This window comes from Globicephala melas, chromosome 11 (genome assembly GCF_963455315.2).
Source record: "Globicephala melas chromosome 11, mGloMel1.2, whole genome shotgun sequence".
Lineage (NCBI taxonomy): Eukaryota > Metazoa > Chordata > Mammalia > Artiodactyla > Delphinidae > Globicephala > Globicephala melas.
Genome location: NC_083324.2, coordinates 81,360,109 through 81,500,797, shown reverse-complemented (window position 1 = coordinate 81,500,797; position 140,689 = coordinate 81,360,109). Strand labels below are relative to the sequence as shown.

Below are 140,689 nucleotides of genomic sequence, written 5' to 3'. Positions count from 1 at the left end.
CAATGATTTTGTCTGAATGGTATTCCATTAGATCTACAAATGGTATTTGGTTACTGTGTCTTTTAAATCTATTTTAATTCATGACGTTTAACCAAATCTGAGTTTGCTCTTTGGAAAAGGAGTTGAGAAACTATAATCTGGGTGATGGGAATGCTCATTGTCCATGGGTGGTCATTGCTTGCAGACCTTTTCTCTGAAAAGTGATGGGGGAAATAAGGGTTTTCTTAAAAGGAAAAAAAAAAAAAAGATCACACTGATATTTTCCATTCAAATTTAAGTCAAAAGCGTTTTTTACTTAACATTTTAAAATAGATTTTATTGGAGTATAATTGCTTCACAATACTGTGTTAGTTACTGTTGTACAACAAAGTGAATCAGCCATATGCATACACATATCCCCATATCCCCTCCCTCTTGAGCCTCCCACCCACCCTCCCTATCTCACCCCTCTAGGTCATCGCAAAGCACTGAGCTGATCTCCCTGTGCTATGCTGCCGCTTTCCACTAGCTCACTATTTTACATTTTTTAATGTATATATGTCAATGCTACTCTCACTTCGCCCCAACTTCCCCCCCGCACTGTGTCCTCAAGTCCATTCTCTATGTCTACGTCTTTATTCCTGCCCTGCCACTAGGTTCATCAGTACCATTTTTTTTAAACTTAACATCTTTAAGGTTATAATTGAAATTCTTTTATTCTGAAAATCTTAGTTTCTTATATGATAAAAAAAATGACTTGTTTTCTCTATAGACAAAATAAGAAAAGACATCTTAACACTTTAATTATTCTGAATTAGAAAGTAGAATGAAGAGAAGAAAGGTTTGAACCTACTAAAATCTGACCTTGAGTGAGGTCAAGGTCAGATTTTAGTAGAAATAGACTTTTCAACTCTTTCCTCATTTAAAATTGATATTCACTAATATTCTGTCCTTCCCAAATTAAGAAAGAACATAGAAGTCTTGATGCTGCAAAATAATTTAAAAAGAAAATGCCTCCTCTAATGAAGTGTAACATAACACTCTTATCTTCATGGTTAGAACTTTTGTTTCTTGTTTAAGAAATCCTTTGGTACTGTGAGATATTTTCTTAGCTTACCTTCTAAAAAGGCTTAATGGTTTTCCTTTTACATTTAAGGGTCTTTTTTCCTCTGTGGGTATCCAATTTTCCTGATAAATTTTTGAACAGCTTATCTTTTCCTCACTTACCTCACCATTTTCATTTCTAAAGATTCAACAAAAAATTAGATACGATCTTTGCCTTTCTATCTAATTCAGCTGGTAAATGGGTCCATTTCTGTGCAATACCACCCAGTATTATAGCTATATGACTCTTTTTTTATCACTAAATCATATTCTACCTCATCAGGAGTTTCTTGGATTTTCTTTTTTTACCCTTTTGATCCTCAAATAAATGTTAGAATTAACTTCCAAATTCCAAAACTAGGATTTTGACTGAAATTACCTGATTTTGTCAGTCCTCCTTTGGATACTAAAACTTCTTAAAAAAAAAAAAGTAAAATGAACACAGCAGAGATGCAAGGATGGAAAGTAAAACTTTTTCAAGTTGGTAATTAAATAAGTGTAATAGCAGTGGTACCACTCCATTTCTACCTCTTAGTTTTGTTTTGTTTTGTTTTAAAGAAGATGTTGGGGGTAGGAGTTAATTAATTAATTAATTAATTTTGCTGTATTGCGTCTTCATTTCTGTGCGAGGGCTTTCTCTAGTTGTGGCAAGTGGGGGCCACTCTTCATCGCGGTGCACGGGCCTCTCACTATCGCGGGCTTTTGTTGCGGAGCACAGGCTCCAGACACGCAGGCTCAGTAGTTGTGGCTCACGGGCCTAGTTGTTCTGCGGCATGTGGGATCTTCCCAGACCAGGGCTCGAACCCATGTTCCCTGCATTGGCAGGCAGATTCTTGACCACTGTGCCACCAGGGAAGCCCTACCTCTTAGTTCTTTAACAAATGTGTTTTGACAAGGGGAGAAATTACACCAATTCTTTGTCACTATTCAGCACACATACAGTATCCAGTTGAACAGGACTCCAGTAAAACTGCTAGGTGCCACTTTGAGTCTCCCAATAATTGATTAGGCTGCTTCTTTATCAACGAAGGATGTGGTACACATTAAGACTGCAGTAAAATAGGAACATACATATTGATAATTACCTTAAATGTAACTGGATTAAATGCTCCAACCAAAAGACATAGATTGGCTGAATGGATACAGAAACAAGAGCTGTATATACGCTGTCTACAAGAGACCGACTTCAGACCTAGGGACACATACAGATTGAAAGTGAGGAGATGGAAAAAGATATTCCATGCAAATGGAAATCAAAAGAAAGCTGGAGTAGCAATTCTCATATCAGACAAAATAGACTTTAAAACAAAGACTATTACAAGAGACAAAGAAGGACACTACATAATGATCAATGGATCGATCCAAGAAGGAGATATAACAATCATAAATATTTATGGACCCAACATAGGAGCACCTCAATACATAAGGCAAATACTAACAGCCATAAAATGGGAAATCGACAGTAACACAATCATAGTAGGGGACTTTAACACCCCACTTTCACCAATGGAAAGATCATCCAAAATGAAAATAAATAAGGAAACACAAGCTTTAAATGATACATTAAACAAGATGGACTTAATTGATATTTATAGGACATTCCATCCAAAAGCAACAGAATACACTTTCTTCTCAAGTGCTCATGGAACATTCTCCAGGACAGACCATACCCTGGGTCACAAATCAAGTCTTGGTAAATTTAAGAAAATTGAAATCATATCAAGTATCTTTTCTGACCACAACGCTATGAGACTAGACATCAATAACAGGAAAAAATCTGTAAGAAATACAGGCTAAACAATACACTACTTAATAACCAAGAGATCACTGAAGAAATCAAAGAGGAAATCAAAAAATACCTAGAAACAAATGACAATGAAAACACGACGACCCAAAACCTATGGGATGCAGCAAAAGCATTTTGAAGAGGGAAGTTTGTAGCAATACAATCCTACCTTAACAAGAAACACCTCAGATAAACAACCTACCTTGCACCTAAAGCAATTAGATAAAGAAGAACAAAAAAACCGCAAAGTTAGCAGAAGGAAAGAAATCATAAAGATCAGATCAGAAATAAATGAAAAAGAAATGAAGGAAACGATAGCAAAGATCAATAAAACTAAAAGCTGGTTCTTTGAGAAGATAAACAAAATTGATAAACCATTAGCCAGAGTTATCAAGAAAAAAAGGGAGAAGACTCAAATCAATAGAATTAGAAATGAAAAAGGAGAAGTAACAACTGCCACGACAGAAATACAAAGGATCATAAGAGATTACTACAAGCAAATATATGCCAATAAAATGGACAATCTGGAAGAAATGGACCAATTCTTAGAAAAGCACAACATTCCGAGACTGAACCAGGAAGAAATAGAAAATATGAACAGACCAATCACAAGCACTGAAATTGAAACTGTGATTTAAAATCTTCCAACAAACAAAAACCCCGGGCCAGATGGCTTCACAGGCGAATTCTATCAAACATTTAGAGAACAGCTAACACCTATTCTTCTCAAACTCTTCCAAAATATAGCAGAGGGAGGAACACTCCCAAACTCATTCTATGAGGCCACCATCACTCTGATATCAAAACCAGACAAAGATGTCACAAAGAAAGAAAACTACAGGCCAATATCACTGATGAACCTAGATGCAAAAATCCTCAACAAAATACTAGCAAACAGAACCCAACAGCACATTAAAAGGATCATACACTATGATCAAGTGGGGTTTATCCCAGGAATGCAAGGATACTTCAATATGCACAAATCAATCAATGTGATAAACCATATTAACAAACTGAAGGAGAAAAACCATATGATCATCTCAGTAGATGCAGGGAAGGCTTTCGACAAAATTCAACACCCATTTATAATAAAAACTCTCCAGAAAGTAGGCACAGAGGGAAATTACCTCAACATAATAAAGGCCATATATGACAAACCCACAGCCAACATCGTCCTCAATGGTGAAAAACTGAAACCATTTCCACTAAGATCAGGAAAAAGACAAGGTTGCCCACTATCACCACTATTATTCAACATAGTTTTGGAAGTTTTAGCCACAGCAGTCAGAGAAGAAAAAGAAATAAAAAGAATCCAAATTGGAAAAGAAGAGGTAGAGCTGTCACAGTTTGCAGATGACATGATACTATACATAGAGAATCCTAAAGATGCTACCAGAAAACTACTAGAGCTAATCAATGAACTTGGTAAAGTAGCAGGATACAAAATTAATGCACAGAAATCTCTTGCATTCCTATACACTAATGATGAAAAATCTGAAAGTGAAATTAAGAAAACATTCCCATTTACCATTGAAACAAAAAGAATAAAATATTTAGGAATAAACCTACCTAAGGAGACAAAAGACCTGTATGCAGAAAATTATAAGACACTGATGAAAGAAATTAAAAATGATACAAATAGATGGAGAGATATACCATGTTCTTGGATTGGAAGAATCAAGACAGTATGGTACTGGCATAGAAACAGAAATATAGATCAATGGAACAGGATAGAAAGCCCAGAGATAAGCCCACGCACATATGGTCACCTTATCTGTGATAAAGGAGGCAAGAATATACAGTGGAGAAAAGACAGCCTCTTCAATAAGTGGTGCTGGGAAAACTGGACAGCTACATGTGATAGAATGAAATTAGAACACTCCCTAACACCATACACAAAAATAAACTCAAAATGGATTAAAGACCTAAATGTAAGGCCAGACACCATCAAATTCTTAGAGGAAAACATAGGCAGAACACTCTATGACATAAATCACAGCAAGATCCTTTTTGACACACCTCCTAGAGAAATAGAAATAAAAATAAAAATAAAAATAAACCTAATGAAACTTAAAAGCTTTTGCACAGCAAAGGAAACCATAAACAAGACGAAAAGACAACCTTCAGAATGGGAGAAAATATTTGCAAATGAAGCAACTGACAAAGGATTAATCTCCAAAATTTACAAGCAGCTCATGCAGCTCAACATTAAAAAAACAAACAAACAAAAAAACCCAACCCAATCCAAAAATGGGCAGAAGATCTAAATAGACATTTCTCCAAAGAAGATATACAGATTGCCAACAGACACATGAAAGAATGCTCAACATCATTAATCATTAGAGATTTGCAAATCAAAAGTACAATGAGATACCATCTCATAACAGTCAGAATGGCCATCATCAAAAAATCTACAAACAATAAATGCTAGAGAGGGTGTGGAGAAAAGGGAACCCTCTTGCACTGTTGGTGAGAATGTAAATTGATACAGCCACTATGGAGAACAGTATGGACATTCCTTAAAAAACTAAAAATAGAACTACGATATGACCCAGCAATCCCACTACTGGGCATATACCCTGAGAAAACCATAATTCAAAAGAAGTCATGTACCAAAATGTTTATTACCGCTATATTTACAATAGCCAGGACATGGAAGCAACAGAAGTGTCCATCAACAGATGAATGGATAAAGGTGATGTGGAACATATATAAAATAGAATATTACTCAGCCATAAAAAAGAACGAAACTGAGTTATTTGTAGTGAGGTGGATGGACCTAGACACTGCCATACAGAGTGAAGTAAGTCAGAAAGAGAAAAACAAATACCGTATGCTAACACATATATATGAAATCTAAAAAAAAAAAAAATGGTCATGAAGAACCTAGGGGCAAGATGGGAATAAAGATGCAGACCTACTAGAGAATGGACTTAGGATATAGGGAGGGGGAAGTTGGGACAAAGTGAGAGTGGCATGGACATATATACACTATCAAACATAAAATAGATAGCTAGTGGGAAGCAGCCGCATAGCACAGGGAGATCAGCATGGTGCTTTGTGACCACCTAGAGGGGTGGGATAGGGAGGGTGGGAGGGAGGGAGACGCAAGAGGGAAGAGATATGGGGACATATGTATATGTATAACTGATTCACTTTGTTATAAAGCAGAAACTAACACACCATTGTAAAGCAATTATACTCCAATAAAGATGTTAAAAAAAAAAGCCTGCAGTAAGTCTCATTGCCATTTGCACATTGCCTTACTTTTTCTCTATAATGTATTGAGATCAGTTAAAAAAATTCTGTGAGATGTGAGGTATAAAGTATTCATTAAGTCCACAGATAGTCTTGCTAGCAACAACATAAGAGAAAGTGAAGCACATCCAAATCTAGAATAAGTGTCTACCTCATTGAAGACAAATCCCTGCCTCATCCAGGACAAAATTTATTGAAATCAATGGATAGTTTGTAAATGTAGTTATTACTAATTGAGTATTTTCCATATATCATCAACAATTGAAAATAAAATTAACAGAAATTTGTATTATAATGAAATTAACTTTAACATAACAAAGATAAAGTTATAATTGAAGAACAGATATCTGCATGGCATCTACATATAGAGCCACTAATCTTTTGACAGACTCTGTCAGTGTGTCTCTATTAACTTCTGAGGGAATGGGTGCCTTGATTTCAATAAGCGTTGTAGATTAGTTTAGAAAGAAATATGTGTACAGTAGAAAAGGAAATATAATCATTTAATGTACCTTGAAAAAAAGTCCTTTACAGCCAGCTGGTTCATCTAAGGCAATAGTCAAGGCGTCATCCTGATTTGTGACCTCTGGGGAAGACCTGGCAGTTAGTTCTAAGTATTGTGAGCAACAAATGTCTATTTCTTTTGTGATAAGATACACCACAACGTACATTTTTTCAAATGACATACTGTGTTAGTTTAGCCTTGAACGATGAGATAAACTGATAGCATTTGGTTTTTCAAGCAAAGGAGTAAATCCTCCCCTTACTCATAAGGGAATTCCATCAAGGTGCAAACAGGCCCAAAGATGAAGATTTGATTTATTTACCTGGTTTATATATCTCTTAGGAAGTTTAATTTTCTGCGTAATAGGAGAATTGGCTGGGACTTTTCAACTTTATAGTTTTCAAAAATTTAGTCTTTATGAATTTTCATCTGGGGATAAAGGATGACTCACCTTTTATTCCAATCCCTCTCCTTCTTCCACAGATTTTATTCTGATTGCTATATACTAAAAGACAAAGAAACAACCAAAAAAGTATTTAGCTTGGAAATTATCATCTAATTATTTGGATTAATGGAGAAGATGGGAGGCTCACGTGACACATGACACAACAAGAAACAAAAATCATTTATGTTCTGTTTATTTACAGGACTCGGTTACCATGAGTGTGGGATGGAGATGGTGAAAGAAAATAACTTTTTTTCTTTCTTCCTTTCTTTATTTTTCATGTCATGATGAGTGTACATTCTCTATATGGAAACACACAACAAGCCAGTTAGTAGCAACTCAAATAGATATATGAGACACTATGGAGGCAGTTTCCAAATTCTGGACAAGCTGTTAGAAAAAGCTCAAAAAAGGGAAGAAATTTCAGAGGGCAGGCAAGGCTGAAGTGGGCGTTGAAACATGGGTAGGCTTTGGGTCAACAAAGGGGAAGAGTACATTTGACAGTGGATTTAACAAATATTAATTGCTTTTAGACATTATTACTATGCTAAATTTAGATCCATTTTAGATAAATTAGGTAACTTATTTACGTAAATTAAATTCATTGAAAATCACAACCTAAATAAAAAATCAGCCATAGTGGAAGCTTCCAAACTTTATAGATAATGGCTTTTGACCTAAAAGAGACACGTAAGCATTGTTGAGTGCCTGGTTCTCATTTATGACAACCTGAACGACGCGGAATTTGGTTTTCTTCACTGGTTCCAGGCAAAGTTAAAATAGCATTAAAAATACCAACCAAAGCAACTTTAAAATAGAAACGGATTTTTTTTCAGAAAAAAGTTTGAGATAAACGCCCTCAAGCTTCTCGCCTTCATCGGACCCCAAATAGTCATGTTTAGTCTTGCAATGTTTCCAATTATATGGATATAGGGCAAAACGAAAGCAATATTCTAATTAGAAATAAAGCGCTGGTATTTCTCAGGCTGAAAATCACATCCACCAAGTTCCCTTCTTTCTAAAGAAAATTTTGATTTTTAATTAAATCTCATTCTCGAAAGGGAAAAAGCACTAAGAAAAAGACAAAAATGAAAAAAGCAATAACTACCCGAAAATGTTTATTAAAGAGCTTCTGTGTGCTAGACTGAGAAGCAGGAAGTGGATTCCTCCCGCGCACCGAAAGCCCCGGTCTCTTCCTGGATGCCGGCAACCAATCAGGCCGTGGAGGGAAAGAGCGGGCACCCAGGCAAATTTAAACTGCCCGCGCAATCTCTGCACCCCGCAGGAATCCAATTCTTTGTCCCAGAGCCATGAGTATTTGGATTTACTACGAATTTAAAAATTAACTCCTCCCTCGTTACTTAACCCTAAATGGTAACAGAATTGGTATCTGAACCCTTTTAAATATACGAAGTACCTAAACGACAATGAAAAGGCCAGGGCAGGGTTACAAGGAGTTCCAGAGCTTTGCCAGGGTCAGGTAACATTTTTTGAGGTTAGCGTATCTCAAGCTTACCGTGACAGTAAAGTCCTAAAGGACTGTTCAGTAATTGCTCTACTTCGCAGACTAAGTACTGTAATGAGCTACGAAGGCCCAGCGCAGAAACAAAACCAGCACCAGCTCTCTCTATTGAGCATATGGTGGCTCTTAAAAGAGCCGTTAAATTGTTTGCAGCCAACTCACTGTTTACTTGGCGCTGGTGTACTTGGTAACAGCCTTGGTGCCCTCGGACACGGCGTGCTTGGCCAGCTCCCCGGGCAGCAGCAAGCGCACGGCCGTCTGGATCTCCCTGGACGTGATGGTCGAACGCTTGTTGTAATGCGCCAGGCGCGACGCCTCGCCCGCGATGCGCTCGAAAATGTCGTTGACAAACGAGTTCATGATGCCCATGGCCTTAGACGAGATACCGGTGTCCGGGTGGACCTGCTTCAGCACCTTGTACACATAGATGGAATAACTCTCCTTGCGGCTGCGTTTGCGCTTCTTACCATCTTTCTTCTGCGCCTTAGTTACCGCCTTCTTGGAGCCCTTTTTCGGAGCAGGAGCAGATTTAGCTGCTTCCGGCATGATGAAAAACAACTCAAAAGTATTTAAGAGAAAGAGAAATGGCGTAGTAAAAGATACGATGTGTCCCTTTTATATAGAAACTCTTATGCAAATAAGGTGATAAGTTAAAGTCTTGTGTCTGATTGGTGGCTGTTTAAGAAGCCGTAAGATATTAGTTCTACCCAATCACAACGCAAGAATCCTAATGCCGCCTTTCCATTGGTTAAAATGAAGCCACAATCCTAACCAATGACATACCTCTTTTATCGCGCCCAAAAAGGGTTATAAGAAGTGCTGCCCCTACGCTTTCGTTCTGAAAGACTTCTGAGGTGTTGTCGTTGGTTTCATGATGTCTGGACGAGGCAAGCAAGGCGGGAAAGCTCGTGCCAAGGCCAAGACCCGCTCTTCCCGGGCGGGGCTGCAGTTTCCTGTGGGCCGAGTGCACCGCCTGCTCCGCAAGGGCAACTACGCCGAGCGTGTCGGGGCCGGCGCGCCGGTGTACCTGGCGGCGGTGCTGGAGTACCTGACTGCGGAGATCCTGGAGCTGGCGGGCAACGCGGCCCGCGACAACAAGAAGACGCGTATTATTCCGCGTCATCTGCAGCTGGCCATCCGTAACGACGAGGAGCTTAACAAGCTGTTAGGCAAAGTCACCATCGCTCAGGGTGGCGTACTGCCCAATATCCAGGCCGTGCTGCTGCCCAAAAAGACCGAGAGCCACCACAAGGCCAAGGGCAAGTAATTGCCTAGATTATAGCAACTCGGATAAATTCAAACCAAAGGCTCTTCTCAGGGCCACCCATATTTTCTGTAAAAGAGTTTTAACATTTGTTACGTTGGACGATGAAAAGGGGTAGTGAGATTCAATAAAAGCCTGAGTCCCTTTCCCATCCTGTGCTTTGTTGAAAGCAAAGTAAGAAAAACATTTTATCACGTTTTAAAGAAAGTTCGCTGCAGTGATTATCTACGGACTTAGGACTTTATCGCTAATCCTTAATAAGTGTGCGTCCACGGGTAACCATTAGCATCAGTTTCTGAGATATTTTGGTACAAAAGAAGCACTACCCTGACTCGAATTTAGCAGACGGTGCAGCAAGGGCCTGACCAGGCGGCCTAAGGCAGCGCGCCGGCCACGGGCGGCGTGAAGAAGCCGCACCGCTACCGGCCCGGCACGGTGGCCCTGCGCGAGATCCGCCGCTATCAGAAGTCCACGGAGCTGCTGATCCGCAAGCTGCCGTTCCAGCGCCTGGTGCGCGAGATCGCGCAGGACTTCAAGACCGACCTGCGCTTCCAGAGCTCGGCCGTGATGGCGCTGCAGGAGGCGTGCGAGGCCTACCTAGTGGGGCTCTTCGAGGACACCAACTTGTGTGTCATCACGCCAAGCGCGTCACCATCATGCCCAAGGACATCCAGTTCCCCTACAGATCAACGGAGAGCTTCGTGGCACGATAGTCTCCCTCACCCAAATACTGTCAGCCACATACGTTTTCCCTAACAGTACATGTGCCACGAGGCAATGTTGCTACGTTAAAATATTGGGATTACATCTGTAGATGTGACACCACTCTGGAGCACGAGAAAGGTTTCTCATATTTGGGTTGCGGCCTAAATCTCAAATGCTGTTGCGTCAGGAGAACTTGACAGGTTAGTTATTTCTAACAAACTTTAAACCTATCAAGACATTTGAGGAAATGTTTTCCATAACTATTGCTATTGAAATGTAAAGTGTTGCCAATCACGCAGACTTAAACTTCTGCCTCGTAGACTTAAAGTAAGTGTGGGGTAAGGAAAATAATATAGAGGATTATGATATGGTTCGACAAAGTAGTTGGTAAGTAGTGGAGAAATGTAGTGTGTTGTGGGCTCCTGACAGAAACCAAGTCAGCAAAGCTGATAGGGTTACCTTTGAAAGAGTTACTTGATGTGACATGACAAGTAACTTCTGTTGCTGTAACCAAATAAGGAATACCCCTGCCGATGGTTTTTACTGCCTAGGTCGCAGAATCTAGCCTCTTACTCTCCACTCACTGAACTCTTTGAATTGATGTCATCTCAAAATAAAAGACGTTAACTTTTTTTTTCTTGAATATCATGAACACCTTTGGCTGTGTGGTGACTAAGTGGAAACTTCTCAGAATAATGTTTTAAGTGTACAAAATGCAAAAAAATTTATTACATTACAGTTATCAAAGTATTTTTAAAAGTAAATTTGATAGAGTGACATATGCACTTATATAATTAACACAGTACATAACACAATCTTTTGGGGAGCCTAACTGCCATCAGTAATAAGATAAGTATAAAAGATGGTTTAAGATAACGCAGCAATTGTTATGAAAAATGAAACATCTGTGATTTCCACTGGGTAACAAAGTAACAGGTACTGAGGTTTGAGGCCTAAATTCATAATACAGTGAAATGCCAATGTTCAGTTAAAGGTTAATTAAAATATATATTTTTCTCCTTCTAAACTCATGGACTTCCCCCCTCACCACTACCGCCACCGCCCCATCCACATTCTGCTGATTTTTATCCTCAGAGGCATTGTGGCATATATGGATCCCAGGTGAAAAACCGTTGCTGTAAGATTTGGTCAATCTAACCCATTCTTTTGCAACTTAATTATGATTTTTCACTGAAACTGCCTCTTCATAGCTGGAATTTCTTTAGCACTTAAGTCTTCTAATATCTCATATAATTATTCATACCCTTTTATTGTCTTTGTTTTTTGTACTTAAAATAGAACTTCTTCCAATCCTAGTATAAATAAGACTTCTTGAAATAAAAAGAAATGCCAACAACAATATCTAACAATGCTAGACACTCAAATGACCCATCAAAAAACAGTAAAATATTTGACTTTTCATAGGCTTTTTAGAAGTTATGTAACCCAAATGATTTCATTCATTATTCAATTGTTCTGTCTTTAAATATGTCTTCCAATTGTAGGGAAAAAACATACTTTTTCCTCCACCCTTCCGAGTTTTTGGCTGAGAGTCTGTAGGCAGATAGGTTAGGGGGTCCCCGCACCTGACCAGGGATTGAACCCGGGCTCTTGGCAGTGAAAGCGTGGAATCCTAACCACTGGACCACCGGGTAATTCCCAGGAATGGCTTTATTTACATAAGAGAAGCCATTTTGGCCTAAGCCATTTTGTGATCTAAGCGTGATCTAATGCTTGCCCTTGAACGTGTCTCAGTAATCAATGATCTTAAGGAAAGTAAGGGAGTGCAGGAACAAAGGAAAAGCAGTCAAGAAACAATAGTTCAACAATAAAAGCCCTAGTTCCTCCTCAAGGGATATAGATAAAAATCTGATACAGTCTTTGAGTTCTGCAGGAACTAAGGCCCCCACCTAGGTGGAGAATGGAATGATAATTTTGCCCCTTCATGAATATGCATGTACCCTTAGCTTAAAACTTCCCCAGTTTTGCTGTTCAGGGAGACACTGCTTTGGGAAGATCCCCGGTGTTCTCCTTACTTGCTGCAAGTAGTAATAAATTCTTTCTTCCTTCTCCTGATCTTTGGCTTGGTTCTGTCTTTTGGTGCGACATCCACCAAGAGGCGAACCCAGTTTTCGGGTAACAAGCCCTGTAATAAAAGCCAAATTCGAAAGAGAAAAACAAGTTTCTTAACAACTATACCTCATCTATACATGGGAGAAACCCAGGGAAAAATGAGTACCTCTAGAGGTGCCTTAGAATTCCAGGGAATTCCCTGGTGGCTTTCACTGCCAAGATCTCGAGTTCAATCCCTGGTCAGGGAATTAAGATCCCGCAAGCTGTGAGGTGCGGCCAAAAAACAAAACAAAACAAATAAAAAGAACTCCAGCTTAAATACCATCTGCCGCTAAAGATGGAGATGTAGGGAGGTCAGGTATGGGGAGGTTACCAGGGAAACAAGGGTAAACTTTGTTAGGCATATTTAAATTGATGCCTTCTCCATTGATAAGGGCCTAAAGTTGTTTACTAGGTTTAACCTTTGTTCTTCCTGGGAAAGAGAGGAGGAGGGACATCTCTGTAAATCTGTGTCCTGCTTTTAGGGAAACAGAAGGAAAGCAAGAAGATTTTCTTGGATCTGCTTCATCTCAAACGCCTCAGTTCAGCGAAATAATCCTTATGCTAAATGGTGTATTTTGGGGTGGCCTAGTCTGCTCCCCTTCAACACCAAATACTAATATTTTGTTGATGTGTACTGTTGTCTGTATTAATATAAAAAATCTGAACTCATGCATTGTATTTTAAATGATACACAGAGAATATTTCTAAACAAAAGTTTTAAAGCAAATTAAAACTCTCGCATTACAATTCTTTTAAGGGTTTTTTTTTTAATTTAAATCCAATGTTGTGGGTTAATAATGTAATTGAACATTTTTTTCTTATATTTGTAGACATTTGTATATCCATTACAGTCAGTTTGGGCATCTATTCTGCCCAAACTATTTGGGCATTTGCCCATCTATTTGGGCATTTTGAGATAGAAAGTTAAAGATCAAGTTTAAGATCAAGAATATTTAAGGAAGATCAAGAGCAGAGAAAGCAAGGGTAGAAAGTGAGTTCACAGAGATAGGCAGAGGTCAGATCATGTAGGGCTTTATGATCATGTAGGGTTTTATATGCCATGCTGTAAGTTTCTGCAAATCATTCTAAGAGTTTTGAACAGAGGAATGGCATAACCTGATTTACATTTCTTGTGAAAGTTCACTAAGGCAACTGTATGGTGAATACAAAGTTTAGAAGTAATGATATAAATTAGGAAGCTATTGCAGTGGTCTTTTTGAGAGATAATGGTGGTTTGGCTTAAATTGGGGTAATAGACAATGGTTAGGTATAGGATATATTTCACAAGTGTAACCAATAGTTTGCTGCTGGATTTGATTTGTACTGTGTAGGAAAAAGAAATTTCCTTTTGAATTCTTGGCTGAGACTACTTAGAATAAAAGACAAATTAAAAAGAGAAAAACCACCAAAATTATATTAACATGTAAACCTCATGTATACAGGAGAGACACAGGAAAAATGAGTAAACTCCTCAAGATGGCCCAAGCCACCACCTTACACACCATCTTTAGCTAAAGACAAAAGAAAGTTGTGTAGGGGAGGGGGGACACATTATCAGAAAAACGCATAATAAACAAGGGTTTATTATGCAGGTTAAAGTGGGTGCCTTCTCCCATAAGATCTTTTTCATGATTTCGGATCATCCTTCTCTTCATAGTATACAGAGGGAGACACAAATGTAGCTTTCCTCTATACATATGTGTCTCTAACAAAAAGGTAACTTCTGTTTTCAGAGATTCACCTGTCTATGCTGTTTCTCAAAAATAATTAGTTCAAAATAACCCTTATGACAAAGAGGCATACTTTGGGGTGACATATTCAGCTGCCCTTCAACAGTGAAAGAACATAAAGCCACAAAGAAAATATTTGATTTGAACTGTTCATCTCGACATATTAAGTCAGTTACTATGTTAGAAAACGGCCCGAAGAGCATTGTATTTTTATAAAATAATATATTGTATGTTTATAGAACAATAAACCTTTGCTTATCAATTTCAGAAATTATAAAGAATCTGACAAACTTTTCAGATATCCATCCATTGCTAGTCTTATAATCACTAGTTGTTATGCAAAAACTCATGAAATCAGATAGGAAGGGAGGTTAGTAGTTGGTGGGCATTTTACCCATTTTTAAAGTAGAGAAGGGGGCCTCCCCTGTTGGTCCAGTGGTTAAGACTCCACGCTCACAATGCAAAGGGCCTGGGTTCCAGCCCTGCATGCCGCAGCTAAAGACCCCGCAGGCTGCAACGACGGTCCGCATAAGACCTGGCTCAGCCAAATAAATAAATAAATATTTTTTTAAAAAAGTAGAGAAGGGTTTGTAAAATATATTCCAGTTAACTAATGTTGGGGAAATATAATGTAAAACAAAAGAAGAGAAAGTTTATTATTGAATAAGCTTAATGCTTATTCAAAATATTATGCTCTACACGGGCAATCTTTTAAAGAGATTGCAAAGATAGAGAAAAAAATCTCACTCTTTTATATAGGTAAGTAGATACTACCCATTACATTAGGTAGGTTTTGCAATCTGGAGTCAGGAAACTGGGAAAAAGAGTACTATTTTCCTTGATGATTAAAGAGAGGACTCTAAGCTCCTTGAGGAAACTTTCCTGAGTTAAGAAGCTGGCAAAGGGCTTTTTTAGCCATTTTACGTACATTTGGAAAGGACAGAGAAAGAAATTTTGAAAGAGAAAAAGGAAAGGAAAGGGACCCTCGAGGAGAATTAAGCCTCTTATTTTCAACTTGTATTTGCCCTTAAATTAACTTGTTAAATTATGCTGGATATATACCCATCTCTGTAACATATATTGAATTTTGTTCCTGTTGGTTGAATCAGTTTCGTTTTTGCAAAGGTTTTTATTTATTTTATGAAATTTATAGTTTATAGGAGTACTTTGAAAATACTGTATTGCAACCTTGCTAAAAGTAACTCTCATTGAAATAAAGGAAAGTGAAAGAAAATCATTGAATAACAATGGGATTATATGCTAATGCTGAAAGAAGGGATTAAAATTTCTCAGAATTTAAGCAATAGTAAAATAGTATATATTTTTTAAATTAAGTATATACATCCAAGAATGTTTGAAATATATAATCATTCGTTTAATAAAGGCTTTCTTAGAAAGACAAAGATAGACTTTCTTTTCTCTGCATTGGAATTTTCTACTTGTTCACTAATGACAAATTAACTGCTCTTCTAATTAATGAAAGTTAAAAAAAATTTTAATTATATGTTACCTAGAAAAAAAATCTACTGAGACATTTAAAGACCCAGATTCAGTATTTTGCAGGTTAGGAGGACACAGTACTTCAAAAATAACAAATTTACCCTAATAAATTGTATAGATTTAATACAGTTAAGAGTACTAAAATAACTACTTTGTTGCAGCTAGATAAAATGATTTTTCTATAATAGTAGAAATTAATTTGAAATAAATAATTATGAGGTATGAATTCACTGGCAAATACTTATTTTTCAACATTACAAATAATTAAATGCTAGAGCACTATACATAGACTGATCAGCAGAATAAAAACTCAAGAAATAATTTTAAGTGAAATATTCAATAAACGATCAATTAAGTTCCTCAAATAAGTGGAGAAAATATTTACTGTTATACTGATGAGCCAGCTGGTTAATTTTTTAAAAGTTAATTCTCTATACAAGAAACCAAATCTGGATTATTATAGAGTTAAATTTTTTTAATGATTCTACCCATTATCAGTAAAATAATAATAGGAATTTATATTAAAAATGGAAATTGACACACATTTGGTGGAAGAGAATTTAGCAATATACCTGGAAGATCTTGAAATTCTCTATTTTATTAGCCCATCTTGCTCTATTTCTAGGTAGTATATTTCCCCCATATATTAGGAGAAAAACTTCACAAAATGGTATTAACCGTATGCAAATACTGGTAGAGAAAGAAGACACATGTATATAGGTAGAGATAAAAGCAGAATATTTTCTTCTCTGTGCTATTTTATGTATCATCTACAATGTTAAAGTTTTGTTGCTTAACGAGGATGAGGAGCGAAACAAATTAAATGAGAAAAGGGGAGAAAAATAGCCTAGGTCTTGAGGAATCAAAAGAATTGACTGAAAGAGAACAAACGGGAGTAGTACGGCCGGCTTGTTCCTATAGGTCTTTAGGTCCCCTCCCCCAACCCAGAGGGATTCCCGCCACAGCTCGTTTGGTTTTCACTCTGGTCCGCAGAGGTTACTTTTTAAAAGGAGCTGCGACAAGTTGAGTGCAGTTTTCTGTTCATTTCCTGAGAATGTCCGGACGTGGTAAGGGGGGGAAAGGTTTGGGGAAAGGGGGCGCCAAGCGCCACCGCAAAGTTCTGCGCGATAATATTCAGGGCATCACCAAGCCCGCCATCCGCCGCCTGGCCCGGCGTGGAGGTGTCAAGCGCATCTCTGGTCTCATCTACGAGGAGACCCGTGGGGTGCTGAAGGTGTTCTTGGAGAACGTGATCCGGGACGCCGTCACCTACACCGAGCACGCCAAGCGCAAGACGGTCACGGCCATGGACGTAGTGTACGCGCTCAAGCGCCAAGGACGCACCCTCTACGGCTTCGGCGGCTAAAAGAAAAAAGTTTGATCCTGTTTGTTTATTAAAAAGGCCCTTTTTAGGGCCCCCACGTTTTCAAGGAAAGGGCTAAAGTAATCCGTCTGTACGCTGGTGTCTTAAACCATTTAAAGTGGATCGCTCAAGGCAGTTCACATAGTTAACTCTAGGGTGTGGGAAATGGACTGAGCACAGTAGTGATCGCGGGGCAAGATTCCCCCGGGCACGGGTGGGGCCTCCAACTAGCTTCTCGGCTGCGGGTTGGATTTGTCTGGAGGCCTGAGTTTTATGAGACCAGAGGCCTGGACTCAGGCTCAACTCTAAAATCTCCCTCCAGTCCTTTATATTTCTTAATGTCGGGTGAGGGATATGACCTTATTTTTCCCCATTTTACCACCCATCTGTTACTTGTTTCTCTCGCCGTATGTTTTTTAAAAACTAGTAAATTGGCCACATAAGATCTTTTTTGTGAGCCCTCATATTACATACCTTTACTCTGAAGACATGTTTCTCTTTGCCTTGCAGACTTTGTTCCTCCTGGCTGGGGGTGAGGGTGGGGGGGGGGGGGCGGGGGGGCGGGGAGGGCGGCGCAGAGTTCTAGCATTGTCCTGACCCCAAATGGGCTGGACGAGATAACTGCTGAGTTAAGAGGCTGCATTTTAGGAGGTCATTGGAGACCAAGTTTACTAACACATAAATGCACATTAGAACACTAGTGGTGGAGAAAAAAAGGACACGTGACAGAGGCTGTTAAGGCTTAAACAGGAAGCCACTGCACTTCACACAGAAGACCCTCGAAACAAGAATGATTCTCTTTGTGTTCACGTGTTAACTTACCAGATCTAAGGGCCGTGTTACTGAAGCACTTGGTAGTATAATTGGTTTCCTTCTATTCAGAGACAATTTACGACCACAGTACGTGTGATTCAGTACAATGGAATTCTCAATACCTCACGTTATCGCTAGAACTTTATAAATTCAGAGTTCGTATTTTCAGCTCTAATACTGACAACTTAGTGGCTCTTAAAAGAGCCTTTGGGGTTAATCTAAAAATAACTTGACAAATTTACTTGGCGCTGGTGTACTTGGTGACAGCCTTGGTACCCTCGGACACGGCGTGCTTGGCCAACTCCCCGGGCAGCAGCAGGCGCACGGCCGTCTGAATCTCCCTGGACGTGATGGTCGAGCGCTTGTTGTAGTGCGCCAGGCGCGACGCCTCGCCCGCGATGCGCTCGAAAATGTCGTTGACGAACGAGTTCATGATGCCCATAGCCTTGGACGAGATGCCAGTGTCCGGGTGGACCTGCTTCAGCACCTTGTACACGTACACGGAGTAGCTCTCCTTGCGGCTGCGCTTCCGTTTCTTGCCATCCTTCTTCTGCGCTTTGGTCACCGCCTTCTTAGAGCCTTTCTTCGGGGCCAGAGCGGACTTCGCCAGCTCAGGCATGATCTGCAAAAACAAGCAACGTACAGCGACAAAAAATACTAAATGTGCAAAGTACCTCATTTATATAGAACCTCTTATGCAAATAAGGTAAGTCGAAGTCCTATGTCTGATTGGTGGCTGTTCAAGAAACCTTCAGAAATTAGTTCTGCCCAATCAGAACGCAAGAATCCCAATTTCACCTTTCCATTGGTTAAAATGAAGCCACATCCTAACCAATGACATACCTTCTTTTTCGCGCCCAATAAGGGTTATAAAAAGCGCTGTCCTTGCACTTTCCCTTTAGTAGCTACTTGAGGTGACGTTGCTGAGGTCGTTATGTCTGGACGAGGCAAACAAGGAGGTAAGGCTCGCGCTAAGGCTAAGACTCGGTCTTCGCGGGCCGGGCTTCAGTTCCCCGTGGGCCGAGTGCACCGCCTGCTTCGTAAGGGTAACTACGCCGAGCGGGTCGGGGCCGGCGCGCCGGTGTACCTGGCGGCGGTGCTGGAGTACCTAACGGCCGAGATCCTGGAGCTGGCAGGCAACGCGGCCCGCGACAACAAGAAGACGCGTATCATCCCGCGCCACTTGCAGTTGGCCATCCGCAACGACGAGGAGCTCAACAAGCTGCTCGGCAAAGTCACCATCGCGCAGGGCGGCGTCCTGCCCAACATCCAGGCCGTGCTGCTGCCTAAGAAGACCGAGAGCCATCATAAGACCAAATAAGTAACAAGGTGAGAAAAGCTGAAATACAAAGGCTCTTTTCAGAGCCACCTACACTGTCAAAGAGAAAGCTGGTGCACACAATCTTGTGTTTTGAGTGATAAGATTATAAAGTGTTTCTGTCCTCTTGAGGGGGTGGAGCGCAACTCCCAATAGCAATTCGGCACGTGGTCTGAACTGAAAGGACTACTTGCAGATTCACATGGACTAGTATGTGCAGGAGAGGCTTGTTCAGAAGTTGGGAGATGAATCCGATAGGCAAGTACCTGAAGTCCAGTTAATAAAAACTAATGTTATCTAGAAGCAGTGTCCTTAGGCAGCCAAAATACGGATGCACTGATTACTTTTAGGAAACTTAGCAATTCTGAATGTACTGTTTAGAAAAGTCCTTTGAAAGAGCATCCTGGTTAAGTGACCTAACTAAAGGATAGTTTCATCAGATGATGAAATTCTTAAAATTCCACTCAGCAGCCGTTTACATTTTCTTTAGGATTTAATTCTAATGGGAACTAGAGTTTGTCGATTAAAAATATTCAGAACTTATTTAATCCCATATTAGTAAATCCTTGGTCCTATTTCTTTGGGACTCATGTGTTCATTTAACGCACTCTTGTAGTAACTCAGGATACAGCAGTCAATTCAAACCTAGAAAATCTACCTCCCTGGAATTTACTCTAGGTGAGGGAGCCATAAATAAACATGTGAATATATGATATGTAAGATGATACACATCCTGTGAAAAACATAGGGAGGAGATAAGCCATAGAGCATTATGGGGACTCATTTTAGATAGGGGGTAAATGGAGATTACCTCTTAAAAGTATTACTTGCTCAGAGACCTACATAAATTAAAAAAACGAGACAGTCAGATACTAGAGGAAGAGTATTTCAAGTAGAGGGAACTGAAAATGCAAAAGCCTTAGGACAGAAAATGTGTTTTTCTTGGGCACAGCCAGGAGGCCCATTAGGCGTTGAACTTAAAGGGGGGTGGGGGGGAGGACACCATAATATAGGACTTCGGGTGTGTAAATTAATGTGTATAAGTAATCAAAAGCAATAGCAACCCTGATCTCTGAGATAATAAATTTGATAATACAGATTAGCTAGATAGAAAAAGCTGTGGAATCCAACCCACTTTTTAAAAAAGACACCATAAAAACAGTATTGACTGGGTGGGGGGGTCATGAATTGGGAGATTAGGATTGACATATATACACTATTGATACTACGTATAAAATAGATAACTAATGAGAACCTACAGTATAGCTCAGGGAACTCTACTCAATGCTCTGGTGACCTAAATGGGAAGGAAATGCAAAAAAGAGTGGATATACGTATACGTACAGATGATTCACTTTGCTGTACAGTAGAAACTAACACAACATTGTAAAGCAACTACACTCCAATAAAAATTAATTTAAAAAATAATATCGAGTTTATTATGAAAGATTGAGAACATAGTTTATAATTCAATACAGGATTTATTTGCTACTCCTAGTCTTTGCTTGCAGAAGCCCTGTCGAATGAAGTGATAATAAAATGCAAGACACCCAGGAAAAAAATTATGGTGATATAGTGATGTAGGTTGAGTTCTCTGGAAGCAGATGCTGAGATGGAGTTTGGGGTGCAAGATGTTTATTAGGGACCAACATCTGTGAAGGGAGGAAGGAACTAGGATTAGACAGAGAATGTCAAACTGTGATACAGGCCAGACAAACATGTGGGGAGCATTGGAGCCTGTATTGCCTGTCAGAGTTGCCCCACACTGGGTGAAAATGTCTCTGGATCAGGCTTTACTTCTGCCACTGATGACTGCCCTGAGGAAGGGCGTGCCTTGAGTTGGGTGGAGATCTGCAACTCTGGGGAACCCTGGAGATAAGAGCTGCTGCCTATCTACTAAGCGCACTCTGTTGGGCAGCAAGTCTTTCCTTGGTGGGGGATCTGGATACTGCATCTCCATGTCTATGACATACATTAACATGAATATAAATATCAGTGTTGAGTAATGTCTGTGATGGTATTTGTAAAACTGACTTTAGCATACATAGTTTCTTTACCTTCATCGGGGAATTTAAAAGGGATGTGTTTTCTTTTTAGAGAAATGAGAAAACTTACTTTCTAAAAACCTTTACTAATTTCATATACTCCTGTAAGAGTTTTAGACGCCACAATCACTGCAAATGGAAGGTGATATAAAACAATAAGGAATAAGAGAGAATCTTCCACTGGCCTTTTCTCTGTCCTCCAGATCCAGTAATCACTTCACTTATCCAATCCTGGGTTCCAGTTTTGTACCATAATGTGAAGGCTTCAAAGTGAATAGTTGAGGCCCCAAAAGAGAAGAGAATGAGGCTTTAAAGAAAACATGGAAGAGATATTCAGTACAGACCATTTATGGGCTACATATGTAACATGAAGGCACTTGAGGTGGGTATCGTTCCAGTTACAATTTAGAAAAGAAATGCTATGGGACTGAATGTTTGAGCCCCCTGCCCCCCTTTCATATATTGAAATCCTAACCCCGCAATGTGATGGTATTTGTTGGTGGGGGCTTGGGAGGTAAATGGCTTTAGATGAGGTCATGAAGGTAGAATCCTCATGGTGGGATTAGCACTCTTGTAAGAAGAAGAAGAGACCAGAGCTCCCCACCCACTCCTGGAGCCCACAAAGAAGAAATCACATGAGCACACAGAGAGGTGGCAGCACCTGCAAACCAGGAAGCAGGTCTTCACCAGACATGGAATCTGTTGGCACCTTGCTCTTGGACTTCCCAGATTCCAGAACTATGAGAAATAAATGTTTGTTGTTTAAGCCACCCATCCTATAATATTTGTCATAGCAGCCCCAACTGAGTAAGACAAGAAAGCACAATGTAATTTATTCAATCAGATTCTCAATTTGTAAGAGATAAAGCTATAAATCAAGATATTAGCTACCTCAACACAGAACCCACACATAACTGCCTTCTTTTAACTATCTGGTCTTATACACTTTGGTCTAAGGTATGAGTAGGAATGTTAAAGCGAGATGTTGAAAAATTTGTACATGGACAATTTTGCAATCATTGATTGGTTGGGGAAAGAGATTGACTGATATCCACAGGATAGATCATCATTTCTACCCCATTCTTAAGAGCCTCCTTCATGGTGGAAGCCCTCTGGTGGTCATTTTGGGGTAACTCATATACTGACTGTGTCCTTGTACATTACACTCCACAAGACCTTCATGATAATAATTTTCTAGTCATGTTTTCCATGTCCTTGATTAGCTGGATAACTCACCAGTCACTGTCTATAAATTAGTAAAGATACATATCGACTCGCTTTTCCTGCATCAGGCCAGATTCCCTACCATAAGAAGTGGACAACCAGATGCACCACCCAATATTCTGCTGACAGGGGGATTTCTTTTCACTACTCTCTCTCAAGACCTCCCATCTCTAAGTGGAAGCATAACTTGTAGCGCACAGCTATCCAATTCTACTAGTGCTAAAATGCTCTGCAAAGCCGCTCTAACAGGGCCATGTTGTTAATCCTTTGTTAACTGGTCATAGGGGGTTTACCAAGAGGTTATAAAAAAGAGTTGAAGGAGAGGTAGCAAAGCAATAGAAACAGCACAGGAGTCTGAGCATTATACATCTTGCTCAGGCCATCACAGATCTGGTCTTGTCTATAGAATTTCATTTTAAAATGAAATGCTACTGTGATATCCATCTTTATAATTTGGTAGATCATAGGACACCCAGTTCCTGGTGAATATTTTGGGGCGCATATTTGCTTTATGTCCCACTGTCAGGCATTCAGTAATTAAAATGGCTCAGTAGATGCTAGAAGCTACTTTTCAAATAAATAATAGTTGCCATCAGAGTAAGACTTGGCCTTATTCTAAATCCCCAGGTGTGATACTCTTCATGAGTTTTGCAAGAGTCTCCTTAGAGCGTTTCTGTCTGCCATGCATAACTCCAGACCAATGACTCTTATGCATCATAAAGCCTAAGTGGCAGGAAATGGGGCCTACTGAAAACCAGCAGGCTTACAAACTATCTGATAGCTGGTGAGGGGAGCATATCCAGATACGGTACATGTCACTTTGGGGAAATAATAATGTTAGTAGCTCAAAGGGTAGCAAGAGAACATTTCAGATGAAAGAAATAAAAGCTGGTAGGAAAGATCCTACAGAGGTTATTATTATTATTACTATTACTATTATTATTTGGCCACACCACATGGCATCTTAGTTCCCCAACCAGGGATTGAACCTGGGCCCAAGGCAGTGAAAGCATGGAGTCCTAACCATTGAACAATCAGGGAACTCCCCCTACAGAGATTTTTTAAAAATAATATAGGAAAGAGAGGGAAGGGTTGCTGGAGCTATGCCCCTGAGTAAGAGAGAATTTTAAATTTATTTTTAATAGAAAATTTAGGAAAGTTGGAAGTAGAAAAGTCCATGGCATTGATAAACATAGAGCTAGCAGGTTGGATTAGGCCACCCTGTCTCTTATCCTACTCAGAATCACTGTAGTAAAAGTGTCAGGCAAAATCCTCAGAAAGGCTTTCAAAAATAAAAAGCACAAGAAGAGAGGCCATTTTCTAGGCCTGTGCCACACCAAGGACTAACACACAGGATTGGCTTTTCTCTCTTCTTATAGAGAAGCACATGCAAATCAGTCCAATTGCCAAAACACCCCAGCAGAAAATGCAGAAAAGCACTTGTGTCCATAAATTGGGTGCTTTCTAAATAGGGTGAGAGGAAGTCCCTGAGGGAAAGAAAGGAAGGAGAAGTCCAACTCAAACAGGCCTGAGACAAAAGCAGCCTGCATTCCCTGTACAGGCAGCATTTCCTTTCCTTCAGCTAAACTGAGCTCATTTCCTTGAGACAGAAAATCCCTAGCTCTCTTCCCTGATCAAATTAATACTGGGAAGCAGGTAATTCTTCAGCAAACCTGCCAGTAATTAGGGTGGCTTTGTGTGATCTAGAAGAAAGGAGATAAAGAAAACCTCAGAAAATTAAAGACATCATTTTGGCTCTGCTGAGAAGCTTTATATGGTCAGCTGCTGAGGTAATTCTGAACTCCTTTGCCTTCATTTTCTAACGATATTTCCTACCCACAGCCTCTGCACACAATAAAGCCATTTGCCTGGCCACATACTGTTGGGAGAAGTTGCCTCCATAAAGGATTGGACTGGAATCTCTGTGCATTCATTCATTCATTGTGCGCCCGAGCAATATTCGTAAAGAGCTTACTAAATGTGGAAGCCTGGCGATAGACTAGTGAACACGACAGTTATCTCCTCTTGGAGCACAGTTGGGGAGGGGACGGAGGGAGGGAGGAGACTGACATTAATTTAAAATAACTCCAGTAACTAACACATCATAAGAAACTGATATGGGGACACTGACAGAAAAATTTAAAAAGGGTCATGGAACAGAGAAAATAAATTTGACTTAGACGGAGAGGAATGTGTTGTGTGGAGAGGGGAGCTCAGGAAAAGCTTCCCCAGTGAATTCAGTGGAGAGCTGAAGCATGAATGGAATTTAACCAGGTAAAGAGAAGAAAGGAAATCATTCTGTACCAAGGAAAGAGCATGTCCAGGACCCTGACTCTACAGTGCGCAGGCAGAGTTGTCTGTGACGGGGTGCGGGCGGCCCGTAGAGCTTCCAGGCCATACAAGACGTACTGTTCCCTCTCCCCATCGGGCAACTGGCAAAACTGGGAGAAACAAGTTTCAGTGAGATGTAAGCACTCTGAGACACTGAACATTTTCTCAGTTGGGCAGGCTGAGTCCAGGGGCGCGCCAGATTCACAGGTGTATGGGTCAGGATGGAGCCATATCCCTTCCTTTGAACTCACTTTTGGAACCTGATACGATGCCAGATTCTATGCCAAGCACCTGGAGATTCTGACCAGTTTGGCCAAAAGTGGGACCCAGTAAGGTTCAATTCAAAGCAACACCCTCTCCATTCTATCGCTGGAGGTCTGAGGACCACGCTTTTTAAAACTAAGCAAGAGACCTGCATGGGCTGGAAGTGGAAGTGAGAATAGTCAGTCCGCAAGTGTTAGCAACCCCAGAGAGAAGCCATCATGTTTGGAAAATTCCATGTAGTGAAAGTTAATTTTATTCCTTTTGGTTTGTTTGCCAGGAGCAACATACTGTATTAGCAAGTGGAGGAGCAGAATAGGGCAATAAACTGAGAAGGCATTTCTAAATAAAGACGGAAAACAAAGTGTATGTTTCTTTAGATGACAGAAATAGACGTTCCTGAGAAAAGAGCAGAGGTAGAGCTCTAAAGTGGATGCTTCCTGGTGCTGTGCTGTGATCATATAGTGGTTAGTTCTCTGCGTTGTGGCTGCAGTAAGCTCGGTTCGAATCTGAGTCACAGCAGGATCTTTATTCCTCATATGTGCATCACCGATTTTTTTCAACACTGCCATGGAGACAGCCTCTCTAAAACCTTTGCAAAATTGAAGACAAATGTTCAGCATCCTGCCCCCACTGGCCAGCCAAACAGAAAGTATCCATGGTTTTGGGGGGTTTTTATGTTTTTTGGGTTTTTTTCTCCAATTCTTCTCTTCCCAACCATACCCATGTCCAACACTCCTGTTGGCATTGGCTGGAAGTCCCAATGAAGAAGTTGAGGTAATAACAATAAAAATAGAAAACTTTTCCTTTTAAACACGATGAAATGACCGTTTAAATGCAGATCCGGTTTATTGTGGCAATCTTTTCTTGCACACAAAGGACTGATTATGACTCACACATTTCTATTTTTCTTCTTTTGGATGCATTTTATTGTTTTTTGATTTTTATTTTAGCATAGTTGATTTACAATGTTGTGTTAGTTTCTCCTGTACAGCAAAGTGAATCAGTTATACATATACATATATCCACTCTTTTTAAGATTCTTCTCCCATATAGGTCATTACAGAGTATTGAGTAGAGTTCCCTGTGCTGTGTATACAGTAGGTCCTTATTAGTTATCTATTTTATATATAGTAGGGTGTATAAGTATCGTGGTTAGGTCAGTGCTGAGAAACTAAACTTTGATAATCTGGGAAAAATTAGAGGAACTTTTAGGGGGTGGGATCATGACTCAGAAGAATAGCCACTATCTCTAGCCTCTTCAGTTTCTTGAGTGAGTTAGAAAGAGGCAAGTGGACGGGGTAAGGTGGGAGTGGAAGAGCGTTGGTCTGAAATGGGGAGGTGGCTGGAAAGCAAAGCAGTAGATGCTACCTGGGGACCACAGTGAGATGACTAAAAAGAAGCAGCTCCCCAGAGGAGCGGTGACTTCACTTCTCATAGCACAGCGCTCTGAGATACACAGGCGCCTCATCTCCCTGGGCCTTATAAATTTTCAGTGCTCAAAAAAATACTGTCTTCTGTCTTCTTTCTCATATTTTTAGCAGCTTATTAGAAGTTTCAGCGTGAAGGTATCTTCTTCGATTTCCTAAAGCCTTCCCTTCATAGGGCTAAAATAGCCCCCACTTCTTACCCAAGTGTCCACCTGACACGGATTCTGAAACTCGACCCAACAAAGCTTCAGAGATATTGTAATTAAGCTGAAATGTCTTATATTTTCAGTGTCATCCCTTCAGCAGCCCAGGTTTGAGGCTGCTTCCCAGTAGTCTAACAATATTCACAATGACCATCCATGTTCATCTGGATCACATCTACTTCAATTTTCTCTTTTGTGTGTGTTATTTCTACTCAATTTTATAAGGGTGAGTTCAGGGATCAAGTATGTATTAACCCAGACTGGCTCCTATCAATTTTTTTTTCCCACCAGTGAGTGAGGAAACTCAGATTTAGAACAGAGACAAACATCTTGATCTTTCAATTCTCTAGAACATACTCTCTCCAACAGTTATTGGCCTGAGTAGCGGAAATGCATGTACTATGGCCCAGAGGCTACTTCTTGGTAAGAGGGTTAGGGTCCTAAATCTGGCACAGAATTAACTTGTAGTGCCAGGCTAGTAATGGGTTACAGAAGACCTACACTTGGTGATTTGCTCAGAAAGTAGAGAGCTTGCTTGGCATGCACCACGTGATACTTAGTGCCAATACATTTCTACTAGACATGTCAGTTTCTCTGGTTCACAGTTATATTGTGTAGCTTTGCATGACATCACTAGCAAATCTGATATAAACTGACCAGGGGAATTATAAGATTAAAAATTTGTATTTTCCAGGTGTCCTTTTATGATTGCTTGAATATTGGTTGGGAACATCATTCACAACCTGCCAATGACATTTGCAGAGGGAAAACTGCCCTCCTCTACCTATGGCACTCGTGGTCTGCTTTTTAATTTCTCTGTGCCTCATCCTCCTCATCTTTCAACGGAAGTTAATGAGAGTTACCACTTTCTACAATTGTTCTAAAGATTTAAGGACATAATATGCATGGGGCACTAGCTGTGAGGTACAAACCAAAAACATGACAAAATAACCCATTGTTGTTATTGTTAAATAAGTAAATAAATAGGATTGCTATCTGTGCCTTTGTAGTAGTAATGTAAACACTGATACTGAACTCAGCGTCTACTTAAAGTGACTACAGTCCTCAGCTATTTTGAAGGTGATAAGCTAATTCCAGCCATGGCTGGAAGAGTTTTGTCTGTCCTCAGAATTAAGGTTCACTTCAAGATTTCACCTAGGCTATTTATTAGCCCCATGCCTGCCAAAATGTTTGCCATAGGGCTTCCCTGGTGGCGCAGTGGTTGAGAGTCCGCCTGCTGATGCAGGGGACACGGGTTCGTGACCCGGTCCGGGAGAATCCCACTTGCCGCGGAGGGGCTGGGCCCGTGAGCCATGGCTGCTGAGCCTACGTGTCCGGAGCCTGTGCTCCGCAACGGGAGAGGCCACAACAGTGAGAGGCCCGCGTACCGCAAAAAAAAAAAAAAAAAAAAAGTTTGCCATAGTGTTACCAAGGCTGTTTCCCCAGAATCATACCCCTGCCCCCTCCCTCGAATAGAAACCAACTACTCTTATCTAAGTTTCAGGAGGAAGCTGCAAAGAGAAAAAAATACAAGAACTGGTTAGAACCAACTACACGCAAGATGGCGGAAGATTTGACTTCCAGTAGACCTTGAGCCTCATTATATGTTTATTAGAATACATTAGTATGCTAAATGACACACCCACCAGCACCTTGACAGTTGACAGTTACCATGACAACAATGGGACAAGCTCGTACAAGCACTGAAAAGGAGGATTGCATCAGTTCTGGGCCTAAACCACACCGGTGTTCTCAGATGAGTCATGAATATTCCACCCACTCTTTCCAATTCCCTCCCTTCTATCTCCATTCTCCTATATAAGTATTTGTTTCATTATTTGCCTTGTTCTATATTGTGCTATCTATTCTGTTCCATTGGTTTATTTATCTATCTCTGCAAAAATACCACACATATTAATCACTATCCTTTAAAATACATCTGACGTTAGAAAAGAAAGCACCACTAACATTCTTTTCTTCTCTTTTAAATTAATTTAGTTTGCTAAAGCTCTCTAGTTCTTCCAAGTATTAGAATCTGTTGGAATTTTGATTGAAATCTCATTGTATATATATAATTTTAAAGAAATTTTGTATTTTTATTTTATAGAACTTTTGCTCTCATTAATATGTTGTATCACTGCATTTATTTAGGTAGTTTTTTATCTTTCCATAATATTTTATAACTTTCCCTGTGAAAGTACTGTACATAATTTGTCAGATTTATTCTTAGGTATAATTTTTAAAACCTTATTTTCTATGTATTTCTGAATTAAAATTATGAACAGTTATCTAGCAAATGTGCTAAACTCATTTATTGATTTTAAACATTTATTGATTCTCCAGTTTTCTCTGTAGATATCATCTGCAACTAATGATTACTTATTTATTCCTTTTCACTCCTTATACATATTTTCTAATTTTAAACCAGCATAACGAACTATTATTACTCCTCCCACATGGAATAAGTAATCATATTTTTATTTGCACAATTTTCAATAGGTCTTATTAGTTCAACCCCAAATCCATCCACCAGTTATTTAAATCTCTTTTCAGGGTGTTTATCCACATCCAGGTTTCTCTCAACTTCATCTCCTTGAAGAATTCTTCCCCAAACGTTTCTGAACTCTTACAGTCTGGTCTTGCTTCCCTTAACACTCCACATATATGATATTCCCGTCATCCTGGACTATCCCTTCACTTATCTCCTATGTTGCACTTGCATCTCATACTTTCTGTATCCCAAGTCTTCCTACTTCTTAACCCACACTTTCATTTTGGTAGAACGTATCCTCCCATGGATCCCAAGAAAGGAAGTACTGAAGGTAAATTGTACAAGGCAGTGTATATTTGAAAATATACAAATATATTTGTATATATATCTCTTTTACACTCATACTTGATGGATACTTGGGTTTCATATCGGATTCTAGGGTGGATTTCATTTTCTTTCAGATTTGAATCCATTGCTTTATTGTCATCTAGCTTCTGGTGCCAATTTTGAAAAGTCAGCTACTCTGTTAATTTATCCTTTCTGTGACTTTTCAAAAATTCTTTTTACTGACTACTCAGTGATCCCTGCCTGTCTAGATTTTTTTTAGTGTTGTGATATGTACCTAATTTTTTGAGGTTTATCATCCTTGCATTTTCCCTATTCTTTATATCAGGAAGTAATACTACTTAGATATTGCACATCCTAGAATTTTCCTCTAATAAACTTATTATTTTCTCTGTATCACTAACTTTTTTGCTTGATATTCCAGGATATTATCACACTTTATGATCTATTTATTAAATTTTCATTTCTGATAATATATTTTTATCTTACAAAAGCCTCTTTCCTTGTATAAATACACTTATCTTTATTTCAGTATTCAGTGTTGTCTCCCATCTCTCTGAGTATATTAATATTGGTTTATTCTCAGCATTGTTCTACCTATGTAGCCTTTGTCCATAAGTTGCTTTTTGTTTCTGTTTTTGTTATATTTCTTTAATACATTCTTCAGAAATATCATGATTCTGACTTTCTATTCGTGGTTTAGAGCAGGATATGTGAAAGTCTATTGCCAGCTCTGACCCGTTGGACGGTGCTTGCTTATTTTGAGTGGAAGTAGAGTCGAAGAGGGTTGGGAAGATCACTGGGTAAGGTCAAGGTTTTCATAGATGTCTCTTGTCTTTAGTCTGGAACCTCAGCCATCAAACACATCAAATGCCTCTCAGGACAGCGATCTCTGTTTTATCCTTTTAGGAGCATAAACCTGGAGCCTTCTTCCTGAGACTTCCAGGCAGGAGCTAGGAGAGCTTGACTTTCTAGGAGAGAAAACCTGAGTCCTCTGAGGAATTGAGAAATGCTGGAGGGGTCAGCGTCTGTTGAGCCCCGTCCACACATTTCTTTGGCACTGTTCCCAATCTGAGGCCCAGGTTACACCCTTTTGACCTAAAATCGGATCCTCGCCCCTCCGCCCAGTTTTACAATTTTAGAAATTCTTGCTGATTAGGCTCTCTCACTCTTGAGGTGAGAAAATGTTTATTGTCCCCAGCGCTCAGGCCTCATTGAAATCTATTTCTGCTTGACTTTTATGATGACTGGAGATAACAGAAGTAACAAGACTATTTTTTGGTGACAACCCGATGCTCCACACTGCCTCAGAGAGCTAAGCAGTGTATGAAAGTGGAGCTCCCAAAGAAAAGTCGGGAGAGAATCTGCAATTCTGTTACATAAGCAGCTCTCAGAAGCCTAATCTACAAAAACAAAAACGAAAGCGAAAAGCCCACTGTGTTAGCCTTGGAGTGAGAGAAGGAAAAGGAAGAAAAAAAAAAAAAAAAAGTTGTTTACTAGTTGGTTCCACTGGGGATCGAACCCAGGACCTTCTGCGTGTAAAGCAGACGTGCTAACCACTACACTATGGAACCACAAGTGTTCAGATTTCCTGTCCCCAGACACAAAAGTTTCTAGAAAAATACATCAGAAAATACAGCTATTTGATTCAAAGATAGATGACTTGGAACACAGGAATTTTTGGAGCTTAATTACATTTCTAGTGCATCTCACTCACACACAAGCTTGAAATATGTCCTCAAGTTGCATCATCTGTGAACACATGATTCTTGATTTGTGCCCGTTTGAACACTTCTAATCTATATTTGTCCAGTCACTCAAAGAGTATTTATTTTGAGCTATGTGCCAAGCACTTGTCGAAGTGCTGCAGATGGAGAAGTGCAACAATTAAAACCCCTGTGTGTACGCATCTTTTGCTGTAGTTCCTAGCAAATAACCGGGGCTGAATAAACATATCTTTATTTCAAGGGAATTATAAAAGAAGTTAGCAGCACTCACATGACCTCCCTTTTTTTTGCAGCTGGGTTAGAGCTGGCCAGTTGGGGACTGTTCATAAGTTAAACTTGGGATATTTGTGCATTAAGATGGGATGCAAAAAAAATGTTTTCAATTGTAGGGGTTCAGAGCATGCCACCCCAAAATATGCCTCTCTGGTATGTTGATTATCTTAAGCTAAAGACACTTGAAAAACAGCAGATGCAAGAAGGGCACTCTTACCTTCCTTTTTCTTTCCAAAAGCAGGAGATAAAATACCCATATGCCCTCTCTGTACCAGAGGAAGGAAGCATTCTTATCACCAGAGACTGGGGAGTCCAAGCAGAGAGAAATCTGTACCAAGAAACCTCCTTAAACTAACCCTTATCTTCCTAGTCCCTTTTCCACATAATTGCCCTAGTCCAAACCCTTTCGTCTTGGCACGTTTTCACAACGTTTGTCCAACCTAGTCCATAAGCGTTGGGCTCGGATTGCTTCTTTGAGTCTTCATTTTTCTTGTGAGGGCTCCCACGTACATGTAAAACTTAATAAAAATTTGTATGTTTTTCTCCTGTTAATCTGTTTTATGCTAGCTTACTTCTCAGTAAGAAGTAAGAAACCCTAAGAATAGAGGAGAAATTTTACTTCCCGTTCACAATCTCTCTCTCTTCCCTCCCTCCTTCCTTGTGATATAATATTGATCCAACACATCTCCTTCAAACTCTGGGCCCTGATTTCCAGAGCCTTGTTGAAGAGTTGGGAGCCTTTTGGAAATCGAGTCACTGGTGAGGGCCACCAGACTGAGGAGGTTGTTTGCAGGTCACATAATCCTAGTTGTTCAAGGTCTTCTCAGCTTTCATTTCTCTTTAGAATCAATTTACTTAAAAACTGATGGGCTTGGAGTGGTTATACCAAACTGATGGTAGGCAAGGACCACAGTGGAAAGATTCAACCATGTACCTATTAAACACTGCCTACTTGGATTTTTTTTCTATGCTCTGGAGGTAAGGGGTAGGATTATAGGAGAGCGAAAAATAACCAAATAGCCTGAGCACAAAAGAGAAACTCATAAGTTTTCTGGAACAAACGTGAGGGGTTTCCAGTTCTTATCGAAAAGGACAAATTAGAAAATAAGTTCATGTGCCAGAAGCAAGGATTGAACCCAAGCAGATATGCAATTTATAAACTTTAGTTTCAAAACTTTTCCACTCACCAATCACAGCAACATAAGATTCTTGTTCTCATATCTTTTTTATAAGAAACCAAAAAGTATTTGTTTACAATCTGGGGAGTCTAGGATTGACCTCATAGGTCCATGAAACATTGGCCCAGGCTTACAAGAATATAAACAAAAAACAAATCTTTGGAAGGTTCTTTGATGGGAAATTCATAAAACATAATTCAAACAATTATTTTCATTAAATTTACTATTTATGTGCTATGACTTGTGCTGGGTTGTTAGACTCTCCCTGACCTTGCAGACATATATTTTAACAGAAAAAGCACCCAATTTTACTAAATACATAATTTCATGAAAATGTGAGGAGGCTAAGTAAAGGAAGTGTAGGATGCTACATGAGCACCAACACATCCTGGAGACCCTTACTAAACCAAAACTTAGTTCACTAGAAGACACAACCCCAATAGACTATCATATAAAAACCCAGTACACTTCTCTAGATATTTAGACAGATCATGTCTCAAACATAAAAAAGAAACTCTATACTTTTTAAAAGACAGAATATTTTTTAACCTAGTAGCAGAGAAAGACCCTTAAGCATAACCTCAAAAGTACAAACCAGTAGGGGAAAAAACGATAACTCCTTAATAAAATCAAGGCTCTGCCATGAAGTTCTGTCAAAGTCAACAGACAGGTAACATAACAGTAGACAATACTGCAAGGTCTAAAATTCACAATAGCCTAATGACTAAAATATACAATGTACCCCAGCTATATCAACATGAAAAATACACCAACCTCTATACGAATATGGACAAATGATAAGAAAAGTATCAGTGTACATAAGATGCAATTCGAATGACTAACAAACATATAGACAGATGCTCAAAATCTTTAGAAAACATAAATAAAATTTTAAAGAAAACAATGATGAGATTTATCACTCTACACATATTAGATTACAGAGTAGAAAGCTGAATAATGTTAAGCCTGGGCAGGGATAAAGGGATATGCAGTGCTGGTGGGAGTGTAGACTGACAAAAATAAGCTGGGATTAATTAGTATACATATATATATACACTAATCAGTGTGTATATATATATATATATATATACACACATACACATATATATACACACTCGCACAAGTACATAAAGGGAGATGGATGAGGAAGTGATGTTATATGGAGTGGGGGGACAATAGAGGCAACCTGTGAGCGCATCACTGGGACAGAAGAGAGGAAATGCAGTGCCCATTATGGGATCTTACATAGCAATTAGAAGCAATGATTTAAGTGCACACAGAGCAACTTTGATGGATCTTAAAGTCATAATGTTCTTTTAAAGGCATAAGAATATATATCATTTATATAAATTTATAATATATGTGCACAAAACAAAAATGTCAATTTTGCAAATATATATATATGATCAAAGTGATACACAATAAACGAATTAGAAAAGTTGTTTATGTAAGGAGAGGAATGGCAGCAGGACATAGGGACAAAGGGAATGAATAAATCTTGTTGTAAGAAAGGGCAAGTAGATTAGGCACAGGCTAGACAGGCAGGGAAGAGCTGAGGGGTGCCTAGAGGAAATCGGGTGTGTAGCTCTGTCACAGGATCTCCTAAGTGATTTCTGTTTTCTCCAAGGTCTTGCATTTTGTGGATGTTCAGTGAATACATAAACCCTCGTCCTTTCCCATAAAGCACAAGGCACAAGGCGGTTATTTAAACATTTCAGAATGGTGGTCTCATCTATTCTTCCCCCACGCTAAGCTGTATTCGGCCAACATGCCACAACCCCTTCTGCAATCATCAACCTGACCTGGAAACTGAGAAGAGAGGTCATGTGACTCTGCTAAGACGCGCCCTGCATCTTGCCCAAGTTAGAGGCTCCCACGGCATCCTGCGGGAGTTATTTACCACATTGTACCCTAATTTTCTCTTTAATTCTCTGCATCCTCCACTCATTTTTACAACCTATGAAGACAGGAATCAAGTCAGTTTTAACTCAACGGTGCAATGAGCAGAATCTCCTGTGCATCAGAGTGTCCTTATCTTTGCTTGCTTTCTTATGCCAGGTTAGATAAAATAGAAGGAAGCATGATAGTCTTGCTCATGTGCAGTGAATTAGCTCAGAAAGTAGCACCGTGGGCTCTTTAACCTTGCGGTAGCGGAATTAGTGCTTACATCTCTCGTTGTTTGGGGGGGGAGGGTTGGAGGGAGAAATTTTTAAAACTTGCTTTATTTCCCTGCTTCTAGAATACAAATCCTATAGATGAAGAAGTTTTCGTTTGGTTGGTTCTCTGCTTTATCTCCAGTACCTAGAAAACTACCTGAAATACAGTAGTGACCACATTTGTTGACAAACTGAATTAACGGAGAAAAATTTTAAATGTGTTGCAATATCCAATATTTCCTCTAGAGGGAGATAGTCACCATGAAATAGGAATTTCACTCCAATTTAAAATAATTTTTAAAACCTCGCGCTGAAGAATGCATTTTTATTTTTTAATGTTGAAGTTTCTGCTTTAGTGTAGAAATATAGTTCAGAAATACAGGTGCGTTCTCTTTGTCACAAAATCAAGTACGTTTCTGGCAAAATGCTACATTTCAGAGAAAATGTTACAAATGTGATATAACCGAAGCATAGTTTGAGAGGGGGCCCTGTGGCTTAGCTGGTCAAAGCGCCTGTCTAGTAAACAGGAGATCCTGGGTTCGAATCCCAGCGGGGCCTTTCCCTTTCCCTTTCGGTTTTTGTATTTCAACAGTGTAGTTGCCACTAAACATGCTGGAGACGCACTGAGGAATTTATATTACTGGTAAAGTCTGTATTGAATTGTTATTCCAATTGTGGAGAGTCTTCTTCCAGATAATACCTTCACAATATGAAGAGTTGTGATGAAGGGAAAAGTGAATAAGTTTCCTGTAATTGATAGAAAGTGATGGATTTGCTAATGATTGGTATATGAATTGAGCACAAATTATCTTCCAGTACCTGATAGAGAGTAAGATTTCAAATTCTGTCTTGGAAGTTCAGTCTCAGCTCTCTTAAACTGTGACATCCAACATAGTCAGCTAAATGGTGGAGTTTGGTTATCAGTGTCAGGCAAAGAATTAATAAGCCACGACATTTAGTTGGAATCAGACTCATTTTTATTTTTGAGAACAAGAGAGCAATGTCAAATGTAGACCCTCATCGTTTTGGTTTTGTGCAGCCCTAGGAACTGTATTTGTTTGTGCATCAGGAGAACCTACTGAGAGCACAGGGGGAAAATTGGAGCTCAATGACATTTTGAGGAAATAAATCACAAGTAGATTATCACTTTCTTGAATCTTAAGTGACATTGTAGTTTATAGCTAAAATGTACACTGTGTAGCACTGGCCTATACATTGGGCTTTTCCCTTTTATCTAGAGAAATTTCAAAGATTATGACTGGAGTCCCACCAGAGTCACTGTCTTTTCACTTTAGTAGAAATAGTCCTGCACTATGCCTGAAATCCTGTTTATACTTCACTGGAAACCTGGTTTCATTTTCCTCAGTTTATCCATAGAGTTCTTCCCCATCTACTTCCCAAGGAATGTGAGCAAAAAAGGTAGTCATGAAGGGTAGCAGACTATGCCACCCCAAAATATACCACTTTGGCATAAGGACTATTGTGAGCTGAAGACAAATGAGAAGAAGCAGATACAAGAAAAGCTCACTTCACTTTCCCTATTTGCCTATAGAGTGGGACATACAAAGGACATAATACATTTTAAAAGTCCCCCCCCCCCACCAGGAAGGGCAAAGATTAATCCCCAGAGACAACTTTAGACCCTATCAGCCTGGAATCTAAATAACAAATTTTACTAACTAGCCTTTCTGGAGTGAAAGATCTGATGAGAGTTTATAACAAGACTAATGCCACTAACAAGGAATTTTGGAAAAAGAATAGCAAGGAATAACAGAGCCATTCCAAAATAAATTTTAGGCAAAAATCTCTGTAGACATAACAATCAACCATATTTTCAAAGAAGACAGAAAACAGTGCATCTAATTTATAAATGTGAATGAACATAATCTTTACAGAGAAAAAAAATCTTGATACATAACATATAATAATTCTGAGACACAATATGCCATGAATATCCAAACCATGTAATAAGAATATATAAACAATATATCAACAATACCAAGCAGAGAGATTCAATAAGTCTGGAGTAGGTCCTACACATTTATATATTAATAAGGTTTCACAGGTAAGTAATGTAAATCCTCAACTGAAAGCCAGTTGCCTAGATGTTAGATTCAAAGTGTACCAAGTTAACATTCAGAAAGATAACTGAAATTATGGCTCATTGTATTCTACTGATGTTGTCTAATATCAGGCAAAACAACACCAGGACTCTGACAAATAGAAATATGTTATGAACAGTGGGTACTGATAAATCTCTAGGAATTTCCCATTCCTTGAAGGCTGTCAGCTAGTGGTCATTCTCAGTTTCTAGTGAATGTCCACATTCCATGGCTGGTGGCTGCCTTCATCTTCAAAGTTAGCAATAACCTGTCGAGGCCTTCTCATACTTAAAATCTGTAAGTATATTATTTAATATGCAATGAAACAGTGGATGCCCTTTATTAATTAAAAACATTTTTTCAGGCGCTGGCTTTGAGCCAGTCACAGTACTTGACATGAAGGATGCAGCACTGACCAAAGCACAGCAAGGCCTTACCTTCTTGGATTTATTGAGCACTCACTATGTCCCTGGCACTGTGCTTGAGACATTACTTATGTCATTATTTAATCAATATCGTGTATGTCATTTTCAAAGTAACCCCGTACATTTAAACGAGAGAAAGAGTAAAAATATGCTGGGAGTCTGAGGGACAGTGCAAGGGTCGAGGGGAGAAACGGGAGGAGGCTCGTGCTGGGCACACGGAGACCCAGGCGCCAGACTTGAAGAAAAGGACAGACAGGGAGAGTGAGGTACTTAGACTGACAGCGGCCCCAGGGGCTCTTGCCCTCCTATACCCCACTGCGCACCCCGTTTTCATTTTGGATTCAAATCTTAAATCCAACGCTTTTATGATAAACGTTTGAAAAAAATTTAGACGAGCTGTAAATGGCTTCTTAACTTGCAGCACCGAGGTAACGGTCAAATATAACCCAAAGTCTCACCATTGCTCCATTTTACCGCAGAGCATTCGCGGTTGCTGGTCTGAGGCTACGCCACAAGCCTGAGATATTCCCACATTGAGAAGAAGAAAACCGAAATACCACGAGGCATATACTTCAAGAGGAATCGAATCAGCGACCTTGACATTATAAAAACAATAAATACCCTAACCAAGTGAGCAACTTGCCATGAAGAGGAATGATGTTTTTACATTTCAGAAGTATAAACTATATCAAAGCATTATTGCCTGAAGTTTTTTCCAGAATGATGCAAGACATTTTCTCATTCTCCCAGTTTCCTCTTCCCCTAAATACATCCACCTTACCTCATTCAATTTTCTTTAAAAGCTCTCCATCCTGACTCTGGTACTTTATTTCTTTAAAAAGAAATACACACAATCAAATCGTTCAGTGGTAGTGATATTAGGACTGTCTGTAATTGGATGTACGGGTGCAATTTCCACCGGTCATATGGCCTATAGGTAGGACGGGGACAAGAAAATGAACGTGAAGGGTATTGGCCCGTACGGGGATCGAACCCGCGACCTTGGCGTTATTAGCACCACGCTCTAACCAACTGAGCTAACCGGCCACCCCGAGGCACGGGCCTTTACTAACATGTTTTAAAGTTATACCTAATTAAAGTCGGCGGTCTTTGTAAAATGTTTTTAAAAATGTTCTTTTTTCTATCAAAAAGGAAAAGACAAATCCCAGTTGCCTGCACGGATGAACCGTGCTTCTCCCCAGGAAAACTCAGTCTTTCTCAAACCGACCGAGGAAGACTCAGATCAACTACCTCCTTGAAACTATTCCCAGAAGGCCTCGGGAAACGTGAAGCCCCTGCAAGCCTGAGATGGTGGCGGGCGGATCACAGAGCACAGAGCAGGGCTTGGTGGACTCGGCTTCCGCGCACGGGGTGCGGATTCTCGGCTCTTGGAGGTCATACCGGGCGGGTCATCTCTTCCCAGAGGCCTTTAGCCGCTTGGCTTCAGGGTGGTTCCGCAGTCGCCTTTAAGCTAAATCTGTAGCCGTTCGTCCGGAGCGGAGTAAGACAGGGACCTTACGCTGCAATGTCAGCCATAGGCCACTTGGTGGCGCCCGAGTGCAGGGCTGAGGACTGAGGCAAAAGGACTGTGAAGACCGCCCCCCTCCTGAACCTCTGACCCCTCCCCATGACCCCCAGATCACCAAATCTATGACAAGGGAAGTCGAGACCACAGCGAGTCCGGAGTCAGGGCCTTGTTCCGGACCAGGGAGAAACACCGGAATCTGAGAGGAGTAGGGGAACTGAAGCCAAGGTCAGGCAACTCAGAGGAAGGAGTTGGGAAACCTTTGCCCTTTTGAGCCTGCAAGCTCAACCTGCAAGCGGGTGTCAACGATGTCAGGGACCAGTAGAGCAGCGAATTTCTGCTTGCTTTCTTTTCTCTGTTGGACCCTACAACCCTCTCTCTCTCTCTCTTTTTTTTTCTATTTTTTCTGCATCTGAAGTTAATTGACTCGTTTTATATATATATAGTATATCGAGTAAGATTTGAAAGACTATTCGAAAGAGAGCTATTTCTTTTAATGAGGCAAGTTAACTATTCATTTACTTGTTTTACATTATGCAATTTATAAATTTTGTTTTTAATTGTTTAAAAAGCTGTAAGATGGTATTTCTTATCTTTAGTACATTTCTTTAACTTTGTATCAGCATCCACCATATGAACTAGTAGCTGTCTTCATTTTCTTTGTCCTCTAGTAAAAATTCGGTGGAAAGTGTGTGGAAAAACCAATTTTTAAAATTTAATTGTATGTATTTATTTATTTTTATTAAAAAAATTTTTTTACTACAGTACTTTATCTGTAGTCTTTCCCCCTCCCTTTGTGTTTTACTGCCACTCTCCCGGATTTCCAAACCTTGAGAAACCTCTCTCTGCTTAACAGCCAGAATGTCAGCTGTTTGGGTGACTGGGCATTCTCTTTTCTCTCCTGTCGTCCCCCAGGTTTCTTTGGCTGTGAGATCTCTCTCCATTCAGTAAGCCTTGGAGAGATTTCTCTCAGCTCTCCAGTCCTGGCTGTTGGCAGCTGAAACACAAAGTGCTGTTTGCTCTTCGTTTTCCTGCCGTGCTCCCCAACTTCAGAATGTTTTGAACTTGAGAGTGCCTCAGTGGGTATTTCCACTTTCTAGCCTTTTCCCTCACCCCCTTTTGACCTACTCTCCTCATCAGAGACAATCAGAACTGGTTTTGGCTACTTGAAATTCTGTTTGGGTCAAGCAAGCCCACAAGCAAACCTTAAAAATGTCTAAGTTTCTTCTGGTTTCTCCTAATCTGGTCTTCACAGGTTTTTCCTCCTCTGTGCCGCTGCCCATCTGCCAGGAATAAGGACAGCCAGAGGCTTCTTTTCTCCTCTGAAGGCCTCTTTCTAGAATTTAGTTTATGTTGATTCTTTAGTATCCTCAGCTCCTGGTGGGTTCAGAAAATCTACTCCCCTTAAGCTTATGGCTTTGCTTTAGTTAGTAGGTTGAGAGGGACACACACTTGCAACTTCCTACAACTTAACCAAAATGGAACTCAGTGCTTTGTATTTTTAAAATATTTCCAAATGTCTGTGCCAAAAGTACTTTTGTCATTCCTTGAAACTATTTCCTTTAAAATGTATAGCAACAGACTAATCTCTCTCAATAAGGAAATTAACCATGTTGCCAGTTGCTTTTCATATTGTTTCAGGTAATCCTTATATCACATGTCATTTATTCAACTGATATTTTAAAATAGCCAGTTTTGTTCTTATATTGAAGTTGGAAGAAGTGAGATATAATATCCATACGATACCGTGAAAACTTCAAGAAGTGAAACGAGTGACCACCTGCAGGTATGTAGCCAGATTTTACTTAGACTTCCAGGTGATACTGCTGGGCACGTGCAGGGCAAAAGAATGTCACATGGAATTTGGATACATTTCAGAAAGTTACCTCGAATATTGTCCCCTGATTTGACAAATGTTTATTGAGAACTACCAATATAATGGTCCCAAAGCCACACATGATACCTTCCTCATCTTCCCAGAGCTTAAAATCCAATACCACCATGACTTCTGATTAGTTGTCTAACAGTGGAGATGGTCTTCTCCACAGAAGCGGTATCTTCATTTTACTTTAAGAAAGATCTTCTTCAGTCTTTTGCATCTGATGCAGGTGTATTTTCTACACAAATGATTAGGACAGATTAGCAACATATCTGGTGAAAGCACTTATACTATGCGCCATGGAAAACTTCCATATATGGGCACGTATCTTCCATATGTCAGCACATCTGCTTAAACAGAATATCCTGTTTGGAATCCTATCTCTTGCTTTTTGTAATTTTGGAGAATAATATCACCAGCAATGTTGAAGACAGCTTGATAAAGCAGAGATTTTTAGAAGTTAAATGATGGAGAAAATTGTGAACCTGTTGTCAGCTAGGAAATGAGAATCCTGAGGTCAGGAGATGACAGTGGGGTGTTTTGTATAGAAATGCTGAGGTGGAAGGATTCGTTCATATAAAAGACTGCATGAAAAATCACTCCCAGTGGGGCCTCAAAAGGGTACCTTAAATTCTGTCTTGGAAACTGTAGGCTGCAGAATTCTCATTCCGTAACACCAGCATATTATGGAGAGAAGTGGAGTCTGAATGCAAGCATCAGAGCTTTAAAAAACAAACAAAAAAAAGTAAAATAAAACAAACAAACAAACAACAACAAACTCATATCCTTAATTCACCAAAAAAAAAAAAATTCTCCAGGATGCTGCCTTAGCTTTCCAAGCCTGGAATTTATTCAAGAATTGGGATTATGAAAGGTTTTTGTTTTTGTTTTCATAAATGGAGGAAAGGGGAGAGAAATGTTTTGCAACAATGAATATTTCTTCAAAAGGCATGAAGTGAGTAAACACGGGCTATACAGGCAAAACTGAGTATACATACTCAGTTATGTATAAGGGCTGGAGCAACAGTTAGCAGGTGTTTCCGTAGTGTAGTGGTTATCACGTTCGCCTCACACGCGAAAGGTCCCCGGTTCAAAACCGAGCGGAAACAAGTTTTTTTCCCTGATTATCTTATGTACTTCTACTTGATTTCAACTTGCTTATATTAAAAAATAACAAACCCCACAAATCTTCGCACTTACCCTTTGTTTGAAGGAAGAAATTATCCTGAGAGTCCCGCGCCGATGCATGGTTTCGCTGTTCACACGGGGCAATTTTTCCCTTTCTCCCTTCTCTCCTCTGCTGGGTTCCGACGAGGCCTGTGAGGGTCCCTGGGAAAATATCAGAGGAGATGAGCCGGCGCCGCGGAAATGGTTGCTCTCTTCGGAATTTGGATTTCTACGAAAAGAGGCTTCTCCAGGAACTGACCCTGACGGCAGCTTGATCTTGGACCTGATCTGTAGCAGAAAAGTCTCCCAGACTCAAGCCAGTTTTGAATGCAGAGAATTCTGTTTCCCCTTGAGAAAGTCCACCGGCACATTGCCAAAAACGTATAATGTTATTCTTCCTCCTAGCCTTTCCTAAAGGGACCTGCGCTCATGTACCAAAGTGATTGTGCATTAGGGAAAAGGAAAAAATCAGACTTTTCAGGAATTACTAGACAATGGCTCGGAACCGGCATTACTTGCTAGAGATAAAAAACATCATTGCTGTCCGCCAGGCAGTAGGTACTCATGAAAGTCAGGCAACCAATGAAGTTTTGCCTCCTGTCCATTTCACTGTGGACACAGTGGATCCCTGAGCCCACCCTGTGGTTACTTTCCCAATTCCAGAGAGAATCTCTATATCATTTCCATGACTAATGGAGTGAAGGCCAATTAGAGGCCACCAGAAATTCCTCTGTGAAAATAATTACACAAAACACAATACTGTTATTCCTGGACCGATTTTAGAGGTTAGTGCCAACATCAAAAACTTGAAAGATACAGGGACAGAGATTCACCAAATTTCTATTCAACTCACTTACTCAACTGTAGAAGGTAAATGGGTTGTGGAAAATGACAGTTATTGTAGATCTAGTCAAGTGATTATTTCCATTGCATCTGCTATTCCAGATGTTCTTTTATTAATGGAGAAAATTAACACATGCCCTGGCCCTGGTATGCAGCTCCTGATATGGTTAGTGCTATTTTCTCTGTACCCAGTCAGAAAGACCATCAGAAGCAGTGAGCCTTCAGCTGGCTGATCCAACAGTACATCTTACCTACCCTACCTCAGGGGTATATCAGCTTTTCAATCATATGTTATAAATTAGTCTACAGAGACCTTCACCACCTTACCATATGTTCTAAAGTTGAAAGCTGATTTTTGTTGTTTTAAATATGAACACTGTAGGCAAATGTATATTGTGCAAACTGATCACAAGTGAATGGGCCTACCTTTCCAGAACTGGCTCAGTCCTGTGCGCCTCATTTGCATCTCTATCCCAGTTTTAGTCCATATGGGCTGCTGTAACAAAAATACCATAGACCAGGTGGCTTAAAGGACAAACATTTATTTCTCACGGTTCCGGAGACTAGTGTCGATTCTCAGTCTGGTGAAAGTTTGCTTCCTGGCTCCCTGTCTCATAGACAACAGTCTTCTCACTGTCCTCAGATGAAGGAAAGGGTGAAAGAGCTCTCTGACATCTCTTTTATGAGGACCTAATCCCACTCATGAGGACTCCATCCTCATGACCTAAAGCCCCCACCTCCAAATACCATCTCATTGGGGACTGAGATGGTCTCAATGTAATTTGGGGGAGAGAGGCACGTTCAGTCTATAGCAATCACCAAAACATCCATTTCCTTTTCTGACTTCAACTATGTTTAGTCAAGTATAAGTTGATATTGACTTTTTGTGCAGGGAGGCCAGTGGCCAATGGGTGATGTTGAAACCAATTATTAAAACATTTTGAAAGGAAATTATCCTGAACTGATCCTTCACATCCAGAAGTGCTGCCCCACCATACAGTCCTGACTGTCAGTTGAGTCTGAAAGAGTCTTCGTAGCCATCAAAGGAGGCATTTTCTAAGATATCTTTTTACCTCCCATTTCTTCCTGAAATTGAGAAAGGAAGTTGACTGAGAAAGACGCTTGGACAAATTTTAAAATCAAAGATGCTTTAAAGAAAATACCAGTCCGCAGGCGTCAATCCAGGAGGAAAGAGAAAGAACATCTCCTGGGGGAATGTTGATGTGTAGAAGAATGTGGTACCATTTAGAACTGAAAAGAATCCCTGACAAAAGTTAAACTCCCAAGGTGGACACAGGGAGGACAGGATGAACAGTGACTGCTTTTGGACGACGTTATTTTAAACAACCTCCTTTTTCTGTCCCCACCTCTACTTGGGGGTGAATTCCTTAGTAGTGTAGAAGTACTAGGAAGAAAATCAAGATCTAGCTGAGAAAGAAACACAAAAATTTCAAAAGAGCTTTTTCATTTGTAAGTGGATTTCACAGTCTTCACCCCAAGATTATTTAATTCTCCAAAGTGTTCTGTTGGAAGAGCTATAAAACCTCCAGAACTGTGCACTGTTTACATGACAAAACTGGGGACAGGAAACTGGAGATTTATAGAGTCACTTCACTCACTTATGAAGTGAGTGAAGGATTTCCCGTGAAAACAACTCCTGGGCACTGTCCGCTGTAAGAACTACACTCTGGTCAAGACAGAAAATAAAAAGAGAGCTATGCTCTTTTCTCTGCAAAAAACAAATCAACAAAACAAGACACACACAAAAACAACTTTTAAAGTTGTATTTCTAGACCCAAAGGAGGAAGTTTAAGCTATTTAAATTCTGCTAATTCTTCCACTTCCTTCAGAACATCCTAGAGCAAATCAAGGGCTTTGAAGTCAGGGTGTGAAGATGGTGGGTCTGACCTACTGAGCTGGTCCTGGTTGCTCACAAATGGAAGATCCCATTCAGTGTCTGAAGAACATTCCAGAATCGTTTGATCTTGGATCAGGTGATTCTCCTAGAGACTCCCAGGTCTCCCGTGCCCTGTGTGTCCAGGGCTAGACTTGGACAGCATTCCAGAACCTTCTTGCCTTTTTGCCTCAGGCTTCCTGAGTGGCTTCAAATCTTATTTGTGTGATTAGCTCCTTCTGAGGCTCGAAGTGAGGCCTCCTTCAGAGTGCTGACTATTGCTGAGTTCCAGAAAGGAAGGGCTAGTCACCATTCCAGAGGAGAACTCTGGTAAGAAAACTTTTCTCCTCCACTTCCTCATTTATACTGTTTTCTTGAGCCTTTATTTGATTTTTTAAATAGGTAACATCTAAAGTCTAATGTGACATGCAGTAAATTTCTTCCTCCTGCTTCCAAAGAATTCCACCTCCTTAGTCTCCAGCCCCTCAACTGGGAACTTTGTTGTGAGTTTACTGATTATCCTTGAGAGTTTTTTTTTTTTTTTTGCTTTGTTTTGTTTTTGTAAAATGCATATACAATCTAACACAAATATATCTCCAATAGTATCATTCTATAGAGATTGCTCTGAACCTTGCTTCTACTTTATAGCATATGTATGTACATAGTGATCTTTATCAATTTGTTTTAAATATGCATAGCATTTCACTGTGTAGTTGTGCCATAATTTATCTAATTAATAGTTCTGACTAACTAGGTTTTTCTCAATCTTACCATTACAGTTAATGCTGCAGAGAATGTTAGAACACAATATAATTTCTCATGTGTTCAAGTCTATGTTTTACATTTGTGGAAATGCTGTATCAAAGAGTATATGCATTTGAAATATTGGTAGATCCTGCCACATTGTCCTCCTAGCAGTAAGGCATAGTGTATTTGTGGAGAACACAAATGAGCAGAATCGTAGACACACTTAATACAACTCTTACTTCATTCAATGCCAAGTATGAAGCTAAACCAGGCAATCCATGAAGACTGTAGAAAATTTTAGAAAATCAAGGATTCTTGTGTTGCTGGAATATTGCCTTCTCTCAAGGAGGTGAGATTTCGCAGCCTGGAGCCTGGCAGGATGGGGACAAGTTGGATGAGGCTGAGCGGAGAGATCTGATGAGGGGACTTGAGAAGTGATCTCCTTTCACGTACTGCTTAAAGTAAACATGCCAAATAAGCAAGGATGGCCAGAATTGGTAAGCAGGATTATAAATCAGGGACCTGTATGGTCTTTTTAGATTCCTAAATAGAGTATGGGGATGCAAGCTGTGATGGCCGAGTGGTTAAGGCGTTGGACTCGAAATCCAATGGGGTTTCCCCGCGCAGGTTCAAATCCTGCTCACAGCGTTTCTCGGTGCTTTTCCACTCAAATTACGAAATGACTTTCTCAGTGTGGTTCTCAATCTTCGTCTTATTACATAAACAAACTGAGGAGTAAGAAGGCAGCTTTCCGTCCCGTCCCTAGTACACTCTCAGTATTTTGGCTCTTCCATCCTCCCCCAAACTGGGCGGGCACCTGTGAATCACTTGAGCGCGGGGGCGGGGCTTCCTTCAGCCCAACTATCTGCAGCTACCCCTCAGTACCCGGGAAGCCTGAGACTTAGTGAACGCTCAAAACAGCTGCTTGTTTTGTATCCATTCTGTTAAATCTAAAAGTAGCAGCAGGTCCCAAAGGCAAAGAGAAACAAGAAATTCTGTTTTAAAAAATCTGTAATAAAATTCCCCGCTCTGTTAATGGCGATGCAGGTAGCTTCCTTAAAGAGTTCTCTGGTATTTAAACAAAACAAAACAGTCTAGTGAGAACCATGAAGGTCTAGGATCATAAATATCTGTGTGTGTGTGTGTGTGTGTGTGTGTGTGTGTGTGTGTGAGCGCTCTTTAAAACATTGTACTATAGAAATGAGGAAACCGAGACAAAGAGAAGATACACAACTTGCGCCAACGCAATAAATCTAACGAGGGAAGAGTACGGATAAAGGCTGTGGGCACCGTGACTGCACTCGGACCCAAACTATTGTACTTCTCGCTCAAAGAACTGCCCTCACTTATAAACACTTTTGTATCTCCACATACCTATTTCGCCTACATTGAGCCCTTAAATATAGCTAGCCAATTTATGTAATGATACTGGTATTCTCTAATTTTATAATTATATTAACTCTGAACTTCTAAGTTCCTATATGAATTTGGTTCTTAAAGTGTTTACCTTTATTAAATTATTACCCCCATTTCGCCTAATTTGGGAGGGTGGGTGCTTCGGAATGTTTTTCTGCTGCTTAGAGTCTGAAATTATTTCCTGTGTAAAGAGTTTCAGCTCTTTGGAGAGTGAGATTGAAAAATATGATTAATACCTCAAGAATGTGTTTTATTCCACTTTCTCTTTCACTATATCAAAATTGAAAATTAAATGGATCACTAATTTTTGACCCATACTCAACATCAGTAAGTGCCAAAGGAAAATGAAATGACTTGATGAATGGACAGATGAACCGACTGTTAAAGAAGCGTTCATAAGTAGAAACAATACAGACAATCACGCACATAAATGGGGGGAAAATGCTAACCACAGTCGTTCTATCACATACATGATGCTCCAAGGCAGAAAATTCTTTCATAATTATAAATATTTTAAGTGAATGTAACTTATACAAATTGACCCCGAGGATAACCAATCAGTTTTAGTAGAATCCATAGGTCTTTCTTGTACAACTAACTTCCATCTGTGTCATGAATCAACCGTTTTCTCAATGAGTCTAGTGAATAATGAGTAATAGACAGGATTATAACAAGGGGGGCCAGTGGCGCAATGGATAACGCGTCTGACTACGGATCAGAAGATTCTAGGTTCGACTCCTGGCTGGCTCGACTTGCCCTTGTCTTTTAGGAAAAAATATGTCTCTGTGTACATTTTTCAAATTGATAACAAATTCTTAACGTCCTTCGATCTGGTTCTTCGCCTTGCATGGGGCCCGCCACACAGTGCAATTTTGGCTGTCCGTTAAGTCTGAATGGATGCGTAGGTTGTCTCTCTTCTGAAATGTCCTTTTAATCTCGTTTCTTTTAATGATACTGAGAAGGGGAGTTGACAGAAAGGTCTTTAGAAAGACAACTTTAAAAAATTAAATACGGAATATTATTTGACCATAAAAAGGAATGAATTTCTGATACATGCTACAACATGAATGAAACTTGAAGACTTCATGTTAAATGAAAGAAGCCAGACACAAAAAGCCTTATGTTGTATGATTCCATTTATATGCAATGTCCGGAATAGGCAAATCCATAGCGGCAGTAGTAGTTGCCAAGGGCTGGGGAAAGGGTACAGAGTTGGTTTGCGGGTGATGGAAATGTTTTGAAACTCGATAATGGCGATGGTTGCACAACTCTGGGAATATACTCAAAAACACTGAATTGTACACTTTTATGTGAATATTATAGACTGTGAAGTATATCTTAGTTTTTAAAGATCAAAGAAGTGTCAAAGAAAAGAAACAAAGTCTGACCAGTATTTTCTTCATTAATTTTTCCCCCGTTGGGCAGGGCTCTCACTCTTCAGGCTCTTCCCCTGCACACTTTCTGTCTCTGAGCATCGGTCCTAGAGGAAAAAGAAGGGACATCAGCTGGAGAAACTGAAGCAGGAAAGCCACTTCTGTGGACAAACGAAATCATAGCGTCCCCCTTAGGCCCTCAATTCAGCGATCTTGGCAAAGATCTGCCCTGACACCCGAGAAAGCTATTCAGACTCTTATCTCATCGCCCAGCTCCGGATCTCAACTAGAAGAGCGCGGCAGCCTCACCGCCGAAGACAGAGACTAAGAAAGTGTTCCGAGTTGTAAGCGATCCTAGACAAAAGTTAAACAGACAAGAAGAGGGCGACGGTGTCAAAGGAGGAGAGGAAAGTGGCAGTTTGGGGGTGGTGTCTCTTTCAACAGCTGGATCTCCTTTCTAGGTCTTCCTGGGGCGTGACTTCAGACGCTTGGGGCCGAGTGGAGGAGCCTGGGAAGGAAATCAAGGTGAAGCTGGGAAAGGAACAAAAACATGCAAAGGAGACTTTCATTTGTTGGTATTCATGTATTTATCTTACAAAAGTTGATTGACTCTGGACAATGTGCGTTGTGAGGGGTGCCGGCAACCGAAAGAATGAACCTGCCACGCGTCTAGACCTCGTTTGATACCTCATCTGTTGGGCTGTTACCGAATTAAAAGGGGAGCGGGGTGGGGAGAGAAGAAAGGTCCAAAGGATTTGGAACTTCCTGATGTAAATACTTCTCAAATCTTAGCGCGGAGAAGAATCGCTAAGAAAAAGTATTAAGCCCAGTTTTCTAGGCTTCACCGCCCTCCCTCCCAGAGATTCTATATTGGTACTAGGATGCAGCCCATGAATTTTTAGCAAGGTGATGCTTCTGCTGCTATTCCGCCAACCATACTTTAAGCAGTACTGGACTAGTGCGTTGTATTTTATTACTCACTTTTTCCAGCTAACATCAACAGGGAACTTCCACGGTAGAAGAAAAAAAAAATAGAACATCTATATGGAGACGCTCACAACTTTAGTATTATTCCACCAGGCTTTACCCAACAAAGATAACCGACTTTTCTACTCTCAAGATTTTTGGTTTGTTTTTCTCTTTTATAAACGTGTTTCATTGAATACTTTTTTTTTTGGTGGTGGTGGTGGAGGCTTGTTTTAGAAAGAAGTCCGTTTCAACCTCCCTCTCAAATAAACAAAAAGACCTTTCTTTGATATAATAATCAAATCACTCTTGGACTTAAAGGAGATAAGCTAGGTTTTTTCAAAACTCTGCATATTGGGAACGTTCCTGCCCCCCCCAAAAAATCTACAGAGATTATACTGTGAAGTGAGTATTTTTTCCTTTCCCCCAGAATGTTGTGGAAGTGCCCTGTCCAAAACAATAGCCATTAACACATGTTTTTAAAATTTAGTTTTTTAAAAAAAGAATGTACAATATCTCATTAATTTTTTATTGATTGCATGTTGAAATGATAATATTAGGAGTTAAAACATTAAAATTAATTCCACTTGTTTACTTCTTAAAATGTGACTACTAGAAAAATTAAACTTACTTATTATGTGATATTATTTGTTAACTCTCACACCTTCTTGCGGTTATTGATGTAGCAACATCAGTAAAGTGTAATCAGTTTGCCAAGGATGTGGTTCTTTGAAGCAGACGCCATGGCAGTGTCATATTCCAAAGAATTTGTTTGTTCTTTACTTCAAAAAATATCTGTATTCTTCTCCAAACGCAATTCTTTGTATGTGAAAATGAAAACTTTCTCACACTATATTTCTTTACTGTTTTTCTTTTTCTGTTCAAGAGGGCTCTGTGGGTTGGCTGGTTGAAGAGCGTGCTTAGTAAACAAAAGATCCTGGATTGCAATTTGGTGGAGCTGTCTCCATAGGTTTTATAATTTTGAAAATTGTTAGCCCTCATTTTGTTGAACACAGTTTGGGGAATTGATCCTTGATCAAACCCGAGTTGTTCAATTGCTGTATGATGTGGAGAACTAAGAGCCTGATGTTTACTTTATAGATGTGGTTTCTGAAGGTGGCAGGCACTGGAAGTTTTCAAAGAAAAGAGGGAAAGACTGGATGGAGTATGTAAAAAGTTGCATGAAAAATCATTCCACACATGGCATGAATGAAGCACTGTAAATTATTATTTGGACACCAAACAGTTCAGAATTCTCATCAGATGACAATGCCCCTCTCATATGCAATGAGATTAACAGTGATTTGCTTTGCACATCATTGAATATTTTGTCTTTAATCAATGACTTTACCATCTGAGAGTTTGCAATGAGAGCTACAGCAGTTACTGGAAACCACTGTTTTTTATTTTGTATGATCCCCACAAACAGCGTTAATTCTTTTTTGCATCCTGGAATATTTACCACACATGATGTGGTCAATAAATATTTGTGAATGGATTTGTGAATATCCAGTTTCTTTTCTCTACTATTTTGGAAGTCAGTAGAATGGAGCTGGATGCTGGAGATGCTGACGGCTGCAGGAGCTCCTGGAACCAGAAAGCAAAACTCTTTCCTCCTACTGTGTCTCTCCTGCACCCCCTACTGACAAAATTTCGGTGCCAGCTGGCACAAGAAAATAAATGTTTAAAAGGCCCAGAACCCTTTTCAAACAGTAGTCTAAAAGAGTGAATGTGTGGCTGAGAAGTGCATTAGAAAAAAAACCTGTCTTTCCTCCTGTGTGTCTCCTTCACTACTCACACAAGAACACTTTGCTTCTGACACTTCTGGCCACCAACTACATGGGAGTTTTCCCCCCACCAAGCAATTCTACAGCACTAGCTGAGTGTCCTACAGTTTAACTCAATTGTGACACTATTTATCTGGAGATAGCATCAGATCCCACAGGTTACGGGCTTAGTCCCTCGAGACCGCACCCATTTCAGATGCCAATGGAAAGTAGTAGGTCCCCACGTTACCCCAACACATAAACAGATGACACATTTCAGTAGATTGTTGCAAACTAAAAGTCCAATAAATATGTTAAATTTAAACACACACACACAGTAAGACTAACTAGTCTACTAGTTAGTCTATCAAATGCCTTTGATAGACTAACTAGTAGACTCTATAGAGCTGAGAAAAGAAGTGATAAACTTGAAGGTAGGCCTAAAAACTACCCAAGCTGAAACACCAAGAAAAAAAAGAAAAAAAGAGCATTGAAGAATTATTGATTAATATATTTGTAATCAGAATCCCAGGAGGTGAAGAGAAAAGAACAGAAAAAATATTTGAAGAGTTAATGGCCGAGTATTTTCCCAAGATAATGAAATACAGATATCCCTCACTTTTCAAAAGTTCACTTTTCTGCCACTTCATTTTTAGGAAAGACCTACGTTTGTACCTGTTTTGTAGAAAGCCATTATAGAGGCAGCGTGCATCAGGAGCAGCAAGGGTGGGACCACCAAGCTCCTCCCCCAGGAACTACAGTCAGCATCTCAGCATCAAGCCGCTATAGCTTTGAACTGTGTCTGTGAGCATCTGTGCTTTACCTACATTTATTTTGTGCATCCATGTGCAAGAAGTGTCCTAAGGTAACTGCTTCTTCACTTCACACCAATTCAGCTTGTGAAAGGTTTTATAGGAATGCTCTACTTTCCGATAGCAGAGGAAACCTGTACATCAAACCTCAGCTCCAAGGTCAGAGAATTCCAATCTATCTATCTATCTATCTATCTATCTATCTATCTATCACCTATCTATCAATCAATCTATCTATCTAAAACAGCAGACTTATCAGAAATTAGGTATACCAGAAGATAACGGAATGACATTTTAAAGTGATGAGAGGCTAAAAAAAAAGAAATTAAAAAAAAATCTGTTAACCCAAGCAAAAAATATTTTCCAAAAGTGAAGAAATAAAGGTCTTTCCAGACAAACAAAAACTGAAGAGTGCATTACTATCAGACCTGAAAAATAGGAAATGTTATAAGATGGACTTCAGGAAAAAGGAATACAAAAGAATGAATATCCATTTCTGTACATATAATGGAGGTACATATAAGGAATACTTTTTCCCAATTTTCACTCTAAAAATGATAGACTGTATTAAGCAAAAGTAGTAGTGACGTATTGTACAGTTACAGCATATATGAAAGCAAAATCTATGACAATAACACACACTATAGGAGGGAGTATATTATTACAAGCTTCTTACACTGCACTGGAAGCAGCATAACATTATTTGAAGGTGGACTTTGATTAATTGTAGCTGTATATAGAAAACCCTAGGGAAACGACTAATGATTTTTTTAGACATACAAATGATAAGGCAATGCTGGAGATATCATCAAATCATGTAAAATACTCATATATTTCAAAGACAGGAAGAAGATAAAAGAAAGGAACAAAGGACAAAAGGAACACATAGAAAACAACTAAGTTAGCGGATTTTGATACAAACATGTCAATATTTGCGTTATATCTAAACTATCTAAATCACCCAATTATAGATAGATCCTATCAGATTGGATAAAAGAAGTTCAGCGACATCTACATGCTGGACTATTTTCCAACTTGTACAAGGAATTTTCATTTTCAGGTAAGACATCCGCTAAAACGGAGTTACCGGGAGTGGGGTTCGAACCCACGCGGACACACGTCCATTGGATCTTAAGTCCAACGCCTTAACCACTCGGCCATCCCGGTGGCCTGAACCAGACCTAACATGTCAAGTATTACTGGGTTAAAATTAATTAGACTTCCTAGTCCCTGGATTATGAATAATTTTACACACGTGAAATCTGGGACCAAGCTTTAAAGAGAGAAAACAAATCCTTGTAATGTTTCTTGGAAAAAACTAATGAAAACGTTTATTTTCACTAGTTTATTAGTTTATCTAATCACAAGTTTGTGCCACGCTTTAACCAGCGTTAGGGAAACACTGAACCACCCCTGATCTTATGGACTTACATTAAGATGAGGAATATTATGACAAAAAAAAAAAAAAAAAGCACATGATGCTGCAGGAATACATACTTTTCCAGACCCAACTCACTATGCTCAAGAGAAGACACTTCTTTTAGTGGATCTGGAAAGAAAAACCAAAGAGGAAAGGAAGTGGTATAACAGAGGTGGTGAGAATGCAGCCTCATGAACCATGTCTCAAGACTCTACAAAGGTGGAACGTACATGTTTTATTACTCACTACAGAACACTGTTTTGCCCCATTCCAAACCCACTGAATCTAATTGTCCAGGTAAGGGCTTCAGGTTTGGAATCAGAGGACAGTTAATATCGAAACAAGTTCCTCTTGGAGTACATTTGGAAAACCCTAGTGCAAGCATATGGAATTTGGAATTTGAATACAAGACATTGGTTTTAATAAGGAAGTATTTTAAACAGAAGTTCTAACTCTCCACTAATGAAATTTCTTTCCTGAGTACTTACTATGTGCTAAGTGCTGAGCCAGGTGTACATAATCTACCAGGTCAGTAAGACGCTGCCAGACACTTCGGGGTTGGGGTACTGGGTTGTTTAAGAACTCATTAAAACAGGTTTCAGATGGGTATTTGGGGAGTTGTGTTGAAAGTCTGTGAAGGATTCTGGAACCAGAGATGAAATTAAATCCTGAAGTAGGGTTTGGAATAGAAGTAATTTATAAACATCATAAAACATCTATTGCAAGCCACAAAAATAAATAAATACAGTCACCACTTGGTATCTGCATCTGAAGGGATTGGTTCCTGAAACCCCCTCAGATACCAAAATTTGTGGCTAATTAAGTTCCTTACAGTCGGCCCTCCCTATCTATGGGTTCTGCATCCCATACAATAATATGAGATAATATGTATATTATCTCATATATATATAATATGAGATAATATGATAATAGGATTGTGTCAGCTGTAACATACAAGCACAAAAGGTCCAAGGGCAACTCTCCTCAAGCTTAAAACCATTGATGCAGAAGGAGTCCATCCCTTGTTGGCAATGCACAATGCTTACTGAGTTCAAAAACCTATGTCCTCCATTGCTTTATAAAACCAGGAGAAACGAATATGTCACTCATTTCATTGGTCCATCCAGTGCCAGGTTCTGTCTCTGGCCTTTTAGATACTATGTGCTAATGAGCAAAGACATGGCCTGAGAGATTCTTGCCTTTGCATATTGGGAGAAATCCAGGCCTGTCAATGTCTGGGTCAGAGGTGAATTGGGAGGGGTGAGTAGTGGGTGCAAGAAAGGGCATATCAGAGAAAGGAGTCCCCATACAGAGACATACACAAGAGTTTTTCTATTGTTCTGTTATTGTAATTCTTTTTTGGTCAGTATTTTTATTGAGGTATAATTGACATAAACCTTATATTAATTTCAGGTATAAAATGTAATGATTTGATATTTGTATATACTACAAAATGATCACCACAATAAGTCTAGTTAACATCCATCACTATACATTGTTACATATTTCTTTGTGTGATGAAAACTTTTAGGATTTATTCTCTTAGCAACTTTCAAATATTCAACACAGTGCTATTAACTATTTTACCGTAGTGTACCTTACATCCCCATAACTTATTTTATAACTGGAAATATGTACCTTTTGGCCCCTTTCATTCATTTAGCCCATCCCCCAACCCCTGCCTCTGGCAACCGCCAAACTCTTCTCTGTGTCTGTGAACTTGATTTTGATTTTGTTTTTTAGATTCCACATGTAAGTGAGATCATGCAGAATTTGTCTGTTTCTGTCTCACTTATTTTCTCTTAGCATAATGCCCTCAAGGTCATTAAAAATTAATGAAAAGTCATTAATAATAAAAATCAGTGTTTTTATTATACATTACTTGGATATTTAAACAACTAACTTTGCTTTATGCCAAAGTAAAATATTGAGAACACATACTAATCACAAACTTAGGAAAAGACTGATTGTCCTGTAGCAGTGGTGACAAGTAGCCACCAGACCTGAATTTAAACCAATTCAATCTACCCATGACAATTGTTTTGTGAACATACTTTTGCATGACAACCAATCACTGTCAACCCCTGCTTTCTGAAAGTGAGCCAGCCAGGGATGCACTCACTCCAATAAACATACCTTTGAGTGCCAACCAAACAACAGCAGTTCCTCCCAATAACCATGCTTCCATAGAATATGTCAACCCGCTTAGCCTCCGAAAGTCTATCTTAAGCCCCTTCCCAGAAAACATCAGCCATAAGCTCTTTCAAAGGGACTGTGCCTTACCAACATCGCTCCCTCCTTAAATGAACTTTGGTTTTGTATTTCAAGTATTGAGTGATGAAAATGCACCTTTGTCAAACCTGAAACATCTAAATTTCACTTCTTGCTGGGACTATGTTTGCCGGGGGCGGGGGGGGGGGGTGGGAGGCGGGGAAAGCAGGGGGTGGTGACAAGGAAGGTAGGTGCCATTGCTGAAGAACAAATTAAGTCAACATTTAATCCCAATTTTATGTCTGCGAGGTTATTTCCAATTTGATAAGTGCCTGCAGGAAGATTATTTAGTAACTGAAGAGCCAAAAACAGGGGTTGGCCTGTACGGGGATCGAACCCGCGACCTTGGCGTTATTAGCACCACGCTCTAACCAACTGAGCTAACCGGCCATGCGGCACGACGTTACCGCTTTTCACATAAAATAACAGGTTTCACATTCTTGTGCCCACCTAGAACTAAATGATACGTCCACAAATTGGACAACCTAGAAGAAATAGATTCCTAGAAATATACAACCTACCGACACTGAATCGTGATGAAACAGAAAATCTGAACAGTCCTATTACTAACAAGGAGATTGAATCAGTAACCAAAAACCTCCCAACAAACAAATGTCTAGGACCAGACGGCTTCGCTGGTAAATTCTACCAAACATTCAAAGAAGAATTAAGACCAGTCCTTCTCAAACTCGTCCAAAAAGTAGAAGAGGGGGAGGCTCTTCCAAACACATTTTACCAGGCAAGCATTACCCTGAAACCAAACCCAGACAAGGTTGCCACCTCACATATTGCAATATGGGGAAGTCATTATGACTTATACATGATTTGGTGTGAACTTTATGCTAACTAGAACAGCCTGTCTTGTGACCCATCAAACATACCTTGTACATCTGCTTTAACCATTGAAAAGGGTGCATTGTCCAGAAGTAAAATATGTCCATTTTGAAGATAGAGATAAAGCTAAGAGGATTGTTGATAGTCCAAGTCAGAGATGATGGTGGCTAGAAGAAAGTGAGAGCGCTGGAGGTGGGGAGAAGTTGTTGGATTCTGGATAAATTTTTAGAGTAGAACCAGCAACATTAGTTGATGGATTAGTCATTCACTCAACAAACATTTATTGATTGCCCACTATGTACCCTGTAGTAAGGACCCAACATTTAGCAATGGACAAAAGAGATGAAAATCCATAGCCCCATGGAGCTTACCTTCTAGTCTGGGAGACAGATGATGAACCATATAAATAAATAAAATATGTATACTTCTGATAGTGATGTTGCTATGAAGAAGAGTAAAGAATAAAGGAGACCTACAGGTTTGACAATTTGTAAAGAGCTGACCATGGAAGACCTATCTGACCTTTGAATAGAGATCTGGCTGAGGTGAGGGAGCACGACATGAGGGTTTATGGAGAAAGAGGAATCCACAGTGAGAACAGCAGGAGCAAGCCTGAGATACTCAAAGTGTTCTAAGGACTCTAAGGAACGTGGTGAGATTGTGGGTCAGAGGGTTGGTGGGGGGGTTGATGATGGGCAGAAAAAGGGGGACACTGGAAAATAGACATGGCGAGACTAAACGAGAGAGAGACTGAAATAGAGAGAAGACTGAAAGAGAAGCGAGAAACAAAGAGAGGGACAGACTGAGTGTTGGGGCAACTGAGGGGGACTGAAAGTGTGCTGAGGGCAGAGAGAGGAAGAGGGGGTCCTGAGGTAGAAAGAAGTGGTGACTGAAGGAAAGAAGAGACTGAGGCACAGGCAGGGAGACTGAGGGCCTGTGGGGAGGGAGATCAGGGGGCAAGAGAGGAGAAAATCGGGAGCAGAGAGAGAAGTAATTGGATATCCAGGGGCCACACCAGCAGGTCTCTATATACAGACTCTGGCGTCCCTGCCTCGCTTTAGTGGTTCCAACAGAAGCTTGACCTGTCCCAGGACAGGAGTCTGGAAAGAAACCTGAGCTCCTGATCAAAGACTATAAATTTAAGGGCCAGCCCTGGGAACGTTAGATGAAGTCGAGTGAGCGGGGAGAACACAGCACCTAGAGCCCTTGCACAGAGGACTGGACACCATGGCCATTGGGTCTGTCCCGTGGCTGGGCCCTCTGCTCCTGGTTTCCCTCTGGGGGTCCTCAGCTCCAGGTAGGAGGATCCTGAGTGTCAGGCAGGGGGTCCTAAGGGGGCCTGGCCTGACTCTTTCCCCTCCATGTCCCACAGCTTCCCTCCTTAGGCGCCTAGGTGAGCACATTCAGCGGTTTCAGGAGAGCTCTGGCCTGGGCCTGAGCCTGGACACAGGAGGTGTGGCCCTCCCAAAAGAGGGGTGGCTGGAGCAACCACTGGACCCCTTCAATGCCTCCGACAGACGATCCTTCCTGCAGGTGAGGCCCGGAGAGGGGGAAACCACTGTGTCCCCTGCCCCCCTCCTTAGTCTCCCTACCCTGCCCCTCGGTCTCTGTTTTCCGTTCCTATCTCTACACCTCTGTCTCCCCATCCCTCTCCCCCTCAGTCTTATCCAATGCCTGCTGTCAGAATCACTTATGGCCCTTTAGTCTAGCCCCTCTGTTTTTTTGATTTGCCCTCTAACTCCTAATCTCCCCTTCTTTTCTTCAGCCTCCCACTTTTTTTGTCCCTCAGGTCCTGTCCTTCAGTCTTTCCTTTTCCCTGTCATTCACTCTCACTCCCTCACTGCCCCTCAACACCGCCCCCGCATCCTTCAGATTACACACTAAACCCACCACCAAGTCTCAGTATGGAGCAAAAATCTGGACCATCTTTGGAACCAGACCTGGCTACCAATAGGCACTTGAAGGTATCTACTGAATGAATGAACAGATTTACCATTTTTCACACCTACTCTATCCACAGTCTCCAGAGGTCATCTCACGTAGGCCCTATTCCTAAATCCATCTGCATTCATTACTTATTCTACAATTATTATTTCAATATATTGCAAGTGCCTACCAAGTGCTAGCCACTATTCTTGACCCTGGGGATATAAGAGTGAAAAAGCTGACAAAAATATCTGCTCTTGTAGATCTTACATTCTAGATGAGGAGACAAAGAGGAGAGAAATGAACACGTAAATAAACAAGCCTATTTCAGATACTATAGGTATACAGAGATCCATTAGGGAGAGAGACTGGAGCGAACAGGGAATAAAGAACAGGTCAGAACTCTCACAAACCCATTTCTTCTTCCCCATCCTACCTCTTAGCGGTATTGGGTAAATGACCAACATTGGACCAGCCAGGATGGGCCTGTATTCCTGCATCTGGGGGGCGAAGGCAGCCTTGGGCCTGGCTCAGTGATGAGAGGTAAGATGCAAGGGTGAGGAAAGACATAGATGAGTAGCTGGTGGAGGCCAGGAAGGGGAGTTGCATATTGCAGTGCTATGAGGTCTGAGGGTTGCAGGAGTTGACACCCACTTCACACACACCCCCTCTGGACGCTTCACAGGGCACCCTGCAACCCTGGCCCCAGTCTGGGGGGCCCTGGTGATAGGTCTGGAACATAGATTTTATGGCCTGAGTATACCCGCTGAGGGGCTCGATGTGGCCCAGCTCCGCTTCTTGTCCAGCCGCCATGCGTGAGTAGGGGTAGGGAAAGTGTTTGGGGTCATGGGACTGAGGATGTCTGTGTTTTGGCATCTCTGCATCTGTGTCTCTCTCCTCCACTGCCCGAAGTTGACCTCTGAGTCTCTGGTCCCATGTTTTTGTCTCTGTCTTTCAGTGTCCTGTTCTTTCTTTCCCCATCTCTGGGTCTCTCTCCTTCCCTTTCCCCCAACCCCCCCTTCCACTGTATTCTTACGTTTTGCTGTCTCACTATGGCCTGTTGGTCCAGACCACCAGCATCTCTTACCTGGATGACAGAGCTTCCTCACTGGTCTCCTTGTTTCTGCCCTTGATCCCTCCAGTCTATTCTCCAGATGAAGCAGAGTGCTCATTAGAGCATAAACCAGATCACCTCTCTCCCGGCTCAAATCCTTCACATATCTCTCATCACACTCAGAGTAAAGACAAAAGCTTTGCAATGGCCACAAGGTCTGATTGGCTCTGGCTCCCCAGTTAACTCTCTGATCTCTCCTACAGGCTAGATTTTCACCCAAACTGCCTTGGAGGTTTTCCCTCTCGCACCTAGTCTGGAAGAGAATGGTGGAGGCTTTCCAGATGGGTCTCCCCTGACCTAGGCACTCATGAAGAAATGAGTTTGTGGGCATGCGGAGTCCTCAGAAATACCTCATGAGAAAAGAGCCCTAGCTTCTGGCCAGACTCCCTCCATTCTCCATTCCCGCCTACACAATGGGGGAATTTTCAGGGATTCCCGGTGTTGGGGACTGACCCAGCCTCCCCTCTGACCCTAGGCTGGCCGATGTGGTCTCTGCCCGCCTCGCACTCTCCCGCCTCTTCAACGTCTCCTTCTCCAGCCCCTGGCTCTGCTTCGGAGGCTCCTATGCCGGCTCCCTGGCTGCCTGGGCCAGGCTGAAGGTCCCGGGACGCCTCTGGGAGGACTGGGGGGAGGGAACTTGGACTCCGGGGTCCCCAACTCAGATAATAGAATACCTGCCCACCACACTCCCTCCTCCCACACTCTCCTTTCCGCCCAGAAGAGCTTCCTACAATCTGCCTTCACGGGAGTCCCGTGTATAGAAGGTAGGGACTTGCCTAAGATCACACAACGAGTGAGTGACACAGGGGCGGGAAGATATGGGATCCCAGTCCCTAAGCCCCCAGGCTGACAACTTCTCCTCCCTCAGTTTCCCCATCTCATTTTCGCCTCCGTCGCCTCTTCCGCTCCGGTGCGGGCCATACTGGATTTCTCCGAGTATAATGATGTAAGGATGGCGGGCGGTGGGTCCGGGTGGGGAGGAGGGCCTCAGTGGTCGGAGTCACCTGATACTCTCCGGCGGTCGGACTTTAGGTGGTGTCTAGAAGCCTAATGAACACTGCGATTGGCGGATCCCTGGAGGTAGGATGTGGGGCCCAGTCCAAGGGGGATAGGGAGAGAGAAGAGGCCTTGAGGATGGGGGCCAAAAGAAAAGGTTGAAGCTTGCAAGGTGTCGGGGTCTGAGGGACTTGGGAGCCCCGAGAGGTGGGTGGATTCGGGAAGAAGGCGGGAGCTGAAGATGGGTCCGGGTACCAAGAAAGGAGGAGACCCAACAGGGGCGGGGCTGATACGGAGGCGGGGCCTGGGGACAGACGACCCTATCAGGAGGCTGTTCCACTGTGGGGCGGGGCCTGAGGGACGACCCGGAGGAGGAGCCGGAAGAGGGCGGGGCTTCGGGTCTGAGTGGCGTTCAACAGACACCTGGATGAATCTGGCGCCGGGAAAGTGGGGAGCCCAGGGAGGATGCAGGTCGTGGAAAGGGAAAGGCCGGGGCCCGGGTCCGAGTCTTCGCCAACGCTGCCTCTCGTTCCCAACAGTGCCGGGCTGCTGCGTCCGCAGCCTTTGCGGAGGTGGAGCGACGGCTGCGCGCGGGCCGCTCGGCTCAGGCAGCGCTGCGAGCGGAGCTGGGCGCATGTGGGTCCCTGGGGCGCGCTGCGGACCAGGCAGAGCTGCTGGGGGCGCTGCAGGCACTCGTGGGAGGGGCAGTGCAGTACGATGGGCAAGCGGGAGCGCCGCTGAGTGTGCGACGGCTCTGCGGACTCCTCCTCGGGGACCGGGGCAACTGCAGCAGCCCTGCGCCCTACCGCGGGCTTCGTCGGGCAGTGCAGGTGAGCACCCCTGAGCACCGCCAGGCGTCGGCAGACAAGGGTTCCTGCTCCACCTCCGCTGTGTGATCTTCGTCAAGCGTAAAGCCTTCTGCACCTTAGTTTCCTCATCTGTAAAATGGGTATGACATCTCATAGGGACCTCGGAGGTGAAATGAAGTAGGGGCATGGAAAACACTCAACAGGGAGCCTGGCACACCGTATGCAAATGTTAACGACTATGCTTACTATCTAGCTTGCCTACCTTGTTCTGGCCTCTTCCTGGAGCCTGCAACAGCGTCTAGCACACAGCAAGCTCTCAATTAGTATTTATAGAATGAAAAACGGTAGCCCTGGGGACACAGTTCTCCTAGAGACCGGGCTCCCAGCCTCGGAATCCACAGCTACAATCCAGCTGTCACTTTTCCAGCGTTTTCTGCACCAAGTACTGTGCAGTGTGCTTCACATTTATTATTTCATTGAATTCTCACAATAGTTCGAGGTAGGCACAGCTGAGGAAACTGAGATCTAAGATATTCTCACATGTCCAAGATCTCACAGGTAAGATGTTCTTGGTCATCTAGTACCTTAATCTCTAACCCACAGGGACCTAGGCCCCCACCACCTCTGACGACTGAATCCCAGGAGAACTCAGGGACTTACTCTTCTGACTTTTGACTTGTAGGGATCCATAGATCCCCCCATGCCCTGGCTTGATGGGGGGAAGGGAGGAATGTATGTATGTATGTATGTATGTATGTATATATGTATATTGTCCCCTAGGTTGTCACACACAGCCTGGGTCAGAAGTGTTTAAGCTTTTCCCGAGCAGAGACAGTGGCACAGCTGAAGGTCACAGAAACCCAAGTGGCCGGCGTTGGCGACCGGCAGTGGTTGTACCAGACCTGTACCGAGTTTGGCTACTGTGAGTGACTGGCCTAACCCTCACCCCCAAAACATACATTCTGTGCTATGCCCAGACAAGCCATCTAACAGGTAATCTGGACTCGTTTTCATTTCCATAGGACAACTAGCCGGACTGCTGGGCCTCGTTTAACCTGCAGGTGTGGGGTGTGGGGTGAACAGCCGTACTAGAGCGTGCATGTGTGCTTGGCCCTCACGCACCTTCTCACTCACACACTTAGCCCTCAACATGAGTAATCGTCCCTTCAATCGTCTCTTCATCTGTGTGCCTGTCCCAGGAATGGCCCTACCCTCTCCAGTTACCAGGCTAGAAACCCTAACAGTGCTTTGCATGCCTCCTTCCCATCATCCCCATAGCTTGTCATCACTGAGTCTTGCCCACTCTTTATCCTGGACAACTCTGCAGTTCACCCAACCCCTTTCTCTTCCCACCTCTGCTGTCCTGGTAGGGACCCCCATGCTCTCCTGCCTGGATCCCTGACCCAGCCTCTTCTCTGGTCTCTAGGACTTCCCTTCACCCATACAATGCAACTTCCTCACAGGGCTTTGCATATTTTGACACCCACCCCCCCCACACCCCCACCCGGCCCGATACACCAATCTTCCTAATCCTCAGACATTTCCTTGGATTACTTATCTTCCCCTCTTCACACAGTTTACTCGTTTTCAAGTCTCAACACAAGATGTCCCCTCCTCAGGAGGGGAGGCAGATCTCTCAAGATAAGTCTGCCTCCCTGCGCCCCACCCCATTAGCTCCTTGTTCTTCTCCTTAGCACTTTCCACAGTCTTACCATACATTCTTTATTGCCTATCTCCCCTCTGGACTGTGAGTCCTGTGACAGCAAAGCCTGGGGCTGTTGTGTTGTCACTATGTTCCCAATATATTGTTCAACATATATCTGACTACCTGGTAGGTGCTCAAATAAATGGTGAAGGAAGGAATGAATTAATGTGAGACTGAGAAGTTAGATTTACCCTGAAAGCACAGAGGAGCTATGGATATTAAGCAGGGGTCCAATTTGTGCTTTCAGCACTGCAGGCTCCTTCTCACCTCTAGACCTTCGCACATGCGGTTTCCTCTTTTCTTTCTTTGTTTGCCTCACTCCGGCTAATTCCTTAAGGTCTTATCCCTTGCAGGATGCTGTCCCTGAGCCCACTGTGCTCCCTCTGAGACGGCCCCACCCCTACCCCAGGCCTTTGTCCATAACAGCCCTGATCGTTCTGGGCCATCACTGTCTGGGGCTGAGTATGTCTCTGACAGGAACCATGAACTTATTGAAAGGAGGGTCTGGAGCTGTCTTGATCATCAGTGGGGAGAGCTCTGTAAATGATTATTAAAGAGGTAGGGGGCTGGCTATGTACTCCACACTTATGGATACCTCTCTCCACAGATGTCACCTGTGAGGTCCCTGGATGCCCTTTCTCCCAGGTCCCAGCTCTGCCCTCCCAACTAGAGCTATGTGAGCAGGTGTTCGGGTTTTCAGCCTCATCCATAGCCCAGGCTGTGTCGCAGACGAACTCCTACTATGGTGGCCAGACCCCAGGGGCCACCCAAGTGCTGTTTGTTAATGGTGAGCGTGCTATCAGAACCTGACTCCTTAGTGTCTACCTGGCCCCAGCTCAACACACCATTCTCTCCTTTCTTTCCAGGGGATATAGACCCCTGGCATGTGCTAAGTGTAACACAGCCTTTGGGACCCTCAGAATCAGCCCTTCTCATCCCTAATGCTTCTCATTGCTTGGACATGGCACCTGAGAGACCCTCAGACTCCCCCAGCCTCCGCCTAGCACGCCAGGTAAGCGAGAAAAAGCTCTGGGTGATTTGCACTGTCACTTGCATACTAATTTGCATGTTCCTGCTCTCTACTAGTGCTGGAGTCTGACTGTCCAAATTCTCTCCACCTCGCCACAGAACATCTTCCAGCAGCTGCAGACCTGGCTTGGTCCAGCAAAGAAGAGCCAGGTTAGGGGTGGGGTCTGAGCCCCACATCCTCACCATTCCCCGTGTGGCCACCTCAGTCCTGGATGTATACACTTATTGGACAAGAAAAAGCTTGTTTTGAAAGAGGAAATTCCCAGGAATTCGGATTTAGCACCTGTTCTGCATAAAACTGACTTGTGTCTGCACACGTCCTCACTCCCAACTAAAAGTGCTTTGTTACAAAGAGTTATGTGAATATAAGTGATTCTCCTCATCGTGAATATTGTTATTTTAAATGTCAAAGAAATATGGCTCTTTATGCTCATCTCCTCCCCCTGCAAATCAGCTTCTGTCTCAAATTCTGCTCAGCTCCTGGACTGGGCACCTTGCTTCATGTCTCTCTCTGGACCTCAGACCCTGACCTGTCTCTGCTTCTCACTGTTTGTCTCACTGTGCCCTCCTCCCTCAGTCTCTTCCTGTCTAACTTGTCTCTGTCTCTAATTGTCTCTCAACCTCCTCCTGTTTCTCTGGATATCTTTCTTTCTGTCTCTCTCTGTGTCTTAGTCTGTTTCTGTTTATTTCTCTGTGTCTGTGTCTCTGTCCCTGTCTCCCAGTCAGCATCTCCTCTACTCTCCTCTCTTGCTTGCTCGGTCCTTAGTTATCTCCACTGCTCTACTCCTGTCTCTCATTTCTGGTGCCTGTGTCCCTTTAGTCACTTTCTCTCTCACTCTCTCTCTGCCTCTATTTCCCTCTCTTCAGACTTTCCATCTCTCCTTCGTTATCTTCTCAACATCTCTCTCCCTCAGGCTCTGTTTCTGTCCCTTATGCTCTTCCCCACTGTCTCTATTTCTCTTCCTGTCACTTAATCTTTGTCTTTCTCTGTCTGTCTTTCAGTTTTCCATCTTTTTCACTCACCATCTTTTTCCATAATTAAATGTCACTCTCGGGCATTTCCAGCTTCCAGCCCTGGGGATTTAGGGTTCTGGTCAAACCTTCTAGATGGGGACATCCCCAAGTTCTAAGAGGTTGGGCCCAGTACCAAGGGGTCTGACCCCAGTACTAAGGGTCCCGCTTAGCCTGCTTTAGCACTGCCAACAGTGCCCTGTTCAGCACCCAGAGCCGCAGCCACCAGGAGCAGGAATTAGCAAGTCAGGGCGACTGAGTGCCTCTGCGAAGCTGGGAAGTGGAGGAGAAGTAAAGACAAGTCAGGACAAGGGTTTGGGGGCTGGGATGGTAACAGAAACCATGAAGCCCATTCTGTGAGGAAGTCACTCCCTGCCTTTCTTGACTCCAAACCCTGAGGAGTAATTTTTTTTTTTTCTTCTGAGGATTAATCCCAGCTCACCGGGTGCTACCCTGTACCACTTACTGCTCTTTAACCACAGCCCCTCATGCTGAGGTCTAGCCTCAGTGTCTCCCTTTATATATTTAGCATGTGCACCATGGTCTGATACATCGTGGGTACTCAGTACCTATTGAGAAATGAGAGAATGAGGTCAACCCTCAACTCTTCACATACTTTTGTTTTTCCTCTTACTTTGCTGGATGCAACTTCTTTCATTCTCCTTTGCAAACTTCTTCTCCATGTATTATTCGAATGGGTTTGGGTTTGGTGCTGGGCTACCTTCCCTTAAGTATTCTCAGAGCTTCCCTACCAATGTGTCTGTGGTACCAGGGCTAGCTCTCAGGTATTCCAGAATATTGATTACCTCAGCCTTTGAGGGTTTTCTCTGGAGGCCCTTCGGCCAGTGAAAAAAGCCGGGGCTGCTCCGCACCTGACAGGTGCAGGTGTTTCTGCCTCTTTCCTCTGAAGTTGCTCAATCCGAGTCTCGACGCTGCCACCCTTCTCAGATCTAGATGTTTCTTTTCCGGTCCAGATAAAGGCCCCTGATTCTGGGGGCGTAGTTCTGCTCCGGGTCAGGGCCAACCACACAGTGCGCGGGGCGGGTGGCATTTCAGGATCACTCCGAGGCCGAGGCCGGCGGCGAGAGAGTGCAAGTTCGCAGGTCTCATGTCCTGGGATCTGTCCGAAAGGGTCTCCAGGAGCGCAGTATATCCGCAAGAGGCGCGCGCAGGGGCCGAGTCCTCGGAGCCCTGCTCCGTGGCCGCTCCGTGGTCAGTTCCGTGATCTGCCCGCCGCCAAATCTGGCTTGGAGCATCTTCTCGTTGGCCCCCGGTCTTCCCTGGGTAGGAGGAAGGACACCTCACTCCGGGGCTCTGATCGTTTGGGGTCAGAACTGTAAGTTTGAGAGGGGCCCCCAAGAAGTAGAGTTCATTCAGGCCAAATGTTAAGTTTTTCTCTTTTTCTTTTTCCTAACTCCGCGATAGGGGAGAGTGAAATAGGAAGAATGTGATGTTTTTAATGTTAATTTTGGGTTGTTTTGGTTCTTTATGTTCCCTTTTCCCCACCCCCAGAAGAATTTGAAGAAACCGTTTTATTTCGTTTTCATTTAATTATGTAAGGAGGAATGCTCTAGATATCCAGCGGCCAATTAGCTCAGTTGGTAAGAGCGTGGTGCTAATAACGCCAAGGTCGCGGGTTCGATCCCCGTACGGACCAAGCTGTGTATAACGAGGTCACTTTCTTACATTTATACACAGGCGAGAGTTCTGCCAGTTTCAGCTTCACCGCGATATCACAATTAACGTGTGGAAGACAAACCTCTCGCTGAGAACTTTAAAAAACTTGAACACACGCCTTTGATGTCCCCCAAGGTTGCGGTCCTGTTTTGACTCCCATCTGCAGGGCGAAAGGTTAGCAGGGAGGGACCCAGCAAGGGAAATAGAGCTGCTTTGGGCATATTATTTTTCCACTGGGTAACTGATTCTTGCAAAGAAACTGACCCTATTGGATTATTTTCGTCCAAAAAAACCCTGGGAAACCATCCACACTTTCTACACTTCCACACTTGGATCTTAACTAGTTCTGCGAAAGATGAAACAAGATTTTTTATATGACCTGTGAAAAAATGTATTAATATCAACACTAAGAAAGAAACAGCTTTGCCAATTGTCTCTTTCTAACAGGGAAAGAGCTCCCAATGACCAAACCTGGAACAGTCTGAACAACAAAGAGTGTGGTTTTGGATTATAGAAGTTACCTTTTTGTAAGAGACACTTACATTTATACTTTGGGATAGGAGAGGGCTTCTAAAGGAATAAGACACAACCGCGCTAAACATAAGGGGAAATTTGATAAATTTAAGTGAAATGAAGAACTCTGTTAATCCAAAAAAAAAAAACAAAACTATAAAGTAATGAAACACAGAATGGGAGAAGATATTTCCAATATAAATAACGAACAGGACTAACATAAAAATATGCTTTAAAGAACTTTTATGAGTCCATGACTCTATGAAGTCTATGACTTCTTGAGAGAGTGAGCCAGGCAGAAGATGTTTGTCTTTTATTTAGCTTAAGACGTCAAACACAGCGTCACCTCGGCTTCATTCTTTCTTAGAAGCGAATCACTAAGCCCAGCCCATAGTCAAGGAGAAGGCAATCAGACTCCACCTTTTGATAAGAGGAGTGCCAAAGAATTTGTGGAAATATATTTCTTTAAAACTACAGCAACCAGCTTTATTAGAAATTAGGAAAATGCAAGTTATCCTATAATTAAATACTACTGATCTTCCACCAGAATTACTAAAATTAATACAACAAGAAGGACTATTTGGCAAGGATGTGACATAATAAGAACTTTCATCACCACTATTGTCTAAAATGATACAACTACTTTAGAAAACAGTTGGACTCTGTCTACTAAGTTGAAGATATACATACCCTATTATCCTAGAAATATACACAAAGGAAATATGTGCACAAGGAGATTCATATAAGAATGTTCATAGTAGTATTGTTTGTATAGCCAAGAACTGGAAACAACCTGAATGAACCTTTACAGTAAATTGGATACATAATGTTGAAAACTATTCAACAATTGACAATGAATAGATCAGAGCTACACACAAAAATATGGGTGAATCTTACAAGCATAATTTTGTGAAAAGAAGACAAAGGAAACATTTAGTATGATTATACTTATATAAATTTAAAAACCACAAAATTATGATACATTGTTTAGGGGTGTATGTGTAGATGGTAAAATGTATTAAGAATGTAAAAAATGATTACCATAAAAGTCAGGATTGTGGGGGGGATAAGAAGAGTGTGGAAGGCAGGGTGAGTGGAAGGGACATACTGAGGGCTTCTGGAGTGCAGCAATGCTCTTTTTGTTTTTGCTCCTGAGTAATGGTTAAATGGGTGTTCAATTTATAATTAATTGTTAAGTTGTAGAAATAAGGTTTTATTTACTTCTCTGTATGTTTATTTTGCAACAAAATGTAAAACTAAGCAAAGACAAACAAGGAAGCTTTCTATGTCATCAATGTGTAAAGATTTCCAAAATATATTGTGAGGTACCAAAAGCAAGACCCAGAACATATGAATCTATATATTTACATGCAAGTGGTAAAGAAACTCCAGAAGGTTAAGTAACAAATTAATAATAGTAGAAACCTATGGATGATGGAGAAGAGAGAAGCAACCAGGTAGGTGAGTAACAGGGATGGGAAGGAAACTTTTAACTGTTTAACTATTTATACATTTTTTAACTCTATGAGTATATTACCTTTTCAAAATACGAAACAACCAAATAAATAAAATTTCTTAAAAGCACTATTCAGAAGCCCTATAGGAAAATGTGTCCTCTTTAGAACAGATTCCCACTCCCTCGCAGCCTCATGTATTATCTTCATCCAGCCTTAGCTCCAGTAGCTCAGGAGTCAGGGTTTATTCCTGGACAGTGGAAGGTCTGGAAAGTGGAACAACTAGTGATTACACAGATGAACATCTGCAGGTCTCCAGATAGGATTAGAAGTATTAGGTGCTTAGTCCTAACTGCAGGGTCAAGCTTTAAGTCCTTGCACAAGCACTGACAGCAATGGTGGGTCACATAATTAAACAGAAGACCCACGGTTAGCAACTCAGTCAGGTTTGTACACACACCCACAACAGGGAGCTATGTGAATGGAATTCAGAACCTTTACCTATGAACAGACCATTCCTGTCCCCTTTCAGGGTTAAACACTTGAAATTTGCTTGTACATCCACCTGTGGAAAAACTCATTTATTGTACCCTGGTAGACCATCCATTCAACATGTATTCAACAAATTGTTAATGAGTAGCTGCAATTTAACATGTACTCCTCGAGATACTGGGACTAAACCTGTGAACAAAATGGGCAAAACTCTATCCTCATGGAGTTTGCATTGTAATGGGAAATGGAGACCAATGAATAAGTAAAATGTATAGTGCAGTAGATGGTGATAAGTATGAATGAAAAAGTATAGCAAAAAGATAATAGGGATGGCTTCTTTTTTCTTTTTATTGTCTTGTAATTTTAAATATGTTGAACAGGTAAGCCTGCACTGAGAGAGTGATATCTGAGCAGACCTGAAGGATATGAGGAAATGAGTTAGGCACGTATTTGGGAAAGGGTGTTTCCAGGCAGAGGAAGCAGCCTGTGCTAAGGACTGAGGCAGGAGTATGTCTGACTTGTCTGAGGAAGAGCAAGGAACTAGAGAGGATGGTGGAGGGGAGGAGGGGACGGCTCTTGCAGGCCACCAGAAGCACTTTGATTTCTTTACTGAACAGGAGGGAAACTCTTGGAGAGTTTCAAACCCTTGGGGAATTTTGCACTACTTCTGTGTGTAGAATAGACCGGAAAGGGGCAAGGATAATACAAACCAGGGGACCAATGATGGGTCTATTGCAAAAATTGAGGTGATGGACCAGAGAAACGCCTGAGGATCTACATACTGGAAATGTTCCCACTAGCCAGCTGTGGTCACAACCACTATTGGCCACAGGGCAGGCTAAGACTCTGTTCTTTCTTCAATGAAATGAGGACTGTTTGGACTTCACCTCAAATTGTGTCTTGTTGCCAGGTAGAACTGGCCTGGAGGAAAAGACAGAAGCGAAATTCCAGAGTAAAAAACTCCCTCTTTATTCACAACAGGAGCAAATTCACGTAAAACCTGACGTGCTCAATCAGTAAAATGCTTTAAAATGGTTTTGTAGAAAGGAAACAAAAATTAACGTAAGATTGTGTCAAAGGAAAAAAGGGAGAGGGGAGGAAGTTGGGATTACCATATACACGCTACTTTATATAAAATAAATAATCAACAAGGACCTACTGTATAGCACAGGGATCTCTACTCAGTACTCTGTAATAACCTATATGGGAAAAGAATCTGAAAGAAGAATACATATATGTATATGTATAACTGAACCACTTTGCTGTATACCTGAAACTAACACATTGTAAATCAACTATACTCTAATATAAAATAAAAATTTCTTTAAAATTAGGTGAGAGATTGATAGGCCTTTTAGTATGATAGCAAAGTAAATAGTAAAAGCTGGTTGAATTATGGATATATTTTGAAGGTGGAGCTGATAGATGAAATGTAAGATCTGAGCAAAAGCAAAGATTCACAGATAACTGCACAGATGGAGTAGTTGTTTACTGAGATGTGGGGAGATTGGGGAGGGGAAAGTTTGGGGGGAAGATTAGGAATTCAGTCTTTGGCAATGTTAAGTATAAAATACTTGTCGAGAAGGCAGCTGTATATGTGAATTTGGAGCTTGAAGGAGCAGTCCAAGGTGGAAAGACATTTGCATATACGTGGTATTTAAGGACTGAGCCCTGAGTGTGCAAAGGTAAGATTCATACAAGAGATAGTTATAATACAACATGTAATAAGGACTATTAATAGGATTGAAATAACTTCAGGGATCCTAGGTGTATTCTAGGAGTTTCTAAACCAGTCTTGAGGAGTCAGCAAAAGCTGCAGGGAAGAGGTAGTGGGTAAGGTCTGAACTGAGATCCAAAGGACAAGTAGAAACTGGCAAATGGGAAAGGGAGAAGGAATTCCAGGGGAAATGCAACCTCGACGTCCAAAAGCAAGAGAGGACACGAAAGAGTCAGGAATTCCCCTGACTCCACTCCACTTTCCACTCCAACTTCTCTGTCACATTTACCCTCCTGCCAGAGGAGGAACTATAGACGTTTGGAGGGCAGTTAAATTGGAGAGATTTAACATTTGGATTTGGTGGGCAATATTTTTGTGGCTTCTAGTTACTTCTGTGTGGAGTGAAGTTCTTATTCGGCACCTAGCAGTGCAGTTTCTGGAAGGTAGCACGCAGAGGCAGCCGCGAACAGGAGCCTTGGTGTGCAGAGGCTTCCAAAAGCCCTATTCCGAGACCAACTCCGAAAACAAAAATCCTGTTTTCAGACACAGGAACTCCTGTGCCCTGTCGAAACGGATCCAAACGTTATCCAATCGGAAATGGAATTCTGAAAATCTGCCTCCCTTGCAGGCAAAGAAAAACCTCTTGAGATTTTTGACAGTTTCTTCTCAAGCGAGGGTTTCCTCAAGGCTTTGCCCCGCCGGCTTCTCCTCGGTTCCCCCTGCAGCTCCTCCTGTGAGCCCAGACAAGCTTCTGAAGAAGCGGGTTCAGAGACTGAGTATTTGGCGGATTGGAAACGGGCAGACTTGGAGGCGCTACTGGAACCCTGTGGTTCTCATGGGGACCAAAAAGAGGCCGAGTAAAAGGAGGAGTGAGCTGAGCTAGGGGGGAGGAAGAAAAAGACGGGGAAAAAACGAAAAGAGAAGAAGCCATTCTTGTGTTTGAAAACCCAGTTGTGATAACGGAGTTGAAGATCGACGAGGGAACATCCGTTTATAAGCAGAGTGGACCAGCTGAAGTGTGTTGGACAGGAAACCCAGAGATCGATGCATCGGAACCAACCTTGGCTGCAAGTTTTATAGCAACTCCATTGTTAAGCTGTATTCAAACAGTTGAACTAAATCTACTTCTAGATCTTACATCATATTTCACCTTTCCTAAGGTATTTACCTTTCAAAAGTCACCTCTTAGAGGATCAGCCTGCCATAGAAGTGTGGCACGTAAGTCCCACGTTCTCATCTTTCATGGAAAAGTCTCGCCCTTCTGCTTGATAAATTAAGACATTTCTGATAAATTAAGACTCATTTGGCTGTGGCACAGTGCCCCGGGGTGTAAATATGCTCTCCTCTCGGACTCCCATCACGGGAACAATGGGAAGGACTGAATCCTTCAGTAGACGTAGTCTTGTACACGATTTCATGGAGGAGGGAGGAGGACAAATTCCACATTTATTTCCATTATGTCCTCCATTAAAGGGTGTTTAAATTATTATCTATCATGCTTTGATTAATTATGTGCAAGTAGATGCAGATATAGCACAATCCACAAGAAGTATTTTTAATACAGATTTGGGTTCAAAAGAAAAACATCAGATTTCAATGTTTATAGCTAGACTTGGTAGAGAGAAGCATCGTAGGAAAATCAAGAAGATACTAAATATAAAAAGATGTGGTATTGGAATAAAATTCTATGGGAGACACGGGATGGAAATAACGAATTCAAGGAAATAAAAGATCAAAGGAAAATCTTTCACAGAAGTTTAACAAGGGCTTTCTCTTCTCTCTCTTTCTCAAGAGATGTTGGTAAGTATTAAATTACTATAGTTTTAAGATTCCTTTGATATAAGTTACTCTATCCTTCAGAAAAATTGTACCTTATGAAGAAGAATGTTACATGTCCACTGGAAAAAAATATGAGGGGGAATATCGAATTTATCAAAATTCTGTTGGGGGTTAAGAATGCCCCAAAAGCAATTGAACTGTACAAAGGAGACGTAATAAAGAGGTACGTATAGAGCCTGGGTAGCTCAGTTGGTAGAGCATCAGACTTTTAATCTGAGGGTCCAGGGTTCAAGTCCCTGTCCAGGCACTATGGACCTCTGTTTCCTTGGGCCATTAGTACTTAAGCTTTTTCTCCCAAGGAAAATTTGGGTTAAACTTCGATGACTTTTACCAACCTACCGTGAGAAAAAGCCCGGAAGTCAGCTACCTTCAGCCTTAACTAGTAGTTGAGGTTTGATATTCTGTTCCAAACAAAAGATGATTTTAGCAGTTTATAATAATAGAGACTTCCTGAGGAATGCAGTACAAAACCCTTACAGCCCATGAAATATAAGAAGGCTATCTCTCTAGACTAGGGTGCTTTAGAAAAGGAACTGGAAACTATATTTGTTGGGTAAAGTATTCTCTGGGTCAGGACCTTTAGATTTTCAGTTCTTCACTCTCACAACTGACCTACTTGGCAGATGGGAAAGCCCTCCACTAAACCGTGATAATGTCATATTCTAATGATAAACCCAAAAGGTAGGGAGTTATTTCACAAATACTGCAGTATGATCTTTAGGTGAAATGCTCACCCTACCCAGAAATATTGGCATACTTTACCATACGTTTCTGCAATTTTGTCCTGTTGTGTGTTGGTGGTGCAATTTCTTGCTCAGTGGATTGTATTTCTCTTTAGAAATATACATTTCCCCCCTCCCTCTCTGTGGAAGGATTGTACTTCCCATGCCATTTGAAGATTATGTGATGGTCTGCATAGAAAATGCTAAGGAACCTAAAAACAAACAAACAAACAAAATTCCTCCTAGAACTAATAAGTATGTTCAGCAAAGTCACAGAATACAAGATCAAAATAGAAAAATCAATTGTATTTCTATATACTAGCAATAAACATGTGAACACCAGAATTAAAATGCAGTACTTTTTGTAAAAAAGGAAAAGAACACAGATGAAAATCTATCCAGACATGTGAACATGTACATGCTGGAAACAACAAAACTATAAAATTCTGATGAAATAAATCAAAGACCTAAATAAATGGAGAGAGATTCCGTGATTATAAAACTCAACATAACTAAGATGTCAACTCTCCTGGAAATGATATAGAGGTTTAACATAATTTAACATAATTCCTATCAAGATCCAGGTAAGATTTTTTGTGGCTATAGACATGACTATTCTAAAATTTATATGGGAAGAAAAATGAGTTAGAATAACTAGAATTATTCTGAAAAGCAGGAATAAAGTGGAAGAAAACATTCTTATTATTTCAAAACTTATTATGCAGCCACAGTAATAAAGAGTGTACATTTTTGGCAGAGGGATAGATATATGTTGACGAAACAGTATAGAGAATCCAGAAAGCACCACATGCAAGTACATCTAAATTAATTCTTACAGAAGTGCAGAGGCAATTCAGTAGAGGAAGAAAAGTCTTTTCACAAGATTGTGGTGGAGCAATCCATAGGCAAAAGAAGACAACTGCCGCCTAAACCTCACACTTTATTTAAAAACTAACTGAAACTGGTTCATAGATTTAAAATAAAACATAAAACTATACAACTTTTAGAAAAAGTATGAGAAAATTTGGGGGACCTGGGGCTTGGAGGAGAGTTCCTAGACATAACACCAAACACACAATCCATAAAAGACAAATATGACTGACTGGGTTTCATCAAAATTAAAAACTTTTGCTCTGCAAAGGACTCTGTTAAGCAAATTAAAAAAGCAAGCTACAGACTGGGAGAAAATATTTGTAAATCACATATCTGGCAAAGACATATCTAGAATATACAAAGACCTCTCAAAACTCCACATTAAAACAACACTCAATCCAATTAGAAAATGGTCAAAAAACATGAAAAGACTTTTCACCAAAGAGGATATACAAGTGGGAAATAAGCACATGAAAAGATGTTCAATATCACTAGTCATTTAGGAAATATATATTAAGACCATGGTGACATATCACTACACACCAACTGCAAGAGATAGAATAACAAATGGTAACAACTGCCAAAGGCTGGTAAGAATACAGAGAAATTGGATCTGTTATACATTGCTCATAGGAATGTAGAATGGTGTAGCCACTCTGAAAAATAGTTTGTCAGTTTCTTAAAGGGCTAAACACACACTTACCATACAACTCAGCAATTCCACTCCTAGGCATTTATCCCAGAACAATGAAAACTTATATCCACACAAAACCCTGTGCATTATTACTTATAGGAGCTTTATTTGTAATAGCTCAAACCTGAAAACAACCAAAATGTTCCTTAATAGGTGAATAGGTTAAACAAGCTGTGGTCCATCTATACTATGGAAGTATACATCCATACTCATCAGTAAAAAAAAAAAAGAACTGTTGATACATGCAACCTTGATACATTATCTTTGCAACTTCATGTGAATTTATAACTATAAGTATAATTACTTCATGTGAATTTATAATTATTTATGATTATTTCATTGAAATAATATATTTATTATATAATATACACACTTCCTCTTCCTCATGTACTTGGCCATGTGACTTGGTTTGACTAATGAAATGTCAGTGGAAATGTCCAGTCTGACATATCAGAGAAGTTAAGAACCATTATGTGGGGATTAGGTAGAAGAGCCGTTGGTAATCAAATCACCTGGTTCATAGATAGGTGAGTTCTGTATGTTGCTGTGAGCTTTAAATGAACTGCTGTGACACAATCTCCCATTCAGATGTAACCCTGCAAGATAATGGTGAAAAATCCTCCCAGTGGCTAGAGCTTTAGATGGTTCATTTGATGTTCCTCTTTACATGGAGAGAGAAGTGGCCTAAGATAAAGTTGTATATGGAATCCTAGGCAAAAGGGAATGGTTAGCTGGAAGGTCAGGAATCTGAAAAGAGTAAGATTTGAAGATTAGAGACCAGAGGTGTGGAGAAATGCATGTGGACTGACTTGTGGGAATTGTCACAATGTTGAGGATCTTTTATCATATATTAATACCTTCCAGATAAAATCTACTTCAGAACAGCCACTGAACAATTAGCTGCACAGATCAACTCATCCAGTAGATGTCATCACCCTCAGGCATCAATAACAGGAATTTCATATTTTAAAATATTATTAAAAGGTTGAAGGAAGGTTTTTTACCCTCTTTTTTTTTTTTTTTTCCTTCTCCGTGTGGGGCTGAAGTTTGGTGAGTCATGTCTCCAGTATCCCAAATGATCCCAGATACTTTAAGGTTGAAATTTCCAGTATACAAACATCTAACTGATGCTAGAGAGCCATAAACCGCAGCTAGCCAGAGTGAATGCTGAATGAATGGGGTAACATTGCAACCAGTGTACTGTGACAACACAGCAAAGGCAGGTGAGGATTATTCATCCTAGAAGAAATGTTAGGAGAACTTAATAGACAAATCGTTTGAAGTAGTCACGGGAAATGGAGAGCAGACTGCATTTGTCCAAAACCTTTGGATCCATTGATCCAAACATTTGAACAAAAGCTTGAAGGAGGCCAGGGAGTAAATCTTATAGATATCTGAGGTAAGAATTCTCTACACAGAGGGAACAGCATCAGAACAATATGTTGGACACGATAAAATAGAGGAATAAAAGCAAAATATTCTCTAAGAGGTGAGGACAAATACCTACTTAGTCACACAGGCAAGAATCCTTCAGCAGATGAGGAGGAAAAGAATCCACATCACAACTGTGGAATAGAGGTGGGAAAAAAATGGAATCAGAGAGGACTGTTTAGAATAAGTGTGATTTCCCTTCACTAACTGCAGGAAAAATCACAGATGGGGCATGTGGAGCGTAGTCTCTGGGAGAGTTAACATTGTGTCCTGTTTGATACCAAAAAAAAGCTGGTGGCCTTAGAACCACTTCCTAAATTCTTCGACCACTGTGGAACGGTCACTGTCTTTCACATCTTCCTTATCTGACTCTAAAAGGAAGAGACATTTTGAATACCATTATATAAGTGACAGTGTTTTTCAAATCACGCAGAAATGAATGGGTGTAAAATTAATATTTAAAAAGGTCATGAATGGTATTTTAATAAATGAAATAGAAGATATAGGAATAGAAATAGGAAATATCAGAATAAACCCATGCAGTAAAATGCTGTTTGGTAGAGTTTGGTCTCTCTGTCTCTCCAAATATCTATCATCTATCTATAGCTATATCGATATTGGTATAGATGATAGAGATAGATTCAGATAGTTATCTCTCTCATATATATATATATCATATGTATAAATAAATATATATATATATACATACATTTGTTTGCATATTGTACTGAGTTGTGGCTTAAAATGTATTTCGACACTGAGTTGCAGTCAGAAAAGTTTTGAAAAAAGACTTTCTTGAGAGGGTACAGTTTGAAGATGGCAGCATCTCCTTGAGATGCCAACTATCTGGGGGTGGGGGCTCGGTGTATGAGCCCCAAAGGAATAATGAAGTTTCGCTTTCCTTGGCTGGGGTAGCTGCATAGCTTGGCCTAGGTGAGCGTAGCTGCAGACCCGAGGAGCTGCATAGCTGGGCTCAGTGCGCGTGGCTGCGGACCCGAGGAGGGTCCTCTGCTGGTGCGAGCTGCTAAGTTCGCCACTCCACCATCGCTCCTTAAGTTATATTGTGGATAGGGACATGGAGTACAAGGAGAAAAAACAAACGAACAAAACAAAGAAAAACACACTAGCATACAGGCCTCGGCCTAGCCATGTGACTGAAGGAACACTGTACGCTCACTATCCAAAAGCTTCCAGTACTAAAGAGAAAAGATTTACAACCTTCCAGACGGGCCCGTTCTAACGTCATCGCAGAGGCAGCCGCAAATGAGAGCTGTGTTCAGGAACTTCCCAAAGGTTCTGCTCTCTAATATAAGCCTCAGGAAAAGGAAGGTCCTATCTTACTTTAAAATGTATTTGTTTGTTTAGTCCAAACGTCCCCAAACGAGATACAGTCGAAATTGTGACCCCCGTGTAATAATTTGAGAAACAAACTGGGTGAACTCTATTTCAGGCGCACCGTACTGAAAATCTTGCGCCCTTGCGAGCAAGCAAAATGCCTCTCTTTTATTCAAAGTGTCATCTATAAGATTTTTCGACAGGTAACAGAGGAGACGATTAACACGTTTCCTTTCCGGTGGCAGCAGAGTTGGCTCCACGACTTCCGATCTTCTCCCCGAGAAGGGTCCACCCAGAGTTTTGCTCCGCGGGCTCTTCCTCCGCTCTGAGAGGCTAGCGGCTCGAGGGAGTGGGAGGGGTGCTGGGGAGGGGGTTCAATGACGAGCTTTGGGCACTCTTGGGCAGGTTGGAAAATTGCAGACCCGAAGGTGATGACCCGAGGTCATCTGGTTGCGGAAGAGCTGATCTACGTGCCTCGAGAGAGAGGGGCGACAGAAAGAAAGGAAATCAGAAAGAAAGGAAATCGAAAAAAATGTTCAGCGCAGAAACGGTGACATAATCATTGAAGGGAATAACAGTGGCTTCTGTCAGGGGCTAAGCAGAGTGGCGAAGCGGTAGCGTGCGGGGCCCATAGCCCAGATGGCCAGTGAGTCGAAACCACCCTCTGCTAGGGAGCTTTTGCATCCCTTGCTATTAAAACTTTACTCCAACTCGGCTACAAGCACGCACAAACACCGAATCAATTCCTACCTCTTCCATGTTCAACCAGTTAACATTCACGAGTTTGAGAATCCTCTAGTTTGGCTTCTTGCTTCCCACCTTATTTTGAAATCCCACCATTCTCTCACTAGGCAATTCCAAAACCCTTCTAGCTATCTGAAGTGACACACTGCCCCGAATTGTAAAATTCCTTCCATCCCTGGTGTCCAGTAGAGGAGCAATGGCAATATTCCTTCAGCGGAGGCGGTCTTATATCAATATATTGTACGCGACCTCTTGGAGAAAGAGGTGATAAATTCCATATTTACTTCTGTTACAACTTCCAGTAAAGGCCCTTTCAACTTTGTTATCTACTTACGATGTTTTCATTGATTGCATTCTATTAGTAAATGCAAATATAAGTGAAACCAAAAGAATTAATTATAACAGATTTGTGGTTCTGTCACATCTCAAAATTTCAGATTTCAGTGTTTATACCCATATTTGGCGCAGACTAGTATAGTAGGACGATCGAATAAAGACTTTAAGCGTAAGCATACATTATATTGGCGTAAAATTCTGTGGAAATACAAATTCAAGGAGAAAGATCGATGAAGTGGGAGATGTCTGGACCCATTTTTGGACAGTGTGGGTTTTGAATGGAACTCGTTCTCCGAGTTCCTGAACTTAACAACCTTAAAATGACGTTTCTTGAAAGAATCGTATTCAATCCGTGCCATTTTTATTGTTATTGGAAGGAATGGTGTTACAAATCTTAAAACGTTATTCGTTTTTCAATTTCTCAGAATGTTAGTGCCCTAGTTCACTCAGGCTAAGCCTGAATATTCAGCCGCAAATTAAATCTCCCACTTCTTTGCTCCCCTGCTGGAGCTCCGACCCCACCGGGCTGTGTGAGGATCGCGATTGGAGAGGGTGGCCGGGGCGGGGGGGCGTGGCTGAGCGAGGGACAAAGCCGGGTTCCTGCGGAGGCGCTCAGGCTCTTGGTCGGTAGACAAGAAATCCCTTTGGCCCCCTCCGGAGCCTCGCGAGCCCGCCAGAGTGCCATCGTACCCGCATACTCAAAGTGCGAACAATCGAGGGCGACACACATTCAGCCTCGGGGAGGCGGATGGAAAAGGAAGGAAGGAAAAGGCAAAGGCAAAGGAAAGGAAGAAGGACGGGAATCCCCAAGCAGCAAATCCGGCCTCCGTTATTCCCCGCTGCTGGCGCCACGAACGCCGTCTGGGCTGCCCAGGTCCACGCGCCCGGGTCTCCGGTCCCGCGCTCCCGTCAGCGCCCCGCCCCTCGCCCCCAACCTCCACCCACTCACCCTGAGGGGCTCGGACTGCCCTCCCCACTCCGACTCCGGGGGCGGGCGGGCGGCCTCGGTGCCGGGGCCGGGAGCCGGAGTCTGGAGACCCAGCGCCTGCTCGACTCTAGCTCTGGGACTCTAGCTCAGGGACTCCGGCCGCGCGCGTCCTCTCCAATCCCTCTCCTCGTGCCGCGCGCTGCAACCCGGAGAGGAGAGGAGAGAGGCCAGAGCGGCCAGCTTAGGCCTCAAACTAGCAGAGCAGGCTACGGAGACGGCTGAGGTTCCGCGTGTCCTCTGTTTCCACCGGCCGCTCACTTTCGGATGCAGGACCTGGAGGGTGAGGAGCGCCCCGAGACCCTTTCACTTTCCTCGCGCAGGGATCCCAACCGACACCGGAACACTTCGACTGCGGCTGAGTCACTAGGCGTCAGAAACCTCGAGAGCCCAAACCCGAAGTCAAAGTCACCGACCCCGCCTCACTGCTCCACATGGGCACTTACGTGGGCAAGCTGGGACTCTGGCCGTCATCCCCAGCAGGGGGGCGCACAGACTTGTCGGAGAGACCCTTGAACCGCCGGCCAGCTCAGCCCCTTCATCAGGTCCCCCGGGTTCAGCACGTCCATCGTGCCCACCCTGCCCCTCGGCACAGACCTGCGAGGAGCCTGCCGAACTGGGATCCTACCAGTCCCAACGCGTGCGTGGTCAATGAGGCTTGGAGGCCCTTTCCCATGAACAGGTCCCGGAATTCCATCATGGGGCCTCTTCCCTCAGACTGGTGGGAAAGTTACTTCAAGGGGGAGTATCTGGTCTCTTCGGCACCCCAGGGCAACAAGGAGCCCGGTGACCAGGAGGCTCGCTCCTCGTGAGCGGACAGCGCCCCCCTCCACTGCCCCAGCAGAGGTAACGAACTCTGCAGGGGTCTCACCTTCTGAGAAGCCCCAGACCCATGTGCGAAGGAGACAGTGCTGAGGGCCCTCAGAGAGTGCAAGAAGGGGAAAGTGAGATGGGAAGAACCACTTGTTCTATGAGAGCTTGGACAGTAAGAGGATTCCAGAGACCAGACCATCTGCGTTTAAGCCTCTGATGAAAAATGGAGTCCTCACTTCTTTTGTGCCGAGGCCTGGGCCTCTGAAGAGAAGCCTCGACTGCTGGGGCTCAGATCACAGCTTGAATAACAGGCCCAGCTGCTCCTCCATGGACTCCTTGGCCAGCACACACACAGGTGGCCCCCTTAGCTCCCAAAGAAATGCTATTACAAGCTCTTACAGCTCTTCTAGAGATTTCTCTGAGCCTTGGAAGAGTATTCCCAGTACATAACTCCAGGTACCAGAGTGGCCAATGAAAAGGAAAGAACATTGGTCATCCGTCTCACTCTCCAGTCCCAGTGGTATCAGATGAGTCCCCAGAAACATCTGGCAGCTCTGGGCAACAAAATCAGGTTCCCCTGCTTCCGTCAAGCCCGGGGAGCCAGTTGTCCCTGACTCCGCCTCCTCAGCTGGGTTATGCAGTCCCCAAAGACCTGGCCTTAGGGAAGAAAGCTGGACTCCAATGGAGCAACAAAGCCAGAGAAGATACGACTGAGGTCACCACAGACTTTGTCCCTGACACTTGGTCTGCTATTCAGCCTCCCCTGTCCCAGGGCACTGATCCTCAGCTGGAAAGCTTACATAAAATGCAGGAGTCTCCAAGTCCACTGGCCTTCCCACAACCTACCGGAGAGGCAATCAGTGTGGCCCACTCGCCTCTGAAGACAGCGAGCCTGCTGGCCTCACATGGGTGCTCCCAGTCAGAGCCCCTTTCAGGCACCTCTTCAGACTCAAAACCCACCACTACTTTCATCCTCCTGACCCTTGTTTCCCCCACAGCACCAGTCACTGAGACCACATGGCCACTTCAGCCTCTCAGGCTGCCGTACCCCGAGGCTCACCTGCCATTAACCCTGCAGCATCCGCTATGCAAAGTACTGTGTTTGGATTGATGAGCAGCCCAGCCCCCCATCTTCCTGCATCTGCACCTCCTGTTGCAACTTCTGCTGACCGCATGTCAAAACCCATCTTGGGGCTCCCAGCCAATAGTGAGATCAGAGTCTCCTCATATTCCAGAATTTCAAGCACAGCTGCAGCATCTTCACCTCCGGGTATCTCAACTCCCACCTTCAAGCCTATCTTTGGCAGCATAAGACCACTTAAAACTATGCCCGTGAGAGCTCCTTTCTCTTTCAAGCAGACCTCTCCTCCACCTACTCCTGCTTCTACCCGTCTCTTCCATGGCCTGGTCAAGGCTACCTCTGTAGTCATGTCCACCACCCCAGCCAGCACATCCAAAGGCTCCTTTAAGCCGCCTTTGGAATTTGGTGTAGTGAATGTTACCAGTACCATGGGCCGCACTTGCTCCATCCCTTCCACTTGCCCCCCTTTTCCTCTCGGGGCTGCCTGTGCTTTCAGGGCCAGCTTCTCCCCAGATGCAGACTTCACTTTCCCACTGAGCCAGCGTCCAACCATTCCTACTGTGCACACAGTCACCGTCTTTAGCCAGGTTCTTCCCAGTGCTGTCCAGATATCCCCTACCAGGAGCACTGCCGATTTTAGCGCTGTGGGTGACCCTCCGGCAGCTTCAGCCCTAGTAACCACCAGCCAGCCTGCATTATCATCCAGGAGCTCCAGTTTGACGTCAGCATTCACAATTCCCTTGGAGTCAAGCTCAAGGCCACCTTCCCCACTAACCCTGCTCCCAACCTGCATTTGGGGCTGCATATGTGCAGAAGCAAGAAGCCCCCCAACCAGCGCTTGGCCCAAGCTTCTGTAGCTCTCCCATTTTCGGAAGCTCAACAGTGGCCTCCTCAACCCCAACACAGACCCCAGCCCAGCCATCCTTCAGCGGTACCACGCAGTCAGCCTCTGGGGGTTTGGCACCACCAGCCTCCACCTTTCACATCCCTGCCAGCTTCCGGCCGGCCTTTGACAGCACTCCAGTAGGTTCCCTTTGGTCTAATACGAATGGTTTGGGAGTTGTCACCCCAAGCCACCGGACTGGGGCTTGTGGCTCAGTGTTTGGCAGCACAGCCCCACGACCATTTGACTTTGGGGGATTAGTGAGCCCTGTGGACTGTGAGGAGACTGAACTCAGCGTCACTGCCCCAGACGCGAGCTCCAGCTCCGGAGCACTCAGCCCTGGAGCAGTGCCGAGTGGGAGCACTAACACCATCACACCCTTGGGGAAAGGCTGGGGCCCAGGCAGCCAGGGCCGGACCAGCCAGGGCACACCTTTGGCCCTGGGGAAGGCCAGCATTTCTGCAAGAGAAACTATGTTTGGGGACACATCCATGGCCTCCTTTGCTCAGAGCACCCCTGTCATTGGATCAGTTAAGGCAGGCAGCAGCCTTGGCTTTGGGATGCCCTCTCCACTGCCCCAGGGCTCTGTTGGGAGAAGATCTTTCAGACCGTCAGCCCCTTTGTTTCCCACTGGTGCAAAATCAAAAACCCCAAAGACTGGGGAGCAAGGGCATTCCCGAAGGCATCATGCCCACAAGAAATAACTTGTGTTCTTTGCCATTCGTACTCTGATTTGGACCTCAGCATAGTAAAGTGCCTCAATCACTTCTGATTCTCTACAGCAAAAATACCTCAGATCTAAGGTGAGAGGTTTGCACATTCACCTTGTGGTCCTAATCTACATTCTAGAGGAAAATGAAGGGCTAAAGTATCTAGTGGTGATAGCAGGATGAAACTGAGTGGAACCAAATCTTTGGAATTGAACGGAGCCTTGCCTTCCGCTCCCTACCCACTCCTTTCTGTGTCAAGGGTGAGCTCAGTCAGGACACCGCCTCGTGCTTTTTTCTCTGGGAACAGACGTGCCAGGGAGGCAAAGAGTACAACCCATATTCTCTTGCATCTTTGGGAGGAGGATTAGATTCTCTCTAAATCTTAGCCTGCTTTTATTTGGCTCAAAGAAGTGGTTCCTTTATCTGGTCCCCTAGGGAGGCCGATTCCTCATTTCTTGCTATTTTGCTCCTCAGTTGGCTCCTGGAGAAGATATTTTTTAGCTTAATTTATATATTTTGGAGAAGCTTTTAATGCAATTTGACCGTGAAGCCAACTTTTCCTTGAGGATCAATGGTCTACCCATGAGAGCATCCATAGGAGGGCCAGGGGAGGAAGAACACAGAGTGGTGCAACCTTGCTTCTTTTCTTTACACCATAGGTCATAATTCCTCCATAATTACGAGTGAGAAATGCTCAAGGAGGGAACCAAAGCTTCTACTTTTCTTTTAATTTGTACCTTATAAAATCACCCTCTACCTCACATCTCTCCCAGATAGGGTGGGTAGGGCAGGAAGACTCTTGGGCCTGAGAACAAAGGGAGAAAGGGGGGAAGAGCAGATACCTAAGCTGACCTCTGTACTGTAACCAATGGGAGGTCTATGAGTAGCTACGACATATTCCATCCTGATGGAAAAAAAGAAAAGGCAAGAATGACTCCCTGAATGCATCTATCTCCTGTTTTATGGATACCTTGGAAGAGACCTAACTGGAAAAATAAGCAATCTTAAGTTGGTTGATAAAATAAAAATAAATTGTTGAAATGAGTTTATGATACAGGAATTGCTATAAAACTCATATCTATTCAGAGGCAGAAGGATATTAAGAAACTTGCCCAAGCTCAACCAGTTAGTAAAGGTTAGATTTGGGATTTCAACCCTATTGGCTCCAAAGTGTGTGTTCGCTTCTCCCTCACTACAGCAAATCACCAAAGTCAGAACTCTAACCCAGGTATATAGGACTCTAAATATCCATGCTGTTTCTACTTTGAAAGGCATTCCACAACCCAAGATTGCCTTCTTACAGAGGGGGGCAAGAGGAAAAGTATTAGACAATTTCTACAGCTCTTTACATGATAATTTAACATTTATACAGTGATGACTGTATACCTTGTATCGTGCTTTGCACCAGCCATTCAGAGGTGAAGGAAAACTTCTGCTTTGAAGATTACAATTTAGTGGGGAGACTGGTAAGTAAGCCAGTGATTCCATAACAAGCTTGGAAGCAGGGCAGAAGGTCATCTTATCTAAGTCTTGAAACTTGAATTCTGTCTTACGGTGTGTGTTCTCCAGTTCTAGCAACTGGAGAAGGGTATTTCAGGCCAAAGACAAAACACGTGCACAGGAGGGTCTGGAAGACAGAACGCATCTATCTGGGTAACTTTCAAGGAGTCAGACATGGTTTGGGAGAAGAAGGGGCAGATCATGGGTATGCTTGTAAACCATATCGTGCAGTGTGCACAGGGTTCCAAATACAATGGAGAGTCATGGAAAGATTTTAAGTAGGAAAGAGACAAGCTTGGGTTTAGATTGCTCTAGCTGTCATGTGAGGGAGGAGTCAAACGGGGACAGGCTGGAGGCTTGGAAATGTGTGGGAGGCTGCGGAGACACCAACAAAGATGAAAGATACAATACATTCAAGCTAGGTAATTAATTACCTGGTTAACAGGGATTGTTAACCAGGTAGTTAACAGTGGGCGTGGGGAGGCAGTAGAGAGAGGAGGGATTAAGAAGCAGGACTTGGTGACAGATTGCACTGTGTGGGCGGAGGAGATGGGCAGAATAAGGGTAAGGGGGAGTTGGAGAAGACCGACCCTTAGCCATTTGACTTGGAGGATGGAAAATGTAATTTTGGCAGAATACATGGAATGTTTACAGACTTGAGTGTGAAATGACTATGGAATATGAAGGAAATATTTGTCATATTCAATCATTCATTCACTCAAAAATACTGGCCGTCTGATACTGGTTACTAGGCACTCTTCTAATATTTGGGATGTTCTCAGTGACATAAAATTCCTATTCTTCTGGAGTTTATGTTCTAGTAGGGGGCGTGATTAAAAAATAAACAATAAACATAATAGGAAATAACTCCCACGTGAAAGAGATTGCAAACGGCATGGCAAAAATATAGAGCAGGGTAGGTGGGTTAAGATGGCGCTACAGTTTCATCTGAGCTCTTATGAGAGGTTGACATCTGAGCAAAGACTTGAATTCACTGACAGACTCAGCCATGCCAGAGTATGAGGGAAGAGGATTCCAGGCAAAGAGAAAACCTGGTGGAAGTCCCCAGGAGTGAGATGTGGAACAAGCAGAGGCTTTGGGACAAATAAATGACATGACTTGACTCACTGTTAGGATTGTTCTGGCTGCTGGCTGAGCTGGGACGGTAGAGGAGTGAAAGCGGGGAGACTGGGAGGAGGGTTCTGCGGGAATCCAGGTGGGATTCAATGGTGGCCCAGACGAGGACGCTTACAATGCAAGTGGTGAGAAGTGGTCAGATGTATATATATATTTAACCGATTTGCTCTTAAAGGGGTTGTGAGGTGTGAGATGAAGAGAGGAATCTGGGATAAAGCAAAGGTTTTTGGTTAGAGCAAATGAATGTATGGAGTGACTGGTGAGGGCTAGGGAAAGATTGGAGCGTTGTCAATGTACCTTAGAATATCGACATCTTGGGAAAAGGTGAGATCCCTTACGGGGAGGGTATAGAATATGAAAAAGAGGGCTAAATTCGTCGCTTTAGAACGGCAGGAAGTTAATGAACTTTTCAAGTGCAGTTGGTACAAGTAGCTAAACTCTTCAAAAAAAATTTTTAAAAACTGCTTCATCTCATACAATTAAAAAAATGAATTCCAGATGGATTAAGGACTCTGATAGTATGAAATAAAATTATTTTAAAATAATTTATTTTTATAAATTATTTTAAATAGGTAGGAGGAAGGAAGCCTCCCTGGGTGAATCTGATCTTTTGGGGGGCTCAGAGTCGTCAGTTGGAGAGAGGTCCCCAAGAAGTAGAGTTCAATCAGGTGAAATGTTTTGTTCCCTTTTTCTTTTTCCAAACTCCGAGATGAGGCAGAGTGAAATAGGAAGAATGTGGAGATTTAAAAAATTAACGTCACTTTTCGGTTGTTTCAGTTCTTTGTGTTCCCTTTCCTTCTCCTCCCTCCCCGCCTCCCCCCACCCCATCCCTCCGGACCCCCGGACCCCCGGACAGCCGCCCCGAGAATTTGAAGAAACCATTTTGTTTCCCTTTTATTGAATTGCCTAGAGAGGAACAAGCTACCAGTTTGCTGGCCGGTTAGCTCAGTTGGTTAGAGCGTGGTGCTAATAACGGCAAGATCGTGGGTTCGATCCCTGTACAGGCCAACTTGTACGACGACGCTTACCTCTTACACTTCTACACCGATGAGAGTTCTTCCAGTCTCAGGTCCACTGCGATGTCACAATTAATGTCAGGGAGACAGACAAACCGCTGAGAACTTAAAAAAATTTAAACACACATCTTTGATTTACCCCAAGGTTGAAGTCCTCCTTTGAATCCCATCTACAGGGTGAAAGGATAGTAGTGAGTGACTAGCAAGGGAAATAGAGCCGCTTTGGGCATATTAGTTTTCCACTGGGTAACTGATTCTTGCAAAGAAACTGCCCCTACTGGATTATTTTCGTCCTAAAATAAACTGGGAAACCATCCACACTTTCTACACTTCCACACTCGGGTCTTAACTAGTTCAGCGAAAGGTGAAACAAGATTTTTTTTATATGATGTGTGAAAAAATTATTTATTAATATCAACACAGTAGGAAAGAAACAGCTTTGCCAATTGTCTCTTTATAACAGGGAAAGAGCTCCCAATGACCAAAGCTGGAACAGTTTGAACAACAGATGGTGTGGTTTTGGATTATAATCCAAAGTATAAAATACATATTCATGAGTCCATACTGATATAAATCAATCAATGAATACAAGAGAAGGGAAACATTTTCCTTACAGAAGCATTCCAACTAATATAAGTAAATACTCCCCCCACCCCCCCAGGAGATGAAGCTTAATGCCCTCCCTTCCGGAATATGGGCCATACTGAGTGACTAACTTCTAAATAGTAGAGTAGGAAGTAGGAAAAAATAGGAACTTCACAAGGGAGAAAAATGGCAAACACTACCTTAAAAATGATCAAGGTTGGCATCACCAATGGTAAGCTCTGCTCCTATCATGTAACATCCGATATGATGCGATGGGACAAGTACTTTATCTTTGTGGTCTCCCACAAAAACCTATAACCCCAAACCAATCATGCAAAAAACATCAGACAAACCCAGATTGGAAAACAGTCAAGTATGCTACAGAAATACTTCATCAACACTGAGAAACTGTCACAGACTAGAGGAGGCTGAATACAATGTAGGATCCTGGAAACAAAAGGGACATTAGTGTAAAACCTGGTGTGATATAGTCAAAGTCAGGAGTTTAGTAAAGTACCCACATTGGCTTCTTAGTTTAAACAAAGGTACCATGATAGTGGAAGAAGCTAATATTAAGGGAAACTAGGTAACGAGTATAAGGCAATTCTCTGTATTGTCTTTGCAACTTTTCTAAAATTATTCCAAAATAAAAATTTAATTTAAAAATTACAATAAGAAACATGTCTCTTTGCCACCACTGAAATCAGTGTTGAGGCAAACGCCTGGTTGACAGTAGTTCCATGACAGGTAGTTGTTCAAGGCTGAAGGAATGTGATATTGATGTCTTATTTTGGTGAGGGACATGGCAGAGATATTTATATGGTTATCTGTGCTAGATGACGTATACTTGTCCTGCCAAATACTCTCCTAGAGTCCCATTCGCACACTGAAATGCAAACCAGACCAATGAGATTTGTCTTTAGCGTGTAAAAGACATCTGAAATGGAGCCATCTGGTTTATGTTGAACTTGAAGTTCGGTGGGTTTCTCTCACAAAGTTTCACCTCACACCCAAAGGGTTTTCTTTCCTATCTTGGGCCTAAAATATTTCCATTTGGACCAATAAACAACTGAACCACTTCTCTTTGTTACATCCTGCCCCACAAAACTGGTGTGTTATCTATCACACCAAGGTCCCATTATAGAATCCAAGTTTTTCAGAAAGAACAGTGGCCAGTTCAATGTTCTTTGGTGGGTTCTTCACAGAGCTCAGACTTCTCCCAGGTAGTATTAATCACGCCCTCTTTTTTGTTCTTAAAGACTTCAGAGATTACTTTAATGCTGGGTGGATTTGTGTGTGTGTGTCTGTGTGTGTGTGTCTGTATGTGTGTGTGTGTGTTTTAAGTTTTAGGCATCTCTGATGTGCATAAATGCAGGTGGTTCCTAACTTAACTTAGTCTTCCCATTAATACACATAATACCTGATACTTAAAATACAATAGGAGAGGTGTATTGCATTGGGCAGAAAATTTTAAACCTTACAGATTTGATTACAACGAAAGAGTTCTTCAAATAGAAATGAGTGGAAAGTGTGACCTACCTTTACAGAAGTACTCGAGCTGTTGAAATAAACAACAAAAGGAAACAAATTGCCTGCTATTGCAAGAGATACAGGCAGTGTCCTTACACTGTTCTCTATCAGCTCAGGAAGCAATGCTGTGTACCTGGCCTAGATATAACACGCCTGTAGAAGTCTTATAGATTGAGGCTAGTCATAACCCACACCATCTGCCAGCACTCCCCGAAGAATTTGAGTAAATGAAAACAGGAGATAGAGATTTTACATTATTTTCCCAAGGTCCCAAATATAATGACAGGTTTGGGACAAAGAACCAATGGAGCCTGACATCACAGTTTGTGCTCTTAAGCATCATTCCATACTGCCTCTCATTCTCATAGGGGAGGACAACTCTCTGATATTTATGCATTGATTGTTGATTTCAGGAACTAGGACCAGTTAAGAACTTTATGACATTTTTAAGTAAGACATGTCTACCTAAGTTTTATATTGTCTATATCTCTGTGTCAAACATCGTTCTTAACATGTATACATTTGCTGAATTCTTACCTTCTTTTTTCCTTTTGCATGCCTTTACCTGCCACATAGCTCCAAAATCAAGATTGGGAAGCACGTTTCTCTTTTGTAAGATATTGCTTTTTCACAGTAAGAGTAGCAAATGGTGTGGTGAAGTCCTTCAAAGTGCTCCAGTTCATGTTATGTTTCAAGGCCGATAAGCACCATCATTTCCCAATTGCAGATTTGAAACTGAGAAATATCTCCTATAACGAAGTTGTAAAAGCTCCTAGAAGTGAAATGGTTTGGCTGCCTATTTTAAGGGTCCAGAGGCTCAGAAAGTTTTTCTTGTCTTGGCACAGCATGTAAACTTCTGTGCATATTTCAGGCGAGAGAAAGTAAAAGAACTTGATAGAAATTCTGAGAAGTAGTCCTGAGACTCTATCATTAATCAAAAATTCTTGAGAAATGCATTGGTGAAACAGGAAAGTGACATCTCCTTCAAAAACTGTAAGAATGAGTTTTGTGTCATAGTTGGCTCCGTGGCTTAGTTGGTGAAAGCGCCTGTCTAGTAAACAGGAGATCCTGGGTTCGAATCCCAGTGGGGCCTAAGGAGGAAGTGTTTTAAACATGGCAAACAAAAATTGGAATTAACTGCAGTTGACATGCCTTCAAGTCCTAGGAGGAGATAGGAACAGCATTAGTCCCCTTGCTTAAAAAATAAATATAATATCAACAACTCTCCCAAGAACGTTACTTGCCCAGAAATCATGAGATGGAAATTAGAATTGCCTAGAGTGCTTCTTTTTCTTTCCTTTACCTTTTAGATCAGGTGTCAGACATTGCCAGTTCGGTTTTGTGTGATCTCTTCAATTATTTTTGCCTCCTAGAACTTTTAACACAACGGAGACATTTGTTCTTCTTGATTGATTCATTGAATGGTCAACCTCTCCCCTCAGATCTCCCCAATTTTGCGCCAGATAGCTTTTTGGCACATTGAATAGCGCCTTAGAGCCATGCTTCTCAAAATTTTGTGAGCATATGAATGACCTGGTATGGTCCATTACAATGAGGGTTTTAGATGACTACATCTGCAACAGGGCCTGAAAGTCACCACTTCTACAGTCTCCCAGATGAGTGACGTCTACACTACTGTTACGTGGACCATACAGTGTGGGGCAAGGCTAATGAATAAGTGATCTAGTTTCGATGGGTGTGCTTTCAAGTTCTGCACTTTCATATGTTTACAGCTATTTTCCACACCCATTACTTAGTCTGGAGTTGTTTTTACCCATTTGCCTTTAGTCAAACTAATCCAAAACCAATAAAAGAACAAGGGAAAAGTTCTAATATAAATTAGAGTAGTGTAAATCAAGTAGTGTTATAACCGTTTCCTCTTTTATTTTTAGTTTATTTTTACTGGAGTATAGCTCCTTTACAATGTTGTGTCTGTTTCCGCTGTACAGCAAAGTGAATCAGTTATACGTACACATATATCCCCTCTTTTTTTTAGATTTCCTTCCCGTTTAGGTCACCACAAGCATTGAGTAGAGTTCCCTGTGCTATGTGGTAGATTCTCATTAGTTATCTCATTTACACATAGCCGTGTATATATGTCAATCCCAATCTCCCAATTCATCTCACTCCCCCTTCTCCCCTTGGTTTCCATAACTTTGTTCCCTACATCTTTGTCTCTATTTCTGCCTTGCAAATAAGTTCATCTGTACCAGAAAATGAATGACCATTTATCTCTGTGGTTTCATTTGGCAATTTTAAAAATAATTAACTGATTTTGTGCAATCTTATTATAATACTCAGTGCATGTGCCCTTTGCTACCTCAGGCTTGCATACTTTTTCAGGACATCTGGTAGGGTCAGGATTGGCCACGTTGGGGGCCACTCATTGACTGCTTTACAGTAAACTTCTAATCAAAGTACTGGAAAATAATAAATCATCATTTATGCTGCCAACTCGATATCAGGGAAAAAACGGACTCCAATCTTGCTAGCTGGGAAATACTGTCTCTCTTCTCTGTTTCTTGCAACCTTGGGACCAATCCAAGTTTGAGTTGCTGAGAGCAGGAGTTTTCAGCTTGGCTCTTGGTCAGACGTGCTGATGCAGAGCTGTCCTATGACGAAATTCTCACAGAGAATTCGAGGAAAGACCATGGTTTTGCTGCTGAGCACCTCCCTGATCCTTGAGGTAAAAGCTGGGAGGTGGACAAATACAGTGACGAAGGTCAGGTGAAGTGAGGAGAAAAATAAAGTATAGTCTAGTACGTCAGCTGTTGCACAGATTGACGTCGCTCAGAGCACAGGCGTTCCAGGCCAGTGTGAGTGACACTGGATAAGAAGTTGACTGACGACTCCCACCTCAACCTACTCGGCACAGAGTCCGGTCCCATGAATTCCCAAACACTACTCCTTTTGTCACTCCCTCCTGGGGCACAGCCCACCCCGCCCCTGCTCAGCAGTCTCCTCCGGACAAGCATGCCCTCTCGGAAGTTTGGGGGTCTTCAGGGCTCTGTGTGTTACGTCCTGGGTCCTACCGATGAGCAAGAGAGCTGGAAATGAAAGTCACAGGGTACTGTCGGGTAGTTCCTTGTAATCACATGCCCTAGGAGCCTGAGGTTACCCTGCCTGATGTTGGGGAAGGAATTTGGACTCTGCTTTTGAGTTACGTTTGGTTATGAGTCGTAGAGTTCCTATATTCTTATTTTAACACGTTTTTAAAAAGGAGGGTAAGCAAAGTGAGTGAGTGATAATATACTAAAAGAGAAATACTCAAAATTATTAGACTTGGGGAGCACCAAGGAAATGCCATTTTATTGGACTTGTAAAAGGCAACGTGCGTGTGACGTTTCCGTGGTGCAGCGGTCAGCACGTTCGCCTTACACGCGAAAGGTCCCCGGTTCGAAACCGGGCGGAAACAGTACCCTTCTCAGGCTTTTGCCACTTTACCCACAAGTACAACTACTTCCTTACTACTTGCTGCCCTCTCTAAGGTGCCCGACCTCAAAACAAAGGGTTTCCAACCTATCCTCACAACAGCAGTGCTCAGAACTACATCTTGTTAAAGTACTTACTGCATTTTAACATTTCTGTAGGTTCCTCGGACTCCAACGTCTTTTACATTGTGTGAATTATGAGTATGTCCTTCCGGTCTGTGCCTAGTGTTTTTCTCTCCGAATGGACTTTTGAGGAAAAACGTGCTCAGTTTTTGTTGTTTGGTTTTGCGGGGTGGGGGTGGGGGTGGGGGTGGGTACAGTGTAGCAATCTTTCTTGTATGCTTAGTGCTTATTATGTCCTGTCTAACATATAGTTGCTCATCTCAAAGGCATGGAGTATTCTGCTAAATTTTCTTCAACAGACTTTACTGTTTTCACTTTCACTGTAGAGGCAAATGATTTGAAATGCAAGCAAATGGCCAGGAAGCAGCTGAGGTACACTTACCGCAATTAGAAATGAATAAGTGAATAAATGCCATCAGACAAACAAGGATGTAAATCAAACAAACGAAAACCAAAAGGTGATGTTTCCAGATGTCTTCCATCTCTGGCATTTTCTTTTTTTCCTTGCCAGAAATATTTTCAAAAACCTTCAATATAAAATTTGTGTGTGGAGAAGGTGGAAAGCAATGGAGGAGGGGGTGGAGGAAATGAATCAGAAACGTTTCCCGTCCCCAGAAAGTACACGTGGATTTTGTGTCCGGCAGAGGCCGTTGCTTAACCTCACTGTCTTTTCCTTTTTCTCCTAGTTCCCGGGGTCCGCGTTGGTACCCCCGTCAATACCCTCGGGGACTCGGTCTGCAGTCCGCCTTGATCCGGGTCTCTCTGCTCAGGTGTTTGCACAACGCGGTCAAGGCCAAGCCGCCCCTTCTCCGGAAGCCCAGGCTGCGCGCCGGGATCCGTAGGCCGACTCGCCTCAGCCACCTAGGCTTGCCTGGGAGGGGTGGCCGCTCGCTGCCACGAGTCGTCCTTTGGGCGCAGAGACCTGTCGCTTACGTGGGTTCAAAAGGCAGTTGCCTTTAGGCACAGAACAGTCCCGGCCGGGCTCGGAACGTGGTTAGGGTGGGTTTACCGGCGTGTGTGTTTAGAGACAAGTCTGTGGGACAGACGTACGCGGAATGGGGCGCGGGGGCCCTCGCAGGCAGGGTATCGAGGCCGGCAGGGGCTCCTCTCGGACACTTCAGGGGCTCGGCATCCCGCTCAACTCAAGGTGCGCGCCCGGCGGGCGGAGATGGTCCGCGTTGCTACCAGGAAGCCCGCCTCTTCCCGGAGTCAGGACCATGAACAGCGCACTCTGCATTTGCCGGGCTGTGTGAAGGATTTCTCAGAAGAGAGAAAGGACAGGGGGGAATGTTCTGATATAGTATATTGAGCTGGTGGTGTGTGTGTTTTAGGCACCGATTTTTTTTATTTACAAAACACAGGAAGTACCGCATACAGTATTTCTACTTGATGGTTATGGAAGAAATGTTCACATATTAAGGTGTGGGGAAGTCATGGCTTACATATGATTTAACTAAAACTTAACCCTGACTAGAGCAGCCTGTTTTGCGACCTATTAAACATACCTTTTACATCAGCGTTAACCATTTAAAAAACCCAAAAAAACATAAAACAAAACCATACCGTTACATCTGCTTTAACCATTTAACTTTTACCATTACCAGAAGTAAAAATGTCTGTTTTAAAGATGAAGATTAAACGCCTCCCTTCCTGGGACGCCAGTGCCAGTAGCACTTCCTCTCTACAGGGACCCTGGCTCTTGTCCCTCGTGGACTAAGGGGAGTCACATGATCTGAATGCCTGGGAGTTTTCTCAAATGTTTGGGGGAATTTTAGCTGGCTTTTGCTTAGATTAGGTCAGACTAGATCTCAGATTCTGTGAACTTTGAGAGGACAAAAGTATGACAGACAGAAAGCAGTGTTTCTAAAAGAGTTGCCTATCACCTAAACATCTGATGGCTATTTTATTATGTGGCCCTGAAGATTATGGCCTGAAATCCTCTCCCTGGCCACTCCTGTGTCTTCAGCTTCATTTCGTACCTCACTGCCCCCTCTCTCCCAACCAGCAGCCCTTTGTCCTGCCTGCCAGCAGTTCCTCTTGTTTCCCAGGGATGTGTGCACATATCATTCGTTCTACCCCAAATACTCCTCTATACCTAGTGAACATCTCCTCAGCCTTGAAACTTGACCTCTACCATTACTCCTTCCGACAAAACTTTCTAAGTAAATCTTCACATTTCTGTTAGCACTGTACACCTCTCTTTCATTGCAAAAGCCAGTTAGGTGAAAGATGGCAAGGCTGGGATGAGAACGCATTGCACTCTGGATTCCAAGTTTGGGCCGTCAAGAACATTACCATGCCGTGCCTGTCTCTCAACATCCAAGGTCCTTCTCTCGAGGCAGTTGTACATTTTGAGGCATCGCTTTTGCCCAATTTGAAAACTAAAATAAACATACAACCAAATTGTCTAAAAAGAGCATGTCTGTCTGTTTGAAATGTATGTGGTATTAAATCAGTTCCTAAATTCCCACATTCCATGTCAAATTTGATTTCTGGAATGTGTGTACCTTTACTGAAGGACTGAATTCTTGCCTCGTTTTGCCTTTACCGTTGACTTTTGCATGCTTTTATCCGATGCATGGTTTATCACAGAATTTGCCCATGATTCTCCCTCTTAGTGAGGCTTACTCTTTTAACAGTAAGAGGAAAAGATGTGATTCTTACAGCCGAACGCATTTCCAAACCAAATAGATGTGCACTATTTTTTAACGCTTAATTAAAGAGAATACAGGGCAGTCATTAGTCATCCGCGCACACATCGTCAGGGTCCAATAGAAGCACATCCGAATATATGACGCGGGTGGAAGCATGGCAGATTAACAGATTGATTGCAAAAATTTGCAAAGAGCACTCGCAGGAGAAAACTTGCTTTCAGGGAATGACATTCTTGCTATCACGTACGGAATGTTCTAAGGGTTACAATTCTTATGATTTTAAATATAGAAATTGAAAACAACGTTGTAGTATATACACTCACCGCGAATTACATGAATCTGTCGGAGGCAACGGTTTTGCGGTTATTTCCATCCTCACCCCGGAACCAGCGACTTCGGAGGTTTCATTTAATTAAATACGCGTGTTTAAGGTCTTGTTCCACGCAGGGGCCAGTGGCGCAATGGATAACGCGTCTGACTACGGATCAGAAGAGTCTAGGTTCGACTCCTGGCTGGCTCGGAATCCTTTTGACACCCAATCAACCTTGCAATTGACACGCCGACCAATTCTTCAAACTTTCTCCGATCGCAAGGACGTGCTGGGAAAAGCTCCCTCACCTTCCTTCTTGTTGCCCCACAGGGCAATCAATCCCGCCTCTTGCGCAACTCGGAAGGACCCTTCAAAGGCGATCGCAGGAACGTTCACAATCTAACCTTTTCTGGTTTCAATCTCATACCGCAAATATGGAGAAAGGTTCAGTCTCACACGGCGAATATGGAGAAAGGATCACACAGAGACACCTATACACAGATTCAAATCAAAGAGGCTTTAAGAAAAAAGAAGAGGAGGAGGAAGAACAAGAAGAAAGAAAGAAAGAATCAATGTGGATCTACGAGTGTCTTCACCAATATTAGCTTCTCAACCCCTTCCGAAGAGTGAGACGAGAGGCTTTGACTGAGGCAATGGTAAATCTAGAAAGGCCGGGCTTGTGCGGGCCGGATATTGGAGCTGGTCCTGACCACCACGCACTCCACATTCCATGCCGCAGCTTGCTTCCCAGGACCGCGACTTCCAGAAGAGCGCTGGTTAGACAGTTCCAAAATGCCGGTGTGTGTGTGACGTGTATGATTTTTTCTTTTTCTTTTTCTTTGAGTAACCTGTGCCTTCCAAGTCTCAGAGACGTGTAACCACCTTGGGTGGTAAGGAGTAAAAGCAAGCGTGGCCCGTACGGGGATCGAACCCGCGACCTTGGCGTTATTAGCACCACGCTCTAACCAACTGAGCTAACCGGCCGAGACGTGACGTACTTCTTCACTTAAAACTTTTAACCACCATTTCCCGCAGTACCTCTTCGGCCAAAGACAAACGTTTACTTTTCACGGTCCTCGGACACCTAGCTGCTCCATGTGTAACCCACCAAAGATCTGCTGTGCCCTCTACACAGAGAGCCAAACTCGGACAGCAGCCCTTTGTCCAAAAGGAAGCCTTGGGTTGCACGGCGCCGAGCCATTTACACAACAGCACATACTTCCATGGATTCCCCCGGCCGTTGGCCGCAGCTTCCTCCAAAAACGTCGGCTTCCTCTTTCACGTCCAGGAGTACGACTGAAAACCGGTGTGCCTTCTTTCCGTTTGGTTTTCTTTCAGGAGACAGCGTCTCATTCTGTTTATTTTGGGTGGAAAGCAACAACCACCACCAAATTCTCCTGAGAGAAGCTACACTTGGAACGTAACCTTTGAAAGAGGTTGGGGGGTGGGGGCGGGGAAGGAGAGAGGGCGCAAGAGGAACGAAAGAGGAGAATAAGGGCGAGGCGTTCGGGGGCCGGTTAGCTCAGTTGGTTAGAGCGTGGTGCTAATAACGCCAAGGTCGCGGGTTCGATCCCCGTACTGGCCACTCCTTCACGATCACCTCCGCAGGGAATTCCCCTGCCGTAATCCCTCAGGAAGAAACTTGCTTCTTAACCTACGCACACCTGCGAAAAGGGTAGAGTCCTCTCTATAATAACATGTTCCAAGTCCACCATCCCTCGCCGACCTTTTATCCACTCCTTACCCAACTCGGCCCTCGGCCTACTACAACTTCAGCCTTCTTCCCAGCAGGCAGTGTACTCTTTCCTCCGGGACCAGCGGCTGAGGACAGAGACACGTGCAGGGCCAGAGGACGCAAGAGTGGGAGCTCGACCTAACACGAAAAATGGGCGGGAAAAAGTGGAAAAGATTACTGGCAACCTTTGGTTACAAGCTTATTCGCTTTTCAATTCTCTTTCCAAAGTAGTTGCGCAATCAACGTCCTTTCTCAAATCCTCAAGAGATACAAAGTAAATAGGCGTTCTTTCAAAGGTCGTTCTTTCCACGTCTCTGACGACTCTTTCAGAGGAACTGACAGCCGAGATTGCCCTGTGAGGAAGGACCACGCCAGGCGGACTGGTTCAGGATACTTCCTCTTCCCTCCATGTCAGCAGCTCTTTGAACACTTTGAGCAAGAAACACAAAACACAGACTTTTCTTTTCTTTTCTTAAGGACAGGAATCGAATCTGGATTCCTTAGACAGACGTGCATCTCATATCGTTGCTTCTGACTTGAAAGGACAGTTCAGTATCATGGTAACTTCTCTGATCTTTGTGGGAAGTCCTGCCCCAGACTTGTACAGTTTCCCTACCTGCGTGCGCTGACCAGTGCTAAGCTCCACGTGGAGTGCTTTCTGGAGGTTTCTCTTCTCGCGGCTCTCTCCTTTCCGGTACTCTGTCCTGCCAGCTTTAGCTGCCTTGGTCTCCTGGACTATCCGCCCCGTCACTTCAACTCAGGGAGTTCACCAGCCTCCGCCTGGGTTCCTGTTCCAAGCACTGGGGCCTGGAAACTCTCTCAAGGCTGCAATCCCAGGTCTCACCTCATGCCCAGAAAACTCGCTCGTTCCTTTCTTTCTGTCAGGGAGCACCATCCTTCTTTGCCTGATGTTTGGTGTCTTGAAAACTCTTTCGTCTATTTTGTCAGGTTTTGCTTCTTTCAAGCAGGAGGGTGTATCTGATCCTTGAGATTTCGTCTTAACTGGAAACAGGACTTTCTGCCCTTTAGAAGACGAAGGGGGAAAGCTGAGGCCTCTTCGGTGTGTGCTGGGGGTTGCAGGCTCCGAGGGAGCAGAGGCAGGCGGGCTGCTTAGTGCAGCGGCCTGTCTCAGGGCAGTTGGCATTGCCTTCCTGGGAAACGTGGGGCCTCATGTTGCGTGTGGCAAGCAGTGTGCTCAGGTATTGCACTGGGGCTCCAGGCTGCAACTGGGCCAAACTGTCTGGAGGGCTCAGGCTACAGGCCTCAGCGCCGGTCAGGTGGTTTCCTCTGGTGTGTGAGTGTGATGTGTGTGTGTGTGTGTGTGTTGGGGGGTGAGGGGGGGGCGGGGTTTGGGCCAGGGCTGTTTGCGGGAGAGGAGGGCTCTTGTGTGAGAGCAGGGCTGAGTCCAGGAGTGCTGAGGGGCCGATGCCGCCAAAACGGGCATTCGGATCTCTGTCCGGCTGGAAGGCTGAAGGTGGGAGTTTTCTGATGAGGGGGTGGGAGCCTTGGAGGGCGTGGGATCCGGGCACTCTTTCCTTATCGCCGCCCCGCTGTCGCCCGCGGGGCATCGGAACACCTACGTGCTCCGTCAGTGCCTCACCGTGGGTGAATTCCGGTCGTCCTCTTGGTGGCCTGGAGATGACTGCCACTTAGCACAGCCTCAGAGGCTGAGATTGGATGAATCAGTGGGACCCGCCCAGCACCTGAGTCCACCGGAATGACCCCGCTCCGTCCTTCCTTCCCTTGCTGCCTCTAGTACCCTTTCTCTCTCTCTCCCCACACACACCCCCGTCTCTCCTTTCCATTAGGTTACTACTTCTCTGTGGTACCCTTTTCCCAATACTTTATTGAAGTATATTTTTAAATGAAAAGCGTTTATGTGTAGTTTGAGCTGATAAACTTTACCGATGTATCCTACTCCCATGTGACCACCACCCAGATGGAGACTGAGAACATTCCCATTAGTCCAGAAAATCGCCTTATGCCCCCTTACCAGACAAGACTGCATCCTGCAAGCTAATCGCTGTCTGATTTCTAGCACCAGACAGTTTGCCTGCTCTTGAACTTCATAGAAGTGGAATCATATAGCATATCCTACTGTGAGGCATTTTGGGGGTCCAGCATGATATTTCTGAGAGTGATCTGAGTCCTTCCACGTGCAGCAAGTCACAGAACTTTGTTGCGCTTATTGCTGGGAAGTTGATTCTTTCGATTTTATAAACAAACCAAAATTTGTCTGTATATACAAGGACACATGACATAGCTCATGAGGTTCATAGTGGGGAAAAAGGAGCTCAGCGTGACGGCCTGTCAGCAGAGTGGCGCAGCGGGAGCGTGCTGGGCCCATAACCCAGAGGTCGATGGATCGAAACCATCCTCTGCTAAGCTTCCTTCTTCTAACGCCCAGTTCTTTTCTCCTGGATCGCACGCACGACATAGCGAGAAGAAATTTCGTCAACTTACACATGCACCTTCTTCTTCGACCACCTCTAGAATCCATTGCCACCCCCTACCTAACCACTGAAAACCAGTTAGCGTTTTCCTTTCCCCTCCTTTTCCTTTCCTTTCCTTTTCTTTTTTCTTTTGCCAGTTGGGAGGGGGGGACGGGGGTGGGGAGCACAATCCACCCTCCTCACTCATTTCAAAAGAGAGGCGAATCTCTAGCCCTTCTCACTCGAGAATACTTTAAAAATTTACCGTTCGTTTCCAATGGATCAGTATCATTTCTTCCAGGAAATAAAATACACACTTCACTCCAGTTAGGGTTTTATACTTTCTTTACACTCGAAAGAAAAACATTTTTTCTTGATTTCTGCCCGATGACTATGTCGCATTTTTACTTGGGCTCGAGTCTCCTACCCTTTGTCGCCTCTTTTTTCGCTCCTACGCATGATTTATCAAATTTAGATCAAGTTAATGCGAAAGCTTTGTGAATCCTTTTTGAAAGCAATACATGTTGCAATTACCATGAAGACGCCATTCGCGTGCACTCTATGGGAAAAACAGAAGCAAAGGAGTTAAATGTGAAATGGCAGGAGAAAATGAAATGAATGTGTTAAAATAAAAACATCTGTGCATCACTATCTAACTGTCAAGCTCAGGGGGGAAAAACACACACATGGAAGTCTTAGGAAAAAAAATTTTTTCCCGTTTTTTGAGGAAAACTTTTTAGTGAAAGTACTCTTTAGTGAGTCCTTACATCATGACAAGGAAGTATAAATTCCTCCAAAACAGGAAGCACCCTAAATAATGAGAATTTTAAAAAATCAAATGGAAAACTAGAAATGAGCTGAAGATGGCGATAGAGGGACCTGTTCTCTTCCTCTACCTGTTGCTTTGAAGGTGTTCTTATCTGGACGTCCACTAAACCAACACTCTTCCACTTATTTTGCCTGCTTACCCTCTAAATTGTTCAGAGGAGGGAACAGCCAGGTTCTGACCAAAACTCTGGGTCCTTTGGCTCTGCAACGTGTGCCACCATGCGATGGAAGGGAGGGTTTACGCCTTCAAGACACCTTTCCTATGGGTCCCCAAGAGGTCGAGGCCACATCACTTCCATGTGTGAGATGTGATGAGATAAGCAGTAAACCACGCTCTAAGAGTAGAGAGCAATTGCACTCAGCCAGCCAAGCAAGAACACTCGAGTATCTGGGAAGGACATGAAATACCTGACCAAAGCGAGTGGGAGGTGGGAGGAACTGAAGCAGGAATGTTGCACGCGCCGCTTTTGGCGTTTGCACCTGGAACTTTGCCTGTTCTCGAAAAGCGGGCAAATGAACTGAATTATATAGATTTTTCTCTGTTGACGGCGGAGTTTACTCCACGCGACCCCGACATTTCCTAGCGAGGGTTCCCTGAAGACTTTGCTGGGCGCGCTGCTCCTCGGCTTTCTCTGCGGTTCCTGGTCTGGCCCAGAGCTCGGACCCTCTTCTGCCTGTTCGAAAAGAGTGGTCGTCCTAGGAATTGCTGGGGTCGTTTAGTTTTGGAGAGAGCCCGGGATGGAAGAGGCGAGGAGAAAAGAAATGTGAACAGGAAAACTCAGCTCTAGTGTTTAAGGAAGATGGAAAAAGCGAGAGCACTGTACCCCAGAGCAACTCAACTACAGCGTTGCTACTCTGGAGATGGCCAGATCCAGTAGGAGACAGTGAAACATTTTCCTAAAATGTATCTTCCTGATCGCGCGCTGGCTCACGATGGATGTGAACGGATTCTACTTTCACATTCCCTTGCAAATCATGCCATTCTATTACTTTTTATACAACATTTTACTGTGGCACGTTACTTCAGGGGTAAAAATATTCCCTGTTGACAAAAAACAAATGGGAATATTCGTGTCTCCAAAGTCTCACCTGTAAACAAGACACAGGGCTGCGTTTCCTTTGTGTATTTTATACAGTTTCACAGAGGAGAAAGTGACAAATTCTTCATCTACTTCCAACTACGAACACTACAGTTTTAATGAAGGGAACATACATATATATCATAGAAAGTTAGTGCTTTAATAGTTTTACACTTATTCAGACTCGTAAAAAAATTATTCTCCTTGACTCTGTCAAATAGAAATCCATATTTTGTAAAAATAATTTTTATATAGTTACTAGACCCCTGCTCACTATCACTCCTACTTATTGCCACCGTTTGTTAAATTTAGATGAACAGTGGAAATGTATTGAAGATTCTACTTTTAATAATGCACCTTAAATAATCATAAAAGCACCTTTTGTAAGCCACACACTTATTCAAAACTAATGGTCTTTTTGCTAATTTTCACCGAATTCTTCTTATTCCAGCCATAAGAAGTTTTCATCCACAAACGCATGAATTGATGGGAGAAAATATTCCCTGCCCTTTCACTAAAAAATGTCTTACTAATGCAATTCTACTTTACATATGTAACAACTTCCTTATCAAAATTAGCTATTAATATTTTTACTGAATGCTCTTACTAAATGTGAAGGTAATTCAAGTCAGAAAAAAAAAAACACTTAAACACAGATTTATAGTCACTGGAAATAACTGAAATTTAGATTCCAGTTAATGTAAATAAATACTTTCTATTGCATAGTGGCATGATTGGGTAATTGAGCATAAAAATACATAGTATTAGGATAAAATTCTGTGGCAGAAACGGAATGAGAATATGTTTTGAGAGAAAACGTATTCTCGAAATTTTTTCAACTGTAAAAGCTCAGTAAGAAGGGCTTTTCGACGGAGGATGAGGGGTGGGGGGGGAAGAGGAAGGGAAGGGGGAGAGGAGGGAGACGGGGAGGAGAGCTGTAAGGCCCAAACTGAGATCTGAGGAACGTGTAGAGAATGAAGACAGGTGAAGTGAGGGCAGAGGTGGGGACTAGAATGTTGCCGGTGAAGAATGAGAAGATTATGGAGCTTGGGGGGAATAGAAAAAATTTTATCTTGACTGGAAGGCAATGCGAATACTGAGGAAGGATGACAATTAAGGCTGGAGACACGAGCAGGTTAAAAGATTATCAAAGTGTGAAAGGCTCCCAGGAGAAAGGGGGAAAGAACTGGTTCTGTGTGAAAATTCTTTTAAAATGACTGCACTTTGGAGAACGGTATTGTACAGAAAGATGAAAAGGTAAGGCTTTGCCAAAAGCAAGATTTTTAAAAAGTATTCAAAAGCACTTTTCAATTGTGGGACGAGGTGGCCGAGTGGTTAAGGTGATGGACTGCTAATCCATTGTGCTTTGCACGCGTGGGTTCGAATCCCATCCTCGTCGACTTTTCCAGTGGTGGGGACTGTGCCATTTGCCCTTTTATCTTCTATCTTGACAAAAGAATTGTGCATTGCACGTGTCCTTCCCAGATACTCGAGTGTTCTTGCTTGGCTGGCTGAGTGCAATTGCTCTCTACTCTTAGAGCGTGGTTTACTGCTTATCTCATCACATCTCACACATGGAAGTGATGTGGCCTCGACCTCTTGGGGACCCATAGGAAAGGTGTCTTGAAGGCGTAAACCCTCCCTTCCATCGCATGGTGGCACACGTTGCAGAGCCAAAGGACCCAGAGTTTTGGTCAGAACCTGGCTGTTCCCTCCTCTGAACAATTTAGAGGGTAAGCAGGCAAAATAAGTGGAAGAGTGTTGGTTTAGTGGACGTCCAGATAAGAACACCTTCAAAGCAACAGGTAGAGGAAGAGAACAGGTCCCTCTATCGCCATCTTCAGCTCATTTCTAGTTTTCCATTTGATTTTTTAAAATTCTCATTATTTAGGGTGCTTCCTGTTTTGGAGGAATTTATACTTCCTTGTCATGATGTAAGGACTCACTAAAGAGTACTTTCACTAAAAAGTTTTCCTCAAAAAACGGGAAAAAATTTTTTTTCCTAAGACTTCCATGTGTGTGTTTTTCCCCCCTGAGCTTGACAGTTAGATAGTGATGCACAGATGTTTTTATTTTAACACATTCATTTCATTTTCTCCTGCCATTTCACATTTAACTCCTTTGCTTCTGTTTTTCCCATAGAGTGCACGCGAATGGCGTCTTCATGGTAATTGCAACATGTATTGCTTTCAAAAAGGATTCACAAAGCTTTCGCATTAACTTGATCTAAATTTGATAAATCATGCGTAGGAGCGAAAAAAGAGGCGACAAAGGGTAGGAGACTCGAGCCCAAGTAAAAATGCGACATAGTCATCGGGCAGAAATCAAGAAAAAATGTTTTTCTTTCGAGTGTAAAGAAAGTATAAAACCCTAACTGGAGTGAAGTGTGTATTTTATTTCCTGGAAGAAATGATACTGATCCATTGGAAACGAACGGTAAATTTTTAAAGTATTCTCGAGTGAGAAGGGCTAGAGATTCGCCTCTCTTTTGAAATGAGTGAGGAGGGTGGATTGTGCTCCCCACCCCCGTCCCCCCCTCCCAACTGGCAAAAGAAAAAAGAAAAGGAAAGGAAAGGAAAAGGAGGGGAAAGGAAAACGCTAACTGGTTTTCAGTGGTTAGGTAGGGGGTGGCAATGGATTCTAGAGGTGGTCGAAGAAGAAGGTGCATGTGTAAGTTGACGAAATTTCTTCTCGCTATGTCGTGCGTGCGATCCAGGAGAAAAGAACTGGGCGTTAGAAGAAGGAAGCTTAGCAGAGGATGGTTTCGATCCATCGACCTCTGGGTTATGGGCCCAGCACGCTCCCGCTGCGCCACTCTGCTGACAGGCCGTCACGCTGAGCTCCTTTTTCCCCACTATGAACCTCATGAGCTATGTCATGTGTCCTTGTATATACAGACAAATTTTGGTTTGTTTATAAAATCGAAAGAATCAACTTCCCAGCAATAAGCGCAACAAAGTTCTGTGACTTGCTGCACGTGGAAGGACTCAGATCACTCTCAGAAATATCATGCTGGACCCCCAAAATGCCTCACAGTAGGATATGCTATATGATTCCACTTCTATGAAGTTCAAGAGCAGGCAAACTGTCTGGTGCTAGAAATCAGACAGCGATTAGCTTGCAGGATGCAGTCTTGTCTGGTAAGGGGGCATAAGGCGATTTTCTGGACTAATGGGAATGTTCTCAGTCTCCATCTGGGTGGTGGTCACATGGGAGTAGGATACATCGGTAAAGTTTATCAGCTCAAACTACACATAAACGCTTTTCATTTAAAAATATACTTCAATAAAGTATTGGGAAAAGGGTACCACAGAGAAGTAGTAACCTAATGGAAAGGAGAGACGGGGGTGTGTGTGGGGAGAGAGAGAGAAAGGGTACTAGAGGCAGCAAGGGAAGGAAGGACGGAGCGGGGTCATTCCGGTGGACTCAGGTGCTGGGCGGGTCCCACTGATTCATCCAATCTCAGCCTCTGAGGCTGTGCTAAGTGGCAGTCATCTCCAGGCCACCAAGAGGACGACCGGAATTCACCCACGGTGAGGCACTGACGGAGCACGTAGGTGTTCCGATGCCCCGCGGGCGACAGCGGGGCGGCGATAAGGAAAGAGTGCCCGGATCCCACGCCCTCCAAGGCTCCCACCCCCTCATCAGAAAACTCCCACCTTCAGCCTTCCAGCCGGACAGAGATCCGAATGCCCGTTTTGGCGGCATCGGCCCCTCAGCACTCCTGGACTCAGCCCTGCTCTCACACAAGAGCCCTCCTCTCCCGCAAACAGCCCTGGCCCAAACCCCGCCCCCCCCTCACCCCCCAACACACACACACACACACACATCACACTCACACACCAGAGGAAACCACCTGACCGGCGCTGAGGCCTGTAGCCTGAGCCCTCCAGACAGTTTGGCCCAGTTGCAGCCTGGAGCCCCAGTGCAATACCTGAGCACACTGCTTGCCACACGCAACATGAGGCCCCACGTTTCCCAGGAAGGCAATGCCAACTGCCCTGAGACAGGCCGCTGCACTAAGCAGCCCGCCTGCCTCTGCTCCCTCGGAGCCTGCAACCCCCAGCACACACCGAAGAGGCCTCAGCTTTCCCCCTTCGTCTTCTAAAGGGCAGAAAGTCCTGTTTCCAGTTAAGACGAAATCTCAAGGATCAGATACACCCTCCTGCTTGAAAGAAGCAAAACCTGACAAAATAGACGAAAGAGTTTTCAAGACACCAAACATCAGGCAAAGAAGGATGGTGCTCCCTGACAGAAAGAAAGGAACGAGCGAGTTTTCTGGGCATGAGGTGAGACCTGGGATTGCAGCCTTGAGAGAGTTTCCAGGCCCCAGTGCTTGGAACAGGAACCCAGGCGGAGGCTGGTGAACTCCCTGAGTTGAAGTGACGGGGCGGATAGTCCAGGAGACCAAGGCAGCTAAAGCTGGCAGGACAGAGTACCGGAAAGGAGAGAGCCGCGAGAAGAGAAACCTCCAGAAAGCACTCCACGTGGAGCTTAGCACTGGTCAGCGCACGCAGGTAGGGAAACTGTACAAGTCTGGGGCAGGACTTCCCACAAAGATCAGAGAAGTTACCATGATACTGAACTGTCCTTTCAAGTCAGAAGCAACGATATGAGATGCACGTCTGTCTAAGGAATCCAGATTCGATTCCTGTCCTTAAGAAAAGAAAAGAAAAGTCTGTGTTTTGTGTTTCTTGCTCAAAGTGTTCAAAGAGCTGCTGACATGGAGGGAAGAGGAAGTATCCTGAACCAGTCCGCCTGGCGTGGTCCTTCCTCACAGGGCAATCTCGGCTGTCAGTTCCTCTGAAAGAGTCGTCAGAGACGTGGAAAGAACGACCTTTGAAAGAACGCCTATTTACTTTGTATCTCTTGAGGATTTGAGAAAGGACGTTGATTGCGCAACTACTTTGGAAAGAGAATTGAAAAGCGAATAAGCTTGTAACCAAAGGTTGCCAGTAATCTTTTCCACTTTTTCCCGCCCATTTTTCGTGTTAGGTCGAGCTCCCACTCTTGCGTCCTCTGGCCCTGCACGTGTCTCTGTCCTCAGCCGCTGGTCCCGGAGGAAAGAGTACACTGCCTGCTGGGAAGAAGGCTGAAGTTGTAGTAGGCCGAGGGCCGAGTTGGGTAAGGAGTGGATAAAAGGTCGGCGAGGGATGGTGGACTTGGAACATGTTATTATAGAGAGGACTCTACCCTTTTCGCAGGTGTGCGTAGGTTAAGAAGCAAGTTTCTTCCTGAGGGATTACGGCAGGGGAATTCCCTGCGGAGGTGATCGTGAAGGAGTGGCCAGTACGGGGATCGAACCCGCGACCTTGGCGTTATTAGCACCACGCTCTAACCAACTGAGCTAACCGGCCCCCGAACGCCTCGCCCTTATTCTCCTCTTTCGTTCCTCTTGCGCCCTCTCTCCTTCCCCGCCCCCACCCCCCAACCTCTTTCAAAGGTTACGTTCCAAGTGTAGCTTCTCTCAGGAGAATTTGGTGGTGGTTGTTGCTTTCCACCCAAAATAAACAGAATGAGACGCTGTCTCCTGAAAGAAAACCAAACGGAAAGAAGGCACACCGGTTTTCAGTCGTACTCCTGGACGTGAAAGAGGAAGCCGACGTTTTTGGAGGAAGCTGCGGCCAACGGCCGGGGGAATCCATGGAAGTATGTGCTGTTGTGTAAATGGCTCGGCGCCGTGCAACCCAAGGCTTCCTTTTGGACAAAGGGCTGCTGTCCGAGTTTGGCTCTCTGTGTAGAGGGCACAGCAGATCTTTGGTGGGTTACACATGGAGCAGCTAGGTGTCCGAGGACCGTGAAAAGTAAACGTTTGTCTTTGGCCGAAGAGGTACTGCGGGAAATGGTGGTTAAAAGTTTTAAGTGAAGAAGTACGTCACGTCTCGGCCGGTTAGCTCAGTTGGTTAGAGCGTGGTGCTAATAACGCCAAGGTCGCGGGTTCGATCCCCGTACGGGCCACGCTTGCTTTTACTCCTTACCACCCAAGGTGGTTACACGTCTCTGAGACTTGGAAGGCACAGGTTACTCAAAGAAAAAGAAAAAGAAAAAATCATACACGTCACACACACACCGGCATTTTGGAACTGTCTAACCAGCGCTCTTCTGGAAGTCGCGGTCCTGGGAAGCAAGCTGCGGCATGGAATGTGGAGTGCGTGGTGGTCAGGACCAGCTCCAATATCCGGCCCGCACAAGCCCGGCCTTTCTAGATTTACCATTGCCTCAGTCAAAGCCTCTCGTCTCACTCTTCGGAAGGGGTTGAGAAGCTAATATTGGTGAAGACACTCGTAGATCCACATTGATTCTTTCTTTCTTTCTTCTTGTTCTTCCTCCTCCTCTTCTTTTTTCTTAAAGCCTCTTTGATTTGAATCTGTGTATAGGTGTCTCTGTGTGATCCTTTCTCCATATTCGCCGTGTGAGACTGAACCTTTCTCCATATTTGCGGTATGAGATTGAAACCAGAAAAGGTTAGATTGTGAACGTTCCTGCGATCGCCTTTGAAGGGTCCTTCCGAGTTGCGCAAGAGGCGGGATTGATTGCCCTGTGGGGCAACAAGAAGGAAGGTGAGGGAGCTTTTCCCAGCACGTCCTTGCGATCGGAGAAAGTTTGAAGAATTGGTCGGCGTGTCAATTGCAAGGTTGATTGGGTGTCAAAAGGATTCCGAGCCAGCCAGGAGTCGAACCTAGACTCTTCTGATCCGTAGTCAGACGCGTTATCCATTGCGCCACTGGCCCCTGCGTGGAACAAGACCTTAAACACGCGTATTTAATTAAATGAAACCTCCGAAGTCGCTGGTTCCGGGGTGAGGATGGAAATAACCGCAAAACCGTTGCCTCCGACAGATTCATGTAATTCGCGGTGAGTGTATATACTACAACGTTGTTTTCAATTTCTATATTTAAAATCATAAGAATTGTAACCCTTAGAACATTCCGTACGTGATAGCAAGAATGTCATTCCCTGAAAGCAAGTTTTCTCCTGCGAGTGCTCTTTGCAAATTTTTGCAATCAATCTGTTAATCTGCCATGCTTCCACCCGCGTCATATATTCGGATGTGCTTCTATTGGACCCTGACGATGTGTGCGCGGATGACTAATGACTGCCCTGTATTCTCTTTAATTAAGCGTTAAAAAATAGTGCACATCTATTTGGTTTGGAAATGCGTTCGGCTGTAAGAATCACATCTTTTCCTCTTACTGTTAAAAGAGTAAGCCTCACTAAGAGGGAGAATCATGGGCAAATTCTGTGATAAACCATGCATCGGATAAAAGCATGCAAAAGTCAACGGTAAAGGCAAAACGAGGCAAGAATTCAGTCCTTCAGTAAAGGTACACACATTCCAGAAATCAAATTTGACATGGAATGTGGGAATTTAGGAACTGATTTAATACCACATACATTTCAAACAGACAGACATGCTCTTTTTAGACAATTTGGTTGTATGTTTATTTTAGTTTTCAAATTGGGCAAAAGCGATGCCTCAAAATGTACAACTGCCTCGAGAGAAGGACCTTGGATGTTGAGAGACAGGCACGGCATGGTAATGTTCTTGACGGCCCAAACTTGGAATCCAGAGTGCAATGCGTTCTCATCCCAGCCTTGCCATCTTTCACCTAACTGGCTTTTGCAATGAAAGAGAGGTGTACAGTGCTAACAGAAATGTGAAGATTTACTTAGAAAGTTTTGTCGGAAGGAGTAATGGTAGAGGTCAAGTTTCAAGGCTGAGGAGATGTTCACTAGGTATAGAGGAGTATTTGGGGTAGAACGAATGATATGTGCACACATCCCTGGGAAACAAGAGGAACTGCTGGCAGGCAGGACAAAGGGCTGCTGGTTGGGAGAGAGGGGGCAGTGAGGTACGAAATGAAGCTGAAGACACAGGAGTGGCCAGGGAGAGGATTTCAGGCCATAATCTTCAGGGCCACATAATAAAATAGCCATCAGATGTTTAGGTGATAGGCAACTCTTTTAGAAACACTGCTTTCTGTCTGTCATACTTTTGTCCTCTCAAAGTTCACAGAATCTGAGATCTAGTCTGACCTAATCTAAGCAAAAGCCAGCTAAAATTCCCCCAAACATTTGAGAAAACTCCCAGGCATTCAGATCATGTGACTCCCCTTAGTCCACGAGGGACAAGAGCCAGGGTCCCTGTAGAGAGGAAGTGCTACTGGCACTGGCGTCCCAGGAAGGGAGGCGTTTAATCTTCATCTTTAAAACAGACATTTTTACTTCTGGTAATGGTAAAAGTTAAATGGTTAAAGCAGATGTAACGGTATGGTTTTGTTTTATGTTTTTTTGGGTTTTTTAAATGGTTAACGCTGATGTAAAAGGTATGTTTAATAGGTCGCAAAACAGGCTGCTCTAGTCAGGGTTAAGTTTTAGTTAAATCATATGTAAGCCATGACTTCCCCACACCTTAATATGTGAACATTTCTTCCATAACCATCAAGTAGAAATACTGTATGCGGTACTTCCTGTGTTTTGTAAATAAAAAAAATCGGTGCCTAAAACACACACACCACCAGCTCAATATACTATATCAGAACATTCCCCCCTGTCCTTTCTCTCTTCTGAGAAATCCTTCACACAGCCCGGCAAATGCAGAGTGCGCTGTTCATGGTCCTGACTCCGGGAAGAGGCGGGCTTCCTGGTAGCAACGCGGACCATCTCCGCCCGCCGGGCGCGCACCTTGAGTTGAGCGGGATGCCGAGCCCCTGAAGTGTCCGAGAGGAGCCCCTGCCGGCCTCGATACCCTGCCTGCGAGGGCCCCCGCGCCCCATTCCGCGTACGTCTGTCCCACAGACTTGTCTCTAAACACACACGCCGGTAAACCCACCCTAACCACGTTCCGAGCCCGGCCGGGACTGTTCTGTGCCTAAAGGCAACTGCCTTTTGAACCCACGTAAGCGACAGGTCTCTGCGCCCAAAGGACGACTCGTGGCAGCGAGCGGCCACCCCTCCCAGGCAAGCCTAGGTGGCTGAGGCGAGTCGGCCTACGGATCCCGGCGCGCAGCCTGGGCTTCCGGAGAAGGGGCGGCTTGGCCTTGACCGCGTTGTGCAAACACCTGAGCAGAGAGACCCGGATCAAGGCGGACTGCAGACCGAGTCCCCGAGGGTATTGACGGGGGTACCAACGCGGACCCCGGGAACTAGGAGAAAAAGGAAAAGACAGTGAGGTTAAGCAACGGCCTCTGCCGGACACAAAATCCACGTGTACTTTCTGGGGACGGGAAACGTTTCTGATTCATTTCCTCCACCCCCTCCTCCATTGCTTTCCACCTTCTCCACACACAAATTTTATATTGAAGGTTTTTGAAAATATTTCTGGCAAGGAAAAAAAGAAAATGCCAGAGATGGAAGACATCTGGAAACATCACCTTTTGGTTTTCGTTTGTTTGATTTACATCCTTGTTTGTCTGATGGCATTTATTCACTTATTCATTTCTAATTGCGGTAAGTGTACCTCAGCTGCTTCCTGGCCATTTGCTTGCATTTCAAATCATTTGCCTCTACAGTGAAAGTGAAAACAGTAAAGTCTGTTGAAGAAAATTTAGCAGAATACTCCATGCCTTTGAGATGAGCAACTATATGTTAGACAGGACATAATAAGCACTAAGCATACAAGAAAGATTGCTACACTGTACCCACCCCCACCCCCACCCCCACCCCGCAAAACCAAACAACAAAAACTGAGCACGTTTTTCCTCAAAAGTCCATTCGGAGAGAAAAACACTAGGCACAGACCGGAAGGACATACTCATAATTCACACAATGTAAAAGACGTTGGAGTCCGAGGAACCTACAGAAATGTTAAAATGCAGTAAGTACTTTAACAAGATGTAGTTCTGAGCACTGCTGTTGTGAGGATAGGTTGGAAACCCTTTGTTTTGAGGTCGGGCACCTTAGAGAGGGCAGCAAGTAGTAAGGAAGTAGTTGTACTTGTGGGTAAAGTGGCAAAAGCCTGAGAAGGGTACTGTTTCCGCCCGGTTTCGAACCGGGGACCTTTCGCGTGTAAGGCGAACGTGCTGACCGCTGCACCACGGAAACGTCACACGCACGTTGCCTTTTACAAGTCCAATAAAATGGCATTTCCTTGGTGCTCCCCAAGTCTAATAATTTTGAGTATTTCTCTTTTAGTATATTATCACTCACTCACTTTGCTTACCCTCCTTTTTAAAAACGTGTTAAAATAAGAATATAGGAACTCTACGACTCATAACCAAACGTAACTCAAAAGCAGAGTCCAAATTCCTTCCCCAACATCAGGCAGGGTAACCTCAGGCTCCTAGGGCATGTGATTACAAGGAACTACCCGACAGTACCCTGTGACTTTCATTTCCAGCTCTCTTGCTCATCGGTAGGACCCAGGACGTAACACACAGAGCCCTGAAGACCCCCAAACTTCCGAGAGGGCATGCTTGTCCGGAGGAGACTGCTGAGCAGGGGCGGGGTGGGCTGTGCCCCAGGAGGGAGTGACAAAAGGAGTAGTGTTTGGGAATTCATGGGACCGGACTCTGTGCCGAGTAGGTTGAGGTGGGAGTCGTCAGTCAACTTCTTATCCAGTGTCACTCACACTGGCCTGGAACGCCTGTGCTCTGAGCGACGTCAATCTGTGCAACAGCTGACGTACTAGACTATACTTTATTTTTCTCCTCACTTCACCTGACCTTCGTCACTGTATTTGTCCACCTCCCAGCTTTTACCTCAAGGATCAGGGAGGTGCTCAGCAGCAAAACCATGGTCTTTCCTCGAATTCTCTGTGAGAATTTCGTCATAGGACAGCTCTGCATCAGCACGTCTGACCAAGAGCCAAGCTGAAAACTCCTGCTCTCAGCAACTCAAACTTGGATTGGTCCCAAGGTTGCAAGAAACAGAGAAGAGAGACAGTATTTCCCAGCTAGCAAGATTGGAGTCCGTTTTTTCCCTGATATCGAGTTGGCAGCATAAATGATGATTTATTATTTTCCAGTACTTTGATTAGAAGTTTACTGTAAAGCAGTCAATGAGTGGCCCCCAACGTGGCCAATCCTGACCCTACCAGATGTCCTGAAAAAGTATGCAAGCCTGAGGTAGCAAAGGGCACATGCACTGAGTATTATAATAAGATTGCACAAAATCAGTTAATTATTTTTAAAATTGCCAAATGAAACCACAGAGATAAATGGTCATTCATTTTCTGGTACAGATGAACTTATTTGCAAGGCAGAAATAGAGACAAAGATGTAGGGAACAAAGTTATGGAAACCAAGGGGAGAAGGGGGAGTGAGATGAATTGGGAGATTGGGATTGACATATATACACGGCTATGTGTAAATGAGATAACTAATGAGAATCTACCACATAGCACAGGGAACTCTACTCAATGCTTGTGGTGACCTAAACGGGAAGGAAATCTAAAAAAAAGAGGGGATATATGTGTACGTATAACTGATTCACTTTGCTGTACAGCGGAAACAGACACAACATTGTAAAGGAGCTATACTCCAGTAAAAATAAACTAAAAATAAAAGAGGAAACGGTTATAACACTACTTGATTTACACTACTCTAATTTATATTAGAACTTTTCCCTTGTTCTTTTATTGGTTTTGGATTAGTTTGACTAAAGGCAAATGGGTAAAAACAACTCCAGACTAAGTAATGGGTGTGGAAAATAGCTGTAAACATATGAAAGTGCAGAACTTGAAAGCACACCCATCGAAACTAGATCACTTATTCATTAGCCTTGCCCCACACTGTATGGTCCACGTAACAGTAGTGTAGACGTCACTCATCTGGGAGACTGTAGAAGTGGTGACTTTCAGGCCCTGTTGCAGATGTAGTCATCTAAAACCCTCATTGTAATGGACCATACCAGGTCATTCATATGCTCACAAAATTTTGAGAAGCATGGCTCTAAGGCGCTATTCAATGTGCCAAAAAGCTATCTGGCACAAAATTGGGGGGATCTGAGGGGAGAGGTTGACCATTCAATGAATCAATCAAGAAGAACAAATGTCTCTGTTGTGTTAAAAGTTCTAGGAGGCAAAAATAATTGAAGAGATCACACAAAACCGAACTGGCAATGTCTGACACCTGATCTAAAAGGTAAAGGAAAGACCAAGAAGCAATCACTCTAGGTAATTCTAATCTTCGTCTCATGACTTCAGGGCAAGTAACGCTCTTGGGAGAGTTGTTGATATTATATTTATTTTTTAAGCAAGGGGACTAATGCTGTGCCCATCTCCTCCTAGGACTTGAAGGCATGTCAACTGCAGTTAATTCCAATTTTTGTTTGCCGTATGTAAAACACTTCTTCCTTAGGCCCCACTGGGATTCGAACCCAGGATCTCCTGTTTACTAGACAGGTGCTTTCACCAACTAAGCCACGGAGCCAACTATGACACAAAACTCATTCTTACAGTTTTTGAAGGAGATGTCACTTTCCTGTTTCACCAATGCATTTCTCAAGAATTTTTGATTAATGTTAGAGTCTCGGGACAACTTCTCAGAATTTCTATCAAGTTCTTTTACTTTCTCTCGCCTGAAATATGCACAGAAGTTTACATGCTGTGCCAAGGCAAGAAAAACTTTCTGAGCCTCTGGGCCCTTGAAATAGGTAGCCAAGCCATTTCACTTCTAGGAGCTTTTACAACTTCGTTATAGGAGATATTTCTCAGTTTCAAACCTGCAATTGGGAAATGATGGTGCTTATCGGTCTGGAAACATAACATGAACTGGAGCACTTTGAAGGACTTCACCACACCATTTGCTACTCTTACTGTGAAAAAGCAATATCTTACAAAAGAGAAACGTGCTTCCCAATCTTGATTTTGGAGCTATGTGGCAGGTAAAGGCATGCAAATGGAAAAACGAAGGTAAGAATTCAGCAAATGTATACATGTTAAGAACAATGTTTGACACAGAGATATAGACAATATAAAACTTAGGTAGACATGTCTTACTTAAAAATGTCATAAAGTTCTTAACTGGTCCTAGTTCCTGAAATCAACAATCAATGCATAAATATCAGAGAGTTGTCCTCCCCTTTGAGAATGAGAGGCAGTATGGAATGATGCTTAAGAGCACAAACTGTGATGTCAGGCTCCATTGGTTCTTTGTCCCAAACCTGTCATTATATTTGGGACCTTGGGAAAATAATGTAAAATCTCTATTTCCTGTTTTCATTTACTCAAATTCTTCGGGGAGTGCTGGCAGATGGTGTGGGTTATGACTAGCCTCAATCTATAAGACTTCTACAGGCGTGTTATATCTAGGCCAGGCACACAGCATTGCTTCCTGAGCTGATAGAGAACAGTGTAAGGAAACTGCCTGTATCTCTTGCAATAGCAGGCAATTTGTTTCCTTTTGTTGTTTATTACAACAGCTCGAGTACTTCTGTAAAGGTAGGTCACACTTTCCACTCATTTCTATTTGAAGAACTCTTTCGTTGTAATCAAATCTGTAAGATTTAAAATTTTCTGCCCAATGCAATACACCTCTCCTATTGTATTTTAAGTATCAGGTATTATGTGTAGTAATGGGAAGACTAAGTTAAATTAGGAACCACCTGCATTTATGCACATCAGAGATGCCTAAAACTTAACACACACACACACACACACACAGACACACACACACACACACACACAAATCCACCCAGCATTAAAGTAATCTCTGAAGTCTTTAAGAACAAAAAAGAGGGCGTGATTAATACTACCTGGGAGAAGTCTGAGCTCTGTGAAGAACCCACCAAAGAACATTGAACTGGCCACTGTTCTTTCTGAAAAACTTGGATTCTATAATGGGACTTTGGTGTGATAGATAACACACCAGTTTTGTGGGGCAGGATGTAACAAAGAGAAGTGGTTCAGATGTTTATTGGCCCAAATGGAAATATTTTAGGCCCAAGATAGGAAAGAAAACCCTTTGGGTGTGAGGTGAAACTTTGTGAGAGAAACCCACCGAACTTCAAGTTCAACATAAACCAGATGGCTCCATTTCAGATGTCTTTTACACGCTAAAGACAAATCTCATTGGTCTGGTTTGCATTTCAGTGTGCGAATGGGACTCTAGGAGAGTATTTGGCAGGACAAGTATACGTCATCTGGCACAGATAACCATATAAATATCTCTGCCATGTCCCTCACCAAAATAAGACATCAATATCACATTCCTTCAGCCTTGAACAACTACCTGTCATGGAACTACTGTCAACCAGGCGTTTGCCTCAACACTGATTTCAGTGGTGGCAAAGAGACATGTTTCTTATCGTAATTTTTAAAATTAAATTTTTATTTTGGAATAATTTTAGAAAAGTTGCAAAGACAATACAGAGAATTGCCTTATACTCGTTACCTAGTTTCCCTTAATATTAGCTTCTTCCACTATCATGGTACCTTTGTTTAAACTAAGAAGCCAATGTGGGTACTTTACTAAACTCCTGACTTTGACTATATCACACCAGGTTTTACACTAATGTCCCTTTTGTTTCCAGGATCCTACATTGTATTCAGCCTCCTCTAGTCTGTGACAGTTTCTCAGTGTTGATGAAGTATTTCTGTAGCATACTTGACTGTTTTCCAATCTGGGTTTGTCTGATGTTTTTTGCATGATTGGTTTGGGGTTATAGGTTTTTGTGGGAGACCACAAAGATAAAGTACTTGTCCCATCGCATCATATCGGATGTTACATGATAGGAGCAGAGCTTACCATTGGTGATGCCAACCTTGATCATTTTTAAGGTAGTGTTTGCCATTTTTCTCCCTTGTGAAGTTCCTATTTTTTCCTACTTCCTACTCTACTATTTAGAAGTTAGTCACTCAGTATGGCCCATATTCCGGAAGGGAGGGCATTAAGCTTCATCTCCTGGGGGGGTGGGGGGAGTATTTACTTATATTAGTTGGAATGCTTCTGTAAGGAAAATGTTTCCCTTCTCCTGTATTCATTGATTGATTGATTTATATCAGTATGGACTCATGAATATGTATTTTATACTTTGGATTATAATCCAAAACCACACCATCTGTTGTTCAAACTGTTCCAGCTTTGGTCATTGGGAGCTCTTTCCCTGTTATAAAGAGACAATTGGCAAAGCTGTTTCTTTCCTACTGTGTTGATATTAATAAATAATTTTTTCACACATCATATAAAAAAAATCTTGTTTCACCTTTCGCTGAACTAGTTAAGACCCGAGTGTGGAAGTGTAGAAAGTGTGGATGGTTTCCCAGTTTATTTTAGGACGAAAATAATCCAGTAGGGTCAGTTTCTTTGCAAGAATCAGTTACCCAGTGGAAAACTAATATGCCCAAAGCGGTTCTATTTCCCTTGCTAGTCACTCACTACTATCCTTTCACCCTGTAGATGGGATTCAAAGGAGGACTTCAACCTTGGGGTAAATCAAAGATGTGTGTTTAAATTTTTTTAAGTTCTCAGCGGTTTGTCTGTCTCCCTGACATTAATTGTGACATCGCAGTGGACCTGAGACTGGAAGAACTCTCATCGGTGTAGAAGTGTAAGAGGTAAGCGTCGTCGTACAAGTTGGCCTGTACAGGGATCGAACCCACGATCTTGCCGTTATTAGCACCACGCTCTAACCAACTGAGCTAACCGGCCAGCAAACTGGTAGCTTGTTCCTCTCTAGGCAATTCAATAAAAGGGAAACAAAATGGTTTCTTCAAATTCTCGGGGCGGCTGTCCGGGGGTCCGGGGGTCCGGAGGGATGGGGCGGGGGGAGGCGGGGAGGGAGGAGAAGGAAAGGGAACACAAAGAACTGAAACAACCGAAAAGTGACGTTTATTTTTTAAATCTCCACATTCTTCCTATTTCACGCTGCCTCATCTCGGAGTTTGGAAAAAGAAAAAGGGAACAAAACATTTCACCTGATTGAACTCTACTTCTTGGGGACCTCTCTCCAACTGACGACTCTGAGCCCCCCAAAAGATCAGATTCACCCAGGGAGGCTTCCTTCCTCCTACCTATTTAAAATAATTTATAAAAATAAATTATTTTAAAATAATTTTATTTCATACTATCAGAGTCCTTAATCCATCTGGAATTCATTTTTTTAATTGTATGAGATGAAGCAGTTTTTAAAAATTTTTTTTGAAGAGTTTAGCTACTTGTACCAACTGCACTTGAAAAGTTCATTAACTTCCTGCCGTTCTAAAGCGACGAATTTAGCCCTCTTTTTCATATTCTATACCCTCCCCGTAAGGGATCTCACCTTTTCCCAAGATGTCGATATTCTAAGGTACATTGACAACGCTCCAATCTTTCCCTAGCCCTCACCAGTCACTCCATACATTCATTTGCTCTAACCAAAAACCTTTGCTTTATCCCAGATTCCTCTCTTCATCTCACACCTCACAACCCCTTTAAGAGCAAATCGGTTAAATATATATATACATCTGACCACTTCTCACCACTTGCATTGTAAGCGTCCTCGTCTGGGCTACCATTGAATCCCACCTGGATTCCCGCAGAACCCTCCTCCCAGTCTCCCCGCTTTCACTCCTCTACCGTCCCAGCTCAGCCAGCAGCCAGAACAATCCTAAAAGTGAGTCAAGTCATGTCGTTTATTTGTTCCAAAGCCTCTGCTTGTTCCACATCTCACTCCTGGGGACTTCCACCAGGTTTTCTCTTTGCCTGGAATCCTCTTCCCTCATACTCTGACATGGCTGAGTTTGTCAGTGAATTCAAGTCTTTGCTCAGATGTCAACCTCTCATAAGAGCTCAGATGAAACTGTAGCGCCATCTTAACCCACCTACCCTGCTCTATATTTTTGCCATGCCGTTTGCAATCTCTTTCACATGGGAGTTATTTCCTATTATGTTTATTGTTTATTTTTTAATCACGCCCCCTACTAGAACATAAACTCCAGAAGAACAGGAATTTTATGTCACTGAGAACATCCCAAATATTAGAAGAGTGCCTAGTGACCAGTATCAGATGCCCAGTATTTTTTGAGTGAATGAATGATTGAATATGACAAATATTTCCTTCATATTCCATAGTCATTTCACACTCAAGTCTATAAACATTCCATGTATTCTGCCAAAATTACATTTTCCATCCTCCAAGTCAAATGGCTAAGGGTCGGTCTTCTCCAACTCCCCCTTACCCTTTTTCTGCCCATCTCCTCTGCCCACACGGTGCAATCGGTCACCAAGTCCTGCTTCTTAATCCCTCCTCTCTCTACTGCCTCCCCACGCCCACTGTTAACTACCTGGTTAACAATCCCTGCTAACCAGGTAATTAATTACCTAGCTTGAATGTATTGTATCTTTCATCTTTGTTGGTGTCTCCGCAGCCTCCCACACATTTCCAAGCCTCCAGCCTGTCCCCATTTGACTCCTCCCTCACATGACAGCTAGAGCAATCTAAACCCAAGCTTGTCTCTTTCCTACCTAAAATCTTTCCATGACTCTCCATTGTATTTGGAACCCTGTGCACACTGCACGATATGGTTTATAAGCATACCCATGATCTGCCCCTTCTTCTCCCAAACCATGTCTGACTCCTTGAAAGTTACCCAGATAGATGCGTCCTGTCTTCCAGACCCTCCTGTGCACGTGTTTTGTCTTTGGCCTGAAATACCCTTCTCCAGTTGCTAGAACTGGAGAACACACACCGTAAGACAGAATTCAAGTTTCAAGACTTAGATAAGATGACCTCCTGACCTGCTTCCAAGCTTGTTATGGAATCACTGGCTTATTTACCAGTCTCCCCACTAAATTGTAATCTTCAAAGCAGAAGTTTTCCTTCACCTCTGAATGGCTGGTGCAAAGCACGATACAAGGTATACAGTCATCACTGTATAAATGTTAAATTATCATGTAAAGAGCTGTAGAAATTGTCTAATACTTTTCCTCTTGCCCCCCTCTGTAAGAAGGCAATCTTGGGTTGTGGAATGCCTTTCAAAGTAGAAACAGCATGGATATTTAGAGTCCTATATACCTGGGTTAGAGGTCTGACTTTGATGATTTGCTGTAGTGAGGGAGAAGCGAACACACACTTTGGAGCCAATAGGGTTGAAATCCCAAATCTAACCTTTACTGACTGGTTGAGCTTGGGCAAGTTTCTTAATATCCTTCTGCCTCTGAATAGATATGAGTTTTATAGCAATTCCTGTATCATAAACTCATTTCAACAATTTATTTTTATTTTATCAACCAACTTAAGATTGCTTATTTTTCCAGTTAGGTCTCTCCAAGGTATCCGTAAAACAGGAGATAGATGCATTCAAGGAATCATTCTTGCCTTTTCTTTTTTTCCATCAGGATGGAATATGTCATAGCTACTCATAGACCTCCCATTGGTTACAGTACAGAGGTCAGCTTCGGTATCTGCTCTTCTCCCCTTTCTCTTTTGTTCTCAGGCCCAAGAGTCTTCCTGCCCTACCCACCCTATCTGGGAGAGATGTGAGGTAGAGGGTGATTTTATAAGGTACAAATTAAAAGAAAAGTAGAAGCTTTGGTTCCCTCCTTGAGCATTTCTCATTCGTAATTATGGAGGAATTATGACCTATGGTGTAAAGAAAAGAAGCAAGGTTGCACCACTCTGTGTTCTTCCTCCCCTGGCCCTCCTATGGATGCTCTCATGGGTAGACCATTGATCCTCAAGGAAAAGTTGGCTTCACGGTCAAATTGCATTAAAAGCTTCTCCAAAATATATAAATTAAGCTAAAAAAAAATCTTCTCCAGGAGCCAACTGAGGAGCAAAATAGCAAGAAATGAGGAATCGGCCTCCCTAGGGGACCAGATAAAGGAACCACTTCTTTGAGCCAAATAAAAGCAGGCTAAGATTTAGAGAGAATCTAATCCTCCTCCCAAAGATGCAAGAGAATATGGGTTGTACTCTTTGCCTCCCTGGCACGTCTGTTCCCAGAGAAAAAAGCAGGAGGTGGTGTCCTGACTGAGCTCATCGTTGACACAGAAAGGAGTGGTAAGGCTCCTCCGTTCAATTCCAAAGCTTTGGTTCCACTCAGTTTCATTCTGCTGTCACCACTAGATACTTTAGTCCTTCATTTTCCTCTAGAATGTAGATTATGACCACAAGGTGAATGTGCAAAGCTCTCACCTTAGATCTGGGGTATTTTCGCTGTAGAGAATCAGAAGTGACTGAGGCACTTTACTATGCTGAGGTCCAAATCAGAGTACGAGTGGCAAGGAAAACAAGTTATTTCTTGTGGGCATGATGCCTTCGGGAATACCCTTGCTCCCGATTCTTTGGGGTTTTTGATTTTGCACCAATGGGAAACAAAGGGGCTGACAGTCTGAAAGATCTTCTCCCAACAGAGCCCTGGGGCGGTGGAGAGGGCATCCCAAAGCCAAGGCTGCTGCCTGCCTTAACTGATCCAATGACAGGGGTGCTCTGAGCAAAGGAGGCCATGGATGTGTCCCCAAACATAGTTTCTCTTGCAGAAATGCTGGCCTTCCCCAGGGCCAAAGGTGTGCCCTGGCTGGTCCGGCCCTGGCTGCCTGGGCCCCAGCCTTTCCCCAAGGGTGTGATGGTGTTAGTGCTCCCACTCGGCACTGCTCCAGGGCTGAGTGCTCCGGAGCTGGAGCTCGCGTCTGGGGCAGTGACGCTGAGTTCAGTCTCCTCACAGTCCACAGGGCTCACTAATTCCCCAAAGTCAAATGGTCGTGGGGCTGTGCTGCCAAACACTGAGCCACAAGCCCCAGTCCGGTGGCTTGGGGTGACAACTCCCAAACCATTCGTATTAGACCAAAGGGAACCTACTGGAGTGCTGTCAAAGGCCGGCCGGAAGCTGGCAGGGATGTGAAAGGTGGAGGCTGGTGGTGCCAAACCCGCAGAGGCTGACTGCGTGGTACCGCTGAAGGATGGCTGGGCTGGGGTCGGTGTTGGGGTTGAGGAGGCCACTGTTGAGTTTCCAAAAATGGGAGAGCTACAGAAGCTTGGGCCAAGGGCTGGTTGGGGGGCTTCTTGCTTCTGCACATATGCAGCCCCAAATGCAGGTTGGGGAGTGGCTCCCAGGGTTAGTGGGGAAGGTGGCCTTGAGCTTGACTCCAAGGGAATTGTGAATGCTGACTTCGAACTGGAGATCCTGGATGACAATGCAGGCTGGTTGGTGGTTACTAGGGCTGAAGCTGCCGGAGGGCCACCCACAGCGCTAAAATCGGCAGTGCTCCTGGTAGGGGATATCTGGACAGCACTGGGAAGAACCTGGCTAAAGATGGTGACTGTGTGCACAGTAGGAATGGTTGGACGCTGGCTCAGTGGGAAAGTGAAGTCTGCATCTGGGGAGAAGCTGGCCCTGAAAGCACAGGCAGCCCCGAGAGGAAAAGGGGGGCAAGTGGAAGGGCTGGAGCAAGTGCTGCCCATGGTACTGGTAACATTCACTACACCAAACTCCAAAGGCGGCTTAAAGGAGCCTTTGGATGTGCTGGCTGGGGTGGTGGACATGACTACAGAGGTAGCCTTGACCAGGCCATGGAAGAGACGGGTAGAAGCAGGAGTAGGTGGAGGAGAGGTCTGCTTGAAAGAGAAAGGAGCTCTCACGGGCATAGTTTTAAGTGGTCTTATGCTGCCAAAGATAGGCTTGAAGGTGGGAGTTGAGATACCCGGAGGTGAAGATGCTGCAGCTGTGCTTGAAATTCTGGAATATGAGGAGACTCTGATCTCACTATTGGCTGGGAGCCCCAAGATGGGTTTTGACATGCGGTCAGCAGAAGTTGCAACAGGAGGTGCAGATGCAGGAAGATGGGGGGCTGGGCTGCTCATCAATCCAAACACAGTACTTTGCATAGTGGGTGCTGCAGGGTTAATGGCAGGTGAGCCTCGGGGTACGGCAGCCTGAGAGGTTGAAGTGGCCACGTGGTCTCAGTGACTGGTGCTGTGGGGGAAACAAGGGTCAGGAGGATGAAAGTAGTGGTGGGTTTTGAGTCTGAAGAGGTGCCTGAAAGGGGCTCTGACTGGGAGCACCCATGTGAGGCCAGCAGGCTCGCTGTCTTCAGAGGCGAGTGGGCCACACTGATTGCCTCTCCGGTAGGTTGTGGGAAGGCCAGGGGACTTGGAGACTCCTGCATTTTATGTAAGCTTTCCAGCTGAGGATCAGTGCCCTGGGACAGGGGAGGCTGAATAGCAGACCAAGTGTCAGGGACAGAGTCTGTGGTGACCTCAGTCGTATCTTCTCTGGCTTTGTTGCTCCGTTGGAGTCCAGCTTTCTTCCCTAAGGCCAGGTCTTTGGGGACTGCATAACCCAGCTGAGTTGGCGGAGTCAGGGACAGCAGGCTCCCGGGGCTTGACAGAAGCAGGGGAACCTGATTTTGCTGCCCAGAGCTGCCAGATGTTTCTGGGGACTCATCTGATACCAGTGGGGCTGGAGAGTGAGACGGATGACCAATGTTCTTTCCTTTTCATTGGCCACTCTGGTATCTGGAGTGATGTACTGGGAATACTCTTCCAAGGCTCAGAGAAATCTCTAGAAGAGCTGTAAGAGCTTGTAATAGCATTTCTTTGGGAGCTAAGGGGGCCACCTGTATGTGCGCTGGCCAAGGAGTCCATGGAGGAGCAGCTGGGCCTGTTATTCAAGCTGTGATCTGAGCCCCAGCAGTCGAGGCTTCTCTTCAGAGGCCCAGGCCTCGGCACAAAAGAAGTGAGGACTCCATTTTTCGTCAGAGGCTTAAACACAGATGGTCTGGTCTCTGGAATCCTCTTACTGTCCAAGCTCTCATGGAACAAGTGATTCTTCCCACCTCACTTTCCCCTTCTTGCACTCTCTGAGGGCCCTCAGCACTGTCTCCTTCGCACATGGGTCTGGGGCTTCTCAGAAGGTGAGACCCCTGCAGAGTTCGTTACCTCTGCTGGGGCAGTGGAGGGGGGCGCTGTCCGCTCACGAGGAGCGAGCCTCCTGGTCACCGGGCTCCTTGTTGCCCTGGGGTGCCGAAGAGACCAGATACTCCCCCTTGAAGTAACTTCCCCACCAGTCTGAGGGAAGAGGCCCCGTGATGGAATTCCGGGGCCTGTTCATGGGAAAGGGCCTCCAAGCCTCATTGACCACGCACGCGTTGGGACTGGTAGGATCCCAGTTCGGCAGGCTCCTCGCAGGTCTGTGCCGAGGGGCAGGGTGGGCACGATGGACGTGCTGAACCCAGGGGACCTGATGAAGGGACTGAGCTGGCCGGCGGTTCAAGGGCCTCTCCGACAAGTCTGTGCGCCCCCCTGCTGGGGATGACGGCCAGAGTCCCAGCTTGCCCACGTAAGTGCCCATGTGGAGCAGTGAGGCGGGGTCGGTGACTTTGACTTCGGGTTTGGGCTCCCGAGGTTTCTGACGCCTAGTGACTCAGCCGCAGTCGAAGTTTTCCGGTGACGGTTGGGATCCCTGCGCGAGGAAAGTGAAAGGGTCTCGGGGAGCTCCTCACCGTCCAGGTGCTGCATCCGAAAGTGCTGGTGGAAACAGAGGACACGCGGGACCTCAGCAGCCTCCGTAGCCCGCTCTGCTAGTTCGAGGCCTAAGCTGGCCGCTCTGGCCTCTCTCCTCTCCTCTCCGGGTTGCAGCGCGCGGCACGAGGAGAGGGATTGGAGAGGACGCGCGCGGCTGGAGTCCCTGAGCTAGAGTCCCAGAGCTAGAGTCGAGCAGGCGCTGGGTCTCCAGACTCCGGCTCCAGGCCCCGGCACCGAGTCCGCCCGCCCGCCCCCGGAGTCGGAGTGGGGAGGGCAGTCCGAGCCCCTCAGGGTGAGTGGGTGGAGGTTGGGGGCGAGGGGCGGGGCGCTGGCGGGAGCGCGGGACCGGAGACCCGGGCGCGTGGACCTGGGCAGCCCAGACGGCGTTCGTGGCGCCAGCAGCGGGGAATAACGGAGGCCGGATTTGCTGCTTGGAGATTCCCGCCCTTCTTCCTTTCCTTTGCCTTTACCTTTTCCTTCCTTCCTTCCTTTTCCATCCGCCTCCCCGAGGCTGAATGTGTGTCGCCCTCGATTGTTCGCACTTTGAGTATGCGGGTACGATGGCACTCTGGCGGGCTCGCGAGGCTCCGGAGGGGGCCAAAGGGATTTCTTGTCTACCGACCAAGAGCCTGAGCGCCTCCGCAGGAACCCGGCTTTGTCCCTCGCTCAGCCACGCCCCCCCGCCCCGGCCACCCTCTCCAATCGCGATCCTCACACAGCCCGGTGGGGTCGGAGCTCCAGCAGGGGAGCAAAGAAGTGGGAGATTTAATTTGCGGCTGAATATTCAGGCTTAGCCTGAGTGAACTAGGGCACTAACATTCTGAGAAATTGAAAAACGAATAACGTTTTAAGATTTGTAACACCATTCCTTCCAATAACAATAAAAATGGCACGGATTGAATACGATTCTTTCAAGAAACGTCATTTTAAGGTTAAGTTAAGGAACTCGGAGAATGAGTTCCATTCAAAACCCACACTGTCCAAAAATGGGTCCAGACATCTCCCACTTCACTGATCTCTTTCTCCTTGAATTTGTATTTCCACAGAATTTTACGCCAATATAATGTGTGCTTACGCTTAAAGTATTCGATCGTCCTACTATACTAGTCTGCGCCAAATATGGGTATAAACACTGAAATCTGAAATTTTGAGATGTGACAGAACCACAAATCTGTTATAATTAATTCTTTTGGTTTCATTTATATTTGCATTTACTAATAGAATGCAATCAATGAAAACATCGTAAGTAGATAACAAAGTTGAAAGGGCCTTTACTGGAAGTTGTAACAGAAGTAAATATGGAATTTATCACCTCTTTCTCCAAGAGGTCGCGTACAATATATTGATATAAGACCGCCTCCGCTGAAGGAATATTTCCATTGCTCCTCTACTGGACACCAGGGATGGAAGGAATTTTACAATTCGGGGCAGTGTGTCACTTCAGATAGCTAGAAGGGTTTTGGAATTGCCTAGTGAGAGAATGGTGGGATTTCAAAATAAGGTGGGAAGCAAGAAGCCAAACTAGAGGATTCTCAAACTCGTGAATGTTAACTGGTTGAACATGGAAGAGGTAGGAATTGATTCGGTGTTTGTGCGTGCTTGTAGCCGAGTTGGAGTAAAGTTTTAATAGCAAGGGATGCAAAAGCTCTCTAGCAGAGGATGGTTTCGACCCACTGGCCATTTGGGTTATGGGCCCCGCACGCTACCGCTGCGCCACTCTGCTTAACCCACAGGGGAGGTCACTTTTCTTCCCTTCAATGATTATGTCACCGTTTCTGCGTTGAACATTTTTTTCGATTTCCTTTCTTTCTGATTTCCTTTCTTTCTGTCGCCCCTCTCTCTCGAAGCACGTAGATCAGCTCTTCCGCAACCAGATGATCTCGGGTCATCACCTTCGGGTCTGCAATTTTCCAACCTGCCCAAGAGTGCCCAAAGCTCGTCATTGAACCCCCTCCCCAGCACCCCTCCCCACTCCCTCGAGCCACTAGCCTCTCAGAGCGGAGGAAGAGCCCGCGGAGCAAAACTCTGGGTGGACCCTTCTCGGGGAGAAGATCGGAAGTCGTGGAGCCAACTCTGCTGCCACCGGAAAGGAAACGTGTTAACCGTCTCCTCTGTTACCTGTCGAAAAATCTTATAGATGGCACTTTGAATAAAAGAGAGGCATTTTGCTTGCTCGCAAGGGCGCAAGATTTTCAGTACGGTGCGCCTGAAATAGAGTTCACCCAGTTTGTTTCTCAAATTATTACACGGGGGTCACAATTTCGACTGTATCTCGTTTGGGGACGTTTGGACTAAACAAACAAATACATTTTTTTAAATAAGATAGGACCTTCCTTTTCCTGAGGCTTATATTAGAGAGCAGAACCTTTGGGAAGTTCCTGAACACAGCTCTCATTTGCGGCTGCCTCTGCGATGACGCTGGAAGGGGCCCGTCTGGAAGGTTGTAAATCTTTTCTCTTTAGTACTGGAAGCTTTTGGACAGTGAGCGCAGAGTGTTCCTTCAGTCACATGGCTAGGCCGAGGCTTGTATGCTAGTGTGTTTTTCTTTGTTTTGTTCGTTTGTTTTTTCTCCTTGTACTCCATGTCCCTGTCCACAATAAAACTTAAGGAGCGATGGTGGAGTGGCGAGCTTAGCAACTCGCACCAGCAGAGGACCCTCCTCGGGTCCGCAGCCACGCGCACTGAGCCCAGCTATGCAGCTACCCCAGCCAAGGAAAGCGAAACTCCATTATTCTTTTGGGGCTCTTACCCCGACCCCCCACCCCCAGATAATTGTCATCTCAAGGAGATGCTGCCATCTTCAAATTATACCCTCTCAAGAAAGTCTTCTTTCAAAACTTTTCTGACTGCAACTCAGTGTCGAAATACATTTTAAGTCACAACTCAATACAATATGCAAACAAATGTATATATATATATATATATGTGTGTATACATGAGAGAGATTTATATATATATATAAATGAGAGAGATAACTATCTGAATCTATCTCTATCATCTATACTAATATCGATATAGCTATAGATAGATGATAGATATTTGGAGAGACAGAGAGACCAAACTCTACCAAACAGTATTTTACTGCATGGGTTTATTCTGATATTTCCTATTTCTATTCCTATATCTTCTATTTCATTTATTAAAATACCATTTTTTGACCTTTTTTTTTTACATTGATTTTACATCATTCACTTCTGAGTGATTTGAAAAACACTGTGACTTATATAATGGTATTCGAAATGTCTCTTCCTTTTAGAGTCAGATAAGGAAGATGTGAAAGACAGTGACCGTTCCACAGTGGTCAAAGAATTAAGGAAATGGTTCTAATGCCATCAGCTTTTTTTGGTATCAAACAGGACACAATGTTAACTCTCCCAGAGACTACACTCCACATGCCCCTATCTATGATTATTCCCGCAGTTAGTGAAGGGAAATCACACTTATTCTAAACAGTCCTCTCTGATTCCGTTTTTTTATTTTTTCCCACCTCTACCCCACAGTTGTGATATGGATTCTTTTTCTCCTCATCTGCCGAAGGATTCTTGCCTGTGTGACTAAGTAGGTATTTGTCCTCACCTCTTAGAGAATATTTTGCTTTTATTCCTCTATTTTATCGTGTCCAACATATTGTTCTGATGCTGTTCCCTTTGTGTAGAGAATTCTTACCTCAGATATCTATAAGATTTACTCCCTGGCCTCCTTCAAGCTTTTGTTCAAATGTTGGGATCAATGGATCCAAAGGTTTTGGACAAATGCAGTCTGCTCTCCATTTCCCGTGACTACTTCAAACGATTTGTCTATTAAGTTCTCCTAACATTTCTTCTAGGATGAATAATCCTCACCTGCCTTTGCTGTGTTGTCACAGTACACTGGTTGCAATGTTACCCCGTTCATTCAGCATTCACTCTTGCTAGCTGTGGTTTATGGCTCTCTAGCATCAGTTAGATGTTTGTATACTGGAAATTTCAACCTTAAAGTATCTGGGATCATTTGAGATACTTGGAGACATGACTCACTAAAGTTCAGCCCCACACCAAGAAGAAAAAAAAAAAGAGGGTAAAAAACCTTCCTTCAATCTTTTAATAATATTTTAAAATAAGAAATTCCTGTTATTGATGCCTGAGGCTGATGACATCTACTGGATGAGTTGATCTGTGCAGCTAATTGTTCAGTGGCTGTTCTGAAGTAGATTTTATCTGGAAGGTATTAATATATGATAAAAGATCCTCAACATTGTGACAATTCCCACAAGTCAGTCCACATGCATTTCTCCACACCTCTGGTCTCTAATCTTCAAATCTTATTCTTTTCAGATTCCTGACCTTCCAGCCAACCATTCCCTTTTGCCTAGGATTCCATATACAGCTTTATCTTAGGCCACTTCTCACTCCATGTAAAGAGGAACATCAAATGAACCATCTAAAGCTCTAGCCACTGGGAGGATTTCTTTTCACCATTATCTTGCAGGGTTACTTCTGAGTGGGAGATTGTGTCACAGCAGTTCATTTAAAGCTCACAGCAACATACAGAACTCACCTATCTATGAACCAGGTGATTTGATTACCAACGGCTCTTCTACCTAAACCCCACATAATCGTTCTTTACTTCTCTGATATGTCAGACTGGACATTTCCACTGACATTTCATTAGTCAAACCAAGTCACATGGCCAAGTACATGAGGAAGAGAAAGTGTGTATATTATATAATAAATATATTATTTCAATGAAATAATCATAAATAATTATAAATTCACATGAAGTAATTATACTTATAGTTATAAATTCACATGAAGTTGCAAAGATAATGTATCAAGGTTGCATGTATCAACAGTTCTTTTTTTTTTTTACTGTTGAGTATGGATGTATACTTCCATAGTATAGATGGACCACAGCTTGTTTAACCTATTCACCTATTAAGGAACATTTTGGTTGTTTTCAGGTTTGAGCTATTACAAATAAAGCTCCTATAAGTAATAATGCACAGGGTTTTGTGTGGATATAAGTTTTCATTGTTCTGGGATAAATGCCTAGGAGTGGAATTGCTGAGTTGTATGGTAAGTGTGTGTTTAGCCCTTTAAGAAACTGACAAACTATTTTTCAGAGTGGCTACACCATTCTACATTCCTATGAGCAATGTATAACAGATCCAATTTCTCTGTATTCTTACCAGCCTTTGGCAGTTGTTACCATTTGTTATTCTATCTCTTGCAGTTGGTGTGTAGTGATATGTCACCATGGTCTTAATATATATTTCCTAAATGACTAGTGATATTGAACATCTTTTCATGTGCTTATTTCCCACTTGTATATCCTCTTTGGTGAAAAGTCTTTTCATGTTTTTTGACCATTTTCTAATTGGATTGAGTGTTGTTTTAATGTGGAGTTTTGAGAGGTCTTTGTATATTCTAGATATGTCTTTGCCAGATATGTGATTTACAAATATTTTCTCCCAGTCTGTAGCTTGCTTTTTTAATTTGCTTAACAGAGTCCTTTGCAGAGCAAAAGTTTTTAATTTTGATGAAACCCAGTCAGTCATATTTGTCTTTTATGGATTGTGTGTTTGGTGTTATGTCTAGGAACTCTCCTCCAAGCCCCAGGTCCCCCAAATTTTCTCATATTTTTTCTAAAAGTTTTATAGTTTTATGTTTTATTTTAAATCTATGAACCAGTTTCAGTTAGTTTTTAAATAAAGTGTGAGGTTTAGGCGGCAGTTGTCTTCTTTTGCCTATGGATTGCTCCACCACAATCTTGTGAAAAGACTTTTCTTCCTCTACTGAATTGCCTCTGCACTTCTGTAAGAATTAATTTAGATGTACTTGCATGTGGTGCTTTCTGGATTCTCTATACTGTTTCATCAACATATATCTATCCCTCTGCCAAAAATGTACACTGTTTAATACTGTGGCTGTAAAATAAGTCTTGAAATAATAAGAATATTTTCTTCCACTTTATTCCTGTTTTTAAGAATCATTCTAGTTATTCTAACTCATTTTTCTTCGCATATAAATTTTAGAATAGTCATGTCTATAGCTACAAAAAAATCTTCCCTGGATCTTGATAAGAATTATGTTAAATTATGTTAAACCTCTATATCATTTCCAGGAGAGTTGACATCTTAGCTATGTTGAGTTTTATAATCACGGAATCTCTCTCCATTTATTTAGGTCTTTGATTTATTTCATCAGAATTTTATAGTTTTGTTGTTTCCAGCATGTACATGTCCACATGTCTGGATAGATTTTCATCTAAGTGTTCTTTTCCTTTTTTACAAAAAGTACTGTATTTTAATTCTGGTGTTCACATGTTTATTGCTAGTATATAGAAATACAATTGATTTTTCTATTTTGATCTTGTATTCTGTGACTTTGCTGAACATACTTATTAGTTCTAGGAGGAATTTTGTTTGTTTGTTTGTTTTTAGGTTCCTTAGCATTTTCTATGCAGACCATCACATAATCTTCAAATGGCATGGGAAGTACAATCCTTCCACAGAGAGGGAGGGGGGAAATGTATATTTCTAAAGAGAAATACAATCCACTGAGCAAGAAATTGCACCACCAACACACAACAGGACAAAATTGCAGAAACGTATGGTAAAGTATGCCAATATTTCTGGGTAGGGTGAGCATTTCACCTAAAGATCATACTGCAGTATTTGTGAAATAACTCCCTACCTTTTGGGTTTATCATTAGAATATGACATTATCACGGTTTAGTGGAGGGCTTTCCCATCTGCCAAGTAGGTCAGTTGTGAGAGTGAAGAACTGAAAATCTAAAGGTCCTGACCCAGAGAATACTTTACCCAACAATTATAGTTTCCAGTTCCTTTTCTAAAGCACCCTAGTCTAGAGAGATAGCCTTCTTATATTTCATGGGCTGTAAGGGTTTTGTACTGCATTCCTCAGGAAGTCTCTATTGTTATAAACTGCTAAAATCATCTTTTGTTTGGAACAGAATATCAAACCTCAACTACTAGTTAAGGCTGAAGGTAGCTGACTTCTGGGCTTTTTCTCACGGTAGGTTGGTAAAAGTCATCTAAGTTTAACCCAAATTTTCCTTGGGAGAAAAAGCTTAAGTACTAATGGCCCGAGGAAACAGAGGTCCACAGTGCCTGGACAGGGACTTGAACCCTGGACCCTCAGATTAAAAGTCTGATGCTCTACCGACTGAGCTACCCAGGCTCTATGTGCACATCTTTATTAGGTCTCCTTTGTACGGTTCAGTTGCTTTGGGGGCATTCTTAACCCCCAACAGAATTTTGATAAATTCGATATTCCCCCTCACATTTTTTTCCAGTGGACATGTAACATTCTTCTTCATAAGGTTCAATTTTTCTGAAGGATAGAGTAACTTATATCAAAGGAATCTTAAAATTATAGTAATTTAATACTTACCAACATCTCTTGAGAAAGAGAGAGAAGAGAAAGCCCTTGTTAAACTTCTATGAAAGATTTTCCTTTGATCTTTTATTTCCTTGAATTCGTTATTTCCATCCCGTGTCTCCCATAGAATTTTATTCCAATAGCACATCTTTTTATATTTAGTATCTTCTTGATTTTCCTACGATGCTTCTCTCTACCAAGTCTAGCTATAAACATTGAAATCTGATGTTTTTCTTTTGAACCCAAATCTGTATTAAAAATACTTCTTGTGGATTGTGCTATATCTGCATCTACTTGCACATAATTAATCAAAGCATGATAGATAATAATTTAAACACCCTTTAATGGAGGACATAATGGAAATAAATGTGGAATTTGTCCTCCTCCCTCCTCCATGAAATCGTGTACAAGACTACGTCTACTGAAGGATTCAGTTCTTCCTATTGTGATGGGAGTCCGAGAGGGAGATGGGAGTCCGAGAGGAGAGCATATTTACACCCCGGGGCACTGTGCCACAGCCAAATGAGTCTTAATTTATCAGAAATGTCTTAATTTATCAAGCAGAAGGGCGAGACTTTTCCATGAAAGATGAGAACGTGGGACTTACGTGCCACACTTGTATGGCAGACTAATCCTCTGAGAGGTGACTTTTGAAAGGTAAATACCTTAGGAAAGGTGAAATATGATGTAAGATCTAGAAGTAGATTTAGTTCAACTATTTGAATACAGCTTAACAATGGAGTTGCTATAAAACTTGCAGCCAAGGTTGGTTCCGATGCATCGATCTCTGGGTTTCCTGTCCAACACACTTCAGCTGGTCCACTCTGCTTATAAACGGATGTTCCCTCGTCGATCTTCAACTCCGTTATCACAACTGGGTTTTCAAACACAAGAATGGCTTCTTCTCTTTTCGTTTTCCCCCGTCTTTTTCTTCCTCCCCCCTAGCTCAGCTCACTCCTTTTACTTGGCCTCTTTTCGGTCCCCATGAGAACCACAGGGTTCCAGTAGCGCCTCCAAGTCTGCCCGTTTCCAATCCGCCAAATATTCAGTCTCTGAACCCGCTTCTTCAGAAGCTTGTCTGGGCTCACAGGAGGAGCTGCAGGGGGAACCGAGGAGAAGCCGGCGGGGCAAAGCCTTGAGGAAACCCTCGCTTGAGAAGAAACTGTCAAAAATCTCAAGAGGTTTTTCTTTGCCTGCAAGGGAGGCAGATTTTCAGAATTCCATTTCCGATTGGATAACGTTTGGATCCGTTTCGACAGGGCACAGGAATTCCTGTGTCTGAAAACAGGATTTTTGTTTTCGGAGTTGGTCTCGGAATAGGGCTTTTGGAAGCCTCTGCACACCAAGGCTCCTGTTCGCGGCTGCCTCTGCGTGCTACCTTCCAGAAACTGCACTGCTAGGTGCCGAATAAGAACTTCACTCCACACAGAAGTAACTAGAAGCCACAAAAATATTGCCCACCAAATCCAAATGTTAAATCTCTCCAATTTAACTCCCCTCCAAACATCTATAGTCCCTCCTCTGGCAGGAGGGTAAATGTGACAGAGAAGTTGGAGTGGAAAGGGGTAGGGGAATTCCTGACTGTTTCGTGTCCTCTCTTGCTTTTGGACGTCGAGGTTGCATTTCCCCTGGAATTCCTTCTCTCTTTCCCATTTGCCAGTTCCTACTTGTCCTTTGGATCTCAGTTCAGACCTTACCCACTACCTCTTCCCCACAGCTTTTGCTGACTCCTCAAGACTGGTTTAGAAACTCCTAGAATACACCTAGGATCCCTGAAGTTATTTCAATCCTATTAATAGTCCTTATTACATGTTGTATTATAACTATCTCTTGTATGAATCTTACATTTGCACACTCAGGGCTCAGTCCTTAAATACCACGTATATGCAAATGTCTTTCCACCTTGGACTGCTCCTTCAAACTCCAAATTCACACATACAGCTGCCTTCTCGACAAGTATTTTATACTTAACATTGCCAAAGACTGAATTCCTAATCTTCTCCCCAAAGTTTCTACTCCCCAATCTTCCCCCATCTCAGTAAACAACTACTCCATCTGTGCAGTTATCTGTGAATCTTTGCTTTTGCTCAGATCTTACATCTCATCAGCTCCACCTTCAAAATATATCCATAATTCAACCAGGTTTTACAATTTCCTTTGCTATCATACTAGAAGGTCTATCAATTTCTCACCTAATTTAAACTTTTTTTTAAATTTTATATTAGAGTATAGTTGATTTACAATGTGTTAGTTTCAGGTATACAGCAAAGTGGTTCAGTTATACATATACATATATCTATTCTTCTTTCAGATACTTTTCCCACATAGGTTATTACAGAGTATTGAGTAGAGATCCCTGTGCTATAGAGTAGGTCCTTGTTGATTATTTATTTTATATAAAGTAGCGTGTATATGGTAATCCCAACCTCCTCCCCTCTCCTTTTTTTCCTTTGACACAATTTTACATTAATTTTTGTTTCCTTTCTGCAAAACCATTTTAAAGGCATTTTACTGATTGAGAACCTCAGGTTTTATGTGAAGTTGCTCCTGTTGTGAATAAAGAGGGAGTTCTTTACTCTGGAAATTTGCATCTGTCTTTTCCTCCAGGCCAGTTCTACCTGGCAACAAGACACAATTTGAGGTGAAGTCCAAACAGACCTCATTTCACTTAAAATAGAAAAGAATCTTAGCCTGCCCTGTGGCCAATAGTGGTTGTGACCACAGCTGGCCATTGGGAACATTTCCAGTATGTAAATTCTCAGGCGTTTCTCTGGTCCATCACCTCAATTTTTGCAATAGACCCGTCATTGGTCCCCCGGTTTGTATTAACCTTGCCCCTTTCCTGTCTATTCTACACACAGAAGTAGTGAAAAATTCCCCAAGGGTTTGAAACTCTCCAATAGTTTCCCTCCTGTTCAGTAAAGAAATCAAAGTGCTTCTCGTGGCCTGCAAGAGCCCTCCCCTCCTCCCCTCCACCGTCCTCTCTAGTTCCTTGCTCTTCCTCAGACAAGTCAGACATACTCCTGCCTCAGTCCTTAGCACAGGCTGCTTCCTCTGCCTGGAAACACCCTTTCCCAAATACGTGCCTAACTCATTTCCTCATATCCTTCAGGTCTGCTCAGATATCACTCTCTCAGTGCAGGCTTACCTGTTCAACATATTTAAAATTACAAGACATTAAAAAGAAAAAAGAAGCCATCCCTATTATCTTTTTGCTATACTTTTTCATTCATACTTATCACCACCTACTGCACTATACATTTTACTTATTCATTGGTCTCCATTTCCCATTACAATGCAAACTCCATGAGGATAGAGTTTTGCCCATTTTGTTCACAGGTTTAGTCCCAGTATCTCGAGGAGTACATGTTAAATTGCAGCTACTCATTAACAATTTGTTGAATACATGTTGAATGGATGGTCTACCAGGGTACAATAAATGAGTTTTTCCACAGGTGGATGTACAAGCAAATTTCAAGTGTTTAACCTTGAAAGGGTACAGGAATGGTCTGTTCATAGGTAAAGGTTCTGAATTCCATTCATATGACTCCCTGTTGTGGGTGTGTGTACAAACCTGACTGAGTTGCTAACCGTGGGTCTTCTGTTTAATTATGTGACCCACCATTGCTAGTCAGTGCTTGTGCAAGGACTTAAAGCTTGACCCTACAGTTAGAACTAAGCACCTAATACTTCTAATCCCATCTGGAGAGCTGCAGATGTTGATCTGTGTAATCACTAGTTGTTCCACTTTCCAGACCTTCAACTGTCCAGGAATAAACCCTGACTCCTGAGCTACTGGAGCTAAGGCTGAATGAAGATAACACATGAGGCTGCAAGGGAGTGGGAATCTGTTCTAAAGAGGACACATTTTCCTATAGGGCTTCTGAATAGTGCTTTTAAGAAATTTTATTTATTTGGTTGTTTTGTACTTTGAAAAGGTAATACACTCATAGAGTTCAAAAATGTATAAATTGTTATACGGTTAAAAGTTTCCTTCCCATCCCTGTTACTCACCTACCTGGTTCCTTCTCTTTTCTCCACCTTCCACAGGTTTCTACTATTATTAATTTGTTACTTAACCTTCTGGAGTTTCTTTATCCATTTGCATGTAAATATATAGATTCAAATGTTCTGGGTGTTGCTTTTGATACCTCACAGTATATTTTGGAAAACTTTACACATTGATAACATAGAAAGCTTCCTTGTTGTCTTTGCTTAGTTTTACATTTTGTTGCAAAATAAAACATACAGAGAAGTAAATAAAACCTTATTTCTACAACTTAACAATTAATTATAAATTGAACACCCTTTTAACCATTACTCAGGAGCAAAAAAAAAAAAAAAAAACCAAAAAAACAGAACATTGCTGCACTCCAGAAGCCCTCAGTATGTCCCTTCCACTCACCCTGCCTTCCAGAAAACCACAATCCTGACTTATCCCCCCCAGAAAACCACAATCCTGACTTTTATTGTAATCATTTTTTACATTCTTAATACATTTTACCATCTACACATACATCCCTAAACAATGTATCATAATTTTGTGGTTTTTACATTTATATAAGTATAATCATACTAAGTATTCCCTTTGTGTCTTTTCACAAAATTATGCTTGTAAGATTCATCCATATTTTTGTGTGTAGCTCTGATCTGTTCATTGTCAATTGTTGAATAGTTTTCAACATTATGTATCCAATTTACTGTAAAGGTTCATTCAGGTTGTTTCCAGTTCTTGGCTATACAAACAATACTACTATGAACATTCTTATACAAATCTCCTTGTGCACATATTTCTCTTGGGTGTATGTTTAGGATAATAGGGTATGTGTATCTTCAACTTACTAGATAGAGTCCAACTGTTTTCTAAAGTAGTTGTATTAGTTTAGACAATAGTGGTGATGAAAGTTCTTATTGTCACATCTTTGCCAAATAGTACTCCTTGTCATATTAATTTTAGTAATTCTGGTGGAAGATCAGTAGTATTTAATTATAGGATAACTTGCATTTTCCTAATTTCTAATAAAGTTGGTTGCTGTGGTTTTAAAATATATATATTTCCACAAATTCTTTGGCACTCCTCTTATCAAAAGGTGGAGTCTGATTGCCTTCTCCTTGACTATGGGCTGGGCTTAGTGACTCACTTCTAAGAAACAGAATGAAGCCTAAGTGACGCTGTGTTTGACATCTCAAGCTAAATAAAAGACAAACATCTTCTGCCTGTCTCACTCTCTCAAGAAGTCATAGACTTCATAGAGTCATGGACTCATAAAATTTCTTTATACCATATTTTCATGCTACTCCTGTTTGTAATTTATATTGGAAATATCTTCTCCCATTCTGTGTTTCATTATTTTATAGTTTTTTTTGGATTAACAGAGTTCTTCATTTCACTTAAATTTATCAAATTTTCCCTTATGTTTAGTGCTGTTGTGTCTTATTCCTTTAGAAACCCTCTCCTATCCCAATGTCCTCCAGGATTTTGAAATATTCTCTTCTAAATGCTTTATACTTTTTCCTTTTACATTTCAACAAATTAATTAATGCAGCTGAATTAATTTTTATGTATGGTGTATATTTTCCATATAGAGATCTTATTATGCCAACACAGTTTTTTGAAAAGTCCTTCCTTTCCTTACTCTTCTACAGGGTCCTATTTATTACATACAAGATGTGCTCTTTTTTTTTTCTGTTCTATTGGTCCATTTGTCTATCCTTGTACCAATACCACTCTGTCTGAGTTGATAAGGCTTTAAAGGAAGTTTTCGGGTATGGTTGAGAAAGTGTCCCCTTCCTCCTCTTTCTCTTCTTCCTTTTTCTTGACTTTTTTAGCTGTTCTTGGCTCTTTGCATTCCCAAATATTTAGAAAGATATTATTAAATTCAACAAAATGTTGAGATTTTAACTGGAATTACATTAATCTATTAATCAATTTTAGAAGAGTAAATATTTTTACAATATTGTATTATTTTACAGTCCATAAACATAATATGTAACTTCAGTTATCTAGGTCTTATTTAATGCCACTCAATAGAGTTTTATTTTTCCTATGAAGAATTTTACATTGTTTCTTAAATTTATTCCTGAGTATTTGATATTAATGCCATTTTAAGTTTAATGTTAGAATTCATAGAAAAACAATTTATTTTGTATCCAGCAATCTTGCTAAATCTCTTACTGATTTTAATTATTTATGTGGATTTAAAATTTTCTGCATACTGAAGTAATAACTCTAAATAATAAGAATTTTATCTCTTCATTACAATTCTCTCTTTTGTTTGTCTTGCTTTGCAGCACTGGCTAGGACCTACAGTACAGCATTGAATGGTAGTGGCCTTACTACTCTGAGAGAGCTGAGATAGCTTTCACAATTTTACCATAAATGTGATGCTGCCCTTAGCTTTTTATACATGTTCTTTTTCAAACAAAAGAAGTTCTTTTCTATTTTTAGTTTGCTTAGAAGTATTATTATTACTGGTGAATGTATGTTGAATTTTATCAAAACCTTTTCTGCATCCATTGAGATGATCATATGTGTTTCTCCTTTGATTTTTTTAAATAATGTTAATAGTCCTTTTTAAAAAAAATTTTTTTATAGCTGTGCAGCCTGTGGGATCCTAGTTCCCCTACTAGGGATCGAACCTGAGACTCCTGGAATGGAAATGTGGATTCCTAACCACTGGACCGCCAGGGAATTCCCTTCTTTGATCTTTCAGTGGGATGAATTAATGTGGATTGGTTCTATAATCTTCAGCCAACTTTCATTCTTTGGATAAATCCAACTTGGTAGTGCTGTATTATCTTTCACACTTATGTGGATAGACAGTGGGTCAATAGTTTGTTCAAGAGTTTTGCATCTATGATCATGAATGAGACTGGCTTGGAATTTTCCTTTCTAAATATTGTCCTTTTCAGACTTTTGTATGAAGGCTATGCTAGACACAGAATGAGTTGGGAAGAGCAGACTCTCTTACTCTCTGGAAGCATGGAACAGTTCTTTCTTTACTGTTTGACAGAATCCACTGGTAAATCTATTAGTGTCTAGAGCCTTTTTTGTGGGAAGATTTTAAGTTATTGATTCAAGTATACCCCAATAAACCTGATTTTAAAAAATGTCCTTTGGCAAGTTACATTTCCAGTCAATTTTGGTTTCAGGGCCATTAGGTACTATTATTATTGTTCAATAAAAAGGATATCTCCTACTCCTTCTGAGCCTACCATTTTTTGACTGACTTATTTGTAATTTATGCCATCATTGAGGTCACAACATAATAAAATAGTTCACATAAGTTATTATATAATATGTACAGTATACTATAATAGCTTACTGTAATAACTATTATGGTATATTGTAGTATATTATATACTATATATTACAGTATTTTATATTATATAACAAATAACATATAATATTATATATGTTATATAATTACAATAGTAAACTTCCCACAAAGTGTCTGGTACATTTATATATCATCTCATTTAATCCCTAAGGTAACTGTTGACAGGTAACCTTGTCATTATTTTACAGATGAAGGAACTAACTCTGAGAGGTTATATTCTCTGACCAAAAGTTACACAACTGATAGGTTACACAACTGATAGGTTGAGAAATTGATGCCCTTAACCATTTTCCATACCAATTCCCTCAAATGAGCTATTCCTCAAGAGAATGTGCAGACTGCTCAATTTTTTTTGGTTTTGCCTATTTCTTACTAAATTCATTCCTAAATATTTTTTGTTTCTATAGTTATTGTGAATAAAATCTCTTTTCCATTACATTTTCAAATTATTGTTAGTATAGTGTATACGTATTTGTAGTACCATTAACTTTATTTTGTAACTGCCTACAAAACTGTGTGAACGTGTCATGCATTTTTCTGGTGAGAAAGTCTGCGACTTTCATAGGTTCTTAAAAGGATACATAAATTCAGAAAAGCTGAAACACTGCCGCCTTAAGTCCAGGTTTTCCCAAAACTTTTGTAGCAAGTCCATTACAGTTTATGCTTTGTGTGAACAGTCTTCTTGGACACCAAAACAAACACCAAACTTTGAAAGTCTGGACTACTCTCCAAAACCATGTACTGGATAAGTTCCATAAGTGGATTTTTTTCTGTCCCTAGGTAGTGAATTTAAAATCACAGGATTCTGAGGTAAATCTTCATATTTTCAGGCCATTGTCTCTATAACCACAGGAAGAAGTCAGACAACAGACCAACGGACTTTTCTAGATGTTCTGAAACTCAAAATTTATTCTCATTCAGATGACCCTTACATATTTAGGTGTGTAAATAACAAATGAACTTCCCAATTTCATCTTTTCTTGGTAATCTGCCCAAGACATATTTCTAGTTCCTTTTCATCTGGGAGATGATGGCAACACTACTCAATTTAGTAGAGAAAGTTGAGAAAGTTACATTGCAAGATTAAGTTTGAATAAATTCTAGGAAAGCTAGCTTTATTTTATTATTTTTTAAATAAATGTATTTATTTATTTTTGGCTGTGTTGGGTCTTTGTTGCTGCGCGTGGGCTTTCTCTAGTTGTGGCGAGTGGGGGCTACTCTTTGTTGCGGTGCGTGGGCTTCTCTTTGCGGTGGCTTCTCTTGTTTCAGAGCACGGGCTCTAGGCACATGGGCTTCAGTAGTCGTGGCTCTCAGGGTCTAGAGCACAGGCTCAGTAGTTGTGGCACACGGACTTAGTTGCTCTGCAGCATGTGGGAACTTCCAAGACCAGGGATGGAACCTGTGTCCCCTGCATTGGCAGGCATATTCTTAACCACTGCACCACCAGGAAAGTCCCGAAAGCTAGATTTATATACCAACAATTCGATTCATTCTTTGCTGGGGTTTTATCCAACATCATATCCTTAAAAAAAGATCTCAATGTTCCTACTGAAATAAATCAAGGAATTTATACTATTTTATCTCAATATTCATAATATGTTGCATTTTGGAGAAAAAGTACAAGGGTAATATATAGCATATATGGCATATGGTCTGTATCTTCACTGAATCACACTTGATGTAGAGTAAATAAGTCACAATTTAAGAACCACATCTACAGAAGCCTGCATTAGTAATAAAAACAATAAATGTGGAACTTAAATATAAATTAATCAGGCCTTCCAAATTTTGAGGTGAGTAAATCAAAGTTTAAAGAGGTAAAGC

At 42.7% G+C, this 140,689-nt stretch overlaps 8 protein-coding genes, 26 non-coding genes and 1 pseudogene across 34 annotated transcripts; 20 read left to right on the top strand and 15 right to left on the bottom strand.

Annotated features, from left to right (window-relative positions):
- Nucleotides 1–8,764: 8,764 nt before the first annotated feature.
- On the bottom strand, nt 8,765–9,145 carry LOC115848815 (histone H2B type 1-J-like). The gene has a single exon (XM_060308226.1). The coding sequence runs from the start codon at nt 9,143–9,145 to the stop codon at nt 8,765–8,767; it is 381 nt and encodes a 126-aa protein (XP_060164209.1).
- A 325-nt stretch (nt 9,146–9,470) lies between these two features.
- On the top strand, nt 9,471–9,866 carry LOC115848785 (histone H2A type 1-like). The gene has a single exon (XM_030849732.2). The coding sequence runs from the start codon at nt 9,471–9,473 to the stop codon at nt 9,864–9,866; it is 396 nt and encodes a 131-aa protein (XP_030705592.1).
- A 101-nt stretch (nt 9,867–9,967) lies between these two features.
- Nucleotides 9,968–10,576, top strand: LOC115848829 (histone H3.1-like; annotated as a pseudogene).
- Nucleotides 10,577–16,967: 6,391 nt separating this feature from the next.
- On the top strand, nt 16,968–17,279 carry H4C9 (H4 clustered histone 9). The gene has a single exon (XM_030849748.3). It carries the CDS (start codon nt 16,968–16,970, stop codon nt 17,277–17,279), a length of 312 nt encoding a protein of 103 aa, XP_030705608.1.
- Nucleotides 17,280–18,327: 1,048 nt separating this feature from the next.
- LOC115848795 (histone H2B type 1-K-like) lies at nt 18,328–18,708 on the bottom strand. Its single transcript, XM_060308225.1, has one exon. The coding sequence runs from the start codon at nt 18,706–18,708 to the stop codon at nt 18,328–18,330; it is 381 nt and encodes a 126-aa protein (XP_060164208.1).
- A 315-nt stretch (nt 18,709–19,023) lies between these two features.
- On the top strand, nt 19,024–19,410 carry LOC115848791 (histone H2A type 1-J). Its single transcript, XM_060308222.1, has one exon. It carries the CDS (start codon nt 19,024–19,026, stop codon nt 19,408–19,410), a length of 387 nt encoding a protein of 128 aa, XP_060164205.1.
- Nucleotides 19,411–31,238: 11,828 nt separating this feature from the next.
- On the bottom strand, nt 31,239–31,311 carry TRNAV-UAC (transfer RNA valine (anticodon UAC)). Its single transcript has one exon. It is a non-coding gene; the product is annotated as a tRNA-Val (tRNA).
- Nucleotides 31,312–35,555: 4,244 nt separating this feature from the next.
- TRNAT-AGU (transfer RNA threonine (anticodon AGU)) lies at nt 35,556–35,629 on the top strand. The gene has a single exon. It is a non-coding gene; the product is annotated as a tRNA-Thr (tRNA).
- Nucleotides 35,630–38,571: 2,942 nt separating this feature from the next.
- TRNAI-AAU (transfer RNA isoleucine (anticodon AAU)) lies at nt 38,572–38,645 on the bottom strand. Its single transcript has one exon. It is a non-coding gene; the product is annotated as a tRNA-Ile (tRNA).
- Nucleotides 38,646–42,038: 3,393 nt separating this feature from the next.
- TRNAV-CAC (transfer RNA valine (anticodon CAC)) lies at nt 42,039–42,111 on the top strand. Its single transcript has one exon. It is a non-coding gene; the product is annotated as a tRNA-Val (tRNA).
- Nucleotides 42,112–46,219: 4,108 nt separating this feature from the next.
- TRNAS-CGA (transfer RNA serine (anticodon CGA)) lies at nt 46,220–46,301 on the top strand. Its single transcript has one exon. It is a non-coding gene; the product is annotated as a tRNA-Ser (tRNA).
- A 1,445-nt stretch (nt 46,302–47,746) lies between these two features.
- Nucleotides 47,747–47,819, top strand: TRNAR-ACG (transfer RNA arginine (anticodon ACG)). The gene has a single exon. It is a non-coding gene; the product is annotated as a tRNA-Arg (tRNA).
- Nucleotides 47,820–53,070: 5,251 nt separating this feature from the next.
- On the bottom strand, nt 53,071–53,153 carry TRNAL-UAA (transfer RNA leucine (anticodon UAA)). Its single transcript has one exon. It is a non-coding gene; the product is annotated as a tRNA-Leu (tRNA).
- A 2,840-nt stretch (nt 53,154–55,993) lies between these two features.
- On the bottom strand, nt 55,994–56,067 carry TRNAI-AAU (transfer RNA isoleucine (anticodon AAU)). The gene has a single exon. It is a non-coding gene; the product is annotated as a tRNA-Ile (tRNA).
- A 1,671-nt stretch (nt 56,068–57,738) lies between these two features.
- On the top strand, nt 57,739–64,258 carry PRSS16 (serine protease 16). The gene is made up of 12 exons (XM_030849705.2): nt 57,739–57,808; nt 57,884–58,044; nt 58,881–58,980; nt 59,123–59,252; nt 60,027–60,150; nt 60,420–60,497; nt 60,584–60,631; nt 61,087–61,377; nt 62,137–62,278; nt 63,669–63,848; nt 63,928–64,073; nt 64,190–64,258. Exons 1-12 carry the CDS (start codon nt 57,739–57,741, stop codon nt 64,256–64,258), a joined length of 1,539 nt encoding a protein of 512 aa, XP_030705565.2.
- A 2,426-nt stretch (nt 64,259–66,684) lies between these two features.
- Nucleotides 66,685–66,758, top strand: TRNAI-AAU (transfer RNA isoleucine (anticodon AAU)). Its single transcript has one exon. It is a non-coding gene; the product is annotated as a tRNA-Ile (tRNA).
- Nucleotides 66,759–72,967: 6,209 nt separating this feature from the next.
- Nucleotides 72,968–73,040, top strand: TRNAK-UUU (transfer RNA lysine (anticodon UUU)). The gene has a single exon. It is a non-coding gene; the product is annotated as a tRNA-Lys (tRNA).
- A 7,307-nt stretch (nt 73,041–80,347) lies between these two features.
- On the top strand, nt 80,348–83,394 carry LOC132598128 (POM121-like protein 2). The gene is given in 7 exon segments (XM_060308163.1): nt 80,348–80,653; nt 80,655–80,793; nt 80,796–80,875; nt 80,877–81,218; nt 81,220–81,748; nt 81,751–82,585; nt 82,587–83,394. Coding segments are annotated over 7 exon segments (3,039 nt in total).
- A 3,577-nt stretch (nt 83,395–86,971) lies between these two features.
- Nucleotides 86,972–87,045, top strand: TRNAI-AAU (transfer RNA isoleucine (anticodon AAU)). The gene has a single exon. It is a non-coding gene; the product is annotated as a tRNA-Ile (tRNA).
- A 3,142-nt stretch (nt 87,046–90,187) lies between these two features.
- On the top strand, nt 90,188–90,261 carry TRNAT-AGU (transfer RNA threonine (anticodon AGU)). Its single transcript has one exon. It is a non-coding gene; the product is annotated as a tRNA-Thr (tRNA).
- A 2,249-nt stretch (nt 90,262–92,510) lies between these two features.
- Nucleotides 92,511–92,583, top strand: TRNAV-UAC (transfer RNA valine (anticodon UAC)). Its single transcript has one exon. It is a non-coding gene; the product is annotated as a tRNA-Val (tRNA).
- A 3,240-nt stretch (nt 92,584–95,823) lies between these two features.
- Nucleotides 95,824–95,896, top strand: TRNAR-ACG (transfer RNA arginine (anticodon ACG)). The gene has a single exon. It is a non-coding gene; the product is annotated as a tRNA-Arg (tRNA).
- A 700-nt stretch (nt 95,897–96,596) lies between these two features.
- On the bottom strand, nt 96,597–96,670 carry TRNAI-AAU (transfer RNA isoleucine (anticodon AAU)). Its single transcript has one exon. It is a non-coding gene; the product is annotated as a tRNA-Ile (tRNA).
- A 527-nt stretch (nt 96,671–97,197) lies between these two features.
- TRNAI-AAU (transfer RNA isoleucine (anticodon AAU)) lies at nt 97,198–97,271 on the top strand. Its single transcript has one exon. It is a non-coding gene; the product is annotated as a tRNA-Ile (tRNA).
- Nucleotides 97,272–99,733: 2,462 nt separating this feature from the next.
- Nucleotides 99,734–99,805, top strand: TRNAM-CAU (transfer RNA methionine (anticodon CAU)). Its single transcript has one exon. It is a non-coding gene; the product is annotated as a tRNA-Met (tRNA).
- Nucleotides 99,806–103,077: 3,272 nt separating this feature from the next.
- Nucleotides 103,078–103,159, top strand: TRNAS-GCU (transfer RNA serine (anticodon GCU)). The gene has a single exon. It is a non-coding gene; the product is annotated as a tRNA-Ser (tRNA).
- Nucleotides 103,160–104,509: 1,350 nt separating this feature from the next.
- Nucleotides 104,510–104,581, bottom strand: TRNAM-CAU (transfer RNA methionine (anticodon CAU)). Its single transcript has one exon. It is a non-coding gene; the product is annotated as a tRNA-Met (tRNA).
- A 2,462-nt stretch (nt 104,582–107,043) lies between these two features.
- On the bottom strand, nt 107,044–107,117 carry TRNAI-AAU (transfer RNA isoleucine (anticodon AAU)). The gene has a single exon. It is a non-coding gene; the product is annotated as a tRNA-Ile (tRNA).
- A 527-nt stretch (nt 107,118–107,644) lies between these two features.
- TRNAI-AAU (transfer RNA isoleucine (anticodon AAU)) lies at nt 107,645–107,718 on the top strand. Its single transcript has one exon. It is a non-coding gene; the product is annotated as a tRNA-Ile (tRNA).
- Nucleotides 107,719–108,418: 700 nt separating this feature from the next.
- On the bottom strand, nt 108,419–108,491 carry TRNAR-ACG (transfer RNA arginine (anticodon ACG)). The gene has a single exon. It is a non-coding gene; the product is annotated as a tRNA-Arg (tRNA).
- Nucleotides 108,492–111,731: 3,240 nt separating this feature from the next.
- Nucleotides 111,732–111,804, bottom strand: TRNAV-UAC (transfer RNA valine (anticodon UAC)). The gene has a single exon. It is a non-coding gene; the product is annotated as a tRNA-Val (tRNA).
- Nucleotides 111,805–114,057: 2,253 nt separating this feature from the next.
- Nucleotides 114,058–114,131, bottom strand: TRNAT-AGU (transfer RNA threonine (anticodon AGU)). Its single transcript has one exon. It is a non-coding gene; the product is annotated as a tRNA-Thr (tRNA).
- Nucleotides 114,132–117,276: 3,145 nt separating this feature from the next.
- Nucleotides 117,277–117,350, bottom strand: TRNAI-AAU (transfer RNA isoleucine (anticodon AAU)). Its single transcript has one exon. It is a non-coding gene; the product is annotated as a tRNA-Ile (tRNA).
- A 3,565-nt stretch (nt 117,351–120,915) lies between these two features.
- On the bottom strand, nt 120,916–123,970 carry LOC115848762 (POM121-like protein 2). The gene is given in 6 exon segments (XM_030849685.2): nt 120,916–122,567; nt 122,570–123,098; nt 123,100–123,432; nt 123,434–123,522; nt 123,525–123,663; nt 123,665–123,970. Coding segments are annotated over 6 exon segments (3,048 nt in total).
- Nucleotides 123,971–131,251: 7,281 nt separating this feature from the next.
- Nucleotides 131,252–131,324, bottom strand: TRNAK-UUU (transfer RNA lysine (anticodon UUU)). Its single transcript has one exon. It is a non-coding gene; the product is annotated as a tRNA-Lys (tRNA).
- Nucleotides 131,325–140,689: the final 9,365 nt, after the last annotated feature.

What these genes read in the sequence shown, in the direction of transcription:
- LOC115848815 (XM_060308226.1), bottom strand. Translation starts at nt 9,145, where the DNA reads ATGCCGGAAGCAGCTAAATCTGCTCCTGCTCCGAAAAAGGGCTCCAAG.
- LOC115848785 (XM_030849732.2), top strand. Translation starts at nt 9,471, where the DNA reads ATGATGTCTGGACGAGGCAAGCAAGGCGGGAAAGCTCGTGCCAAGGCC.
- H4C9 (XM_030849748.3), top strand. Translation starts at nt 16,968, where the DNA reads ATGTCCGGACGTGGTAAGGGGGGGAAAGGTTTGGGGAAAGGGGGCGCC.
- LOC115848795 (XM_060308225.1), bottom strand. Translation starts at nt 18,708, where the DNA reads ATGCCTGAGCTGGCGAAGTCCGCTCTGGCCCCGAAGAAAGGCTCTAAG.
- LOC115848791 (XM_060308222.1), top strand. Translation starts at nt 19,024, where the DNA reads ATGTCTGGACGAGGCAAACAAGGAGGTAAGGCTCGCGCTAAGGCTAAG.
- PRSS16 (XM_030849705.2), top strand. Translation starts at nt 57,739, where the DNA reads ATGGCCATTGGGTCTGTCCCGTGGCTGGGCCCTCTGCTCCTGGTTTCC. An exon ending in CTGCCTGGGCCAGGCTGAAG is followed by an intron (nt 60,151 to 60,419) that starts GTCCCGGGACGC and finishes CTCCTCCCTCAG; the next exon opens with TTTCCCCATCTCATTTTCGC. An exon ending in CCAAGTGCTGTTTGTTAATG is followed by an intron (nt 63,849 to 63,927) that starts GTGAGCGTGCTA and finishes CTTTCTTTCCAG; the next exon opens with GGGATATAGACCCCTGGCAT.